The following is a 144,179-nucleotide window of genomic DNA, read 5'->3' as shown; positions in this document are numbered from 1 at the left end:
ATTACTCGTCACTCACAGAATAAAGAATGTCCAGAATGAGTCTTTACAAGCAGTGTAGTGATGCCGGTGAAACCCATGAAAAAGAACAAACATCACGCGTCTCCTTAACATTCGCCTATACAATCTTTTTCATAATTTGTATTTCAAAATTTAACACTAACAACAATTACGTAAATTAATATAATAATAATTACCAATAAAAAAATACTCTATAATATTTCTTTAGTTTTTTGTGAACAATTTTTAAAATATGTATTTAAAAACTACGCTTAGAAAAAGAAAGAGAAAAAGCGACGCATTCGAGAATGTATTCGTTTTTGAGTTCTGTATTTGGAACGGCTACGACACCGTCGTGTTCCGTGCGCTCTGTCTGCCTATTATTTAATCTGTGTCGTCAATATTACTTTGCAATAAAATGGCGTTAATACATTATAACGAATTTTTGTTTTAGTTTAATCCAGATAATACCATAATTAGGTCAAAAGGGTACTTAATGATGGACGGAACAAAGGAGTTTCCATTTTATGTTATGTACAAATTTTTGTTAAGTATTACTATGGTAAATAATGGGTAAAATCATGAATTGTTATAATAAAGATAGAAGACTATTAATCAATAGAAGACGCAAAACTGTATTTTTTAAACATCAATAAACCTACTTAATGGAGATAATATATTACCTTTTCAATACTTATATTTTGTACATTCTAGTAATCAAATAGATACATATTTTTTATAGGTACTTTCTAACAAAACCTAATTTTACTGTGAGTAAGTATCTACCTACACTACAAGTTAACAATCAGATAAATCAATAAATTATTAAGTTAAGTCAGCCATTGACGGTCAATTATTTTCACGTTTCTTCAGCGCAAAAAGCAACGAAGACGTTTCATAAGTCGAGCCGTCATGCACGCAGCGACCAATACACGATCAGTTATAGTCGTGGATGCTGCAGAAACGTGAGATCAATTGATCGTCAATGGCGTGCATTAGCTACTATATTTTTAATTTTATAATTTAACGGAGAAGACATATGTTTCTGAAAAACGATAAAATAATTTTGATTTATTATGTTATTTATGGTTTTCAGAAATAAGTGAAATATGAAGGTACATAACTACCTTTAAAAATTATATTATATAAGTAGGTACATACTCGGATATTTTATAAGCTAATGTTGAAAATGCTAATTATAGTCTGGCAAGCTTGTTGATGACACTCCTATGATATGCGGGCGACAGGGGGAAAGACTGAAATCATGCGTGCGGGGAATGAGGTGAATCAGTTGTGGGTTTTTCATTCATCGCTACACGCCCCCAGCCCGCGCGGATCGGGAGTGTTACGAACGAAGTTGCCAAGATAAAGTAAATACCTACCTACTTGGTTGATAATGTTACTTATATTATCGAGTATGTTTAGACATATGAATTAAGTGTTTAGTACCGAAGTACTTGACAGGTTTAGTAAAATAAGAGAGCGGACATTACCTTATTTATTGTACACCGCAATTTAGCCGTTTAGGTCGGCCGCATACATTTGTATTCCGTAGGTATTAGTTTTCCTAATGCGATAATGGGGATGATGACTAGGTTTGAATATATTGGTTTTTATGATACATTCGGGTAAATAAGGTTAATGTTAACTAATTTATTCTTATAAAGCAAAGATTGTCTAGATATTTGCAAAATAAATGAGATTATAAAATTTCATAATCTATAAAATATCTTTTATCGTAATTAGATGAAAATTCATACAGTTTTAGCTTCCTTACATTAAATGTGACATTTTTTATTAAATGAACTATAAACATAAACGCACAAATAACAAAGATATTAGTAATTTTGTTTGAACGCACATACAACTCTTATGATCATTACATTACCTACGACGTCATTAGTTCGTGCCATTTTGTATGGGGCGTTTTTCAGGGATCCGCGGCAGCGCGGCAAATCTGACACTTTAAGTCCCTGTAGCTCCGAAAGTAATGATCGCAGATACCCTGTTCCTTTCACAAAATTGCTTTACTATTAGCATACCCTTAATTTATATATACACTTTAAAAAACTGTCATCATCCCTTGGAATTCCGTGACACTACCGCCGATTTTACGTTTTTCTTAATTCGGAGTGTGTGTTATATTATCGCAAGGGCTCGCATTTGTTACGTAGGCGCGGAATTCGTTGCGTTCGGAAAAAAAGTACGAGTATTAGTAATAAGTGATTTAATGTATTTTAGGTATATTGATTTTATGCATTGTTTTCTGAACACGGAAAACTGTATGTACAAGTAGATTATATAAAACTTATTTTAGATCAGAGGTTCCCAAACATTTTTTTCTCTTACACCACTTTCAAATTTAACTGGTTCCGGTGGACCCCCTGCTAAATTTATATCCAAAATTCAACAAAATGTGTAATTAAATTCATCTATGGAAATTTTAGTTGCAACTAAATCAACAGCCACCACGAAATAACAGTTTTCAAAAAAAAAATAGTAAGACTTGATTACTTAATTAATCAGTTGATTATGCGGTGATTGTATGACAAAAAGAAAAATTGTTCAGGCAAAAAGTTATTTCCAGCCAACATTAATTTCTGATATCTACTCACAGCACAAGGAAGCAATCAATTCACACTTATTTTATTTAGAAAATTCCCCATTCGGTATGAATGAACGGACTCCTGTTTACGAATCGTGAACCCCCATTTTATGTCGCGTCAACGTAGACCCCCGTTGAGTCTTCCCCTGGGGGTTCACCTGGACTACTTTGGGAATCGATGTTTCAGATCATTTTTGATATAATAAATCCATTGTCAGCCGAGTGAATCGTGCGACTCGTTGAAGACTATTTACCAGACTTACGCCATCTCTAGGCCTATTTGACATTAATACGTTCTACACTGTTGAGTAGGTACAAGAGAATATTTCGTACCTAATTTAACTTATATACCTAGATAAATAGGTACCACAGGTAGGTACTTTTAGCAGACTCAGAAGTGATTACAAAAATAAGAAAACTAATGTCGAACAAAGGTTATGATTCACAACATTTGTCAGGACAACTTAATTAACAAATCAAACTGTAACCAAAATAAGCTCCTAGAATGGCAGAGAATGACCTTGAGTGAAGTCACGCACTTGTGAACGATGTGTGTAGGGTAAAAGGCGCCTTTGACAGATATCTAACACTCCCTTTTCCACTCATGTCACTCTCCTATCTTAAGTAACCCATAAAGAATTACACAACAAGAGATGTGGACGGCTCCAACGCCAGTCGCCACGAGCACACTGAAGCCGTCCGCACCGCAAGTCATTGCAACGCGGCGATAACAGTACTTACCTAATTATCACACCTAAAATATCAAATGACCTCTGGGTGTTTTTTAAAAGTTACCAAACATATAGTCCATCCGTGTCGCTCTTTATACTTACTATTGCAGTTGCAGGTGTAGCCACTTTTATACGGTATACCTACATATCTAGGTAAGGTAATTAATATTAATAATTACAGCCATCAGCACCTTTTTGACCTTCATATAAATAAATAGACGGTAGGTCAATAATCACTTGAAACGTGCAATAGGCTAATGAATATAACCTACCTATGTCTAAGTAATTAACGTAATTGCAAAGTTTTTATAAGACAAGTAAAGCCTCGTTCCCACTAGGCAATAACTAACGCACGACACGTGAGACATGACGCTCAATAAGATCTGCGGATTTGCCAGTTGAGTTGCAAGCGCAACATGACGCATAGATGGAGAGTCGAAGAGTGGATGTTGGGATTTACTCGACCACGTCAAATAAGCATACCACCACCACCATTTAAAATTTACATCTTTACAATAATTTTATAAGTAAACATTTTATAATTATATTACTCACAGCATAAATACGTTCTACACTCTTGAGTACAAGAGAATATTTCGTACCGAATTTAACTTATATACCTAGATAAATAGGTACCACAGGTAGGTACTTTTAGCAGACTCAGAAGTGATTACAAAAATAAGAAAACTAATGTCGAGCAAAGATTCACAACATTATTCATGATTCATAAGCTCCTAGAATGGCAGAAAGACCTTGAGTGAAGTCACGTACTTGTGAACGCAACATGACGCATAGATGGAGAGTCGAAGAGTGGATCTTGGGATTTACTCGACCACGTCAAATAAGCCTACGAGACTCGGGAGGAACCAATTAAATGACTTCTATTACCAAGTAGGAATCCAGAACTCTCAATAGTGCTTAATTTTTTGTTAAAGTACTTAAACAAAAAAATCTTTATTTACTGAATACCTATATCAAAATAGAATACAATGCATTCGACCATCTGCATTTTGGTATGCAAATTGAATAAAATGAAAATGTAATTAGTCTATAAAATTAAAATACGAATAACATACCTAAAATATACGAAAAAATATATAGGTAACTTCAAAATTACTCATCCAACACATCAAATAAGTGTAAGGTGGGTTATCCTTTCCATCTTCTATAGTCAGCAGGTGGGTAAGCTTTTATTGTGTTCTGTGGATGTTAAACAAAGTTCGCGTTGCCGTGAGCAATGTTGTGCAGCATGTCGCGCGTCAAATGTTGCCTAGTGGATACGAGGGCTTATACTTAACCCGACAAATGGTAAATCGCGACATTTTACACTTCTATACTAATATTATCAACAGAGATAAACTGGTATTGTAGGGGGTAAGCTCTGCATTTACTAAACCGATTTTGAAAAGCTTTTTACCATACACTAGTTTTAAAATAACTTAGGCAGCATCAGCAGCGTTACTTTCGTGCGTTTTTTTTAACTAATTAGGTTAACAAAAATTTAGCATTCTTAATAAATAACCGGTTTTGATTTAGATTTTCTTTCAAAAATATGATCGTAACTTCGTACTTTTAAATGGACAAGCGGTATCTAGATAAATCCGTGTCTCTGAAAAGCCGCAAGTATGGAAAATAGCCGGAATTCGGAAACCTACCCCACACCAAATTGAAAAGTGCATATTGTGTTGTTATAAAAATGTTCAATACACTACCTGATAGCCTTATATGAAGTCAGAGAAGAAATGTTGTTATTCAATTCCGACTTAGGTAGGTATAGTATTCTTAATTAATTTTTCAATTTTATTACCTAAATAAATTAAATTGTAATAGCTATTTATTTATATTTTTTTAGATATTTTCATTTTTAAGGTTCCGATTTCAACTTATTTGTTTCCTCTAAGTAGGTATGTTATCGCCGCGTTGCAACGACTTGCGGTATGGACAGCTTCAGTGTGCCGAGTGCTCGTGGCGTTCGAGCCGTCCACATCTCTTGTTGTGTAATTATTTTTGGGTTACTTGGGAGAGGCAGGGAGAGTGACTTGAGTGAAAAAGGGGAGTGTTAGATATCTGTCAAAGGCGCCTTTAACCCTACACACATCGTTCACAAGTGCGTGACTTCACTCAAGGTCATTCTCTGCCATTCTAGGGTCTTATTTTGATTTGTTAATTAAGTTGTCCTGACAAAATAACCTTTGTTTGACATTACTTTTCTTATTAATCACTTCTGAGTCTGCTAAAAGGTATATCATTTTAATAGTGAACATGTAGGTACGTGGATAGATTTATAATGTACCTACCTACCTACCTAAAATTATGTAGGTACATAAAACATGACATTCAATAATTAGGATAAATATTATAAATATATAAATAAATATTAAGTACCTAAGTACTGAAATAAATAAAGTTAAGTGACATTCATGAATAAGTGGGTCATGACCCTTACATCAACATTCGTCGATACAGAAGGTTGTATCCACTTTTGGCATCCTTTGACCCTTACCTTGACTTTTTTATAATAAAGCCATCCTTTCCACTTATTGACCATTTCAGCCCATGCAAGCCCTATAGTGGCGAAATTATTTTTAGGACCAGCGCAAATGACATCCATTCGTCCCTCAGACCAATTATTGTATAGGACCTGCCTCGCTAGACGTTACTTTTCTGTCAAAGTATATGATCAACGATCTAATGCTATTATAAAAACTGTCTCTATAGTATCGATGTTAAATAGTTGTAATCGTGTTCGTCGGTTAAAGAGCTCCGTAAAATACCTTTTTGTGTAATTGAATTGTGTAAAAAACGGGCAAAAACTTCTAGTTTAGTATAAGATATACAGGGTGATTCGGACTTTAGTACCGATATTTTTTTTCGTGGTTCGGTATCATTAATAGATCATAAATCTACAAACAGTTCGATACATTTTATGTAATTTTTTTTTTATCAATTTATGTCTCAGAAATAACAAAATAATGGACACATTACCAAACAAACTGCGCAAATGCTGGCGGCACTTTGTAAGACGCCGACAAAGAAATACCGGCCGTAGGCATATCGCTTCGGCTTCGACTGACGGGGGTGGCAGAGGTGAGGGGATCGAAAAATCCCTGAGGACGCCTACCGAATTGCCGATGGGCGACCAGTGACAGACAATCTGCCGTCGCTTGCGCATTTACTATGTCGGGATTTTCAAATCGCGACTATTACGAAATGGGGCGAGTGTATTTGCTCAGCAATGAACGCCTTCGTGCAGCTTGCACAATGTACGAGTGAGTGTTCCTAGGCCACGAGCCCAAGGAATCCTGAACCCCGCAGTGCCTTATGTGAGGAACAAGTGTTTTAAATAAACTAAATGAAAATTTTATTAAAACGTGCTCGGTTGTGCCTTGAAAGGAATGGACTTCATTTCGAACAATTGTTAAAATACAGTGATTAAAATTTTCAAATTAACAAAAACAAACTTAGTAAGTAGATATCATTGATTAATGTAAATATGCTGATTACAATTTTTTAAATACGCCTTTAATGCAAAAGTTTGCGTAATAATAATCATCATTTGTATTTCATTATTTCAATCGAAAGTTCATAGTTTTTATTATTATTATTACGCATGCACTTCAGGCATTATTGATGGTCCTAAGCCCAATAAAGTATGAAAGGAATATCGGTACTCAGCTCAAAAGTGACGACCTTTAATTATTATAAAAATAATAGGTATCAAACAAAAATAAAATAAACGCACAAAGGTCAACGGCCCTCGGCGCGGGCGCTCGCTAACCTACCTACCAGCTGATTTTGTAGTTGCCTATTACCTAGTACAGCGATAGGGTGACCCTCAAATTCTGTTTAAACGGAAATAACTTTAGCTAACGATAACTTTGTTATTTATGAGTTAAAAAAAAAAGAAAAAATTCGTGTTCATTAAATTTTGTTTATGTACAAAATATAAAAATATCCGTACTAAAAAAAATTTCTTCCTGTATACCAAATCTAAGCTCGTTTTCTTCAGAAAATGACAGACAATTTTGTTAGTGACTATGAGTATGTTACAGGTTCTTCTATAATTGGTCTGAGATTCTTCCCGTGACTTATGTTTTTGTCATAACTCATAAGGGCCCGGTGTTGGCGTTGCCCTAACTTCCACACTCGTTCATGTTTTTGAAAAATAGTTGAGTCAAATAGGGTTTATATACCACGAAACCCAGTTAGGTATACAGAATGGATTTTAATGATTTTTATTTTAAGTAATGTAATTTTTTTTGGTTAAAAATGTTTACCCATACAAAATTCTATTGTAAAAAAAATATTAATTACCCCGTTTTTGAAACCAAATTTCTCAAATCTTGATTTTTACGATGTAGTCAGTCTGCAGTGGCGTGCACTTCATAGATGCTAAATGCACTGCCTACCCTGAGGACTTACCAGCGGCGAAGAGCCCATACATGCCGATTCCCGCCGGCTTACCTTTTAAAAATCCATACATATTCATTATTGTACTGAATGGATGTTTGAAAAACCAGAGTTTGTATCAAGCAGTATGAATTTCCTATTTTTTGGAGCGGCTTACCTACCTTTGTCACCATTCCATCCTTCGCCACTGGGACTTATGCATCTGTAATAAAAAAGGCATGTTGTACAATTTTATATGTAGGTATAGTACCTAGTGCTAACTGCTAGCCACTCTGTTTGTATGAATTTAAGTGTGTGTATATGTCTATCTACAAATAAATATATCCAATCTTACCTCTTTAATGTTAGGTTGGCATCTGCCTTTCTGTTTACGTTTGTTTTTTCTGGTGTCGCAATTATTTTGTTAGCAGGTGGTTTGGTGGGTACAGTTTGTTGAGAGTGTCGGTCAAGGGTGGCGCACTAGACCCGAATTTCGTTTTTCGAATGTGAGAATATCTCCAACTTGTTTTGTTTTTCGAATGTGAGAATATATCCGATTTGCTTCGTTTTGGGATTTTGAGAATTTAACCAATTTGTTTTGTTTTTCGAATGTGAGAATATATCCGATTTGTTTCGTTTTTCGAATATGCGAGTATCTGCGATTTGTTCCGTTTTTCGAATATGAGAGTACCTATCTCCGATTTGTATCGTTTTTTGGATGTGATCACGATCCTATCTCTGATTTGGATGGAGCGTAGACCAAAATTTTTAATTTATTAAACTGGACAAGTTCATTATAAGTTAAGGAATCGAATTGCGCAGTTTTGTTTGTGCTTGTGGTTTATAACATAATAGAAAAGTCGGATGTGCATGCCCGGACCGGATTCGAACCTACGCCCTCCGACCCGAAGACAGAGTTCATATCCACTGGGCTATCACGTCCCTTAAAAGGATACACCGATAGAAATTTTGCCAAACCGGGAATCGATTGGGCGACCTTGTGTATACGGGTTATAAGTAGATATATCTACACGAGTCGGTACGTAGACACCCATCATTGCGCCAGAGTCAACATGTTATTGAAGAAAAAGTGTTTGAACACTGACTCAAGGCTTAAGCCGTAACTACTTAGTTCATTGAAATGCAAAATATTGTTGTTACGAAATAACCCAGCCGGTGATACCCACCAGTTAGTTACCAAATATATCATTATTGATAGGGCACTGCAATGTGGTAATTGGATTATCAAATAAATTATCTCAATGTCGCGGGAAAGAGTCTACGTCGTTAGAAGCCAATTATGATGTGTGACTTCATAAAAGGTGAACGGAAGTACTCTAAGGGTTCATTTTTTTTTTTAAAGAATATTTGCCATATTTTTTATAATATGACCAATATTCCCATTCCCCTCCAACTAGTCGGGAAAGACTGTGCTAGGAGTGGGTACGACAATAGTCCAACGGGGCGGGGATCGAACCACCACCCCTCTGTGATGAGTCCGACCGCTCTTACCGTTGAGCTATTGAGGCTATTTGAGGTTATTTACACGAGCAGCACGATGCCAACTGCTGCCGACGACTGCAGTCAACGGCAGTCAGGACGTCGCCAACTGCAGTCGACTGAAGTTAACTGCCGCCGAGATGACTGCAGTCGTCGGTAGTAGTAGCTCGTGTAAATGAACCCTAACACAACACTTGCGAGGCAGCATCACTCTTTTGATTTGGTGACTTGCAATATACCTACTATGGGCCTTACCACAGGCTCTTAAATCCGTAACTATTCCATAATGTTTCGACATTTCGTACCGTGAAGGCCATTAAGCTGTCGCAGGAATGTTTTCGTATAGTGATTTTGAACGTCATCGACCTTTTCATTCACTCAATTCGTACTACTGACTGAGGTAACTTCTATGTTACAGGCGTTACTTTGCGGAAGTTCATCATGAATTGCAAGGGACTTTGCAAGTGCACGTTGTAGAGTACAAGAGATACAACGTGCAATTGCAAAGCGACTTTGCAAGTGAACGTTGTAGAGTCAACATCTCCTGAAACGTACGTAGAGAGTATTTTGTCGGACTGATAATAATGAAGTAAAATTACTAACGACCTTAAATACGATGGACTGCATGATGGTTTTGCAAATGGCTGTGGTAGCCCCTACCTAGGTTTGACTGGTTCAGAGTAGGACAATGTAGGTAACTTATTTGGCGTGTATGTCTTTTAATATATATATAGGAGCCGTGATAGTTCAGTGGATATGACCTCTGCCTCCGATTCCGGAGGGTGTGGGTTTGAATTCGGTCCGGGGCATGCACCTCCAACTTATCAGTTGTGTGCATTATAAGAAATTAAATATCACGTGTCTCATACGGTAAAGTAAAAACATAGTGAGGAAACTTACGTACTTGTGAATTTTCATTTTGAGAAAATTCATTGCTGTTTTACATGTAAGAAGGTATAAAAATGTATTTATTTATTTTTTATTTTACCACATTATTGGCCTTAAAGTGGCTTTAAAGTTTTCTTGCAGATTCTCATAGCTGTGCTAAGTCGTGGTCGGCTAGATACGACATCACTGATTTATAAGAATTCCTTTACCGGTCCTTGCGGAACCCTAAAATTATTATACATATACACTGATTCATTTGAAAACTCTACAAAATTAGCTGATAGCTACTCCAGAATAATCCCACCCTTGTAAGAAAGTTTGCGCACGCTCCTTTGTTCCTTTTTCCGAAAAAAAAAAACAGGAAACTAGAGATTATTTTTCGGATCGGATCGGGATCGGAGTAATTCGGGTTGCTATTTTCCTGGGGTCATAGGACAGTTATAATTACCTCTTAGATATAATTAACCTTAAAATTAAGTTTTCATAGACATAAAATATTTACCTGTAGGTACCTACAATATTTTTACCTTTCAAATGTACATGTACATAAGATTTAAATTATAGTAGTAGCTACGTACTAGATCTAATATACCTAAGCAAAAACTATCTACTTAAGTATTTATGTATTGTTTAAGTAAATAATATATACATATAAGCTGTTTAGACCTACCTAGGTACCATACCTACTATGTTAGAAAATATGGTAGAAATTGAACTTTTTACGTTTTATGCAGATATATTATATGCAATATATCATACCTGCGTAGAGTAGGTAGGTATCTACCTCTAAATCATTATACTTATCAGGTAAAAATAAACCTATTTTTAAGATAAGGCCTTTTAGGCCATAGATTATACCTCGTTATTTTTAAGAATATGTTTAGTAACTTACTGATTCGATTCTAAACTACATTCTGAAATTCGTTACACTTTTTTTATTCAATACTAGCTGACGCCCCGCGGTCTCAACCTCATGCCAGTTGCTTGCAGATAATGTAGAGCAAAGGCTCTACATTATCAGCAAGTAACATGGGCTATAACAGAGGTAAAATTTTACTGCTCGTTTGTTTGTAACGAATAGTCGTAACAAACAAACGAGCAGTCAAATCTTACCTCTTTGTTTAGAAATAGTAAGACTTCAATAGCCGGCTATGTAAAGAAAGTCAAAAAATAAATGTAGAAAATAGGCAATGTTAAATGGATAAAGAGCCTGTCTTTGGCATTTTTTTATAAGCTGAAAGTTTGTCATATAATGCTCCTATCATATCCCATTATTTTTTACCCTTTATTACAGAATACATATACCTAGAACCTTTATTACATTATCTACGTCATGAAACTGTTAAACAAAAATTTTTTTTTTACTTGTTTTTTAATTTTTTTCTATTTATTAAATAACTAGCGGACCCGGTCAAGCTTCGCTTTGAATTATATGCACTTACTTCTTTCCTACCCCTACCCCAAAAATTCGAAGGGAATTATCGGTCATTTTTAAAAGATATGGCAAATATGTATTTAAAAAAAATCTAAATAGTCTTACTCGACCCTCCACTTGACCCTTACTACATCCTCCCTTTTATTACCATCTTAATGTGATTTGGAATCGAATTCACTGTGAGAATACAAGAACACCAATTCTAAGTAAGTAGTTATAGTTTTAGATACTTAAAAAGGTTTTCTAAGTGTAATTTTATCAATATTTCTACTACTTATAGATGTTGTATATCTAGCGTAACTATATTTAATATTACATTGTATCTACGTACTTATACGTATCTATATAAATTATTATTGAAATATCTGATAATAGCATTATAGCATTTGCAATAGCATAGAGAGTGAGACCAGTGGCGGATTTGCCAGTAGGCTAAGTAACCTGTAGCCTGGTGCGCCAGATTTCACAGGGCGGCAAGTTTGGCCCAAATAATTTTTATTACAGAAATAAAGAAAATTATTCTTGAAAACTTCAATGAAAATTTCAATGTTTTACTAATGTACAAAAATATTAAAGGACGCAATATTAGAGATAGATAAAATGTAATAAATTTTCATTGTTTGCGAACAATGGCGGCCTCCGTGGCGCAGTGGTATGGGCGGTGGATTTACAAGACGGAGGTCCTGGGTTCCATCCCCGGCTGGGCAGATTGAGATTTTCTTAATTTGTCCAGGTCTGGCTGGTGGGAGGCTTCGGCCGTGGCTAGTTACCACCCTACCGGCAAAGACGTACCGCCAAGCGATTAGCGTTCCGGTACGATGCCGTTTAGAAACCGGGTGTGGATTTTCATCCTCCTCCTAACAAGTTAGCCCACTTCCATATTAGACTGTATCATCACTTACCATCAGGTCAGATTGTAGTCAAGGGCTAACTTGTAAAGAATAAAAAAAAAAAACAATAGTGTCGAATTTCAGATGACAGCAGGGGCGGTAAAAGCTCAATAGCCTACAGGCGGCATATTTGTAAATCCGCCACTGATTATAATTTCAAGAAAGTGTAAGTACTGTGTAGTTGTTTTATTACCTATTATCCTAAACACCCAAAGATTTTATACTATCACTATTATTAGATATGTCACTAACCCGTCGAAATTGAGGCGAATAAATGTGGCTAATTGTCTTCATTTCATTTAGTTGCATAGTAAACAACGAAAGTTATTTACCCAAGATTTAGTGTTTACTTACATTATATATTTATGTATAAGTATATAGTTTTTACACTTCCTGAACACACTTCCTGGCATTGTAGACAATATTTAGGTGTTATTTGTTAAACAACTTTCGTTGTTACGTTGAAATGAATACAATAATTAGCCGAATTTGTCGCCTCAGTTTTGACGCGCTAGTGACAAATCTAATGGTATCAAATCTTTGACTTTAGGTATGGTTATTGTATTTCTACCAGTGTCACTGATTTTGCCTACTTATTAAGTTTTAAGGACATAAAATAATAAGTATGGAAATAATGCTATTATCAGATCAATCAATGCAACCGTCGTAGATTGGTGGAAGTGAAATTATTTTATCTGTTTGTATTTATAATGTACCTATTCCTATAATTCAATAAAAGTTGCGACGGTATTTAATGACGTTGGTTTTATTTTACTTCTGGAATGAGTTTAATCGTCGATCCGCACTAAATGTATTTTCAAGTGCGGAACGTGCTTTTGTTTTATCATAGCATCTGGTTATAATTTTTTCTAAAAATAATATTTGTCATATCTTTTCGTACTTTTACTACAGATCTGTTGAGGTTTTATCCACAACATTGTTTCTTTTTAATTCTTTACAAGCACATGACTACAATCTCACCTGACGGTACTCGTAAGTGATGATGTAATCTAAGATGGAAGCGGGCTAATTTGTTATGAGGAAGAAATCCAAACTCCTTTCGGTTTCTACACGACGGTATACGGGTTTTGACGGCCTCCTTGGCGCAGTGGTATGCGCGGTGGATTTAATGACGGAGGTCCTGGGTTCGGACCCCGGCTGGGTCGATTGAGGTTTTTTTAATTGGTCCAGGTCTAGCTGGTGGGAGGCTCCGGCCGTGGCTAGTTAGCACCCTACCAACAAAGTCGTACCGCCAAGCGATTTAGTATTAATAGTTTTTTAAATATGTATTTCTACTTCGATACTTTGGTGTGTAGAAGGAAAAACATAAAAACAGTAAACAATAAATAACCAGCTAACAAGACATAGGTATAAAAAATGTCATCAGTACCTAATCAGTATGTTCATTTAACCATAAGACTACCTTAAAATCCCGGTTTTACTTGCGTGAATTTTGAATTATATTTATTTTTGGATAAAAGACTTCAGTTATCAGTTTAAAATAATGAGTTCATCTATTGAAAAGTACATGAAAACAAAATTAAGATACAGAGTAGCAGTGGCGAAGGATGGAATTTTGATGAAGGTACGCCGTCCGTCGTAAAGAAAAAGAAATTCATACCGCTTGATAAACTTCGGTTTTTCATACATCTATACTAATATTATAAAGCTGTAGAGTTCGTTTGTTTGTTTGGTTGGTTGAACGCGCTAATCTCAGGAAGTAATAGTCCGATTTGAAAAATTCTGGCAGTGTCAGATAGCCCATTTATCGAGGAAGGCTATAGGATATATATTAATCCCGTATTCCTAAGGGAACGGGAATGCCGCGCTGAAACAGCGCGGCATAAACTAGTTCATACATATAATATATTCATTACAATAATGAATATGTATGTACTTTTAAAAGGTAACCCGGCGGGAATCGGCCTGTTTGGACTCTTCACCGCAGAGTAGGTAGGCGAAGCTTGTTTTATCTCCGAATCGTCAGAAATGCGTCAAGGTGCTTAGGATACCTCGCGAGTCGCGACGTTCAGGATTCTTTAAATAAAAAAATATTTAAAGTATCTATCTCAACAACATACAACTTTATAACTGACATTTATTAATATACATATTATAATTATGTTTACACGCGCAATTTTAATCCACGTTTTTTATATAATACTTCAACTCATCACTGTCATTATTGATCATTCAAAATAATAATTAATCATCACAACTTATTAAAATGTCCTTTGAAATAAGTATAGTGTGATGGAACATGGGTATTTATAGATTACTATTGTGACGTGAATGATAATAACAAAGATGTTATTATGGTACACAAAGCACTAATAAGTTATACTTTGCTTTTAGCTAATACTTAGTAGAGGAGCCGAAGAAGAAATTTTTGGATTAACTCGAGCGCGGCTTAATTATGCGCGGCCTTATTATGTAGATATATAGGAGATTAAAGTACATGTTGTTGAGTACCTCCACCGAGTACGAGCCCTACCTAATCATTGGTGAGTAGGTACGTTTAGGGAAACCACTAAAAATCCTTTAAAAATATTCCATTGGCGTATCCAGGATTGTTTCCTGGGGTGGGCCTACATATCAATATACAGAGTCGACACTCAATATAATTTCGTTAAAAATATTTGTGAACGCAAACCTCTGAAATGACTCGATTTATTTTATTATATTTTCTTTGTGTCTATGGAAATTATGTTTCAGTGAAATTATATCAGAAATTGTCTTATAATATAATATACTTCAAAACTTATATAATATAATATTTTTCAAAATCTTTATTATAGGTTTTTCTTATTATAATTATGTAGGTTGTTTTTTATAAATTCGAAGGAATTCATATTTTATAATCGGTAATATTTTCTGACAATTTCAGTAAACCGAAGTAATAAAAGTAGGGATGATGATAATTTTTCAAATTGTGTAAAAATTAAGTGTATGAAGCAACTTTACCACTACTACTACTTTGGATGCTACAGGGATTTAAAGGGTCATTCATATTTGCGGTGGTGCCACGGATCGCTCAAAGACGCTCTATACTAAATGACAGTAATTAATGACGTCGTCGATGTGTGAAATCGTTAGATTTGTATGGGCGTTCAAACAAATTTATAAATATCTTTGTTATTTGTGCGTTTATGTTTATACTTCTCATTATATAAAATGACACCTTGAATGTAATGAAGCTAAAAATGTATGATTTTTAAACTATTTATGTTATATGATTTTTGATTGATTTTGAAATTTTATAATCTCATTTATTTTACATACATCCCGACAATCTTTGTTTTTTATGTAGGTTTTTTTATGTAGGCTTTATTAATAAGTTAATAATGACCTTATTTACCCGAATATCTCAAAAATCAATATATTCAAACCTTCTTCAAATCATCCCCATTGTCTTTACAGTCTGTAATTTTCTCCTCACCACTGAAAGGGACAAAAGTATATTAACCATTCTATTTTTCCTAACTTCTCATTTAAGTACCTGGGCTCCTCTACTACAAAGTGCGGGTTTTCAAGAAACAAAGTTCTAAATCCGGCTCGAAGAGCTATCAATTTACAAATCCAATGTAAATATGGACAATGTCTCAATTAGTACCTATAAATATGACTAGCAAGCGTGTTAACTGGAAACGGAAGGGTCTCTACGCATGTTAATTATTTTCTTGAAAAAACCCAAGAAACATAGGTACCTAGTACCTCCCTAATATTACTGTCGCGGAACTTTTTTAAACTTTTAAAATAGGTACCCATTTTTTAAACAAAATTTTTTAAACCCAGGGCCGTGATTCCGAAGCTGCATAGGGTATCCGGTGGCGTGCATAAGGTTGTCGATCATGGTATGCACTATCATGGAAAATCTTCATTTAATAAGCATTAAGAAAACAACTCTTAGGATACGCAGTACTTTAATGCATGTATGAAGTGCATGCCACTGAGGGTAACAACTGGACCAACGAAGCAACTATAAAAATCTTGGAAGAAAGTGAAGCCCAATATTCATAGTCCGTCCCAGGATTAGGACATAAGACTTGATGATCCGTAGAGATTCTATAAACGTAGGCGTCCACAGATCCGCATCGCATTAAATTAGTTTTAGTATTGTTTGAATAGTGTCATACAAGTGCGTCCACTGATCGGCATCGTATCTACGGATCGCATCGAACGGATGTTATCTACGTAACGTAAAATTAAAAATTCGTTTGATGCGATGCGTCAGTTAAGTGCGATGCGAATCTGTGGACGCCTACCATAAACCACTAGAAACTGCAATCGATCAGTGTGCCTAGTGGGAGTTTTCAATGTTTTCATACTGTTACTATTACGTTAACGTAAACGCGAATTTATATGGAACTGAAGTTCTCGATGTTGGGGATAACTCGCAAATGCGAGCTTCGAATGCCCATCTATCTTTCTTTTTCTATAGTATCGTGCTAAACAGAGATAGATAGAGGTGAATTCGAAACTCACACTTTCGAGTTATACAAAACATCGTTACAGAATAGTCTGCAATAGACTTTATTCTTTTTTTTAGTTATTTTTCTTATAAGTTAGCCCTTGACTACAATCTCACCTGATGGTACTTAAGTGATGATGCAATCTAAGATAGAAGAGGCTAACTTGTTAAGAGAAGGAAGAAAATACACACTCCTTTCGGTTTTAGATTAAAACCGCATTCCCTGACTGTCGGCTTCTTCAACGCAGACGGACTTTTCGATAAAATACTCGCGGGCAGCGAAAGGTTAATCGCTTGGCGGTACGTCTTTGTCGGTGGGGTGGTAACTAGCCTCGGCCGAAAGCCTCCCACCAGCCAACAAGAGTTTAAAAGTTTCGGTAAGTAGCATCAGTTTGGTCTCGCTTTTTCCTTTGTGAGATGCACATTCAGTACACTGCTAATACCAAGGCACACCAAGGTCCTAGTGGACATGCAAAACTTGAATATTTTTTTAAACGCAATTACACCATCATCGATTAAGAAATAGCCTCTAGCTAATATAAAAATTGTTCTTAAGCAAGACGCGTGTATTAACTGAGTTTTGTAAGGCGTCTACAATTAATATTGCCAAACACTCTAGTATCTGCGTATCCGCCGGATAGTGCATGCTTTGGTACCTACTAACTGTGCGTTTGCCATTTTTCCATTAGGCTCAATGATTTTATACTATTAGATATGTTACATGCCTACAAATCACCGCGTGCAAAAAAAAAAGTGTTCCAAGCTTATATATACTCTACTAAGTGCACACAGGCACTTTTGTGTTCACTATCACTGACTGATCAAAATTACTAGCCGTGATAGCCCAGTGGATATGAACTCTGCCTACTTCGAATCTGGTCCGGGGCTTGCACCTCCAACTTTTCAGTTGTGTGCATTAAAAAAAAAATATATCGTGTCTCAAACGGTGAAGGAAATACGTCGTGAGGAAACCTGCATACCAAAGAATTATCTTAATTCTCTGCCTATGTGAAGTCTGCCTAATCCGCATTGGGACAGCGTGGTGGACTATTGGCCTAACCCCTCTCATGCTCAGAGGATACTCGAGCTCAGCAGTGAGCCAAATATGAGTTGATAATGATGATTATATTATGTAGCTAATATTACAAAGTTAGTGAATAGGCCAGTTGTAGTTTAAAATAGGCCTATAACTAATGATAGAATTTGTCGTACTGCGTTTAACTTTATAAAGGTTTCGTTTTCGAATTATTATGTGAGGAATTCTAAAAATCAAGCAAATCATCTTTTTAAGCACAGCAAATCTTTTAAAGAGCATAAGCAGTAAATAAATAAGCCTCTCTGCTCACCACACTGCTTCAACGCGGGTTGGTGGGCACGGGGTACAAGTGCAAAATTGTTTATTAAAAACGATCAATATTAATTTTGTTTAGGGCACTGACCGACCTTAATATTCCTGAACAAATAAATGCTAAGTATGGTTGAAAAGTTGTTATATATTTTTGCTTAATCACTAACAATAATAAAAAAAAACAGTAGATACCTGCTGTATTTTTTTCTCGTTACCTTTCGCGAGATTGACGATTTTAAAATATATTTAAACTAAGCATAATTGAAATGAATTCTGAATTTGAATTTTGAATTTTATCAAAATATCTAGGTACAAATCATCAATTGTAATGTATGAAATTAGACGGCTACAATAAATAAATAATGTTTGCGTCTGTTTCACGACTGAACCGATTAGGATGGAGATAAATTGTATATTACAGAACATTGGCTATGGATATTTCTGGAATATTGCATCCCGGAAAACTCCGTAGTTCCCGCGGGATTTTTATGAATTTTATGCGAACTGAACCGCGGGCGTCCGCACGTAATCTTTTAATTTTGAACTAAATCTGAATATCAGAAACGACACCAATGATTTTCATGAAATTGAGTACGTTTGTAAAGGGTGTTTTGTAGACTATAAATCGATCTAGCTAAGTTTAATTTTTAAAAAACGTATCAAAAGAAAACTGGCCAAGTGCGTGTAGGGCCACGCGCAGTGTAGGGTTCCGCAGAAGTTACCAAAAATACCACACAAAAATACCAATAAAGATACCCCAAACCATGGTATAGACGATAAAAAAATCATTCTCACTGCAATTATGGAAGGAACTTTAAATTTTTTTTTTTAAATTTTCTTTTTACTACTTTATATACATACTTATACCAAATCTTCCAAAAAATCATCTTTCCAGTTATAACAGACTCTAAGTTAGGTATATCACTGACAACTTTATCTTTTTAATTAGCAACGGAATTACGAGACTACGAGTAGTATGCAATTTCCAATTACATTTTTTAAGTTGGTCGATTTATTAAATAACAATTGCTACTAAGCTGTTATATTTTTCCTTGTAATTTCAATATATATCCTACTTTCGTGAATTTCATGTATCCATAAACTACCGTTTAGCCGGTAGAGGGTTGGGACACTTGCCTCTAACAAAAATAGCACTTAAAAGCTTAATATTTTACAAACAGATCCCTAAATCGAAAAATATTGGTAGAAGACCCCTCATATCATATCATATCATTCAAAGGCCTATCCAATGATACCCTACACTATAAGATAAACGAAGAAAAAATAATTATTCCCCAAGGTACCCTAAAAAAATATTTATCAAGATTTAAATCTTTGACTTTGTTCACATTTTTAATGTTTATCATTATCAACCCATATTCGGGCTGAGCCAATAGTCCACCACGCTGGCCCAATGCGGATTGGTAGACTTCACACACGCAGAGAATTATGAAAATTCTCTGGTATGCAGGTGCCAGGTTTCCTCACGATGTTTTCCTTCACCGTTCGAAACACGTGATATTTAATTACTTGCTGTGCTAAACCGCGGACAGACGGACGGATGGACAGACAGACGTACATGGCGAAAATATATGGGTTCCTTGTGGAATACGGAACCCTAAAAATGACGGCCACTTAGAAACCATCGAAATGATCTATGGACACTATGTACAAGGGTACGTACATACTCGTAAGTTAACGATGGTCTTAGTGTCAGTGACCAGTAAAGTACCGGGCGTTGAAATGATGAAAGTTTGCATTACTCTGACCTTCTGTGTTATGCCGATGTACATAAATCACACACAAGGCCAGGAGCGATCGTGAAAATTATGATAGTTTATAAAACGACGTACTTACATATAGTTTATGAGCCTCCTAAAGGACTTATATAATATTTATTTATTTATTAGGTTTATTTACAATCACTTACACTAACTAAAATAATAAAATGTAACTAAATTAGAAATCACTATAAGTGTAGTGATTACTTACAAATAAACACAGCATGAAATAAAGAACAGTAAATAAAAGATAACTTAAATATCACAAATAAAGAACATACACACTAGTATTATTAACTGAAAAAAATTTAATAAAAAAAATTCAACCGACTTCCAACTCGAAAAATAACCTAAACTAAAAAGCAAGAAATAACTTCTTACCTATGTGCTACCTTCTGATCAGTTTGAAGGCGGTGTCAAGTCAGTGAAGTTTTAACTCAAGCCGTTTAAATTACAAAATTTCTGTGGTTCTTTCAGAAACGGCTTTAAATAAAACATGACACTGACGGAATTATCGCTGGACATACATAAAAAAAAACATACATACAGCCGAACGTAGAACTTCCTCCTTTTTGGAAGTCGGTTAAAAAGAAGAAAAAATGAGAGAAAGAAAGAAAATGAAAATAGGTGAGCACATTTTAGTCATAAGAGTACCAAGTAGAGATGATTATAGTATTATCATCAATTATATCATCAATTATATAAATATATCACAGAGTAACCAGATTGAGTCTTTACAAGCAGCGTACTGAAGCCGGTGAAACCCATTAAAAAGCACACGTCACGCGTCTCCTTGACAATTTAACACTAACAACAATAACGGAAATGAATATAATAATCAATAAAAATAAAAAATATTTATAAACATAAGACGTCATTTTTCTTGAATAATATTGAAAATTACCGATGCGACGGTTCGTAACGACTCAAGAATGTATTACTTTTGAATTTCGTTAATTTGAAAAATGAATTCCGTATATTATTGATTAATCTGTGTAATGATTACCATAGTACCATATTTTTATTCTTTGACAAGAATGCCCTTGACTGCCATCACACCTGACGTTAAGTGATAATAAGATGGAAGCGGGCTTACTTGGAAGAGCCACAAGTTTCTATCCGCGCTTCTGACGGTTTCTATACGCGATATCGTACCGGAACGCTAACTCGCTTGGCAGTAGGTACGTCCTTGCCGGTAATGTGGTAACTAGCCACGACCGCTGCCTGCCACCACACTAGACCTGAGCCAATTTAAAAAATAATTTAATTTACCAATCTGATTCGAGCTGAGAATCAAACCCAGGACCTCTCTGTTGAGAACTACAGCGCTACTGCGCCAAAAAGGTCGTCAATTAAGATTCATAGATATTATACTGTAGTACATTTTACAAGCCGGAAGGATTGGAATAACCCTTCCCTATCCAGCAGGGTCTTGACGGCCTCTGTGGCGCAGTGGCATGCTCGGTGGATTTACAAGATGGAGGTCCTGGGATCGATTCCCGGCTGGGCCGATTGAGATTTTCTAAATTGGTCCAGGCCTGGCTGGTGGGAGGCTTTGGCCGTGGCTAGTTACCACCCTACCGTCAAGCGATTTAGCGTTCCGGTACGATGACGTGTAGAAACCGAAAGGAGTGTGGATTTTCATCCTCCTCCTAACAAGTTAGCCCGCTTCCATCTTAGATTGCATCATCACTTACCATCAGGTGAGATTGTAGTCAAGGGCTAACTTGTAAAGAATAAAATGAGGGTAATTAAATTAAATTAATAAGAAAAAAAATATATGTATCTTGGTGTAATCTGTAACTGAAATATTTCTAAAAAAAAGAAAATCCCAATATTTTATTGTCTATGTTAGCAGTCGAACTGAGCTTGGTTCGGAAGCTATGAGGCAGTTAAATAAATAGGTATAATAAGGAAGCCACTTCAGTAGGTACATTAAATATAATTTAAAAAAAATATCCTATTAATATTATAAACGCGAAAGTTTGCATGGATGTTTGTTACTTTTTAACGACGCAACTGCTGAAGCGATTTGGCTGAAATTTGGAATGGAAATAGATTTTACTTTCGATTAACTTAGCTACTTTCCATTTGGGAAAAATCATAAAAAAAAAACTGAAATCCACGCGGACGAATTCGCAGGCGTCCGCTAGTACAATATAATATTGATCGATCGTTATTACCTACGACTCACACATCGAGAAATATATTCCATGTCCTTACACTACACATGCGCAATACACACACATGTTATTTTTACGCAAACATACACTCGTTATACCGAATACTCGATTCCTTGATCGATGTTTTGTTCAATTGTAAATAAATAAATAAGAAAATAAAATCATTAACAGAGGTCTATATTTATTTGTAGTAAATTTTAATTTAATTTCCCCAAAAAAAAATAGTACCTATTAGATTGACGTTTATTCATTTAGTGACATCAATTCAAAACTTGCACTTACGAATTACTTAAACATAAAAAAAACATCGTTTCAGAATATGCGCGCCACTTGGCTAGGGCGGCAGGAGAGCTTCGTCTCTCTTTCTACGATTGCAAACGCTTCGAAAACTAGAAACATAGCTGGGCTAACTCGTTAATCCGTTAATCGTTAATTAACGAAGTTAACATTTTGCTTAACGGATTAACTTTTAAGTTAACTTTAAAAATGTTAACGGACCCGTTAACTTCCATTAATATGCAGAAGCCCGTTAATCGTTAATCCAATGCCTACTATTTACCGCGTGACGCGATTAACAGGTTTAGACAAGTAAGAAATTATGATTTTGTTTTCAAAGAAATCAACAAATTAGTAATTTGTTGATTTATATGTTAAAATTATAGATAACATCAACTAAAAACAATTTATGACACTTTTCCCCAGTGCTCACCCTTATTTTTCCAATGGGGATCTCACACAATGATATAAAAATGCAATGCAACCAGTCCACTACCAACGCAATATTAACGGATTAACGATTAACGTTAACTTGCGTTAATTCTTCCGGAATGTAACGCTTTAACGTTTAACGAAGCTAACTTTTTTTGTAGCGGTTTAACGATTAACGAAGTTAACTATTTGATTAACGGTGCCCAGCTATGACTAGAAAGATGTATGGGAATGACGGTTGCTATCGACACGTCACGTGATCAAGATCTGTCATTCCCATACAATTTCCTCCAAAGCGGTTCGTTTGCGATCGTAGAAAGAGAGTCGACGTGCCACTTAGCTACAGGGACCCGGTAGGTATACTGAGATGTTAAAATAATATGCTGACGATTATGATAGGTAGGTTTCGACATTGGTAGGTTAATGTAGATACTAGACCTTAAAGACAAGGCTAACAATAACAACTGATGACCATTCAATAATATTTTACCACTATACGACTATATTTTTACTAATAATGCGGTAGGTAAAATTAAATATTATGACTGTAAATAACATAGCTATTGTAGTAAATGATAATCGATAATACATTCTGCCGGTAAGTATTTTGCGTACGTAAACATATTACATTATGGTTGCCACCATTTCGTTTAAGATAAATGTAGTACTTACCTGCCTATTTTTCAGAGTTAGCCATAAAAAATATAGAACGTTTCAAGTTAATATTTTACAGAATAAGCGAAAAAAGACGTTTATAAGTATTTTTATAAAAACTAGACTATACTCTATTTTATAAAAAATATTAAAAAAGCTATTCAAATTTTTTTTATAAACTATAAGTTATTTTAAACCGTTCGTTCATAGTTTGGAATTTGAAAAGAATTTATTATAGTTTCAAAATTAAAGATTTGTTTGTTAGATTTTAGTGTTGAAAATATAGTATTTTTGTGTGGTACTATATATTGATTCAAAAGTATTCACTCAAAATATAGTACAATCTTAAAATAATATGTATGTACATATAACTAATATTATAAAGACGAAAGTTTGTGTGTAAGTGTTACTCTATAACGCCGCTACTACTGGAGCGATTTGGCTGAAATTTGGAATGGAAATAGATTTTACTCTGGATTAACATAGGCAGTAGGCTACTTTCATTCCGGAAAAATCCATGGTACCCGCGGGATTTGTGAAAAACTGAATTCTACGCGGACGAAGACGCGGGCGTCCGCTAGTTCTATATATTATAGAACGGGTGGTAACCCTATGCGTAAGCGCAAACTGAAGTCAACATTGAAGCGCAGTTTTTCCTTTCGGATCTATATGTAGGAAATGCGGAAGAAATTGCCAGTTTCGTTTCAGCTTTCGTGGCTGACCGACGTGGATTTGTCGATGAAAATACAACAATACTATTAATAAATAAACGTAAAAAGTCACGTTTCGAATTATAACAACACAAACAATCATTTGTATTTCAAGATCAGTTTTTGCTAACTTCGCACGATTTGTAGTGATTCAGATTAAAATATATTAAGTACTTTAAAAAACGTTTTCAGTTAGAATTTATTTTTTGTTTACATCAAGCTTCGAATTCAGGTAAGTTAAATATAGATTTAGTTTTAGAATTATCATAATACCATTGAACAAAATCAATTTCTTAATTTATCATAAAATTGATAACATTTATGATATATTAAGAAAAGAAATGTAACAAATGAAACATGTACATGTAAACATCACATTTTACTTACTAGAAAATTTGTCATCACCAAATCAACCCTCTTTTTTGTGTTAAAATATTTCAAAGGTGCCGGGAAACAGTAATTCAAAGTCATCAGTTTATAGTAAGCTCTTTTTGAATTCACAATTTATTAAGACATTATTAGTTTTGTCTCTAATTTATTTATTTATATTAAAAACAAACAAAGCACTATTAAATTTTTATATAAAAAATCTAGCCCACCCGTTGAGGGGCATGAGAGTGAGGAACCTTCTTATAACTTCTCACTGCTTTTGCATCATCTGTATCCCTACTTTGATCCTCAGAATCACCCAATAGTCAAGCGAAAGCTTCAAGTAATGGCCAGTGGCGCAGCGTGCATTTGAAGAGTATCAATTAATTAGTTGGGGGCCCAATTTTTTTTTAATTCTTTACAAGTTAGCCCTTGACTACAATCTCACCTGATGGTAAGTGATGATGTAATCTAAGATGGAAGCTAACTTGGTAGGAGTAGGATGAAAATCCACACCCTTTTGGTTTCTACCCGACATCGTAACGCTAAATCGCTTGGCGGTACGGTTGTAACTAGCCACGGCCGAAGCCTCCCACCACCAGACCAATTGAGATAATCTTAATCGCCCCAGCTGGGGAGCGAACCTATGACCTCCGTCCTTTAAAAACACCGAGCATACCACTGCGCCACGGAGGCCGTCAAAATAATGACGGGTAAAGATTTCTCACAAAATAAATAAAAATGCTTGCTTAAAATAAATAATATGACAGTGACTTAACCAACGTAGGATGTTTCCAACTTTTGGGCGCACGTTTAAGCAAGGAACTAAGTGTGATTGTGGATTACATTTTACTAATTTATAATTATACACGTAAAGGGGGGCTGGACAGGGGCCCCCATGTATAAAATATAATGGTGAGAAGGAAAGTCGCCAACTTAATTTAATCTGACCTGCAACTCAGCCAGGGTTAGCTTTTGGAACCATTCGGTACACAGTAGCTTTCTTTCATTTCTTTTTTTTTTTAAATAATATTTCCCAATCTTTAACATATGACCAATACTCCCCTTCAATTAGTCGGAAAAGACTGTGCTATGAGTGGGTACGACTTCAGTTTAGATATTACCTAACTTTAGTATAGTATACTGATAATCCAGCCCAAATATAAAGCAAAACCGGATCGGATTCCTCCGGAGGGTGTGGCTTCGAATCCGGTCCGGGGCATGCACCTCCAACTTTTCAGTTGTGTGCATTTTAAGAAATTAAATATCACGTGTCTCAAACGGAGAAGGAAAAACATCGAGAGGAAACCCGCTTACCAGAGAATTTTCTCAATTACCTGCGTGTGTGAAGTCTGCCAATCCGCATCGGGCCAGCGTGGTGGACTATTGGCCTAACTCCTCTCTCATTCTGAGAGGAGACTTGAGATCAGCAGTGAGCCGAACATGGGTTGATAATGATGATGATGATGACTGAAATTCATATTCAAATTCATATAATTATTAAATTAATTTACATAATTTCATTTCTTTATTCATTCTGTTCGAATATTTTTTTCTACTATATAAAAATACTAGCGGACGCCCGCGACTTCGTCCGCGTAAATTTCGATGTCAACTTTACTACTACCCCTACCCTACCCCTACCCTACCATTACCCCAACCCTACCCAACCCATACATCTACCCTACCCCTACCCTACCCCAAACCTACTCCTACCCTACCCCTACCTTACCTACACCCTACCCCCATCCTACCCCTAACCCCATCCTACCCCTATCCCACCCGTACCCCTATCTCACGCCTATCCTACCCCTACCCTACCGCTTCCCTATCCTACCCGTACCTCTACCCTACCTCTACCCCTACCCTACCACTACCCTAAACCCGGCCCTAAACCTACCCTACCCCTACGCTTCCCTACCCGTACTCTACCCTGCCCTGTAACTTCTCTATCTTACTCCTACCCTTAGCAAAGTGTGGTGGTATGACCAAGAGAAATATAGACTTCTATGCTAATAATATAAAGAGGTAAAGTTCGTGTGGTTGTAGGAGGTAATCTCTGGATCTACTGGACCGATTTGGAAAATTGTTTTACCAATAGAAAGCTACGTTATTTGCGAGTGTCATAGGCTATGTTTGATCCCTATATTCACACGGGAACGGGAACTACGTAAATGAAAGCGCCGGGCGTCATATAGCGGAATTTCTGCGTCTTGTAGAAATTTTGTATTATCTCCGAAACTATTTAAGTAATTAACATACTGTAAAGGGAAATCTTATCTCCATAATATCCTTGTGATTAATAAATAATTTATTTTAATAAGGATTAATGTTTAGTTGTATAAATAATGACGTAAACCTAAGTATATAAAATTAATAATTTTTAAAACACAAAAGGTACTATATCTGTTAATATATAGAAGATAGATATATGGTGTCGCGGACTTTTTTGTAGAACTTTTACAGATACATAAAGTCTCTGTACATTAATTTCAATTTTACACAATAGTTAAGGCAGCGCATGCGAATAAGTCTGTTTAAGAGGATTTTCAGTCCGACCTGTATGACAAAAACTGTGATAACTCGGCTAATATATATGATACCAATATAAAATATAGCCTATAGCACTCCCCGATAATGTAGCATTCTACTGGTGAAAGAATTTTTGAAATCGGACCAGTAGTTCCGAAGATTACCCCATTTAAAAAATGTGACAAACTTACAAACTTACAAACTTTACCTCTTTATAATATTAGTATAGAAGTATAGATATAGATTAGTATAGAAGACGGGTTTTCCTTCCTGACGCTATAACTCCAGAACGCACGAACCGATTTCCACGGTTTTGCATTCGTTGGAAAGGTCTCAGGCTCCGTGAGGTTTATAGTAAAGAAAATTCAGGAAAAATTTCAACGTAAGGTAGAGGTAGGGTAGAGTACGGGTAGGGTAGGGGTAGGGTAGGGGTAGGGTAGGGGTAGGGTAGGGGTAGGGTAGGGTAGGGTAGGGGTAGGGTAGGGGTAGGGTAGGGGTAGGGTAGGGGTATGGTAGTGGTAGGGTAGGGGTAGAGTAGGGGTAGGGTAGGGGTAGGGTAGAGGTATTTGAAAGTTTACATCGAGTTTCACGCGAACGAAGTCGCGGGCATCCGCTAGTCCAGTATATAATTTAAGTTTTTATGTATTTATACATAAATTACGGAGTCATTTCAATAAAGAAAAGCGTGTCATAGAGCATCAAATTTAAAACCTTCTTTTTACACCTTGTGTTAAAATGTCGTAATAAATCTTGTAATATTATAGTGCCATCAGCTTACCATTTTAATAAGGTGTTAGCAATAAACTTTTTTTAAGTTTATTGTCATTGTTCCCGGCATCACTATTAGGTATATATTTTTTACTGACTAATACCCAATGCTAAACGACTTCCTTGATTTAAATTTAAATTGATGTTAAGGCATTGTTCAAAGATAATATATAAAAATTAAACCGTAATTCCGTTACAAAGCTTCTAATCATAGAATTGCTAGGTTTTTTTTATTCTTTACGAGTTAACCCTTGACCACAATACAATTTCACCTGATGGTACGAAAGTGATGATGCAATCTAAGATGGCAGCGGGCTAACTTGTTCGGAGAAGGATAAAAATCCACACCCCTTTCGGTTTCTACACGACATTGTACCGGAACGCTAAATCGCTTGGCGGTACGTCTTTGTCGGTAAGGTGGTAATTAGCCACGGCCGCGGCCTCCCACCAGCCAGACCTGGACCAATTAAGAAAACCTCAATCGGCCCAGCCGGGGAACGAACCCAGGACCTCCGTTTTGTAAATCCATTCCGCCACGGAGGCCGTAAAACTCCTTTTTCCGGCCTCCGTGGCGCAGTAGTCTGCGTCCATACGTATTCAACGTCCCTTTGGACACGTGCGATGCGTTTTGGCGATGCCTTTCATAATCCGCACTGCGAAGTTAAGGAATGCCCTTCCAGTTTCCGTTTTCCCTACCACCTACAACATAGGTCTCTTCAAGAGTGAATAGGCACCTTCTAGACTAGCGCGTTCCAACATAGGCTGCATCATCAGTTACCATCAAGCATGAATGCAGTCAAGCGCTCGCATAAACAATGTAAAATTAATTAGCAGCCTAATTAAGCATAGAAGAATCCATATGTATTAGAGTTGTTACATGAAACTGTGGACAACATGAAATTTTTTGGAACTCCCTCTAAGTCGCATCTTGAACTTTTGAGCTGTAGGCTGTAGCGTTATTCTGTAACGATATAATCATAACACAATAATCTCTATCTTTCTCTATTTGTAGTATGGTGTATAGAGAGAGAGATAGAGACGAATAAGAGATTCATAATGTTGAGTTATAAAAACATTATAGTTCTACAGATTTGCATTTCCCATTCGCCACACCTTCTGCAGCAGTAGCTAAGTCTCAAAGCTGACGACGCACTTGAGTTTACAATAGGGCTGTTGTTTATTTTTTTAAATATCGGATTCTCGATGTACATATCGATATTTTTCCGCTGCACTACTATTAGACTCATTCGTACTCGTCGTTTTTCGTATACCTTTCTTTTTCACTTCGCTCATTGATAATCACAGACCATATTGATAGACCATAGATAAGTATCTCTTTAGCCGTTTGTAGGTAGATATTGAATATTGTATTTTTTTTTCATTTTAGTGATTTTAGTGACATTTTCAATAATATGCGAATAAATAAACTAAAAGTTTAAAACCATAATATTATAGATATAGTGTAAATAAGGTACAGTTGATTATGTTTACGATGATGTAGTAAATACTTAGTGAATAGAGAATATAAAAAAATTAAAAATTTGTTAAAAAAACGTTAGTAATAAATATCGATGTTTTAAAAAAATAATATCGATATATCGATATTTTATCAACAGCGCTAGATTACACATACGAGAACTCGCGACAGAACACAAGTTGTTGTTTTGCGTTTCGGCCTTTCCGGTAGTATCATTGGCGTATCTAGGATTATTCCCTAGGGTGGGCCTGGCCCCTGATATGCCGCTGAAGTGAGAGTCGACACTCAATATAGAAATTTCGTTTACAATGTTTGTGGACTCCCCCTAAAACGGTCTACTGATTATATTGATTTTTCTTTGTATTTTGACATCCATCACAGAATTTGAGATCGGTAGCCCAGAATTCTAGGATGGGCACTGGACCATTCTAGGGTGGGCACGGCCCACCCGGCCCCCCGCTATATACGCCTATGGGTAGTATCTAATTGTAAAGGGAGACAATATTTAACATTTCATTATTTTTACCATTAAACTTTCCTATGAATAATTTCGTTTCAATCAGAGGATCGTGAAATTTTTACTGCTACGAGTACTGATCCCGAGGGACGTCTATCTATTGTATCCCAAAAATAGACAAAACTATATATGTAAACATAAATATATAATACATTACACTACACAGCGCAGACCTTACAATGTTATGTTAGTAAACATAACATTGTAAGGTCTGCGCTGTGTAGTAGCTAAATTCGGATCACTTTTTGCGGTAATTTTATAGGCACGTAACGTAACGTAACGTAACAAATCTAGTCTAAAATATCGTTGCTATCTACGCGATACGGTGCATAAAACTTGAAATCTTCATTAGTGTTTGCATCTCTAAAGTCAAAGTCAAATTCAAAAATCGTTTATTTTAAGTAGGCTCATCGGCTCATCATTATTATTTTTATTTGATAAAACCTAACCAGTTTAGATAGTAGTGGGGCCCCATTTTTTATTTGCACCAGGGCCCTTGGTTACCTAGCTACGCCACTGCCAACTATCTACCTATTTCTATTTTTGTAAATATGCATTGATGCAATAAAGCAATAAATGAATAACTATACAAAGTTTGTGAGTTTTTAAACAATTTATCTCAAACGCTGACTCCATTATCAAGGTTACAATCTTAGATCCAGAGTTCTCACACTCCATGGAACTTTCGAGTTTATCTTATTAACTACCTTACAGCCTTCGATTAAAACGTTACCATATTATTGTGATGCAATCATGCAAGCGACCGCTGGGTTCATTAATTTATATTAATTAATGATATGAAATAAAAAAAAGTCGGCCGAATTCGGTATCGAATTATAGTTTTTCGGCTGCTAGTAATTATGCATAAAGTTCGTAGGTTTTAAAACAATTTATCTTAAACGCTGACGCTAACAGCAAGTTATAAGAAATTGGAGTTCTCCAACCCTTGGAACTTTCGAGACTATCGTATTACATCGCAGCCTCCGTTTAAAACGTTACCATACTGATAGTGTGATGCAAGTGCGAGCGTTGGATTCATTAATATGAAATAATGATACGAAATGCAGAAGGTCGGCCGTATTCGGTACGCGAAGGCGCTGGCCTAGCCCCCAGGGCCGAGAGCCGGCGAAATTTTAATTATTATTGTACTGGGAGAACGGACCGGCCGAAGAAAGGTTAAGGTTTCGCTGGTGAAATGAGAATACTGGAAATACCTGTTATGTGAAATTATGATATTGAATAACCCTTATTTGAATTTAAATGTTGTAAACATTGAATACGAAGGTCGTCCAGTACCCTTCCCTTCGATCGAGATTTTGAAACATCAATACACAAGGGACCGCAGTTAAACCGAGAACATTGTTATGGTTATAAAAATTAGCCTTATATGGATATAGATAGAGAGATAGAGCTGGGGCGTCATTAAAAAAATAACATAGTGTTAACATTTTGACGAACAAATGTATCCTTCGTACTTTGAAATTTAAAAACTTAGCGAACTTATAGAACAGAAAAGCACTATTAGCTGTAGAAATAAACATTCGATAATTTCCTTTGCTACTGGTATAAAACTTATAAACGACCAGATTGCATCATCACTTACCATCAGGTGAGCAGGTGAGATTGTAGTCAAGGGCTAAATTGTAAATAACAATAATGACAAAAACTTGGCGCATGCTTGGAGCATTGACTGACAAACTTATAGCTTAAAAAAACACGAAGGTCTGACTAGTACAAGTACATGCTGTCAGATAATTTTGAAGCAATAGACACTTTTTTTAAAAGTCTTATTATCGTTCGATTGTAAAAAAAATATATCTTGTTTTCGTTACTTTAATACTCCCTTTTATTTTGAATTAAACTTTTGTTTACGTCAAGCAATGTTTGTTTACTAGTTTAATGCCTTTCACTTTTTGATTAAAAACCATTATTCGTTTGACGTGTTTGTTCACTATAATTTCAGGTTCACGTGACGTCATGGCCGAAAGTTTTATGGCGTCTAGAAATACACTATAACTTGACTTGAAGTAATCTTCTATTACTTTAATTAAAATTGGTATATTTCGGACCCTTATTCCTAGTACTATTCGAAATTAATATTTTGATATGAGTCCACTAGCCTATTTTTAATAGTTACACAATTATTCTGCGTTTTACAAGATTAAGTTAAGACGGCCCCGATCATCAACATCTGATAGTACTACCGTACTAGAGCAGTGTGGATCCAGTGGCGTAGCTAGGTAACCAAGGGCCCTGGTGCAAATAAAAAATGAGGCCCCACTATCTAAACTGGTTAGATTTTTATCAAGTAAATTTAAAAAGTAAATTTTTATCAAGTAATTTAAAGTAAAGTATTAAAAATATACAAATGCATAAAAGTGCTAAGGTACTTCTACTATCATCAGTTCTCAGAAAGAAAGAAAGAAAGATTTATTTTTAAGTAATGCCACATATTACACTCTTAAATTCTAAATTATTCCACAGCTTAATTGTCCACGCAAAAAGTGGAGCAATAAAAGAAGAATGCTTTGCAATATGTGGCATAACCTAGAAGAAGGCCCTAACTCAGCATTTTGCCACATACTCCCTACACAAAAAAAAAATACCGACCGAATTGAGAACCTCCTCCTTTTTGAAGTCGGTTAAAAATAAGTATGCAGCACAAATTTTCAGTTAGGACGCAGTTCAGGTGCCGCCACATACACAGCTCAACATCCTATGTTAACTATTATAAAATAAGAACCAAATTAAAATTAGCCTCAATTTCCTTTCCTTTCCATATGAGCCTGGCCATTTTTAAAATTGGCTGGTAATGATTGAAGCTTAGGGTTCAAACACAGGACTTCTCCATACCAACAGGCAGCCCTAAATTAGTCTATAAGCTATTTAAGAAATTACTTAGCATCCCGTCTAGGGGGACCAGAGACCACCGAGTAAAAAAACAAGCACAGGAAAGATAAAGTAATTTAAAAATCCGTCTGTTTTTACTTAACGTTGATTGATACACATCTACCTTCGGCACCATTTATTGGACCCCCGACGAAAAAAGAGGGGTGTTAGAAGAATGAAGCGATTTCAATTTAGTTTTTTTTTTTTGTATTAAAAGTGACTTACGGGTGAGTGTTCTTAGACATTGATGAAAATCGGTTGAGCCGTTTAAAAGTTGTGGAGGTGAAGGTAGGGAAGGACAACCGTCTGTCTGCAAATATACTCGAGTGCGGCCTGAAAGCATAGCGCACTGAAAGAAAATAGTAATGACTTGATAGAGAGTGTAATTAATAATTTCATGATATTCAAATATAATTAGTTCCTTGTAGTGCACTTAGAGAGGACCACAGGCATAGGCGTATATAGTGGGTGGGCCAAGCCCACCCTAGAATGGTCCAGTGCCCACTCTAGAATTCTGGGCTACCGAATATACAAAGAAAAATCATTAAAATCAGTCGACCCGTTTCAGAGGGAAGCGTCCACAAACATTGTAAACGATATTTCTATAATGAGTGTCAACTTTGTTTAGCGTTATGTCAGGGCTGGCCACTTAAGGTGGGCCTGGGCCCACCCTAGGAAGTAATCCTAGATGCGCCAATGACCACAGGTTGCTTAGGGCATCAAGTTTTACTAACCCGGCACTGTCAACAGGGTCAGAGAGGTTGTTCTAATACAAATTCCGCCGGTACCTACGTCTTGTGCATACCTGTGCGGATGGCTTTCCCTTGTCGATCAATCAGCCGCCGCAGCTCACCTTGACTCGCTGCGTCCCGCGGTGCCGCTACGCAATCATACGTGCACCGCGCATTGTGGCTTACACTAAAGACAAACTCAATGTGGAATGTTTATCAACACACAAATTGAAAATGGAAGTAGAACATGCATTTCATTTCATGCCTAATTTAATGAAATTATGTAATTACGCCCGCGACTTCGTCTGCGTGGAATTTAGTTTTACACAAATCCCTCGGGAACCATGGATTTTTCGGGATAAAAAGTTTCCTATGTGTTAATCCATGCTAATATATCTCAATACCAAATTCCTGCTAATTCGGTTAAGTAGTCGAGGCGTGAAAGAGTAACAAACATTCATATCATCAAAATCATCAGCTTTCGCAAATCTCGGAAAACTATCGATTTTTTCGGGATAAATAGTAGCTTATGTGTTAATCCAGAGTAAAATCTATTTCCATTCCAAATTTCATCCAAATCGCTTCAGTAGTAGCGGCGTTAATGAGTAACAAACATCCAAAGAAATCATCCAAGCATACATCCAAACATCCATACAAGCTTACACGTTAGGTAGGTCTCATGTTACCAGTAAGAGCCTGAGCTTTTATTAAAATATGACCTTACGCGCGCCATTCAATCAATTATTCTCACCTTTCTGCAGCACCCACGACTATAACTGATCGTGTATTGGCCGCTGCGTGCATGACGGCTCGTCTTCGCTGCCGTTTGCGCTGCAGAAAAGTGGAAATAATTGACTGTCAATGGGTAACTTTAGATTATGGCTCTTAGATTAGGTATCTACCGAAATATATATCTAATGCGTTTGTCATCTTATGAGTTCATTGTCAATAACAAACTTGTTGGAAAATCCGTTTAGCTAAAACATTGTAGGATACATTGAGCGCAAAAAGTTATTTCTGCGATTTTAAACACGATACGAGCAAATAGTAAATTAACAAATGTACAATAACCTAATAAGGTAAACAATTATTATTTGTAACCATCTTATAGTGTAGATGTTCTAGTTTCGGAAGTCACTTTAGCGTTGGGTGTACGTGTAGTAGTAATGTGACATTACTCACTCGTTGGTGTGTATAGAGTTTATTTTTATTCTTTACAAGTTAGCCCTTGACAATACAATCTCACCTGATGGTAAGTGATGATGCAGTCTAAGATGGAAGCGGGATAATTTGTTAGGAGGATGAAAATCCACACCCCTTTTTGGTTTCTACACGACATCGTACCGGAACGCTAAATCGCTTGGCGGTACGTCTTTGTCGGTAGGGTGGTAACTAGCCACGGCCGAAGCCTCCCACTAGCAAGACCTGGACCAATTAAGAAAATCTCAATCGGCCCAGCCGGGGATCGAACCCAGGACCTCCGTTTTGTAAATCCACCGCGCATACAACTGCGCCACGGAGGCCCTCAATATAAGAGTATAACTTATGAAAAAATTAACAAACGCACTAGTCGTTTCTACGATTTTCGATAGTTCCCCTCGATATCTCCAGGATGCCATTATCAGATCCTGACATGAAAAAAATGGGACCCTTACAAACAAAAATAAACTTTTCAAAATCCGTCCACAAATGACGGAAATATTACTGAACATACACAAAAAAAACATACATACAGCCAAACGTAGAACCACCTCCTTTTTTGAAGACGGTTAAAAATTATCTCAGCACAATATTGATATAGGAAGAAGCGGGTGACATCGTGTGACATCGGTACCCGTTTACCAAAAACCGTTACTCACCAACGACTCACTGACTATACAAATGATAATTTATTAATTTTTTTTTACTTATCGCTCCTTCAGTTTTACATGTAAATGTGCTTTTCAACGATCATCATCGACCTGTCTACTGGATAAAAAGTTTTATAAATCGGGTTAAATATATCAATAAATGATATATTTAACCCGATTAATATGTGCCTATGGGTTGCCTAAAAAATTTCAGTCTTGAATATGATTAATAACATTTTTTTTAACTTTTTATTGGTTTAGTTTAGTTAGTATTAAGTTTGATAAATAAATACTTTACTAGACACAAGTTGGTAAAGGTCGTCATAAATTCGGATCCTCTACTAAAAGTTCAAATTAAAAAAAGCCCTTATACCTACCACAATCGACTTCAGAAAGTAGAATATCTATACTTTAGTACAAGTAACTACCTAATAGCTACCATTTGCCATAACAAATATTAACAGCGTATGTTTGTTCTACTAAATCAATAGAATTCACACCATCACACCATCGGAAACCAACAGTCAATATGAGTTGAGGAAAAAACGTAATACTTAAAGTTCGCAAGCATTTTTCAAAGTGTTTGTTCGATAGTTTGTTTGATAAAACAAATTTTGCATATTAGTCAAGTTAATAACTTCCTTGCAGATCATAACAGCTATATATATACTTAATGTGTCATAGTAAGTTGTTTACATACTCAATAGTTCGAGACAACTTGTTATATCCTGGGTCAATTTGTGAAAACAACTTATATTTAATGTATTTCGAGCGTATGTAATGTGCATTTGTATGTCAATTTCTTTGATATCGTCGATCTGGAAATGACGATATCAGCCGAGTTAACCCTTCTCATTTTTTTTTTTTTTTTTTTTTTTTTTTTTTTTATTTTTTATTTTTTATTTTTTTTTTATTTACAAGTGTACCTTGACTACAATCTCACCTGATGGTAAGTGATGATGCAGTCTAAGATAAAAGCGGGCTAACTTGTTAGGAGAAGGATGAAAATCCATACCCCTTTCGGTTTCTACACGGCATCGTACCGGAACGCTAAATCGCTTGGCGGTACGTCTTTGCCGGTAGGGCGGTAACTAGCCACGGCCGAAGCCTCCCACCAGCCAGACCTGGACAAATTAAGAAAATCTCAATCTGCCCAGCCGGGGATCGAACCCGGGACCTTCGTCTTGTAAATCCACCGCGCATACCACTGCGCCACGGAGGCCGTCAAAAATTCTCATTAGGCAATGAAGGGTTGACCAAGACTGCCCTTTCCGGTTCGGGCATATCTATCCGGGCATAACTAAATATGTGCCCTGTCCATTGCCACTTTAACTTCGCGACTCGTTGAGCTATTTCGATGACTTGATCTAATAAGATGACTAATAAACACATTATAGGCAAGCAAATAACACATCCTACTAAGTGTCGCCCAATGCCTATCAACCTAAGGCAAATGTGTTAAGGCTCTTGTGCCTGTAATTGGACAAACAACCACGTCCTTCAGATCAGAACAGAGCGATGCTGCTACAGCAGGATAAGGAAAGTAGTACTTCATCGGACTATCTCTATCACATAGAGCTCTACTAAAACTGAAGATGAAAATAAAAAAAAATAATTATAATTAACTAGCTGACCCGGTCAAGCTTCGCTTTGACATAAGTGCACTTCTTCCCTATCCCTACCCTACTCCTACCCTACCCTACTATTACCCTACTCCTACCTAACCCCTACCCTACCCATAACCAATACTCGTATACTACCCGTACCCGACCCATTCCCTACCCTACCCATACCCTACCTGTACCTTACCCCTATCCTACCCTACCCCTCTTCTCGGTTTTTTAGTCACAAATAGTCCACATACCAATTTTCATTATATATTATATACACATTATAGTGGGGTGCTTGTGTCTCTCTCCATCCTTACAACTATTTCCACTTAAAAATCACGCTAATTCGTCGCTCCGTTTTACAGTGGAAGATGGACAAACAAACAGACAGACACACACACTTTCACATTTATAATATTATTATGGGTTGACGCTTCAATCAGCGCCGGGTTAGCCATAGGGCGGTAGATAGCATTTAGTACCTAGCTACAGGCCCTGCGTTCAGATAGGGGGCCCGCGCTCGAGAAAAAAATTATAAAGGTCAATTTTGGTGGGCAATATGGACAAACTGCATAGTGTGATTCATCAAACGAAAGAGCTTCATATGAGGATTATTTTAAAAGCTTTTTAGTTATTCAAGGATATATATTCAAAGTTGAACCTCTGAAGTAATAAAACCTAAAATTTTGAAAAACATTATATACAGAATAAAGCTTCCTATTTCTAGATTTTGATTTTGAATATGAAGGTCACTTTTGGGAGGAAAAACCAAATTAGGTTTTTTTTAACCTAAAAGGGCCCCCTGTTTAAATTTGCTACAGGCCCCGCGCTAGCTTAATCCGGCACTGACTTCAATAGCTCTTCTGTAAAGCGACTCAGTGAGGTCGTGGTTAGGTCCGTTGGACTATTGTCTCACTCACTCCTAACACAGTCTTTTCCGACTAATTGGAGAGGAACGGGAGTATTGGACATATTTAAAGATATGGCGAATATTCTTTACAAAAAATTCGAGGTTTGCGTACCAATGTGACTGACCGCATACGTAAATGTTTTGTCAATAAGATGACTATCGCGTGAAGTCCCACACGATCTTGCTTACCATGTTCCTAGTGTTTGCACTGAACATACATTATTCAATAGGGTAAAGAGGAAAACGGTGGTTCTTTTTGCAGACAATGTAAGTTTAGTTACATATTAAAATATAGGCTTCTTGCGGTTTTTAAATTAAACAAAACTTCCCTTGATAGATAAGAACAGAAATATTTACTAAACTAGCAGGTACCCGAATGAAATTTATTTTTCACAAATCCCGCGGGAACCGTGGATTTTTTTGGGATACAAAGTGTGGTTCTCAATAGACTATGTTGTTCAATAATCAGCTCATCTACCACTGGTAGCTAAAGCAGCTTATTCACTCGGGCGTCTGCTACTTGAGTAAATAATTCGTTCAAGGGAAGTTTTCTTCAATTTATAAACCGCAAGAAACCTATATTTTTAGCATGTAACTAACTGTTGTAAGTCCCGCTAAAATCAGTTTAGCCATGCCAGAGACTACACAAACAGTCAGACGGATTTTTTTTACTTTAATTTATTGGTCTCTAGAGCGAAAAACGATTATTGCTTTTCAACATCGCTGCTGATTCTTAGGGGTTAGAATCCCGAAAACTTGGATTTAATCTCCCCTAAACTGTAATCACCCTCATGATTAGACAAAGAAATCTGATGCATTATTTTCCGAGGTTGAATGTACTTGTATCTTTTGAATGACAGACCTACCTACGTTACCTACGTAATTAATATGTTTATCATAAGGACTTACATTATGTAAACAATTATTGTGATTGATTGTATTAATTCACCTGTACTTAATTCAATTTCCTTTAGATGTTTTTCATCACTTAAGTTGTTTATTGATTCATTCAGTTAATTTATTTACATAATTAGGTACGAGTATGTTGGCTGAAATAAATCATTAGATGCAAATAAAATTGTATTGTCTGTCCGTGGTTTCAAAATAACTGTGTTTTTCAAGTGCCTAGTTACATAACACTAAAGTACAAATAAACTTTTTTAAAAATTTTGTCCGTCTATTTGTTCGTGTTAATCTCGGGAACGGCATAATTTACTGGAAGATTAGCGTAACAATACGAGTATCATTATCATTATCAGATGGGTACCAAACTGAAGTTTGGCAGTCATGTGTAGAAACCTTTTCCGGTCTTTTATAATTTTTTCAAGCTATGTGTGTAGTTTAATTTAGTCCACTCTTTGGTATCGTGTATCTATCTTCTCCGCGGTTTCCTGGAGCACGTTTTCTGGGTATTTAACATTCTAAGATCAAATCATAGAGATCCCCTTTGCAAATGCCCGAATAATGCCCTCCGAACGATTATCATGTGGCTGCGGTCAGAATTGGCACTTCTTAATTTTTAGAATTTGACCATTTTTCATTGTTTATATTTTTTTTATTGAGCAAGAATACGTTAAGGAACTTAAGCTAACTTATTGTTTCCAGGAAATTTTAAACATTTTCCTCAACCCATCTCAAAAGCTTGCAACTGTCGAGGCTGAGGCTGTTCCTTTTTTCCCTGAAAATTTTCTTCTACTTCATGTACTTACTTTGTTCTATTTGGTTTACGATATAATGGGACACTAAATTGAATCTAATTAATAAGACCTTCAATTTTCCTATAATAGATACCAGCGGCGATGAATCCATTCAGGCCGATTCCTGCCGAGTTACCTTTTAAAAATCCATATATACATATTCATTATTGTAATGAACGTATCGATATAGGAGAAACCAGACTTTGTATCAATCTATGGAATCCTTTTCTTTGGGACGGTTTACCTTCGTCTAAATTCCATTCTTTGCTACTGTTAGATACCTACTATGATACCTATGTTTTTTTGTACAACACCGCAAACCGATAGAAGTTAGAACATCGGCTAAGTATAATAACCCTTTGACCAAGTCTAGCTCGAATTTAATATAGACTTGGGCGGATTGCCAGACGATTGCATTTTACGATTTACGAGTACTTGTACGTTTATAGAATACCTTGACTTGTTGAAATTTATGAATGATTGTCTCTAACCATTGTTAGTGCAATCGCAGATAACTTGTGAATAGGCAAGTAAGGTACAATGTAGCTACCCAGTAAGTACTTCGTCGTAAAATATTAACGACAATTTTGTAGACAATCGCTACGGTACGAGTAAAATACTGCATAAAAATATAATAAACTAAAATTTATTGACTTATTCATTGCTGCCGTAAGTAGGTATTTTAAAATTAATTATTTTACACGTCTTGTCTGTATTGTTTCAATATAGCATCCATGATATCTAGGGTTGCCGGTTGCCACCGTTTTTAGGCATTCCAAGGAAAAAACGAAAACCCGTATACCTAATCACTTGTAGTGTGTTTTGTAGTTATAATTTAATTTTCCCGCGGTTACCTAGGTACTTCAAGATCCTGATCCTAGGCCTATAGCCATGTGGCAAGTCGATTCTATTTACCCTACCGTTTCGAAAACTAAAAAAAAGTATGGGAATGACAAATCCGATCGATAATTTGATCACGTGACCTGTCAAATGTCATTTCCATACATTTTTTAATTTTCGATGCGTTTGCGATTGTAGTAAGAGAATCGACGTCGCAGTCGCAGGAGAGGCATAATAGAAGAATAAAAAACACACAGCCGAAAACAGAACTTCGTCCTTTTAGAAGTCGGTTAATAAAAAAGAAACGGACGTTTATGCCACAAAAACATACAGATATTTAGACTATCTCAAGGGAATCGAAATTCATAGGGTACTTTTTTAGATCAAGACTAGTTTGGAACCCATTTATCATTAAAATTAATATACCACCTATATGACCTCTGCCTCCGATTCCGGACGGTCTGGGTTCGAATCCGGTCTGGAGCATGCACCTCCAACTTTATGGTAATGTGCATTTTAAGAAATTAAATATCACGTGTCTCAAACGGTGAAGGAAAAACATCGTGAGGAAACCTGCATACCAGAGAAATTTCTTAATTCTCTGCGTGTGTGAAGTCTGTCAATCCACATTGGGCCAGCGTGGTGGACTATTGGCCTAACCCCTTTCATTCTGTTAGGAGACTCGAGCTCAGCAGTTAGCCGAATATGGGTTGACAATGATGATTATCCACCTACTCGTTTGTATATTTTATGAAAGACTTTTGACTTTGAGCTTTCTCAAAATAAACCTACCATTTACTCTACATTGCTTACCTAAATTGTTGGGCTGAAAATGATCGGTCTTCTTTCTCCTTCCTGGTTCATTGATGGTTAGTATATGTGACAGGTAAGATGGTAGTTAGTGTACCTTTTAAAAATCCATCATTTTGGTAATACTTAACATATAAGTAATATAAAGAAAGAAAGAAAGAATAAATCTTTATTATAGCATTATGCCACACAACACAATATATATAAATATAAATTTCGTCAATAATATGACAGGACAATATCCTGCGATGTGTGGCATAACCCAATAAAGGGCCCCAACTCAGCATATGCTACATACTCTTTAAATAAAAAGAGCATGCAGCGCTGGTTTTCAGTTGGAACCGTTGACCAGGTGCCGCCACAAACACAGCACACAACAACCTTATTAACTATAATAAACAATACAATATTATGTATCGATGAAACTGGAGTTTTTATGAAGCGGTATAAATTTCCTTTTCTTTGGGACTGCTTACCTTCGTCAAAATTCTATCCTTCGCCACTGCTATCTATGATCTATGTGACAGGTAAGATGGTGGCGCGACCACGGTCACCGTGTGGCGCCCTGCTGCCACAATTCTACGCTGGCAGGGACATCTTCATCACTGGAGCCACTGGTTTTATGGGAAAGGTAAGGATCATCATCATCATCATAAGTTAATATCCTACTGCAGTGTTGACTGAGTGTTCAATACCATAATGGGACCGATATTCCCTTCACATTTTTATGATAATTTAAAGTCCGGTGATAATATTAATATTGTGAGCTGTGATAGCCCAGTGGATATGACCTTTGCCTCCGATTCCGGAGGGTGTGGTTCGAATCTATACTAATATTATAATCTATGCTAATATTATAAAGCTGAAGAGTTTGTTTGTTTGTTTGATTGAACGCGCTAATCTCAGGAACTACTGGTCCGATTTGAAAAATTCTTTCAGTGTTAGATAGCCCATTTATCGAGGTAGGCTGTAGGCTATAATTTATCCCCGTATTCCTACGGCAACGGAAACCACGCGGGTAAAACCGCGCGGCGTCATCTAGTCCAATATATAATTTATTTTGTGATAAACGAGAACAAACAACTTAGCCTAAGTTTTTTTTTTCATTTTTCTAAACAAGTTAGCCCTTGATCAACAATCTCACCTGATTGTAAGTGATGATGCAACCTAAGATGGAAGCGGGCTCCGGATAATTTGTTAGGAGGAGGATGAAAATCCACACCCCTTTCGGTTTCTACACGACATCGTACCGGAACGCTAAATCGCTTAGTAAAAAATCAATTAAAATCGATCATGTATCGCGGTACGTGTTTGTCGGTATGGTGGTAACTAGCCACGGCCGAAGCCTCCCACATATTTGCTCTATACATTATTTGCTCTATACAATCAATGATGATAATATAAAATGTCATTGGATACAATGTGTTAACAACGAATTCATTTCACAATTCACAGTAGGAATACTTCATTTACGAAGGATACGAAGGCGTAAAACAATTACAAACTTGATTTTTAATTTATGCATAAATTAATTTTATTAATCAAGTAGGCTCAGTGCAATTTGAAAAGTCTCAAGTAGGATTTTCAAAAAAATACTCGTGTAGTTGCAGTGGAAAATTTTGGAATCGAGAGATCTTCCGCATCCACTTAAACAAGCATACCACCTACCATTCATTGTCATGTTTAAATACTTTACAATTATTAACCTTCATATTAATATCAATACCCATTCATTATTATTGATGATAATATGATCAATAATAATTTATTACAAGGAAATCCCAAAATACACGTCTACCTGCATATCGCGGCCTTTAGAATCGTCGAGTTGACAAAAGCAATTATGGGTATCCTTAATGGTTTGATTGTCAACCATACCAATAAAGATCCAATAAGAAGAAATTATTGTTGAACCAGTCACGTTCACCTTGATCTTGATGCCACTTACGAACATTTACAAACACAGCTTAACTTTTAGTTTTTAGTGATGACGAAGTATCAATAAAACTGTAGTACTGAGAGACGACATCTTAGCATTTAATGGATTCACCGTGCGGGTGCCGGGTCCATCGCGTGGTAGAGAGAAAAACTCCGAGCAGAGTCCTGAACTTGTGACTACAGGATGTAGGGTTAAGGAATTCCTTGATATATATATTAAAAATTAAAATATGTATTGAGTTGTATTTGTAGGAATATGTATTAAGTTATTAAAGAGACAAAAGTGACCTTAAATGATTCGTGTAAAGATACCTTGTCGCTTTGTTGTCACGATAGGCATAAATAAATATAAAAAGTATTTAATCCAGGAAACAATCCATCTCCATTAACACCCAACACTATCAATAAATGTGTCTCACATATTTATATCAAGTCAGTTATTATGACAGTGAAAGTTTACCTTTATAACATTAGTATGATTGTACACACAGCAAATCCTATTTTGTATGTTAAATTGAGGCTTCGTTGTATGCAGGTATTGATAGAGAGGCTGCTAGCAACATGTCCAGACATCGGTCGTCTGCATCTCCTCATGAGACAAAAGAAAGGCGTCACTCCAGAAAAACGATTGCAACAACTTATACAGTCACAGGTAATAAACCAATAAATATTAGAATAAACATTTTTATAACACATTTGCTCGTAAAGTATCGCTTATTTCAGCAATTTCAATATCGTAATGTATCTCATGTGCCGTAATGTAAAGTAAAATGCACATGTGCCGTAATCTTAGACCATTAATAACTTATTTATTAATGGTCTGTAATACATACTAACATCTGTAAAAAGAAATGTTTCATTATCAAATTTAGTTGGTATGTCTACCATTACCTCTTCCACTTTAGACACGTAACTATGTTCTTTGATACACTCCTATCAAATCTTAGTTCTTTCCTCACCTTTCACGTCCGTCCTTCCACTATTGTTTAAAAACGTGTGAACATTTAAATTTCCAGGTTTTCGATGTAATCCGCCAAACGAATCCTTCACAGTTAGACAAGTTATGCATGATCCCGGGAGATGTATCACAACCAGAACTTGGCATTCCTTTACAGTGTCTACGTCAACTACAAGAGGTATTGTAGATTACAATTTATCGAAAGAAAAAGTTCTATTTCTATTAATTAATTGTACATTTATAAGTTCTACTCATTCGAACACAGTGCAGAAGATTGAGATTCCAATTATGTTAAGGTAATACGAAGCTGGTTAAGGTGATATGGTTACAGCATCAAAAGCAGTAGACAGTTAGAAAATAATGTGTAATGCTCATGTATCGCTCATATCCACCCAGTTACAGTTAAGAACGCTGCACTCGAAATTGTAGACGAATACATATAACCAGGACATATGATCCAGTCAGGTAGGTCCAATTTAAAGAGAGAGGTGAATCGCCGATACCAACTTGTCTGGGCTGCATTCAGGAAACTTCGCGACTTCTTTTCGTCCGAAATTCCTCAGTGCCTGAACACAAAAGTCTTCGAACAGTGCGTGTTGCCAGTGGCCTATGGTTCCGAGACTTGGACGCTAACTATGGGCCTCATAAGAAGGCTCAGAGTCACACAGCGGACGAAGGAACGAGCTATGTTAGGAGTAGGTATCTCTGCGCGAATCAGAAATGAGGAGATCCGCAGAAGAACCAAACACGACCCAGTTCAACGAGTTACTTACTGTTTATTGTCCTTTTTCAGTTTTTGGATAAATTTTCAGGTGTCTATCGTCTTCCACTCGGCAGCGACGCTGAAGTTCGACGAGCTGTTGTCAACAGCCGTGGAACAAAACGTGTTGTCCATTATACGCGTCATGGATCTTTGTGACACCCTTCCCAATATACAGGTAAAGTCTAAAATGTTATTTAGAAGTGTTTAGGACTTATATAGAGTCCAAGAAGTGTCTAGGACTCCAGAGGATTTGCTAAAGAGTTAAAAGGCGTAGACAGACCTCCAAGAGACGTACTAAAGCAATAAATAGCAATGACTTATTGACTGTTATACTATTAATCTATTGTTAAATATAAACTGGTAATATTTATGAGTTTGTAAGGGGTAATCTCTGTATTTACTGAATCGACTTTGAAGGCACGTTAATAGAGATGATGACAGTATTTTAAATTGTATATAAATTAAGAGTACGTATACTAATATTAAACTTTTATCCCACGTGAAACCGCGGGCTGTCTGCTACTGCTAGTTTACTGTATGTTTGCAATTTTTTACTGTTTTTTTTTCATTTTATAAATATAACACATCTCTCATCGATCATTGCAACGACTAAGATTTTATTTTTTTAGCCAACAACAAATGCATATTAATAATTATTATTAAAATAAATTGAAACCTTGGGTCACCTGACGCATGGATCAATTTGTCAAACATAGAATTGACATATTCTTGATGATGATTTCGTGTACCTCCTAGGCCTTGGTGCACGTGTCAACAGCCTACAGCAACCCAGAGCTCAACGTCGTCGAGGAAAAAGTGTACGACGCCCCGGCCTCTCTCCCGCGTCTTCTAGCGCTGGTCGAGGCTGTACCCACACCACTTCTTGCCAATATCACGCCAGAGTAAGTTTTATCCGGATATTATACCTTGGCAACTTCGTTCGTAACACTCTCAATCAGCGGGCCGGGGGTGACTTCACACCCGCGCAGTCTTTCCCCTCGTCGCCCGCATATCACGGGGGTGTCATCAACGAAATTGCCAGACAATAATGTATAACTCACACCAAATTTAAGTTGCACCAAGTTAAAAGAAAAAGAAAGATCTTTATTTCTAAAACAGCGGACTTGCATGAATATATCGAAATGCGACAGTCAAGGAAGAAATAACAAAAAACTCAATAAAACACAAAAGCAGACTACTAGAGCACACAAACAGTCTTGCCAAATTGCTAATAACGCCTGGTAAGACGAAAAGGCTAAAGCGATCCACCGTGGAAAAGTGTGTGGTGGACCAACCAATGTATGACTATAACACGAAGAGGCGCTTAATGTAGCGACCTCCAACCTTAAAAACATCCTCTTCTATCAAAAAATCAGTTTATAGTCGACTGACTGATCGCTGATGGATTTAACTAAACAATAAAAAAAAACCCGACTGCAAGAATGTTTTTCGCGCGTATCTTGTTTGTATGAATGTATGTATGTTTGTATGTACGTTTGTATGTATGGATGTTTTCTATATATGTAATATTCTGTATTACCTCATATCATACCAAGCCGCTGAACGGATTTACGTAATTAAGATATCGTTAAACATCACTGCATCATTGCCCCATACTAAATGGCACAAAAGAATGACGTTGTCGCAGAGAGAGTCGTTTTTGTATGGGTGTTCAAACAAAATTACTAATATCTTTGTTAAGTAACAAAACATAAACGCAAAACGTTTATGTTATACTTCAAAAAAGGTAAAATGTCACATATAATGTAAAGAACCTAAAAATGTATAAATTTTTCAATTACGATAAAAGATTTTTGTTTAAAATTTTATAAAATTATTTGTTTTATAAACATCCAGACAATCTTAGTTTTTTATGTATTCATAAATAAATATGACTATACATACCTACCCCAATGTCTCATAAAAATTAAATCAAAAATCATTTATTTCAAGTAGGCTTTTGACATGTCAGTTGACTATTTGTAAAGATTCTACCACCGGTTCGGAAGGCAGGTTCTGCTGAGAAGAAACCGGCAAGAAACTCAACAGTTGCTCTTTTAAAAAATTCATACAGTATTATAATTTACAATTGATGATAACATCACAATTTCTTATAGTTTTACTTTTTGTGTGAAGAAATTATAATTAGAAACATTGTCATCGTCCCTATTGTGTTCCCACGTGTAACTCTTTCACAATTTTTCTTGGTATAAATATATGCTGTAATTAGTCTCTACTTAGCTCATTTAAAATTACATTTTTTCTTATGTATGTAGGTAATTCTTTTGTTAAAGACAAACTGTTTTTACTTGTAAGTATGTAATTACTACACTATTATAGATTAAGCAATTGGCAATTATTCCATATTATCTATTATTAGAAGTGTGACAGATGTGACATCTGGAGAAGTATTATCGCCATTTACTGTGTCATGGTTGAGTTTGCCAGTGGCAGTGCTTTGTTTCGAGAAGAGCCTACAACAAACTTAGAAACTCGAAACTTAAATTTTAAGTTTTCGAGTTTAATTATTACCATTGACATTACTTGATGTTTCAAAAGTGCTTGTAAACTTAAACTAATTGAAATAAACGAATCTTGAGTTAGGGGTCCCTTAAGTATTACCTACTGCAGATTTATTACAATTATTCCTTAAGAGCAAGGTTTCTTAAAGTGGGGGGGAACCCCTAGGGGTTCGCCATTCGACGGTAGGGGGTTCGCGATAAAATTTACGTAATGGTGGCTTGATAACTGATACCAAGTGTGAGTTAAGGTTAAAATTGTCCAAAATTACTCCTATCATTGATAACATTTGCGACGAGAAACAAGCACACCCATAACATTAATATTACAAAGACATTTCTTGTGGTATTATATGTTCTACCTTTTATTCAAATAAAAAGCTCATTTTCTTCAACAGTAAATATTTTTTTGTTTAGGGGGTTTCATTAGTTCGCTGTCACTTGGAAATTTTAACAGGGAGCCGAAAGTTTGAGAAACCCTGCATAAGAGGATTAGGGTACGATTTGGATTTAGTGTGACCTACTCGTATCGCCTATGTTCTATAACCCAACGGGCTTGGATCTAACCACGACTTCTCGGCGTTCTCGGTGATGAGTCCGTTTTTAGCGTTGCGCTATTGAGGCTTTCTTACCTATCTATACTGATATAATTAGGAAAAATTTGATTGTTTGTTTGTTTCATCATCATCATCATCATCATCATCATCATCATCATTATCATCATCATCATCATCATCATCATCATCATGAAACGGTAACTACGCGGGTGAAACCGCGTGACGTGTGCTAGTGTAACATAATGTAATTTATTTTCAGGTATATAAAGCCTAAACCCAACACGTATACGTTCACTAAGGCGATGGCAGAGGAAGCGGTGCGGAGCAGGACCAATAGGAGTTATCCCGTCGCCATCTTCAGACCTACCATAGGTAACTTATATTTTGATTTGTTTTTTTTTCAGACGATTTCAACAGCCACTGATTCTCAATTGGACAGAAGAAAATATTTTTAACTAGCGGACGCCCGCGACTTCGTTCTTTAGTTTCCTACCTTGAAAACTGCGAGTCTCATGTAAAATTTGACCCCCTCTTTTAAGGGATTGGGGGCGGATTTAAAAAAAAATATGCACGGTTTCTTTTACTTACAATAGTCTGCATACCAATTTTTAACGAAATTGCGGAATGCTCCATATAAACTTCCACCCCCCATTTTAGGGAAGTGGGTAGTTAGAAAGAGACATAAAGTAGTCTATGTCACTCTCCATACATTCAACTAGGTATTAGTATGGATCACAGATTAATCAATAATAGGCAGATGGAGCGCACGGAACACGACGGTGTCGTAGCCGCTTCAAATACTAGATTCATAAACGAATACGTTCTCGAGTCAGTACGACACGAAGAGTCGCATCAGTAATTTTCAATATTATTCAAGAAAATTGGCGTCTTACCTATGTTTTTAAATATTTTAAAAACTGTTTACAAAAACTAAAGCAATAAGATGGAGTAGGTATTACATTTATTGGTAATTATTGATTGTTATATTAATTTAAGTAATTGTTGTTAGTGTTAAATTTTTAAATACAAATTATGAAAAAAGTTTGTTTATGCGGATGTTTGTATATGGGAACGCCTGACGTTTGTTTTTTTAAGGGTTCACCGGCTTCAATACGCTGCTTGTAAAGACTCATTCTGGATCATCTTTATTCTGTGCTGAATACTATAAAAAGCATTTCGATCGGCCAGTACTCAGATATTTAATTATTTTAAATTCGATATGTCTGCAGTTATATCTTCTCAGCGCAACCCATATCCTGGCTGGATAGAGAACCTGAACGGTCCAAGCGGCGTCATCGCTGCAGCAGGCAAGGGTCTGCTGCACGTCTTCTGCAGGAAACCACACGTGAGGGCCGACCTTCTGCCGGTTGACATCGCCATTGATACTCTGCTGGCCGTGGCGTGGGAGACTGCTGTGGACAAGTCAGTATTGCAACTGGTTTTTACACAAATAGGGTAAGCAGGGGCTTTCAGTAGTTGGCGAAAATTGGATCAGCACAGCCAACAACAAGCAAAATATTTATAACTAGCCAACGCCCGCGATTTTGTCCGCCCTTAGACCTCTTTAATCCAGCACTTATAGTAGTATCACTGTAAAAATGGACTAACTTCTCCTGTTTTTCCAACATTTCCCTTCACTGCTCTGCTCCTATTGATCGTAGCGTGATGAAAAGGTATGCTTTAACCTGCCCAGGAGTATGAAGAATAATTGTACCAAGTTTCGTTAAAATCCGTTGAGTAGTTTCCGTTTGTATAACGAACATACAGACAAATTTTTCCTGATTGTATTTTTGGCATCAGTATCGATCACTTATCACCCTCTGATAGTTATTTTGGAAATATATTTCATGTACAGAATTGACCTCTCTACAGATTTATTATAAGTAGGTATAGATAGAAGATGAAACACGGTTAAAAAGAACGTAATTTAACGTCTGAGTATGCTGGGCTAATTTCGAACCGGGGCAGTATGGATTGTGACGCGTTGCAAGAACCAGCTTATGACTAAGGGCTCCGTATGGGTCGCAACTAGTCGGGCCTACGCCGACGTAATATCACTTGAGTTTTATCCGTTTTTCATAGTAAATTAATATGAATAAGATTCACGATATAAATTCTAAATCAAAAAAATTACTACACGATCGCATGGCATTAGCTGACTGCCCGGGTCTCTCTCTTTTATTCTTGTAACCGCGACGTATTGCTATGTTGCATTTTGAAAAAGTTACAGATACGAGTATGTGGCCCATGCTTCCCCTGTCTTACTTCGTTTGCGTAAAATTCTCTTTTTTTACAATTTCCGCTGCAACCATGAATTTTTCCGGGTTAAAACTAGCTGTTCGGCTCCAAGGTACAATTTATTGAAATTTATTCAGATCGTTTTACTGGTTTAGCCGTGAAAACGCATCAAAAAGACTTTACGATGTGTAATATTACTATAGATTTAGTTAAATTGTAACTACTTATAAAGTACTAGCTCTTCAGTCCAGCAATGTCAGAGCCTTTATTGTCTGCTTAACTGTCCACAGTAGGCGTTCGTCAAATATAAATTAATGCAGGTCATATACACATCGGCAATAATTTAAGATGACGATGCACATTGCAATAAAGTACCTACATAACGCACTTACTTAAACTCCTGCGTTAACAATTCAGATTATATTTATACGATCCGGTACAATGCCGTTTAGAAATCGAAACGGGTGTGGATTTTCTTCCTACTCCTAACAAGTTAGCCCGATTACATCATCAATTAGGCCTAGTTCGAACTTCACTATTATTTTAGTCAAATACGAACAATTTTTGAATTGATCGCCCAAGAATCGTTCGTACTCGACTAAAATACTAAAATAGTCCGAACTAGGCCTTATCATGAGGTGAGATTGTGGTCAAGGGCTAACTTGTACAGAATAAAAAAAATATATTGTCATTAAATCACAGGCTTCCCGAAGTGCGTGTCTACAACTGCAGTACATACGAAAACCCGACAACGTGGCTGGAGTTCGAGCAGGCGCTTCAGCAATATCTCCCTCGCTTCCCACTAGACAACTGCATCTGGTATCCCAGCGGGTCAGGAGTGGAGAATCGGTAAATTGTTAATGTGGTCAAAAAATCTTTATTTCTCTTAAAGAATTTACATTCACTTACAGAGAAACAACTATCTACAAAAAAATCTTATTAACTATTTTACAATCAGATTGCTTTTACCTAGGAATCGGAAATAAAATAAGCATGGCTTTGTTTTTAAAGAATCTCTTCTAGTGTTAATGTTAGTTGCTATTGAAGAATGAATTCACCCTGCAAATTAATAAAAAATCGGAGGGAATTCCCTAAATTATAGTGCAAATATTAGAATAACTCAGTTTGATACTTGGAATTTTTTCATTAGGTGTTAATATTTTCACACAATCATAATATGCGTTTTTTTTAACAAAAGTTTTTAGTCATTAATCTAACAAAAGTATTAAATAAGAATATGGAAGATAACAGTTTTTTAAATTGTATATAAATTATGAGTAAGCTAATAGTAAAGCAATTTTCTAAAATTACTTTCGGAGCTACAGGGATTTAAAGGATCATATTTGCGGCACTGCCACGGATCCCTGAAAAACGCCCCATACATAATGGCACGAATTAATGACGTCGTTGATCATAATTATCGTTAGATTTGTGTGGGCGTTATTTATTTTGCAAACATCCAGACAGTTTTTGTTTTTTACATATTAATTAGTTAATATTGACCTCATTTACCCGAATGTCTTATAAAAATCAATATATTTAAACCTAGACATCATTAAGAATAGCAATATAAAATACGGCCGACGTACTAGATCAAAGTTTATATTTTTTCTTTCTTCTAATTTATATTCCTTTCTCTCTCTCCCCTCCTACCTCTTTATCTCTTCTTAGGTCTTAATGTTTCGTTTCGTTTCGTTTCAGATATGTACATAAGCTATTGCAGTTTCTTCTACAGACTGTCCCGCTTCACGTGGCTGAGTACATCATGCGAACTTGCGGAATTAAAATGAAGTAATTATGACGTCATTTACCTACTATCGAGCTCATCTTTAGTAGATTGTAAATTTCTGAATTGAATAAGTACTTTCAATTAAACAAAATTAGTCAACCTTTACCTATTATTAGGTCATTGAGTATCTAGCTGAACTCTGAAGCACGAGGTGTAACACCACTTATTTCAGTTATAACAATTAAAGAGAAACCTTAATATTTCATAGCCTGACCCACGACTCGAACTTACGACTTCATGATCGAATCCACATAGGCTACCACTGGACCGACGAGGCAGTTTACATTAAAACACCACCTAATGAGTGTAAAACGATGATCCAACTAATTAATAATCCTGCCAAAATGTAGGTACCTATACGTGTCGTCTAATAATAACCATTTCTACCATCAAAACCTATAAAATATGTTTTTTTTTTATTTTTAATTTTATTCTTTACAAGTTGAGCCCTTGACTACAATCTCACCTGATGGTAAGTGATGATGCAGTCTAAGATGGAAGCGGGCTAGCTTGTTAGGAGGAGGATGAAAATCCACACCCCTTTCGGTTTCTGCACGGCATCGTACCGGAACGCTAAATCGCTTGGCGGTACGTCTTTGCCGGTAGGGTGGTAACTAGCTACGGCCGAAGCCTCCCACCAGCCAGACCTGGACAAATAAAGAAAATCTCAATCTGCCCCGCCGGGGATCGAACCCAGGACTCCGTTTTGTAAATCCACCGCGCATACCACTGCGCCACGGAGGCCGTCAAAATGGTTTAGGTCTTAGGAATATTACAGATGAACATTATAAATTCAGTATTCTGTAATACCTAGGTATTACACATTTTGGTCATACTTATCTATAGGTATTAAAGCGAAAGGTCACTCATCACAAAATATCGAAAAGCGCTTGACGTCATCATCGTCGTTATCAACCCATATTCGGCTCACTGCTGAGCTTAAGTCTCCTCTCAGAATGCGAGACGCCACTCTGGCTCAATGCGGATTGGCAGACTTTAAAATGCACAATTAAAAATTGGAACTGGAACTGGAGGCAGAGGTCATATCCACTGGACTATCACGGCTGATAAAAAAGCGCTTGACGTACAAATGAGAGGCAGGGTGGTAGTTTATAGTTAGTACTAGTAGACGTCTGCTATAAACTAAGATCAGATGAAGTCGCGGGCGTTCTAATTGTTAATATTATTTTGATTATTTATTGCAGAGTTAGTCTAATATTAGCCGAACAGAAAATGCGCGCAATGGATGACGTGCTCGCGTTCTTTGCTCTGAGAGAGTGGCAGTTCAAGACAGATAACGTAGCGAAGCTTCGGGACAGGCTCTCGGCCAGTGATGCTGCCATTTACAATTTGGATACTAAAAGTATTGAGTAAGTTAAATGGTAAATTTTATATGTATGTAATTTTTTTACACAGTTAGCTATGTTTACACTATTACATACATTTTTTTAATATATGCAGGGAGAATAACACGACCTGAGAAGGGGAGTGTTGATCGATTGTCAAGGAATTCCTTAACCCTACATCTAGTAGTCACAAGTCCTGGACTTTGCTTGGTGTTTTTCTCTCTACCACACGATGGACCCGGCACCTGCACGGTGAATCCGTGGAATGCTAGGATATTCGTCTTACCCAGATACCCATGAATCTAAAAAGCGAAAAAAAGCATAATATTTTCTTTCTACTGCTCAGTATGAAATCGGTGGTTTAGCAGTGTCATGTCAATTTAAGTTGTTTCTGACAAAACCACATGAAAGAACACTGTTCGAGAAACCTAATTTAAGATACGCCTTCAATTAATACATCAACGGCTTCAAACTGGTCAGTAGGTAGAAAATTGTTAATCGAAATCGTTTTTAAAGCATATTTAGGTACTATACATATTTCAATATATACTACACTTATGCTCGTTCGGTCTTATGGAAAGTAAAGAAGTAAACCTTCTGTTTTGATTTATCAACAGAAGATTGTTATTAAATGTTATTAATATTTGCTCAATTTTTAATTGACTTTTGTAAAATCAATTCTTATATGTATTTTTACAGCTGGAACGAACAGTACAAAAACTTCGTAAAAGGCACAAGAAAATATTTGCTGAAAGAAAAGGATCAAGATATAGCGGAGGCGAAGCGACACACTGACAGGTTAATAGTGCTTTAATAATGTTTTGATAGTGTAATAAAGCTTAAATATAAAAGCATTGTAAAGTCCCAAAGAATTATATCAAGCGAATTACTCGCTTTTAAAATTCATGCTTTAAGTAGGTAGGTAATTTATAAAACTAAGTAATTAACAGTTTATACCTGGGTCACTCTGTCTTTAACAATATTGTTTTTCATTCACAGAATGTATTATTTACACAAAGCGATGCAGTTCTTCGTGATGGTTTTGCTCTTTAGGCTTATGATACAGAACAAGTCTATAAGAGATGTTATCTACGGCACGCTGCGACTGCTGTTCTCTCTTTTATTTGCCACTTTCGGTAATGTAATAGGTATTGCATGAAAGAGGTAGATTTTATACCTAGTCTATGTACTTGTAAGTTTTAGTTTAATGTAAATCATTAAATTCAAAGTACAACTAATCGTAAAATAATTATTTCGGTGTTGTTTTTAATTATTAGGTGCTTTTATGAATCAATAATTTGTAAGATTGTAACATAAACATACCTATGTTGCTCAAAGAATGAATAAATAAGAAGCGAGATTGGTGATTGTGCTTCATTCAATCTCTTTTGTAACTTTTACAAAATATTTGAATGTTCTATAACTGTTTCATAAAACTGTACTTTACCTGCAGATAGTTTAAATTATAATTTTATAATTAAATATAAGTTATGTGCCTATTATCTTAAGAAAAATAAAATAATAAGTATCCATATTTGAACTTTGGTGGTAGTGTTTAGGTATATAAGATAATATTTAATTGTAAATAATAATTTATGAACACAAATACTTATACTTAATAGCTTTAATTTTGAAATAAAAGTTAATGAATTTATGTAGTCGTTTTATTTAACTAGGTTGAATTCAGTACATTATAGTAGTACGATGTGATATGAAAGACTTAAGGAAAAAAAAGTAAATTAAATAGCATTCAATTGCAAAATATCAAGTATCAAGGTAGTTCTGGTTAGAGTATACCAATAATTCATCTGAGGAGTACACAAGGAACGACATTTAATTTTTCTTTTGTGCCGCAAGTATTACCTCAGACTCAGACAAAGGTACAAATGTGTTTGGACTTAATTTAATAACTTGTTCTAGGAATTGAAATCCAACCCACATTCCTGAAGAAAAATGCTACACTTTCACTTTTTTTCATAGTCAAAAACAGAACAGAAACTAAAAATCTGTAACTTATTTTGTATAAAGTGTCACCATGCGGTCAGCCTTTTTAATACTATCAAAGAGTTAATTAATTTATAGGGAATACTATAGATCATGTCATGATTCTTGCCACGGTAAAAATGTTTGTGAAAAAGCAAGATTCTTGGTAATTAAAAAAAAATAAAGTTTAAAATGCGTGCTAACGTCACTGTCAAGTGTCACTGTCATTTACGTCAAATTTGAAATTCAAAACAGCACGGCAGCGGCACGGAAAAGGAAAAATTTCATAACGCGTTGTGAATGTGATTGCGGTTGGATAGTGTATTTGATTTTTACATAGAAAAATGTTCGATAAAGTGTTTCGGCGTGCCCTAAAATTCCGGATAAGAAAGAGTTATCCTACAAATGTCTATGACTTGTCTAGAGGTGCTGCTGTAGCAGTAAGAAGGCCGTATAGTGACGAAGTGAAACGCGCGCAGTCAGCCGACTCTTCTACTGGTACAATATTCGACAAAATTATATCCAAGGAGCTGAAAGCCGACATAATATACGAGGACGACCTTTGCCTCGCGTTCAACGACATTGCCCCACAGGCACCGGTGCATTTTCTTGTTATACCGAAGAGGAAAATCACAACGTTGCAAGACAGCGAAACCAGTGATAAGGAGGTTTGTTTAAGTATTTTATACAAACATGGTTTAATACATAGTCCCCAAGTTTCTAGTCATTGTCAATGGTAATTACAATGTGTTTGGTATTTAACTGATATTTTAATACTGGAACATAAAAAAGGTGGCTGAATATTTGTTGTCTTATATGATAAACTTAATCATTATTATTAAATAGCTCAGGTAATAGTTTCCGACAGCCTGTTCATCTCGGGAATTTGGGGAATGTGCCTAAAACATTAGTTATCTTAGTGCCAATTTTTATTCAGATCTGATATAGTAAAATAAGCATGATAAACAAACATAATAACACCTTTGCTTTGGATTGGTATGGATTTTAATAAATAAGAGAAATCTAGTTTTACATGTTAGAAATTTAGTATTCAATATTAACTTCAAGTACAACCAATTAAAATAAACTTTTATCTTAGTCTCTGACAAACAAGATAAAAGTTTGCAAGCAATTTTCATCTGTATGTCATTAAGAATAGGAATCATACTGGTGTGAAATCATATAATTACTACAGAATGTGTACATAGTACATACTTGATCAGATCAGTTTATCAAAGGACATTCCTGAGCAACTTAGTCATATAATGATTATTCAACTAGCAATTGGTTTGCTTTTGGAATGTTATCAGGTGTTTGTGAAATTAAAATCAGGTTTGATTGTGAAAAGGTACGACTTAGGGTGCTTGTGCACTTTATCATTATTTTATTAATATTTGTGATACATAAAAATGTTGTAATGATACTTTTTTTATTTTATTTTACAAAATACAAAAAGTGTTATATAATTAGGTACATAAATAGCCATCCTCATAAACTTGACGTTTTTGTGAGGACGGCGAGTTCACAATTATGTTAAGTTATTATATAAAATAAACTTACCTATACACATAATGATACTCAAAAATTATTGGACTGTATTGTACATGTATTTAATAGCTGCCTTTTTTGTGATTTTTCACACCTGCACTTAATAAAATTGAATATAAAAATCTCCAAGTCAGTGTTTGTGGTCTCACTTTTCTGAATTGACTCTATAAATTTTAATAAAACTTTTTCTTTACATTTGATGGGTATGAGAATAGGTTAAAAAGTATTTTTCACCCCACATATTTTAATGTATATTTTTGTATGAAAGAAATTTATATGGCAGAATAACATTTGTTGAGTTAGTTTTATATTATTATTGAGAAGCAGATATGTGGCGACAATTAAAATTTACATAGTTCATTTGTAAATTTTGAATCTGTTTTTGAAAAAATAATAAGTGTATAGAAGCCCTTATTTTAAGCAACATGTAGAATGTTGACCTTGACGACTTGCACTGAGGCAAAGTAGTTTCATAATAAATAATTCAATATTTATATCCACTACTTATTATTGCTAGTTTAGACCATGTTAATATTTCACTTGGCTCTCTTTTGTCCTTGAAACAAGAATCTTAGGATAATGCAAATGGCTGGCATATGATATTAAGATTCTCCAGATGCTAAAGTTAGTTAGTTAGTAGTTTTTGGCTGGTGGGAGGCTTCGGCCGTGGCTAGTTACCACCCTAACAACAAAGATGTACGACCAAGTGATTTAACGTTTGGGTACGATGTTGTGAAAAAACCGAAAGGGGTGTGGATTTTCATCCTCCTCCTAACAAGTTAGCCCGCTTCCATCTTAGATTGCATCATCACTTAACATCAGGAGAGATTGTAGTCAAGGGCTAACTTGTAAAGAATAAAAAAAAAGTTAATTTTTGGTAAGCACACACCAACTTCTTTCTTTTAAATGATTTTTGTAAAAAAAATTTAAAAAAATGTTAGACAAAAAAAAATCATTTAAAGTTTTGAGTACCTATTTAAGAGATTTATATTGGTGACTCGTTACCACCCCATTAGCAAAGAGTTGATGCAAAGTAACTTACTGTTTTAATATACAGAGTACTTATTGTGTTCAAACTTAACCTGCTAGCTATAGTATTCATTAACCTATTAATATATATAAATAAAAAAAAGTCCTGTTATTTACAGCTCCTGGGTCACTTAATGCTGGTTGCTCGTTCTCTCGGCACAGCACGTGCTCCTCAAGGCTGGCGTTTGGTGGTCAACAATGGTGTCCATGGGGCTCAGAGCGTTTACCATCTACACCTGCATGTGTTGGGAGGCAGACAGATGAAATGGCCACCGGGTTAGGTGATTTTGAATTGCTAAATAAAACTGTAACTTATTTTCCTACTACCCAATGTATAAACTATAGGATATCACACAAATTTATCAATTAATAGCTTGGGTAGGGAGAGAATAAGATCATCATCATACAGATATACTTAATTGTTGTAAGTCAGTGATGATATGCCGTTCATTATATTTCGCTTAATTAGATGAATTTTGTAGGACATAAAAAACCAAGCAAGAATTGTTATACAAAATTACCAATTTTGATTATATTTTTTGGTTTGTAGTTTATTAAACTAACATTAATCAGAGGAAACAAATTTAATGAAAATGTTTACATTATTTTATTCACATAGTTCAAGTTATTTTCAAGTTTTAGCAAGACCAAACATCATATACTTTATGAACTTTTACATACATAAAGTATATGATGATTATGTATCAGAAATAATATCTATCACTTTTTGGTTTTAGTTTTTCTCTTTCCTCATTGACATAAATGTGTTACAATACAACATAATATGCACAGTGGATTATTGAATTCACTAATTGTTTCAAATTATTAAATTGTTTGGCATGTTGGGGCAATGATTTTTTAATCTTTGATAGGTCATGATTATGGTAACTTTAATCAGACTTTAATCAACTTACTTCCTGTGAATTCTTTATTATTGTTTGTTTGGATTATCTGATAAAGTGAAAGAAGAAGGGGAATGATTTATTTGGTAAACACAAACACAACATAGAAATCAAAAAGCATAAATACAATAGTAGTATTCTCAACTGAGCTGTGATAGCCCAGTGTATATGACCTCTGTCTCCGATTCCGGAGGGTGTAGGTTCAAATCCTGTCTGAGGCATGCACCTTCAACTTTTCAGTTGTGTGCATTTAATGAAATTAAATATAACGTGTCTCAAACGGTGAAGGAAAATATCGTGAGGAAACTTGCATACCAGGAGAATTCTCTGTGTGTGTGAAGTCTGCCAATCCGCATTGGGCCAGTGTGGTGGACTATTGGCCTAACCCCTCTCATTCGGAGAGGAGACTCGAGCTCAGCAGTGAGCGGAATATGGGTTTATAATGATGATGAAATGATGAGTGTCAACTCTATATGATAATAAAGTTGTGTCACTATAAAAATTATAATATTTACAGAAATGTTGTCATAATATGCCAATATTCTATGTAAATTATTTTGATTATTGAGTCTGTCCTAATTATTACCGACATAGGATAACGAAACTTATATTTTTTTATCACTATAGTGTTGTATAGTGTTGTGAAAGAAAGTAAATAAGTTGTACAAAAATTATGTTAAATATGCATAAAAAATGAGATTGTGGATGTAAGTAAATATATAAATTCTTACAGCCACTTTCTTCATGTAAAACTAAAGTAACAGTAAAAGTAGTAAAGAAGACTTTATTTTTCAGTGAATAAGACCGTCACTTTTGATTTATGACGTTACTTTGACTGTTAATTGCGATGAAGAAACTGGCCGTTAGTATATAGGTATAAGCATTTGAAAATATTCAATACTGGTATTTAGATTTGCAATTGTTTGGCAGCTCTTTTATTTAGACAGATGTTTTTTTTACAATACCTACTGTTTAATCACTTATTATAATATAAACAGTTTTGAAGAATTACAAGCTTAATAACAATCAAAGAAAACGTGTCATAAAATTGCCATACCTACTTGTTTTTAAGATTTAGAAATTTGTCTTATTAATGGGGATGATGACAAGGTTTGAATATATTGATTTTTATGATACATTCGGGTAAATAGGGTCAATGTTAACTAATTTATACATAAAAAGCAAATATTGTCTGGATATTTGCAAAATAAATGAGATTATAAAATCTCAAAATCTATTAAAAATATTTTATCGTAATTAGATGAAAATTCATACAGTTTTAGCTTCCTTACATTAAATGTGACATTTTTTAATATGTGAACTATAAACATAAACGTGCAAATATCAAAGATATTAGTAATTTTGTTTAAACGCACATAGAAATCTAACGATCATTACATTGCCTACGACGTCATTAGTTCGTGCCATTTTGTATGGGGCGTTCCGCGTTTTTCAGGGAACCGCGGCAGCGCCGCAAATCTGACTCTTTAAATCCTTGTAGCTCCGAAAGTAATGATCGCAGATACCCTGTTCCTTTTACAAAATTGCTTTACTATTAGTATACTCTTAATTTATATACAATTTTAAAAAACTGTCATCATCCCTATTGTGCAATGGTTAGTGCAATATTGGGCCAAATTAGATTAAGAGGATTTTGTGTAAAAGTGTCATTTTGACAAAACTAACGCCAAAGTTTGAATCCAATAGTATGCTTTATTAAACTAGTGGCTTAGACCAAATATTAAACTATAAATTGTAATAACTATTCATTATTTATTCAATACATTTGTAAGTACAGTATTTTAATATGTTCGTTAATAATTTTGTAAGCTAAAATTACCTAAACTACCTCTTCCTATTCAATCAGTGAATATTAAAAATATTAATCATATATCACAGATTAGAGTTTGGCTATTAAAAGTAGAAACTGAAATCAGTCAAAAAGTCTCAGTATATTCTCAACATTTTAGTGCAAATATTGGAATAACTGAGTTTAATACTTATAGTATAGGTACTGATAGTAATGTATTCACAAACAAAAAAAATAATTTAAACAAATTATGAAATGGTTTTTCAATTTGTTTAAATGATTTTTTAATTTGGCGGGCAATTCCAGTTTTTACTTTCATTAGCCAAACTCTAATGATAGGTATTGTTTCAATTTAAACATAAAAAATTCAATGTACAAATAAATGTATAGAAAAAGTTGTTTACAATTGTTGATAATCTCTTTTATATTATCTGAAATAGAATCTCAAATAGTCTGATGAATCATAGTTTTAACGAATTCATCTAGTCACATATTAATTAGTTTTTTTATCAATAATGCTGAATATGGCGATGTACCACAGAATATCTAATAGTACCAACATATCTGCCGGTACAGCAACATTTTACTGTGACGTTATTAACCTCCGACGCAAAAGGGGGGTGTTATAAGTTTGACGTGTCTGTCTGTCTTTGGCATGAATTCTCCCGAACGGATGAAGCGATTTCAATATAGTTTGTTTTGTCTGAAAGGTGATTTATCTGCGAGTGTTCTTAGACATGTTTGATGAAAATCGGTTGAGCCGTTTAGAAGTTCTGGGGATTGAAGTGGGGAAGAATAACCGAATGGCAAATATACTCGAGTGAAGTCTGAAAGAGAATTGATCGAAAATGTAATTAATAATAATTTAATGACTTTTGGGGGTTATTCAAAATTTGAAATTTTTAAAACATGTTTTCAATAACAGTGTAGATAATAAACAAAGACTGTTCTAGCATCAACTAGAACTACCTACATTTAATACGAATAGTATTAAAGATATTCTGTGGTTTTATCAAATACTAATTTTATTGCACTAATTTTACAGGTGATGCATATTTTTGCGTCATGTGTTTAGCCATTTTTATGCCTAGTTCGGATTTTTTTATTATTTTAGTCGAGTATGAACGATTTTTGGAATTACCGCTCAAAAATAGTTTGTACTCGACTTAAAAACTAAAGTAGTCCGAACTAGGCATTAGGGCTGTGAAATTGGTTATTTAAAAATTTAATACTTAAACTTACCATTATTAGCGACAATATCACCCAAAATTAGCCACTGTTTAATTAAGCCATATCTTCTGGTCACAAACTATGGTATTTTTAATTTTTGTATTTAGTATTAATAATTACAATTAAGTTTTATATTTAATTTTTGTTTAAGTAACGTTTTAGTTTTGATTTCCCAATTTAGTGTTTTAAATAAATATCCAAGTGATTATCTATACTTCTATACTAATATTATATAGAGGAAACATTCGATTGTTTGTTTGTATGTTTGAATAGACTTTTGAAAGTAACCAATTTGAAAAATTATTTCACTGTTGGGAAGCTACACTATTCCCAAGTGCTATAGGCTATATTTTATCCCCGTATTCCTACGGGTACGGGAACCACGCGGGTAAAACCGCGCGGCGTCTGCTAGTAATGTATTAAAAATATTATTTTTTGGTAAAAAAGCGACCTAACAATCTAATCAAAATATTTTGATTTGATTTCTTAGTTTCAGTGAGAATTGCATTTTGTGTTTCTAAATCAAATAAAATATTAAGTAGGAATTCATTTATGTATTTTTAATGACGGTTATGGGATTAACATGGCGTGATGTAGGCGTAATTCTTACTTTTTTTTATTGCAAGAAAAAATGTACAGAATAGTCGCTCGTCATTTTATTTTGTTCAGAATTTAATGAATAATTAAACTCTGTAACTATTTGATTGAATAATAATTGTTATTAAGAATTTATTTATTTTGTTTTATTTACATATTATCCTAGAAAGAAATCCTCCTAGTAAATTAGCTATAAAATGTAAAAATGGAACCCTCGTAACTTTAATTTTAAGTTTTCAACTATTATTACCACCATTGGATTAAATTAAATTGTGACATAATCCTGACATTTCATAATAGTCCAAGAGCTGGTAAGAATTTTTGGGTAGGTATTTGAGGCAAGCTGAAAACTTGTCCTGTACCTCTCCTATTATATCCCAATACGAAACTGCAGACCTGGCTGGTGAGTAGCGGGGCTAAATCAACCCCCAAATTTTTAAAAATATTTTTTTTTTTTATCCAAAAATATACTTGAGGCAATTTGCAATTTTTATATGTTGTAGTTTAATATTTATAGAATATAAAAAAAAATAAGCCAGACGATTCAGTCGGGGTTTTAACATTGCCAGGCGCGTTCAAAAATATTTTGCAAAAAAATATAAAAAATGTATTTGAGGCAACTTGAAATTTTAATAGAGTATTATTTATAACTAAAAAATAAGACTCTCAAAAAGACAGATCATTTCGGTGGGACTTTTTACCTGCCAGGTGATCTTATAAAGTAATGATTACAAAAATATAAAATTACAAAATCAGATTTATTGAAATAGAAAAATTATATACTAATAATACAGCTGCAGAATTATTATGAGTATACAAATATCAATGTAATTAGTTCCCTGTCATATCAGAAAGAAATTGTCATTCTTCTTCTGTAGATGCTCCTTCATCAGAGCTATCAGAATCAACTTCAGATTCATCTGTGTCTAATTCGGATACCCCTGCATTATCTGCGAAAAGTAATATATATGGATTGATTAAATAAATCATAGTAATTAAAATACAGCAGTTAAAAAAGAAACTATGTATACGCACCTGTAGTATCATTTCCAATATTATTTTGTTTATTGTTTTCATGAACAATAGCGTCGAATACTGATTGCGGCATACAATCTCCGTCGAACCAGTGGAAATGTAGCGTATCCTCATAAAGTGTCCATCCGTTTCTATTCGGTGGCAAACTGCTGGGGAATCGCAAATATGCATTTCTCCAAATACTCGTTATATATTGCGTTCTTAAAAGATGTTGTTGTAATTCAGCTTTGCACGGAGGTAAAGTAGAGGGATCACAATTTTTTAAAGTTTTTATGAAAGGTTCATCTTCAGTGTTAGCTTTGTAAGTTACACAAAATTTTTGAAACCGTGCTGCATTTATATTTGATATATTTTTATATCCATAAATTTTACAAATAAATGCTTCCAAAATTGGCAAAATTTCTTCACGTGATCCGGTAATATGTGCAACTCCAAGATCTGTTAAAGCTTTTTGATAATTTTTTCAAAAATTTTATCAATATTTTATATGGCCTTATTTTTCCTTTTTGGAAAAATGATGGATTATAATCGCATCCTGTTCAAGCAAGTGTGTTAAAATGATGGATTACAATCGCACCCATACAAAATTTGTTAGATCACCTGGCAGGTAAAAAGTCCCACCGAAATGATCTGTCTTTTTGAGAGTCTTATTTTTTAGTTATAAATAATACTCTATTAAAATTTCAAGTTGCCTCAAATACATTTTTTATATTTTTTTGCAAAATATTTTTGAACGCGCCTGGCAATGTTAAAACCCCGACTGAATCGTCTGGCTTATTTTTTTTTATATTCTATAAATATTAAACTACAACATATAAAAATTGCAAATTGCCTCAAGTATATTTTTGGATAAAAAAAAAAAATATTTTTAAAAATTTGGGGGTTGATTTAGCCCCGCTACTCACCAGCCAGGTCTGCAGTTTCGTATTGGGATATAATAGGAGAGGTACAGGACAAGTTTTCAGCTTGCCTCAAATACCTACCCAAAAATTCTTGCCAGCTCTCCTACTATAAGTGCTTGTAAACTAAGCCTAACTGAAATAAATGAATTTTGTTTTTTTTTGAGGGAATATCAAAAGAGTAATAGAGTAAAACTTCATTTCATAGAATGGGAACGTTTAATTAAAAACAAAACGCATACAGTTTAGAAGCACAGAGGCAGGCACGCTGGCGCGGGTGCTGCATAGTAAGTAGCTGGAGGAGCGCAGGCGCAAGCGCACGGTGCGGGGGCAGGAGCTGCATAAACCAACGGGGCTGGTGCTGGGGCGGCGCAAGCACAAACGGTCGGTGCTGGGGCGGCGCACGCACAAACGGCCGGTGCTGGGGCGGCACACACACAAGGAGGTGGGGCTGGAGCGGCACAGACAAAGGCGGCTGGTGCTGGTGCGGGACAAGGAATCGCTGGTAACGCACAGGGAGTTGCTGGCAACACTAACGGCGCACAAGGTGCATCTAACAAAGGCGCTGCGGCTGTCAAAGCTGATGTCAATACAGTTGGTAGTGCTGCTTCTAGAAGCGGTGGTAGCGAAGCAGCGATTGATGAAGATAGTGTTGAGGCTAGTACAGGAGTCAGCGCGGGGAGGCTCGCTGCGGGGGAGCACGCGGGGAGCGGGGCGGGGGGAAGGCATGCTGGCAGGCATTGGGACAATGCTTGCTGTGGGAAAAAAATAACCGTTTTATAAATAAACATATTATTTATACTACAGCCTTTCTTGATGAGTACTGTTTACCAACAAACAAATTAAAAAGAGGGTATAAATCACACCCAATAATAATTATAATTAATTTCTTCTTAAATTCGTCTTCGTCATCAACCCATATTCGGCTCACTGCTGAGCTCGAGTCTCCTCTCAGAATGAGAGGGTTAAGGCCAATATTCCACCACGCTGGCCCAATGCGGAATGGCAGACTTCACACACGCAGAGAATTAAGATAATTCTCTGGTAGGTATGCAGGTTTCCTCACGATGTTTTCCTTCACCGATTTAGACACGCGATATTTAATTTCTTAAATTAATGAAAATAAATTTGATTAATAAGCTTAGAACAATTACATATGGTTAATATATTTTATATAACAATTTATACAAAAACCATACATAATTTAAAATAAATAAGTTAAGAAATGACATACATTTTCTACCTTCATTTATAATTTCTTTGTTGGAAACAGTACTTATCAAGAAAGCCTGGAGTACTACTTATTAGAAATATCCACCAATTTTTTTTGATTGTCTTTCCTCATAAAAAAAGGAATTTCAAAAAAGGCACTCAACATTCTTGTAACGTCTCGTGAATCTTGGTACTATACCTCGTAATCTATTGCACCGATTTTGAATCTTTTTTACCAATGGAAAGCCACGTTATTTGTAAGTGTCGTAGGCTATATTTTATTCCAGCATTCCCACGGGAGCGGGAACTACGCGTGTGAAACCACAGGACGTCTGCTAGTGGTAAGTTCAAATTAATGCTAGTGGTAATTGTTGTCAAACGTTGTAAGTATCTTTTTGTGAGACTGTCTGTTTGCGTAATTTCCGATTGCATTTGTGCATTGGCATGCATGCATCTCAACAACAAAAAAATACCTTAGTACCTACCAGATGGCGTTACAAATATGAAAGAAAAAAACTTTATTAATGAATTATGCCACACAACACAATTTGTTCTATTAATCGTCAGGACAATATTCTGCGATGTGTGGCATAACCCAGTAGGGAGCCAACTCAGCATAATGTTACATACTCTTTAAATGAAAAGAGCATGCAGCGCTGGTTTTCAGTTGGAGCTGTTGACCAGATGCCGCCACAAACACAGCACACAACAACCATGAAACATCTTTTATGAAATGTTATTTTAGTAATAAATAAAACAATTTATAATAAGTCTTACCTGCAGCACACAAAATATGGATATCACAAGCAAACCGTTCATTTCGAGGCGAGTATGTAGGGCACAGGCTCTGCGCTGTCCTATTATGTAGTAGGTGCTATATCCTATGTCGTAAATGTGTAGTTACGACATAGTGGTACAAATATATACTAAATTCCGATTCAATTAGGTAATCTATTGTAAAATATCTTACAAACTATTGTTAGAAATAAAATATTTTAAAAATACTAAACATTAATATAAGCATTTATAAACGCCTATCACTATCATTGTGTAATAAGTAGGTAAATGTAATATCAATTTTACACAATTATTTTAATACTAGCGGACGCCCGCGACTTCTTCCGCGAGAAAGTCGATGTAAATTTTCAACTAGTACTACCCCTAGCCTACCCTACCCCGTCCCTACCTATAAAGGCTGCACACGCGACGGAAGCTTAAAAAATGGAGTAATTTCTCCCGTTTCCCAACATTTCTCCTCACTGCTGTGCTCCTATTAATCGTAGCGCGATGAAAAGTATACTATAACATGCCCAGGAGTGTAAATAACAGTTGTACCAAGTTTCGTTAAAATACGTCAAGTAGTTTTTGTTTCTATAACGAACATACAGACAGACAGACAAAAATATTACTGATTGCATTTTTGGCATCAGTATCGTATCGTAGTATTAATAATCACGCCTAATAGTTTTTTTGGAAATATATTTTAGGTAGGTACCTACAGAATTGACTTCTACAGATTTATTATAGGTATAGATTTGTAAACGCTGCTTATTCTATAGTTTACTACCTACTTTTTTTCATTTTGATTGTGGTTGGCAAATAAAACTCAAATTAACGGCATCCGTACAATGTTTATTAATTTATTTATGTATTAGGTATAAACTCACCACTTATCGAGTAAATAAGAGACCTTTTCTACCGGCGACACAAAGTTTTACACATTTTATTAGTGTTATGTTTAATACATATATAAAAAGATACTAAACAAACCATTTTTATATTTTCACTACATTTGAAGACTACTTAAAATAAAAGCAGAAGTTTTAAGTAGTCTAAGAAAATGCTATTTATTAATCAATATAGATATATCTAGAAATGAAATGCAATTTAATTTATGGTACAATACATATTAGTATGCAACAAAATCATCAGGTAATCAATAATTTCAGTTTACGTGTCGACGGTAAAAATGTACGTGAATTTTTCAGGTAAGCCTTAATTTGAAGTGAGTGAGGGAGGGAAATGTACGCAGCAAATAGCATTGTTTCTAAACCCAAGGTCACAGCATCGGATTCTGGTGAATATTTGTCACAATCTATGTCGACGAGTCGATCATTTAATCAACGTATAGTCAAACTAGTGTTGTAGGCAACGCTTGATTTTGACTCTAAGTTAATTGACGTAGATTCCGATGTTATAGTCCTTTTCATGAAAAAAGTCCTCCAAACGCGGCGCTAATCTTACGGCCGTTTTCAATAACCTACCCAAAATTACGGATAGATAGCTATCCTCGATTATCAGTAACAGTCAAGCAAGAGTCAAACTATCTGTCAGTAGGTTAATGAAAAGTACATAAGAACAGAAAGATAGATTTTCTTAATTTTAGTAAGCGAAATGGCGGATAGATAGATTATTTAAAGCGGCTCATTGACATGTGGTAATGACGGTCTTATTGTCTGTGTAATGCGCTATTAATTTTAGTTCAGGTTTTAGCCGTGGGACTTCTTTCATGAAAAGGACTCTACAATATGTTTTTATCATTATCTGCAAAAATTATGACGCAAATGCTTAGTAGGAAGCAGGCCTCTGAGACATAGTTTGTTTATTCAGTATAAGTTTAACAGAAAATGTTTGACATAGTCGAAAGCCAATAACGATTACAACTAGGTTAAACTACAATATACAACAGCTCTTAAAATACTTTCTATAGCATGTATTTTTTACATTGTAGGTACAAGTGTTAGGTCTCTCTGTAATAATTTCAAGATTAGGAAAAATCTTGAAAAAAAAAATTGGTTGCCTGTAAAGTCGGTATACGGGCGAAAGTTTTACGTGACAACGACTTTGAGTGGTAAAATAATTTTAATGTGAATATTCATAATTTCAACCGGTGTGTATGCCTATCTCTCTCACTCTCTCTCTCTCGCTCTTAGGCGGGCTAACTGTGCTCGAGTGGAAGGGACGCGTGCCTTTCACTTTTTATGTCTGTCTCTCTCGCTCTTAGGCGGGCTAACCATGCCCGAGTGGAAGGGACGCGTGCCTCTCACTCGCTCTCATTGTGAGCGCATAACGTGAGCGGAGCGTAACGCAGTTTCTTGAAGTGTCACCCGGCAAACCAATTTATAAGACGTTGTCACGTCAAAAGGCAAAGATCTGAGAAAAGTTGTGGCACTTATTTTGTTAAAATCCGCACGAAGGGTACTTCTACTACAAAATTAATTTTCTTTGTTTAGCATATAAATCAATCTGTCTTTTAAATGATCTGTTGCTATTCACTATTTTGGTCTTTATTATCAACTAAAATAAACATAAAATCAATTAAGAAATGTCATCCATAAATGTCATGAAGTCCTTTTCATGAAAGAAGTCCCCCAGACGCGATGTTAATGTCTGGCGTTCATTGTTTGGTAATGGCGGTCATATTGTTATTTCTGTAAGGCGTTGTAATTTTAGTTCAGGTTTTAGCCGCGGGACTTCTTTCATGAAAAGGACTCTACTTTGTCACCGGATGACATTTGTTACATGACAGTGACATAATAGTGAATTAGCCCATTGAGATCATTTCAGAAAAGCATTCATAATTTATAGAGTCATTTCTATAGTCTGTATTTGGGTACAAATAGTCTAAAGTTAGGTATTTTAACTTTTCGAATTCACAATGCACAATATTTAATGTAACGCCCATTTGCTTATCGATCCCAGTTTTGAAATACACTAAATTGACAGTTTTAACTTCTACACTTTTCGATTTATTACTTATTGAAACAAGAAGACCTTTAATTTTAATTTGATAAATAGTCAATTCAGCTGCAGCCTATTTTATAAATTACACAAAATTGACAGATCAATAAAAAATTTAATAAATAAAATACAACCGACTTCAAAACCTAAAAACGTACCCACTAAACTAAAAAGCGAAAAATAACACCACAATATGTTCTACCTGCTGATCAGTATGAAGGCGGTGCTTAGCCAGTGTTGTCTTAATTCGAAATTTCTCCAGGATTCTATCATCAGATCTTGACATGATGGCAATGGGACCAAATGGGGACTATACCGTTTCAAACAAAAAAGAATTTTTGAAATCGGTCCAGGAGTCTTATTTATTTATTTATTTATATAAAGCACGCCAACAATACACATATTAAAGAATTCTGATATGCATATAAACAATAGGCGCACATAACAGTTATATAATTATTTGTCTTTGAGTCATCGGTGTCTCTCTCTACAGTCGGTCCCTCATGACTGAGGATCGTGACCACCATGGCGAGTCATCTTTTGGTATACAATGTTCCTCCATCGAGTACGGTCGCTGGCCATTTGGACGGCACTGTAAAAGGTGCGGGCTCCTGTTTCCTTGAGAAGATCCGACCATCGGGTTGGAGATCTACCTCGTGGCCGTTTGCCTTCCACATTTCCCACCATAATAATTTTCTCCAAGTTATCGTTACCACGGCGTGTGATATGCCCAAAATAACTGAGGATGCGCTGTAGACAGATGGTTGAGAGACGTGTTTTAATTTGAAGCTGTGAAAGAATTGATACATTTGTACGTTTGGCAGTCCACGGTATACGTAACATTCATCATCATCGGTGACACAGTCATCGGTGTACATACATAAAAAAAAATTAAAAAAAAAATACCGACCGAATTGAGAACCTCCTCCTTTTTGAAGTCGGTTAAAAAGTACTCTGCAGTAAAGATAAGCAGTACCTTTAAGTAATATTTTTACACCTGTCAATTTAGTGTAATAGGTTTTTGTACCAAAGGATATAAATTTAAAATTTGGTGATCTTCATCCATAGAGATCCATGATCCTCTGATATAGTATTAATAATAATTATTTATCCATTCTTACGATGTCTAATTAAGTCTAATATGTATTTATAATAAATAGTACCCCACCGTCATATTCAATACTCGTGTCAAATGATTTTTAATTTTCGTTTAATTTATTGGTTAAAATAAATATCAGATTAAAAAAAACATAGTCAAATTAATAACCTTCCTTTTTTGAAATCAGTTAAAATACAACAATCAACGTATGTATGATATAATTGTTTTATTATCAAGACAGTTTTGTTTAGGATTTAATAGTAAAGTAACATCACATATGCCTGTGTGTGTAAAGCACCAAAAACACAATTGTTAAATTACTCAAAGTGACACAGGTGGAGGGCGTGTGACATCGAAACCCGTTTACCAAAAGTACGTTGAGCCAAATCTGTTTTCGAAAGTATAAGCACATTCTTCATTTGAATTTTGCATTGCCCAAGTCAAAGAGAAATAGTAATAGTATTTTTAACAATTCCAACTGCTGCGTTTATAGAATACTATATTGCATTAGTATAATGCATTGCCTAAGACAAAGAAATAAGTCGATTATATTCAGTTTATAGAGCAATCTCTTTTTCTAGATCCTAATTAATTGAGGTTTTTTTGATATAATTTGCTTGTATAGGTGCCCCTATATAAAAAGACATAGAAATAATAAAAACAATTTATTTATTTTCACAAATATAATATATCTAATAATTTTACGTCTTCTTATGGATTGCCACAATTAAAAAAAAATAGTGATTCAAAATATTATGATAGAGGCATGTTTAAACCATGTTATTAGATAATATGAGATTTTTATGACATGATTAAAATATTTATAAATCTTTTTTAATTTATTTCATACTTATTATTGCTCCAGGATTTGTGATTTTAATGCTATTTTTCAAGCGTGACAAGCATGTCGATTCTATTTCTACAAACGCTAACGCTTCGAAAATAAAAAATATTATCGGAATGACATTCAGTATAGACAGTATAGTTATAGTATAGTTGTCGATCGTATGTCATTCCCAGTTCTGTTAGTTACGAAGCGTTAGCGTTTGTAGACAGAGAATCGACGTGCCGCATGGCTAAGGGCCCAGGTGACTCGTATGCCCGCTATTGTAGCGATAGCAAAAAAGTTGCACAAACATCTTTAAATTCACTTTTACAGTATACCTGTGCAAGTCTAAAGCATGCGAAAGTTGTGTATAGGCAACCTATTGTTCGTTTAATATAGGATGGTGTGGCTGACATATCAATGCTTATAGCTTGGCAACACTCCCGATGATCCGTGCGGGCCGGGAGGCGGGTGACGATGCCCCAAGCGCACGATTTCATAACCGCGCAGCCTTTCCCTCTGTCCCGCGCGTACGATTCCCGTCCCTGCCCGTCGCCCGCATATCATGGGAGGCAATCAAATTGACAACCTATAGTTAAGTTGGCTAACTCTTTAACTGACAATTGCTACTTAAATGTTATAGTTTTCCTTCTCATTTAATTATAAATCCAACTTTCTGTGATTTTTTTCACGTATCTATAAACCACCGATTAATTGGGGGGACACTTGACTTGTAACAAAAATTTGCACTTTGAACCTTAGTATTTCACAAACGGATCCCTAAATCAAAAATAGTATTTCACAGACCCCTTACCTATCCATCAATACCCCACATTGTGAGAAAAACGAGAAAAATAAATTCAGGTACCCCATTTTACAATTTTAACTAGCGTGAGTGTTATTTAAATTAATTTATTATAAAAAACCAGCACGGCATCAGATACCCAAATAAAATATTTCATTTTATGACTGTTGCCATTTGTAACACACTCATTGTATATTACAGATTTCTAGTAGTAATAGTCACTGAGCTAAACCGCGGACGGACAGACAGGCGGACATGGCCAAAACTATAAGAATTCCTCGTAAAAGTACGGACCCTAAAGAAAACTTCTTTCAAAAATAAATCAATACATAAAAGAGAAATTTGAAAAATATTAGCAGTTAGAAGCGCCATCTCTCGAGAAAACAACAAGACAATTTTGTTCATGAATTTGGGTTCTATGCTAGTCTTTTCTTTGGTCGTTGACTATGCCTTATTAGAAAACTCAAAATCACTCAGCGGGCGATGGAGCGAGCTATGCTTGGAGTTTCTCTGCGCGATCGAATCAGGAATGAGGAGATCCGCAGACGAACCAAAGTCACTGAAATAGCTCAGCGAGTCGCGAAGCTGAAGTGGCAATGGGCAGGCCACATAGTTCGAAGAGCCGATGGACGTTGGGGTCCCAAGGTGCTGGACTCCGCACCGGAAAACGCAGTGTTGGTCGACCCCTACTAGGTAGACCGAGGATATCAAGCGGGTTGCAGGGAGCCGCTAGCCTCCATGCAAGAGGCCTATGTCCAGCAGAGGACGTCAATCGACTGATAAGGTAAGGCAAGGCTAGTCTTTATGTAATCAGTCTGAGCATTCACCAGCGTGCGTAAAAGGGTTTAGTTCAAAAAAATCTCTAGTTGCATAACAACTGTCACCCGCACCATACTACATAGAACCTATTATAATCCTATCTCAGTTCCAAGTATCAAGACTCGAGTAATGTCAAGACGGTGGCGGTATACGTTCTACGCGAGGTACGAGTAGGTGTCGAGCGTGCCGGGCGCTCGCTCCAGGTATTGCTTGTCTATGAGCGCTTCGATACATTTCTTGATCATGGCGACAGATGGCGCGAACGAGCCGCGCGCCTGTGACACCACCTCTTGTATTAGTTCCGTGTGACGGAGTACCTGGAAACATCGTTTTGAATCATCGACCTCCTATTTAAAAGTGGACGCACAATCCCCACTCAATGAGTGTGAAACATAACTTCTTGGAACTCAATTCAAGTAGTCGCACTTGCAAATTCTACCTTAAACATAATACTTAAGGTTGATTTTGCTCTGAATTTGGGATTCTACTAAATGTTGAACTATATTTAAAGGCCTTTAGGTATAATTTTCTTTACCAATAATTCTAAAACGGTCAAAGCAAAATTGGTCAGTTTTTAAGTGAAATTTTCTACATGATTGTGCGTTTTTTTATTATAAGAGGTCAACGTTTTGAATGTATAATTCAAACTGATATTATAAAGAGGTAAGATTTGAGTTGATTTCATTTTTTGCTCTTTCATTTATTTCGATTTGACTCAAAAAATAATTCGACAGATTTAAAATATTCTTTCACCATTTAAAAGCTACATTTTCACTAAGTAACGTAGATTGTATTATATCCCAAGGAAACAGGAACTATGCAGATGAAACCGCGGAACGTCTGCTAGTGAATAATAACTTTATGCATCATCATCATGATAGTTTAAACTATGTTGTATCATGCGAACAAGGACGTATCTCATGAAGAGAAATAGATAAAATTTCGACCAATAGCGGCGCGACTGGGAATATCGCCATCCCTTTCATTTATTATCCCCGTACTCCTACGGGAACGGGAACCACGCGGGTGAAACCGCGCGGCGTCAGCTAGTCTCCTATGAAGTTGATATACTCACCTTTCTCTGTTTCATGATGCGAACGAGCGCCGCCTGTAGGTACATTTTCCTGTCGTCATCACAGTGCGCCGTCTCGCCGCTGCTTGTGCCGCTGTTTGTGCCGGTGCCTGAAATATCATCATCATCATCATCAATATTATAATCATCATCATCATCATCCATATTATCTATCTATCATGATCCACATAAAGGCACGGGTCATTTACAACAATAGTTTTTTACGCGCAAAGTAATTTTTTTTCACTAAACTGCTTTCGATGTGCAAGCCAGTTCGAAATTTAAATTAAACCTTTGATAAGTTACCTCTTTGGTCGCCATTGTTGTCATGTCTTTTACGGAGTAAAAGATCGTTCCATTTTTAAATTACACGAAAAATATGTTTTTATATATTAACTAGCGGACGCCCGCGACTTCGTCCGCGTGAAACTCGATGTAAACATTCAACTACCTCTACCCTACCCCTACCCTTAGGGGTATAAAAAACAGATATTGGCCTATTCTCATAGATACCGGATAAGCACAAAAAATTTCATCAAATCGGTCAAGCCGTTTCGGAGGAGTATGGCAACGAAAACTGTGACACGAGAATTTTATATATTAGATTTATTTGGCCGCTAAACACAACATGTGTGGATTTTCATAAAACTATTGCCGGCCGCTGCTCGACATTACAGCAAGTTCGATTTATCTCGAAGAAGGTTGTCAAAATAATACTCAAAGGAAATGGTCCAAAATTCTACGGAGCCCAGGATCAGTCATCGTACCCTAACGGAAATAAAAGAAGATATTTTTTTTTTTATATTTTTGATTATACAAATCTACGAATTTACTTTGATTCTTTCGAAATAATATTCATTATCTCCCAAGAAATGCAACATTAAGGCGGATAGATGACTTATTCAATGCAGTAATCGATTTGACGTTTGCTGTCAATTGTCATGTCATAGTTGCTCTATGGGCGCCATCTTGATATAGCTCAAAAACTTGTGTTTTCATTTTATTTAGTTAGATTTATTCACTTTAATAAATTTTATTAAAATCCTTGTATTTTTAAAATTTTAATGATACGGGGTACAAGAGTGGACCTGAAATGGACCATCTCCTTTCCAGGCATGTTTGCAAAAAAGTTATTTACCTTGATTAGGAGGTGCGGCCGCGCATGTCAGTTTTATCCTAGTCCTTTTGCAGGTGAAACTTAAATTCAACGCCAATTCGCCTTCGTCATTTTCCGGGGACTCCAAACGGAGGTCCCCCTTTGCGGTCAGGAGGCCCGCGTCTAGCAAAGGCTTCACGTGTCTGGACCAGGCCTCCTCTGAGACCTGCAAGGTCTCACGGGCCTCCCTCGCCGACACGACGTCTGCGTTCTCGAACATTAGGAGTAGTGCGCACTGTAGGATTATATTTTTTTTAATTTCTTACGAAATAGAGAGACGTATATCTTAGCATTCCATGGATTCACCTTGCGGGCGCCGGGTCCATCGCGTGGTAGAGAGAAAAACTCCGAGTAGAGTCCTGAACTTGTGACTACGGGATGTAGGGTTAAGGAAGTGTTGTTCTCCCTGCCTAGCCAAATTTGGTAAGATCCTATTAGAGCAGCTTTGGATACTCGATCTAATATAGAACTAACTGCACTTCTAGAGAGGTCAAGATTGTAAGCAAGTTATAGAGAGATTTTGCTGGTAATCCTTTCGCACTTACTTCTACGGCGTACAGACTAACTACATAGTCATTTTTAGTTAGTTCATTTGTTAGGTCATAACTACTAACTTTAAATTCACGAAGACTGAATACTAATTTGTACAAACGAAAAGGAGATTTAAACCCACGTCTTACTAGACACGGGCATAAGTCAGTTATTTCTGCATATTGTCTCCAAACAGTTAAAAAATCTTTTGTAGGTTTGGGTGTACTCTTCTATAACAAGATCCCCAAGACTGTGATGGACTTGCCAATGCACAACTTTAAGCAATGTGTTTAAAACATTTACTTAGTCGAGCTTCCTACACTATTGATGAGTTCCGTAACGATAAAGGTGCTTGGAGGCCATTGGATCAGCTTCCACCTTCACACAGGAAATAAAACTATAAGAAATTGTAATTGATATCAATTGTAAATTACAATACCGTACGACTTTTTCAAAAGAGCAACTTTTGAGTTTCTTGCCGGTATCTTCTCAGCAGAGCCTGCCTTCCGAACCGGTGGTAGAATCTTTACAAATAGTCAACTGACGTGTCAGTCAAAGCCGGCCGGCCCTAAGGCGTTTGTAACCCTCTATTCTATAATTTAATCTATTCTCACCTGAGGCGTGGTCCCGCTAAGGTGGTACATCCGCTGCGTGTATTTCGTCCTCAGCTCGCCGGTGCACAAGTGGTGCAGCCAGGCGAGGCGGCGGCCGCTGAACGAGGCGCGGTAGAAGGCCTCGAACAGTCTCGCCGGCCGCTCCAGCTGCGCGGGCGGCGCTAGCGGCGCCATCGCTCCGCCCAGCGGCCACGCGCCCGCTTGTAGTACCTACTCGCAAATTCAGCATTTGTCATTTTTTTTATGTATATATATTCATCATCATCATTAACAGCCGATCTCGAGCCGCGAGCATATCTAGTGGGGGATCGACCAACACTGCGCTTTCCGGTGCGGGGTCGCCATTCCAGCACCTTGGGACCCCAACGTCCATCGGCTCTTCGAACTATGTGGCCTACCCATTGCCACTTCAGCTTCGCGACTCGCTGAGCTATATCAGTGACTGGTTTGCGGATCTCCTCATTTCTGGTTCGATCACGCTGAGAAACCCCAAGCATAGCTCGCTCCATCGCCCGCTGAGTGACTTTGAGCCTTTTTATGTGGGCCACAGTTAGCGACCAGGTCTCGGATCCGTAAGTCATCACTGGCAACACGCACTGTTCGAAGAGTTTCGTCTTCAGGCACTGAGGAATTTTGGACGAAAGGATGTCGCGGAGTATAGATATATATTAAGTGTGCAATTTTGTATTTAATTTCAATTCAAAAAAATTAAATTTATGATCAAAAATTAATTCATAAGCAGACATGTACAATTATTTACACTAACTAAAACAATAATATTTAACTAAATTAACTACCTAAACCTATTATAAAAATGATATAATAAATAAAAATCTAGTGTCACAATATTTGTGGTAGCAGTCTTCATAAACGGCGCAACCGATTTGAATAAATATCCAAAAACAAGAGTGTGGTTAAATCACACGACTGAAGTAAAGCTTCTTTCAAAAATAAAAACGCCATCTATGAGCCACAGGCGTAACTGCATGGCAATAGGTTCTTGAACAAAAAGGGATTGTTTCAAAGTGCCATAAGAACGCCATCTACTGGTAGTTTAAAATAACAACCACTGTTTCACTGCATCTGTAGATGGCAGCACGCATCTTAAAAGCCTCGCTCGAATATACTTTTCGTAACGAACGAAGCAACTTTCTTCCCAAGTCAAGCGTGCATAAAGAAATTTTACTTGAAAAAATATTTATTCATTTGCTGATTATAGTGGATTATCATCATGATCAGCCGAAAGGTGTCCATTGCTGGAAATAGGTCATATAACCACCAGCATCAGCGGCTCTTTGCAGCCCGACCAACACTGCTCTTTCCGATGCAGGGTCGCCATTCCAGCACCTTGGGACCCAACATCCACCGGCTCTTCGAACTATGTCACTTCAGGTTTGCGACTCACAGAGCTATGTCAGTGACTTTGGTTCTTCTGCGGATCTCCTCAATTCTATTACATGTCTCTCAAAAAGCTAGTTGTTGTTTATTAAATGCAGGCTTCTAGGAAAGTCTTATTATAATGATTATATAAATGATAATTAACTGCATTATACGACTTGTGTACATACTTAGTTCTAGTTTCTAAACAAAATAAAAATAAACCTTTGCTGTGTTTGTTATGGGCTATTCTCGGACCAAGGCGCCTTTAAAATCCTCGTAACTTAAATTTTAAGTTTCCGACTATAATTACCACCATTAAATTAAATTATGACATAACTTGACGTTTCAAAAGTGCTTGAAAAATAAGCCTCATTAAAATAAATTAATTTTGAATTTGAATTTGAATTCTACAGATCTCATTTCTGATCACGCAGAGAAACTCCAAGCATGCAGGATACTTAGCATAAATTACCTGTATAAAGAAGCCGCTGTTGGTAGTCAGGTTGTTGTCCCTCAGATGCTGCTGGAACTTGGCGTTGAGGTCGGCGGAGACGGCCACGTCAGTGAACATGCGGTGCAGTTTGTTGGTGAACTCGTAACCGCACGCTGCCTTTAGACGGTTGATCATTGCCTCTTCCTGGTAACAACAAGGAACATATATCCTACTTCCTATCCTACTAATATTATAAACCCCTTAGCCCTTGACTACAATTTCACCTGATGGTAAGTGATGATGCAGTCTACGATGGAAGCGGGCTAACTTCTTAGGAGGAGGATGAAAATCCACACCCCTTTCGGTTTCTAAACGGCATCGTACCGGAACGTTAAATTGGAACGGTACGTCTTTGCCGGCTACTTTTTATCCCAAAAAAATCCAAGGTTTCCCGAGATTTGCGATAACTGATGATTTTGATGATATGATTGTTTGTTTGTTATTCGTTTTTGGATTTGTGAAAAACTAAATTCCATGTCAAAGATCGTGTGTCAATCTGAAGTTAAATAACAGTTGGATTCTACAAACTTTTAAATTTTAATTTGTATTAACAACTATTTATTTCGTTATCAATGAATTTGATGTTTAATAATTATATTAGATGGCTAATAGACTAAAGTTAGTAATCTATATCTATACTAATATTATAACGAGGTAAAGCTTGTGTATCTCTGAATCTACTGAACGGATTTTCATAATCGTTTCACTAACAGAAAGGCACGTTATTTACGAGTATTATAGACCATGAGATTAAGAAGATACCTGCTCCATGGATGCAGACAGCTGGTGTATGAGCCTTCTGGCCAGCGCGCGCGCATAGTGCTTCTGGAAGACGTCCTTGTCGTCCACGTATTTGAAGACGACGATGGCGGCGGCGAGCTTGTCGTCCGCCTCCGCGTCGGCCGCGCGCCGCCGCAGCAGCGCGTCGCAGTAGCGCGCCACCAGCTCGGGCGCGCGCGCGCACGACTCGCCCGACCAGCGCCGGTTCACCACAGCGCTGCACGCCTGCCCAACGACATTTGCCATTATACTGATTTTTTTTTTTTTTTTGGTACAACAAATAAATAAGATACGATACGATAAGATTACAATTAAAAACAAAATCAATTACTTACATAGAAACTTAATCGTCAACCTACACCCACAGAATTGAAATTTTTGGGGTGTGGATTTTCATCCTCCTCCTAACAAGTTAGCCCCGCTTTCATCTTAGACTGCATCATCACTTACCATCAGGTGAGATTGTAGTCAAGAGCTAACTTGTAAAGAATAAAAAAAAACCCACAGAATAATTAATATACAAGAAAGGTGAAGAGTCTACTAGATTCAAAAGCCACAAATAATTTCTTAATAATTAATTAATCAATCAGGAAGATGGTTTCAAACTAGCCAGCGAGTGGAACCCGGTGGTGTTAAGGATGAATTTGCTCTGAATTTGGGATTTTATTGAATACTAGCTGATGCCCGCTGGTTCCCGTTCCCGTAGGAATATGGGGATAATATATAGCCTATAAGTTTCCTTCCTGCCACGCGGGTAAAACCGCGCGGCGTCAGCTAGTATGAGATAATTTAATAGCATGTGACGTGAACTGCTTACTTTGTCCAAAGCTCCGACAAAGGGTTGCGCCCCACCGAACACGTCAGAGAACAGCTCGCTGTACTTGTGATGGAGCGACAGCATCGCTTGCACGAAGTGTGAATGAGCCTGTAAATAAGTATACACTTCTATTAGAAATAGCCGCATAGCGTTGGCTCCCAGCGGTTTGAGCAAGGCGTACATGCGCCGCAAGTCGTCCTGTCTCTCTATGCTGCCAGCGCTGGCCTTCTTCAGCAGGCGCTCGATGTCCGCATGCAGCGCGGGAAAGTGCGCGCACGCTTGCTCGTAATATGCGCTAACTGCCTCTATTGAGGACATGTGGAGGAAACTTGCCCTTGAAATGATTCTGCGCTGACCCAAAAACCCCAAAACGCAGCTGAGGTCTCATAATCTCATTAAGAAGGAGGAGCGTTGCGGTAGCTGGCATTCGAGACCTACAAGGATTTCTAATACGCGCATTTTTAAATACCAACCTCGTCCTTAGGATGTTCCGCGTCCAACAGAGCGATGCTAGCCTTGCTCGTAACATGCACTAACTGCCTCTATTGAGGACATGTTAGGTAAAGTTGCCCTTGAAATGATTCTGCGCTGGCCCAAAAACCTCGGTAACCCAACTGAGTTCCCATTAAGGAGGAGGAGCGTTGCAATAGCTGGCGTTCGAGACCTACAAGGATTTCTATACGCGTATTTTTAAATACCAACCTCGTCCTTAGGATGTTCCGCGTCCAACAAAGCGATGCTATCCTTGCTCGTAACATGCGCTAATTGCCTTTATTAAGGACATGTCGAGTTAACTTGCCCTTCAAATGATTCTGCGCTGGCCCAAAAACCCCGGTAACGCAGCTGAGGTCTTATTAAGGAGAAGGAGCGTTGCGATAGCTGTCATTCGAGACCTACAAGGATTTCTAATACGCGCATTTTTAAATACCAACCTCGTCCTTAGGATGCTCCGCGTCCAGCAGCGCGATGCCATCCCTCACGGCCTGCTGGTGAGCCGCATCCACCAAGGGCCGCATAGCGTTGGCTCCCAGCGGTTTGAGCAAGGCGTACATGCGCCGCAAGTCGTCCTGTCTCTCGATGCTGCCGGCGCTGGCCTCCTTCAGAAGGCGCTCGATGTCCGCATGCAGCGCGGGCAAGTGCGCCTCCACGCACGCTTGCTCGTAACATGCTCTGACTGCCTCTATTGAGGACGAGTGGAGGAAACGGCGCGCCAACGAAAGCTCGCGTTCGAGACCTACATAGATTGAAAATCACTTTACGCTAATAAACTGACAGAAATTATTACATAGGGAAAATTGTTACATCCCCTCCAAGCCAGTTTGTTCCTTTCTATTATATTATGAGTATCGACATTAAATATATTCCATTAAAGTTTTAATAAATGACTTTGGTTATGAAATCACACTATTATTATAATGGCGAAAGTCTGTGTGTGTAAGTGTATAAGTATGTTAATTCTTTACGCTGCGGCTACTGCAGCGATTTTTACAGATTTGGCTGAAATTTGGAATGGAAATATATTTTAATCTGGGTAACACATAGGCTACTTTTCATCACGGAAAAATCTACGGTTCCCACGGGATGCAACAGGAAGTACAAAAAGGGATTGTTTCAAAGTTCTCTAAAAACGCCATCTACTGGTGGTTTAAAATAACAAACACTGTTTCACTATGCCTGTAGGATAGCGATGACGTCACGTACCGCGCGGGGCCAACGGATTTAGCCAACCTATACCCTTGGGCTGAAAAGCCTAAACCCCGGGAGGAGTTGGAATAGAGTACCAGGGAAGCAAGATCCCCCGCGACGCACTGGTCGGAGAAGACCCACACGTCGTGCCTGTAGATGGCAGCAGACCAATCACCCAATCACACTTTTCGTAACTCGTTAATTTACTCCCCTAGTGAAGCGTGCGTAGAGAAGTTTTACACCAAAAGCTTACCATCGAGTACATATTTCATGAAGTGCGACACGTCCCCCTCGGCCAGCAAGTGCGCGGCGCGGCGCGAGTGGTGCGCGCTCGCCGCCGCCAGGAACGGCTCCAGCACCAGCTCCACGTACAGCGACAGCGGCGCGCGCACGCGGAACGCCTGCCGAAGCATTGCTGTGTACTTCAGTGCAAGCTCAGACCAATTACACAAGGACCTGTATCGCACTCATAGTCACGAACAAAATTGTCTGTCATTTTCAGAGGAAAACGAACTTAGATTTCGTGTATGTCTTATACTAAACTAGAAGTTTTTGTCCGTTTTTTACACCATTCAATTACACAGAAAGATATTTCTACGGAGCTCTTTAACCGACGAACACGATTACAACTATTTAACATCGATACTATAGAGACAGTTTTTATAATCGCATTAGATCGTTGATCATATACTTTGACAGAAAAGTAACATCAAACGAGGCAGGTCCTATACAATAATTGGTCTGAGAGTGCAAGAGTCAATAGGCATCATCAGTAGCAGTGGCGTAGTTTGTCTTGGAGGGGCCCTGTATCAAAATAGTTGGGGTGCCCAAAAGCGAGCGGCAAAACTCAAAAATCTCTTTAGCTTTTTATGTTTTTTTTTCTCTGAGAAGCATTGTTGATTAAATTTTTGCTTTCACACTTACGGGGCCCCTGTAGTCCGGGGGCCCCGTAAGTGTAAAACGTATCTTGTGAAAATGTCTCTTCACAAGGTACTGCTGTACCTGGCGGCAACCAGTATTGGAGGGGAAATCTATACAGTGCCGATCATAACAGATCAGAAGCGATCACGTGATACCTCTTAGGGAAGTACTGGTGACAATATTATAACGTTACCTGTACGTGCACGGTGCTGTGTATGGCGCTGCGCAGAGTGTCGGCGGTGGAGGGGTCGGGGGAGGAGTCTCGCGCCGCGTTCAGCGCCGCCACCAGTCGCGAGCTGAGCGCCGTGGCGAGCGGACGCACTAGCACGCGCTCCCACGTCACCAGACCTAGCTCGCCCACCTGACGAATAACATGAATAGTTTAAAAAAACACGATACCCATATCATGGGGGTGCATTTCAAATAGCCTGTTCGCCATATTGGATATAAGTCACGTGACTATTTTTTTCGTATTCCTGACAGCAGACTCTTCCATTTGATATCCATATCATGGGGGTGGATTTCAAACAGCTAGTCCGCCATCTTGGGGAGGTCACCATATTGGATTTGTTTCTTAGCTAGTCGTGCATTGTCATCAGAACTCAGAGCGTGTGCAAAATTTTATACTAATCGAAGACCGGGAAGTGGGTCAAATTAAGATTCCAAGATTTTTTTACATACACACATAGTTACAAGTGAAGCTAAAATAAGCGTATTAAAAATAGAAAAGGGGTCTGCCAAACAATCTTACTAATTGAGATCAATCTTAGCAATCCATGGATTCACATTTCACGGTGCGGGTGCCGGGTCCATCGCGTGGCAGAGAGAAAAACTCCGAGTAGAGTCCTGGACTTGTGGTCAATGGATGTAGGGTTAAGGAATTCCTTGATAATCGATTAACACTCCACTTCTACGCTCCACAGAATGCTGCAGTGGACTTACGTAACAGAACCCTGATTTAATGATGACATTTGTAATTAAATAGAGAACAACGACAACTTAGTCCGCCCTGAGACTTCCTTAATCCAGCCCTGTCGCAAAATCAGTTTTTAGCGGACTGCTAATAACTATAAACCACCACTCCACAATATTTCTAGCGGTTATCGATATTTCATGTTTACCTTTCACTTTTATATATACAAATAATAATTTTACTGAGAAATCCAAAATATGCATGATGTAAATTACTTAATTAATGACTAAACTAAAAATTCAGTTGTTTAATACACACCTCCAACTGTCTCGAATCGTGTTCAGGACAGCTGACAGTCGCAGAAGAGCCGTAAATTATTTCCGCATCTGAAACCTGAATAAATATTCCGCTCAAGTATATATCTTCTTTGTAAGCCCGCTTTTATCTTAGTTAACATTAGATGAGATTGCAGTCGAGGGCTAACATCTTTTTTCTCTTGTTCCTTTATCTATCGGAGATCAGTCTCTGGACCTTAATCCGATCAAATGACTGCTTACATTGATGTAGCGTCCCTCCAGGAATGAGTATATATGTATTAATATCACAACTATATATTAAAATTAAATATATTAAGTTAATTATTAACTACAAATTCCGCCTGAAAAGGTCACAACTTGCCAATATAGTATATATGTATATACTATATTGGCAAGTTGTAAACTTTTCAGGCGGAATTTGCAGTTCCTAACTTCTAACAATTTGACAGCCAGGTTGTTTTTACGGCGCTCAAGCCTCTGTTTGAAGGCCTCTAGTGACTTGGAGCTAACTTGTCACTGAATAAAAAAAAATACTTCATAATAAAGTAGGGTAAGATTGCCTAAGGAAGACAGACCTAAGATATTATAATAAAGTTTTTTTCTAGTCCTATTTTAGTAACAACAACTTTACCCTACTTTATTAACAATAGTATAATGTGTATGGAAAGCTTTAAACTAACCTTCTGTCGTTTGACATGCTGTAGGTTGAGGTAGGAATACAGGGAGTTGAGGTAGGCCACGCCCTGGCTGTACTCGTGCCAGGCTGACACATATCTGTTCAAAAATATATGAATTATAATCAAACTACAAGTTGTAACTAAGTTGGGGCATTGGCAAGATTACATACATTATTATAAAAGTAAATGACAAGGAGCGAATACATATTGGGGTACCAAAGTGCTGGAATGGCGACCCCGCACCAAAAAGCGCAGAGTTGGTCGACCCCTACTAAGTGGACCAAGAAGCTGCTGAATGCTGGCGGCTCGAGACCGTTTTGTTTGTACGGTCCATGCAAGATAAATATTTCCAGTACTGGACGTCCATCACTTTTAATGATGATGATGACGATGAAATGACAAAACAAGTTTTATCTTACCTGCTAAGAAGACCATCGTTATAGTCACTACTTTCCAACGGTGCTGAACGTTGTACTCTTTGAAGCAAACCCCCCACATGCTCTTCTAGAAAGTTCCTGTCAACAAATTGTGCTATTTTAGTATCTAAATTATGGGATGCCTGTAGGCCTAGCATGCGACCAAACACATTTCTCTTGAAGACATATTAAAGAGAAATGTCTAACGGCTGGAATAGTTATCCTCATCTCTTTCATCCCAAGTAGGGAATTTGATACCCGGTTTCATTATGCCTATAGATGGCAGCATGCATCTTAAAACCTTTTCGTAATGCCAACAAACTTACTCTACAAGACAACAGTGCATAAAGATTTACTTAAAAAAAAAAATAATGGCAGTATAAAAACCTGGTCTCGTCGTAGAGACGATCGGCGAGCGGCTCGGGATGCGCCACACACAGCGCATACACGTCCGAGAACCTGGTGTTCCAAACGCCGCGCTCAACTGCCTGTAATGCCACTACCCCGGCCACCTGGAAGAGTATCAAAGTTCATTTGTCAGTTCTTTGTTTGCGTCTGACTGCTATCTACCTGATGCTAAGTGACCATGTAGTCTAACATGGAAGCAGGCTTACTTGGAAGAGGAACAAGTTACTACCCATGCGTCTGATCGGTTTCTATACAGTATCATACCGGAACACTAAATTGCTTGGATGTTTGCTTGTGGTATATCTTTGCTGGTAGGTTGATAACAACCTGAGTGAGTTCAGGAGATTTTGTTTAATTTCGAAAATAAAAGCTCCTGAACTGACTTGAGCTGGAAATTGGACAAAGAATGTCTCTGTTGAGATCCACAGCACACCCAATTGCACCAGACAAATGTTTTCAAAGACAGTCATTAATTTTTTTAGATTTGGAGTGTGTTGTTGAATGTTGTAAATACTTGGATTATTATTTTAAGATATTTATTACTGACACATGGTGGGTAATTATATAAAAAGTACCTGACGCCCTGCAGTCTCTTAATAATATTATAGTATAGATATGTCAAATCAAATTAATGTCAAATTCCCCAGAAAACTGTAAGTTTGACAAAGATAAAAGACCGCCACAACTTTAGATCCAGTCTTGGCCACAGGGTCAGAAAAGTTTGGGTGACCACCAAACTTTACCTTTGGTATTTCATTAAAGCTACACCAAAAATATCTGGACCATGGTGTGTTTCAGGAGCAGCATATAACCTTAAATTGTCAAGCTTTGAAGTGCATTTTTTAATAATTAAACCAAATATTATATATTAGAAACATATCATGAGAACTTATGTCCTAAATTACCAGATACATTTGTGGCAACTCTTTGTTAGATACACTGTTTTTAAAGCATATTTATTTACTCTAGTGAGACAAACAAATTCAAATAGAATTATATGGCAGAAGTAGTTTATCTACTTACAGTCTCTTTGAGGCTAGCCCACATCTCCTGGAAGTCCACATTCCTTGGCTTAAGAGACATCACTTGCATCTCAGTTCATGTACCTGTAATAATATATAAGAAAAAATATTTCATGAGGTATAGGTATTAGGTGTAATGGGGAAACCTTTAACCAAAAGTCTGATGATTATAATGTATAAGAGTGATTTACTTAATCTTCAAGTATTTTAAATGTGCATTAGTAAAAACAAGGGTGCAGTGGAAGCAGCTGGAGGAGGCCTATGTCAGGAGACTCTCAGTCAGTTTATACTTGTAAACAGATCAAACCTAAAACCTATGTAACTAAACGCTGTTTGAAAAAAATAGCTATTTTATTTATTATTAAATTATTAGTTAAATAAAATAGGTAGAGATGGTCCAGGTTAATATCCATTTGTAAGACTCCATTGATTGCTACATTAGTTTGATAAAAGTTAGGAACTGCAGTCAAAATGGCAAACATCCAAATCCAAAAAAAATGCAACAATCACAGAGGATACCATGTGTTTCAAATAAAGATGATTTTTATAATGGCATTGATAATTTAAAAAAATATATACAATTTGTCTGCTGTAAGGCTGTGCCAAAAATGTCAGTTGACTGACCGGCTATTAAGAATGACATTCAATAAAGACTGTTTCATATAAAAAAAAAACACTCTTCATATGAGACAATCTTATTTTAGATCACATCAATAAAGAATTGATAATGCTGTAAAATTGTAGTTCTTCTATTCCTTTAAAACTGAAGTTTGCTTTCGGAAGAAGTACTTAATAATAATCATAATAATTGTTTCATCATCATTATCAATCCATATTCGTCTCACTGCTGAGCTCGAGTCTCCTCTCAGAATTATTTGCACAAAATTTATAACTTGCTTAAAAACCTTGGCCTCTCTAAAACTGCAGCAAGTCCTATATTAAAATGGGTGTTCAAAGCTGTTCAAATAGGATCTTAACAAATTAGGCTAGGCAGGGAGAACAACACAAACGGAGAAGGGAAGTGTTAATCGATTGTCAAGGAATTCCTTAACCCTACATATTTAGTGGCCAAGTGTGGAAAATGCCCAGGAAAGAAGAACCCTACATCCATTGGTCACAAGTCCTGCATATTGCTCAGAGTTTTTCTCTCTGCCTTGCAATGGACCCGGCACCTGCACAGTGAATCCATGGATTGCTAAGATATACATCTCAACATAAACATAGTAAAAAAGTAGTAAGTTGAAGTACTAATGGATTTGTGTGTTAATATAAAAGAAAGACAACACAACATACATTGCATTGTTCAATTATTTGAAGCATTATAGAGGAAGACTACATTTAAACTTGGTTATTATCATGGAACCTTTGCTTAGCAACCACAAACAGGCCAATGATAATAATTAATAATGTTTTTTCACAGCTGATGCTCCTTTACCTTTTACATACCAGTCACACATGCACCTGTTAAATGCTAAATACTTGTCTGTAAACTTTCTTCATCATTATTATAAGCCTGTAGTACACATTTCATACATTTCATGCAGTATCACAATAATAAAATTTTAAAATTATTAGGTTAACTCTTTCACAAAATCCAAAATATTGCTTTCAATACTACACAGACAACACTTACATCCAGAGTTGTATCTGAAATACTTTATATAACTATCAAATAATTGCTACTTGTCTCTCTTATTTACTGTCAAGTCATTAACAAGGTAAGTGATAACCTTGAACTAGAAATTATTCATTGTTTGTGTTATTATTACTAAATTGTGAAGAGCCACTGGGTCTTAACACCTAGAACTAACAATATTCAGTACTAGAAGTCCATGATAATAACCTAGCAGAAAATCTTATATGAAAATGGAAAATTATCTATTTGAGTACGTGATAGAAGTTTCTGAGACAGGTCTTGGATCAGGCAGCCTGTTTGGCACTCAGCAACAGTCTTGGCATCGTGACAAGATCGCAACAAAACAGGAATAAAGCGCCCTGACCAAAATTACTCAGCATTATCAATTCGACACATAAATAATACGCCACAAAATTTAATAACACAAAAAGGTAAACATTGCATGTGTACTCACTTCGGTCCTCTGTCTTTAATAGAAGCAGTATAATTCTAGTTCAAAATACGTTTTAGCTTCGTAATTTGTGAAACATAATCAAACGAAAATAATTCATGAAATTCGCAAGTTGATTTATTTCAGATTCAGTCACAGATTCAGTTTGACATATATATTTTTTTTAATTTGTATTGCCCTCAGTGCCTCAGAGTCAGGCCCACAGATTGCTAATCAGTACTCAACTTAGACAGGGAAGTAAATAGACGCATCGTCATCCGTCGCATTTTTTAATAAAAAAAAAACAAAAAAGTACAATTTGAACTCATTTGATTTTCTAACTAGGAATATTTGAGTGCTTTTGCCTTTTGCTTTTGTCGCCAAGTTGCATGGCGGTGTTGCTAGCAATGACTGTTGAACTCTGTTGAACTCTTAGACCAAATACCTATAGACTTGTATCGCAATTCGGACCCAAATTCACCAAAAAAAATTATTTGTAGTTTTTGAGGGGGACTATGACGCCGAAGTAAACTTCAAAATATTGGACCCCATACATAGGTATTTTATATTTTTACTGTTTAAACAACTACACACACGTGTAATTTTTAGACGGACTAACAAAAACAACGCCTTGCACAGAATATTCAATTACTTGATCGATGTTTTGCTATTCTGGTTGGAGAATCGCTCTGAATAACCTGACGAACCTTGCCGTAGGGTTTATTGTTAGGTTCAGAACGGCTACAAGAAGGTTTGATGGGGGAACACTGTGAGACAAAATTGAACCACCGGAAGCACGAAATCACTAGAACCTATACATATTTTAACACATGAATAACTTAGACAACACGTCTTTGTTGCATCGGGTAGCACGATGATGTAAGATTTGTGTATTGACTAATGGTCAACTGGACACAAATCTCGTTCTAACGAAATAGCATTGAAAAAATTTTAACGGGATAAGATGTGGTGAATAATAAAACATGTTAAACTTAAATAAAAAATATATATTTTTATCGTAGATATACATCAAATAGCATTGATTGGTTGTAGTGTTTATCCCGTGATCCAGCTGGCAAACGAGGTGACGCGGGCGTAAGCTGCGGGCTCTCCACGCTCGCAACCGCGGGCGGATCCGAAGGATACAATTCCGATCTGTAAGATAAGTCACGATTAATCTCCTCTCAGAATAAGAGATGTTAGGGTTAATAGTCCACCACGCTGATACGCTCTCGCTCAGGCCAAAACACCCACTCAGAACGGCCCTCTAAGCCAAGGTCCGAGTCTCAGTGGAGACGCCCTTAGAGGTCGTTCCGCCCATCTCTTATTCTGGTTCTGCCTTCAGGCTTTATCAGGCGATGCCGGTGACGCTATTTACGGCTCAGAATAAGAGATGGGGTAATAGTCCACCACGCTGATATACTCAGGCCAAAACACCCTCCTAGAATGACCCTCTAAGCCGAGGTCCTATTAGAGGTCGTTCCGCTTATCTCTTCTTCTGTTGAGGTCGCATTAAGGAGCCTACGGTATTTACACAATCAGAGAAAAAAAATGGCCCAATGCAGATTGACAGACACGTAGTGAATTTAGAAAATAATCAGGTATGCAGGTTTCCTTACGATGTTTTTCCTTCACCGTTTGTGATACTTAATTTCATAAGATGCACATAAGTTGGAGGTTGGCACACGAATTGTAGGTAGAGGTTATATCCACTGGGCTATCACGGTGCTGCTTACGATGTCTATCACAGATAAGCGGGGTTATTATGTAAATTCAAATAATAAGATCGTTTTTCATCTTATTTTCGTAGTTATCATCATCTAACACAGTTATTTCAACGAAATGATCATGACTACGTCATTTTACATCAAATGGCAGAGATATTTTCATTTTACGATCGTATAACATATTGATTATTTCAACGAAATTATCTACGTAATAACGGTTATTCGTGAAAAAAAACCTTACTTCTCGTTACTAACACTTCATTATTACTGCCACTTTACGTAAAATGAAGATACTTATTATTAAGACAGCATTTTAGACGTTTGGAAAATTTGAAAAAATATATGATTTTTAAATTAAGTTTTACAAGAAATCCTTAACTTTTATTATTGATAACGACATATTTCGCAAACTTATTAAATGTACTACAAGTATACGAAATTAATATAGTTTTTATTAAATTTTATAAGAGTCGACTATCCTATTACGCGAGTAAAACTGCAGGGCGTCCGCTAGTCCTACTTCCTACTAATATTATCAACGCGAAAGTTTGTATGGATGTTTGGATGTATGTTTGGATGTTTGGACGCTTGTTACTCTATATCGCCGCTACTACTGAAGCGATTTAGCTGAAATTTGGAATGGAAATAGATTTTACTCTGGATTAACAGACTACTTTTTGTCCCGATAAAATCCACGGTTTCCCGAGATTTGCAAAAACTGATGATTTTGATGATATGAATGTTTGTTACTCTTTCACGCCTCAAGTACTGAACCGAATTAGCTGAAAATTGGTATTAAGAAGATATTATAACCTGGATTAACACATATACTACTTTTTATCCCGGAAAAAAATCCATGGTTCCCGAGGGATTCGTGAAAAACTAAATTCCACGCGGATGAAGTCGCGGGCGTCCGCTAGTATTAAATAATATTTAGACATAGAAGATTTCTTACCAGGAAGGTGTTTCCTCCGTATCCGATGACGAGGGGCCCGCCAGAGTCGCCACTGCATACGCTTCTGCCGCCAACACCGCTTGTGCATATGTGATTGTTGTTGATGTTCATGAATGTTCTCCGGCATTCCGCGTTGCTGATAACTTGAAGCGATACGTGGTGCTTTCGCTGGTCATTGGTGATTTGACCACCTGTTAAATAACATAAATAGTTCATAAAACTAAAAAAACACGCTTGATACCCTTATCATGGGGGTGCATTTCAAATAGCCTGTCTCGGACGTACGCCATATTGGATTTAAGTCACGTCACTATTTTTTTCGTATTCCCTTGAATTTTAAATCCATATCATGGGGCTGGACTTCAAACAGCCAGTCCGCCATCTAGGGGAGGCTGCCATATTGGATTTGTATTGACGTTTATTAGCTAGTCATGTATTGTCATCAGAACTCAGAGCGTGTGCAAAATTTCATCCTAGTCGAAGACCGGGAAATTGGTCAAATTAAGATTTCTAGATTTTCTTACATACATACAAGTGTTACACATAGTTATAAGTGAAGCTAATCTAGGCGTGTTAAAAAAAATAGATTAGAGAATAAGAACACTTTAGATAGAAACAAAGTAAAGACGTTTATTTTAAACTTGTGCTACACATCACAACTGATAAATAGACCACTTGGGCATATCGAGAACAAAAGCCAAGTACCTAATATAAGCATTAAACACCAAGTTGTCATGTTTGGCACAACCTTTAAAATGGTGCGAAATTCTAATAACTTTAACAACACACTTCCAAATTTCATCTTTGTACGTCAAATGGTTTTCGATATTTCGTGATGTGCTTCCTTTTTACGTAGAACCTATATTTCATCATCATCATCATCAGTCATTATGCATCCACAGCTGGACATACGCCTTTTTAAAGCAGCGCCCTATCTATTTTGGCTTTTTGCATCCAATAGAATCCAAAAACGGTGTTCTTCCGGAGGTCGTCGCTCCACCTAGTTCTTTTTGGTGTGCCACTGATTAGGATTTATGCCTTAATAATGATAATGCCTGGTTTGGCGATCGCAGAGCAAGACTTGATCGCACCGGTGTCGCTGCTACCCAACACCGGTCTGTGTCATCTATTAAAGAATTGTATAGTACTATCATCATGACATTAGCCGATGGGCGTCTACTGCAGGACATAGGCCTTTTGTAGGGACTTCCAAACATCACGATACTGAGCCGCCTGCCTGCGAATCCCTGCGACTCGCTTGATGTCGTCAGTCCACCTGGTGGGAGGTTGGCCAACACTGCGCTTACTAGTGCGGGGTCGCCATTCCAGCACTTTCGGACCCCAACGTCCAGCGGCTCTTCGAACAATGTACTAGAGAAATGGTGATTCCGCTTTCATTCGGATGCCAGAGCCTCGTTCGAGCTGAGCTTATCAAATTCAAATTCAAAATTCATTTATTTCAATTAGGCTTAGTTTACAAGCACTATTTTATGGTGGTAAGTAAAATCGAACACTTAAAATTAAAGTTACGAGGGTTCCGAATGTGCCGAGAAGAGCCCACAACAAACTCAGCCAAGGTATCTCCCTTACAACCTTATACCTAACAATGTCAAATGTTTCCGTACCGTCTCTCTGAAGACCAAATCCAGCGGCCCGAGCGTTCGCGCCAACGTGTTGGTTGTTGCCTGTGTTCAGATTAACATTTCTGATGTGGTCTGAAAAACAAAGTTTACTGTTAAGGTGGAGGTCGTAGCTACCGCCGTATTAGCCGTATCAATGATACGGGCCCCCGGATTAAAAGCAAAATTTGTAAAAGTAATCTACAATATTACCTAATCTGGGTGATGCTTGTCGGGGAAAAACATACAAAATACTGCAGAAATGACAAAAGTAAATGGTAGAGTAAGTCAAAAATTAAAGAGATTTTTCGGGATTTGCCGCTTGTCTATTATTGGGCCCCCCAACTTTTTTTTAACAATAAAAATTTCGATACAAGGCCTCTCTAAGGCACGCTACGCCACTGGCGTCGACGTCAATATGGATACATCGTTCGCATTTTTCTCTGTAAACTTAATCCAACAAATGTGGAAAAAATATATGTTGATCTACACAATATAACTCATTAATAGAGTCAAACAGACTCGTAATATTATCACCATACTTAAATTGAAGCAGAATCTCCATTTGCCATAGGAGTGGGATTGAGATAATCAAGTTAGTACGCACTGGTATAACCAACAAATGGTATAGTAATCCTGGCGACGTCATTGTTGGCATTCCTATGGTTCCAGTTGGGGTGCATCACAACATTGCTGGTTTGGATCCGAGTGCCTCCATGGAACAGGCGGATGGAGCCGAGGACCACCATGAAGCTTCTGGCCTGGTTCCTGCCGTCGTTCCAGCAGTGGGCTGCCGTCACCAGGCGGGTGTTGCTCACGAGCGAGGAGCCGCATACGGAGGTACGGCCATCAACGAGGGTGATAACCAGACCGCCCTGTGAATTGAATGAATTTCAATTGTGGTAGCCGGCACATCTTTTTAGGATTCGTTCATTGCTAAGATGGAATCTCCTCTCAGAATGAGAGGTGTTAGGTCAAATAGTCAACCACGCTGGCCCAATGCAGATTGGCACACTTCACACACGTAGAGAATTAAGAAAATTTTGAGGTATGCTGGTTTCCTCACGATGTGGATGTGGATTCTCAGGTTTCACATATTATGACAAGGAAAATATATAAAAAATACACTTTATACTTGGGCGGTTGAGGATCTGGACCCTTGAAACCTGCTACATATCTGTCTAAGCCAATATCCCAAACTCCATGATTGTATAACGTACTTGTCTATAGTCGAAGCATAGACTGCCAAATTTTCAGCATAATATATTTTTTACGATTTAATTACAATTCTAATTAATTTTTCTGTTTGGGTAGCAAAAACCAATATTGCACGCTGATTTGGCCAAGCCAAAAGCAACATAAGCAAAGTTAATTTTTCGAGCAAGTAAGATGAAAAATACGTTACCAAGAAAGGCCAATCTCCCAAATTGGCTGGACTTCCACCAACTATTCTGCTGCCATCAAAATCGATTGCGTGCTCAATGGCCTTGATTCTTTCGGCTTCAGGGATACCAGTGTGCTCGTGGTAATTATATGTAGGGGCCACAAAGTCCTCGAGTGGTTGGCTTAAAGCCACCGCGACTAGAGAGAATAGAACAAGGAACTTCATTTTACCACGGCACAGTCAAACTCATACCACATTTTGGTCTTTTTATATACCTGCTTATTATATCAACGTTATTATCAATTATATTATAATCAGGGTATTAACAACAATTAAAAAACGCATCGATCATAGTAGTACGTGAGCTGGTCGATATTTTTAGATAGGTTTGACTTTGAGGCATGCTGATTTGTCCTGTACCTTTCCTTTATTACCCTTATACAGAACTGGAGACCTGGAGATTACCATATCCTTTTACTAAATCATTATGATCTGTAAATCCGATTTTAGGGCGTACTTTCAAATGGTACTCTGAACCAATTATTTAAGTAATCATGGGGTGTTAGGACTTTATTATTATTTTGCAAGAAATATCCTTGAGGCGAACTAATAAACTTATACCTTTGAATTTAATATTTCAAGAGTAAAAAAAATATTTTTTTTTGTTTAAAGATACACTTATTTATTTATGCAATAAATAGGAGAATAATATCTACAGGAGAGCTAGGCACAGGACAACTTTTCATAGCTTTCTTCAAACACCTACCCAAAAATGTCGACCTGCCCTTGAATTATAACTTGCTTATACCGGATCTTTTGTAAATACTGGCAATGTTGTTAAGCAAATAATTGCATTGCATACTTCTTTACGCATTACAAATAGCGTTTGTTATCTATGAAAAGATTAACGAGTGTTAATATATTATTAATCCTAAATGTATTATAATCCCATACTCATAGGAGCAGTTAAATATGATGGATTTAGAGTTTCTTTAATACTTATTATAATACCGATAAAAAACAGTAGGTTGTGAATGACGCATTTTACATTTTATTTAAACATTTAACATTTTATTTAATGTTGGTTACCTACTTGCTTGAGTATTGCAATTATACCATCGACTCCAACGCCAATTGTAGAAAAAGTCTTCGGAAAGACGTCTTTTAGGGTCCTGACGATGTCTTAACAGGCTGATAATGATGATGGCTATGATAATTATCCATAAATATCGCATGGATTGTGGATCATCAGCGAATTAGGTCAGTCACCTTCGTGTGCCAAGAATTGGATCAATCGTGCTTAAACGCAAGCAACATTTAGGTCGAAACTTTAATCTAATTTTTCTTAGCGCTCGATTAAAAAATTGTAAAAAGTGAAAAACAAAATGGGCGGGGTAGCCGCAATCACATTATCGCAGCGACCTAAGGGCGAGACCGCGGATGCTGGCGCGTATTTATCACCGGGAATAATGAATGAAGCCCGGTTTTTTCCTGATAATGGCCGACGTTAAAACCACCTGGTTACGTCGATTTACCGCGGTTATCATGCGGAACTTGCGATGCTATTTTCTAGCACTTATATGTACTTATACTTGCAGACGACCACGGCTTCGTACGCGTAGAAAAGTCTTACGAATCTTTGAATTTAAGAGAATATAGTTTACAGTTTCATAGTTCTTGATTGCTTCGAGCTATATGTACAACGGAAATGACGCAAAATTTACTAAGAAATTATCAGTAATATATATTTTCCTTAATAAGGTTCTATGTAAAAGTTCCAAAACAAATAACTAAAAACAATATTTTCAATGTCATAGAATAACAATAACCGAGAGAGTCATTTAGTTTGAAGTTATCAATAAAGTGTTTATTCATATTTATTTAAAATTTTCCTCTTTTTATTAAATTACTAGCAGCCGCCGCGCGGTTTCACCCGCGTGGTTCCCGTTCCCGTAAGAGTACGGGGATAATATATAGCCTTCCTCAATAAATGGACTATCTAACACTGAAAGAACTTTTCAAATCGGACCAGTAGTTCCTGAGATTAGCGCGTTCAATCAAACAAACAAACAAACTCTTCAGCTTTATAATATTAGTATAGAAATGTAATATTATAAAGAGGAAAAATTTTACTGTTTGTATTGTTTTGATAATGTTCTAAAACTACTGAATCGATTTGAAAAATTTTTTAATTGTTTGGAAGCTATCAGTTAAATTTTATCTCCGTTTTCCTACGGGAACGGGAACCACGCGGGTGAAGGAATTCGCGAAAGAATTAAAAGGCAATCGCTGCTGACTGATCAACCATGAATAAATCAATCTATTAATCAACTACTGAATGGATTCGCTGATGACTTGCAGATTTATATATAGTTTAGCGTAATATCTAGGAATGTACCAAATAATTCAACAGTAGGTAGGTACCTACGTTAAACTATGTATGAATAACATATAGTTTGAAACTCAAATAATATGTTAATCTTAATTAAAATTAGCAATCGCTAAAAGAAGCGTACATCCAGGCCCACATAAAGGGCCGCCAAGAAAAAGCCTTCAGTCCGTCTGCGAACGTAAATCACAGAATTTTTGCATACCAAAGGGTCACTACTTTTTACCGTCGAAAAAATAGAATTACAAACGACCTCACATTAGAACAAACGCCGTACAAATAGGGGTCCGGTGTCTCCGGAACAAAAACCGATAAAAACTCGGGGAAAAGGTTCCGATTCGGTAAAAAATAAGAATCAGACAATGCCGTGCGGCGGCTCGCTCGCCGACCTCTATACGTGTCCAGTATTTTTACGAGCCACAGCCCTTTGTCCTTCCGGGCCTCTTTTTTAAATAGATCAGAGAGGGTAAGTAAAGACCGTCGGACGTCCACCCTAAAATATTATTGTGGATTTTTCTGCTCCGCATTCATAAATATTTCGGCTGGAACCTTCCCCCCGCGCGCCGAATCGGCGGAGAATTATAAATTTCGGTTAATAAAATATGATACGATAAAGCCGCTTTTTTACGCCGCGCGGACCTCTATTATATTTTGTTTAATTTAAATATGAATAATTAAATTTAAAAAGGAAATCTCGGGGGCTAATGAAATTTTTGTTTTTGAGATAATGAATTGAAAACACGTCGCGTCCGTCGCGTTTCTGTTATTCTTTTCTCGCACGGATTCTGGACGCGGCGCGCAAAAAAGCCAAAAAATAATTAATTTTAATGTGTGTATTAGGTAATTATGACGTTGAATTATATTTTTTCACGCTTATCTTACTTGCTATCGTCGACGCACATGTACAAACGTTCCACGTTCCACAATAACTGAAACATTTTTATTTCATTACGGTTTTGTTTCTGCGTTTTCTTTTTGACTCACTGCTTGTGTAGGTACAATCTGAATCCAAAATATGGAACTTTTTTTTTTAAATATAATTACCTGTTTGTTTGTACTAATATTATAAACAGGAATGATTAGATTGTTTGTATATTTCAATAGGCTTCGAAACTACTGAACCGATTTGAAAACTTCTTTCGCTGTTTGGAAGCAACAATATCCCCGGGTGCTATAGGCTATATTATATCCCTATATTCCTACGGAAACGGGAACGGGAACTGCGCGTGTGAAACTGAGTGTCGTCTGCTAGTAATAAAATAATAATTAACATATGGATCTTAACATTATTTGTAATGCCATCTTGTAGTGTATTGGGGTACCTACCACTAATCTACTAATACACTAACCTATATCAAATATCTTACCTTACTTGCACAATTATTTATCTGTATGTCCCTTAGACGAGATATTCTCGGAGTACGAGTATGCGTGATCGAATCAGAAATGAGGAAACCCGCAGAATAACCAAAGTCACTGACATACCTCAACGAATTGAGAAGCTAAAGTGGCAATGGGCGGGCACATAGTTCGAAAAGCCGATGGACGATAGAGTCCCAAAGCGCCGGAATGGCGACCCCGCACAATGTTAATCGACCCCTCACCAGATGGATTGACGATTGCAAGCGAGTCGCAGGGATTCGCTGGATGCAGACGGCTCAGGATCGTGATGTTTGGAAGTCCCTACAAAAGGCCTATGTCCTGCAGTGGACATCCATCTGCTGACATGATGATGATGTCTTTTTAAGAAGGAAAAAATACACTGTTAGTGATGACTGCTTCATCATCACGAGCTTGTTATGGGAGAAGGAACTTGGAGCCATCACTTACTCAAATGGCAATGTTTGACTATGTATAGGCAATCGTCAACACCTAACTGACTGAAACCGCTTAACGTGCTTTCATCAGAAGCATGGTTTAACAGCACAAACATCCTTATTTTGGGTTGGTACTGCGACTCTTAGAAGAAAGAAAAACTCAATAGTTTAAAGTTATATTCAGAAATCGAACACAGAACCCCACAAGCCAAAGCTGCATTATAATATAACTGGAGCATCACGGCACGTAAAAATACTCTCCTTAGAATGGTTCTACTTTAATTATATAGGTACATTACTAGCGGACGCCCGTCCGAGTGGAATTCAGTTTTTCACAAATCCCGCGGGAACCATGGATTTTTCCGGGATGAAAAGTAGCCTATGTGTTAATCCAGAGTATAATCTATTTCCATCCCAAATTTCAGACAAATCGCTTTAGTAGCCGCAGCGTAAAAGAGGAACAAACATACACACTTACACACAAACTTTCACCTTTATAATAATTGTTTGATAAAGCAAACATTATTTAACTTCAAAAATCGCCCCAAATAGTCTAAATTGTATCTTTACAACGATCATTAGATATAGATCTAATAGACCCTGTTACAAAATTAAAGATTCCAAACCTTCCAAATCAGATTTATAAAAATACACTCATCCGTTTTATTCCTAATTCATTTTATATTTTGATCGGGCGGTTGCCAAACACAAAACTAAAAAGAGCAAACCGCCTGCGGTGATATCGCGGAAACACCTACGACGCCTTTAATCAACGCAAACGGGCGGGCGCGCGATCAAACGAGCACGGAATTAAAAAAATAAAAATAATATACAAGTGAGCCGTGAAATATTAAAACAAAAAGCATCGATCCGACCGCGCACGACCACAGGGGATTAAAATCGTAACGAACATACAAAAATATTCAAATACAATACTAACAAATTGATACAAACACTCATTAGGCGCGGATCGCGCAAGGCGGGCTCGCGGTGGCGCGGGGCGGGGGGCCCGCCGGCCGATCTCTGCCAGCATTACAATCCACATCCAGCGTACAAATATTATCTAAAATTCCTTCTCATTTATAATCCTTTTGTGTCCTCAGTGCGGCATCCTCCGTCAAACCCCCTTCTCCCTGGGGTGGTGGGTATTTTTATATTTTTAATCGCGTTGGGCATTATCCAAATGGACATTGGCGGTCCGCTGCCGTCTCGATGATAAATTCTTCTTTCGTTCGACACTCGGCCCTGTTTTGTTTTGTCCCTTCCTTTATTTCTATCGGTATCGGAGTGAAAAACGCACGTCATTAATTATCCTCGATTTGTCTGCGGACGACTGCGGCGCATTCTTCTTCTTTCCGGTTCTTCGACGATTAAAAATGGCCGCCCGCGGAATTTTTTGCCATTCGCCGCAAATGAGAATTGATTGTCGCAATCCGCGATCGTTTGATGCAGGGAAGTGCTTTATTGAATTCCTTGACACGTCCCGTCTGTTCTTGATTGGCGGCGGATATTCGCAAAAGATAATGGAAGTTCCGATTCTTACAAAAAGTTTAAAGTTAATCTTTAAACTTTTTGTAAGTTAGGAAATCTTCTGAACTGTTCAATAGGAAATCTTTGTATTGTAGTGTACAATTTTGCATATCATCCGAGAGGCACGTCGGGTCCAATTAGCATTTCCATCTATATCGTGCGGAGGGGAGACAAAACAACGCCAATACATCCCCCATTAAACATCCGAACAAGAAGAACAATATCTTCCGTAACATAAAATTCGAAAAAAGTTTAATGGAACCGAAATCCCGCAGACCGATAAAACGTTAAAAAATAACCCCCAATATTTTATATGATTCGGATCCGTATAGATCCGGGGATATTTTCGGGACCACTTTGCATATAGGAAAGCGATTCATTTTGTATGAAAAACGATGGTAAAAATGCAGTAGGTGGCGGGTAAGAATTAATGGTGCGAAAGTTTTGCGGGCGTCGCGAAGCGGGCAATTTATGTGGGTGCACGCTTCGCGCTTCGGAGCTTGCTTCTGCCGGCCACTGCAACGGATAAGCTTGCCTGCTTGACCTGATTTTGCTTTTATGTCTCATCATCAAGAGATCGAAGGCAATGTACCTAAAATAGATACTTAGTAGGCAGCTTTGCGGGCTTGGACTTGGATTCTGTCAACCAATTTTATTAAAATGTATAAATGCTACTCGATGTGATTTAGCTTAGATTTTACAAGTTTTTGTTTGTTTTATTAATGACAAGTTAGACCTTCTTAGTGTGCAGCTTTGCGCGCTTGGATTTGGATTCTCTTAACCAATTTTATTACAATGTATAAATGCTACTTGACCTGATTTAGTTTGAACAAGACAAGTTTTTGTTTGTTTTATTAAATGACAAGTTAGACCTTCTTAGTTTGCAGCATTGCGCGCTTGGATCTGGATTCTGTCAACGAATTTTATTAAAATGTATAAATGCTTCTTGACCTGATAAGGCTTAAATTTTATAATTTTTTACTTGTTTTATTCAATGACGAGTTAGACCTTGACTGCGATCTCATCTGATGTTAAGGGACGATGCAGTCAAGATCATCGGATATCGTACGGGAATCGCTTGGTAGTACATCTTTAACGGTAGGGTGGTAACTATCCCATGCTTATACCTATCACCAAACAAGACCTTTGCCAATTTAGAAATAAAAAATGCAAAACTGACCCTCGCTGGAAATCAAACCTAGGACCTATGTTCAGATCCAAAACTCTACCACAAACAGATTTCTATTATTATTTAAATTATTCATCTAATAGTCTATCCCCTTTTCTATAAGGAGGCCCAGCACCTGTAACCAAGTGGCACATCGATTCTATTTCTACGATCGCAAACGCTTTGAAAACTAGAAAAATGTATGGGAATGACAGATCTTGATCACGTGACCTGTCGATAGCAAATGTCATTCCCACTCATTTTTCTACTTTCCAAGCGTTTGCAATCGTATAGAAATAGAATCGGCTACTTGGCTACAGGGGCTAACTAACACTGTAGTAGGCTATTTATATAGACTGTTAATAATGATTATGACTGGACATTTTCCCGTAAAATTTTCCACATATGATTTGCCCTTGACCAGTGTAATTTAAAGCTGCGCCCGTACAAAGTGCAAACAGTGAATTCGCTGACTCAGTCCATATTAGCGAGTGGGAAAATGTGTGACGGGTGTCGATAGCTGAAGCGCTGCAGATATCGGTACTGTGTAGCTAAACAGTTTTGATACTTGCGATACCTTTTTTAGTAAAGATTATAATTTTCATGTCACATCTTTTTGACGTGATAACTTCATAAGGGAGGGTAAAACCAGTAAAACGCTTGGCAACGCGTAACAGTTGAAGTTGGCACGTTTGACATTTGCACTTGATAGAGCGAACTTTAGACTGATTTTATTACCATAGACTATTTTAAAAGTTTCTATGTTGTTATACTTTCAAAATGTTCTATACACCTCTCCGACAATAGAGGATTCTTAATTGATTAAATTGAATAATCAATTAGATTCAATTAATTAAAGCAATTATGAGTTTAGTTGTAATTAGTAGCAAGTTATTTATAGAGTGGATATGAACCTTTGTCCCCGATTTCGAAGGGTTGTGTGTGAAAAATTATCGTGAGGAAACCTGCATACCAGAGAATTTTCTTAATTCTCTGCGTGAGTGAAGTCTGCCAATCCGCTTTGGGCTAGCGTGGTGGACTATTGCCCTCAGCCCTCTCATTCTAAGTGGAGATTCGAGCTTAGCAGTGAGCCGAATAGGGGTTGATAATGTAATGTAATTTAATTAAACTCTGCCAAGTCACGTACTTACTAGTAATGTTCAAAATTTTTTACTTATAAAGTTTATTATTTTTACTAACAACAACACAAACAAAGAACATCTTTTTTTGTGTATTGTTGTTGCTGACTACATCTCAAGATGTTAAATATCAGTCTACGAAACACAAAAATAACAGCGTGACATTTAGTTTAGTCAGAGGTTTAGTTGTGAAAATTAATTGCACAATGTCAAAGTTCAAGAGGTCTCAAGCGCAGTAGAACATTATCGTGGCGCTACAATGATCACCTCGGGCCGGTCGCAGCCAGCGATTTTTTTCTATTCTCTTTTTAATCCTTTCCTTTTTCAACCGGCGGCCGCGGTCGAAACTGTTTAATGATTTGAAAACGTGTTCTATCAGCCTCTACGCGGAAACAACCGAAAAAAAGCCGACAACAGAGGGTACACAGCGCAAATATAGACTGAATTTTAGTATTTTGCGCTCGGCACAGTATTCCAACACTGCATTTTAGGCTTTATTACTTTAGAATTAAGAGCTGGATGGAGTTTTTGTGAGCTTTAAATTATTTCTTGCTGAAGTGTTAGCACAGATCTCATCGGCAATTTATTATATTTTGTCCGTTCGGAATTTACGATTATTTGAACGGGACAATGGCCGATTGGGTGGTAGGTTTTTTTTTCTAACGCCAATAAAAGGCTATGATGGACGGTGTGCAATCAAATAATATGAATTGTGAAGTGGTGATAATATTCGGACGGTGTTTAATAAAAAATGAAAAATTGGGTAAAAAATTTCGAACCCTTTTGTTGATGATAGCTTTTCATCGAAGTGTAATTTTATATTCAAAGCCTTAATTATCAGGTACTAAGAGTATAAGATGAGCCGTGATAGCCCAGTGGATATAACTTCTGCCTCCGGATCCCGGAGGGTGTGGGTTCGAATCCGGTCAGGGCATGCACCTCCAACTTTTCAGTTGTGTGCATTTTAAGAAATTAAATATCACGTGTCACAAACATCGTAAAGAAACCAGAGAATTTTGTTAATTCTCTGCGTGTGTGAAGTCTGCCAATCTGCATTGGGCCAGCGTGGTGGACTATTGGCCTAACCCCTCTCATTCTGATAGGAGAGTCGAGCTCAGCAGTGAGCCAAATATGAGTTAATGATAAAGTGTATTTCATTAAATAGAGACGTCCACTGGGTTATCAAGTCTCTATTTAATGATTAGGTAACTAAAATTTTGATATTTGAATAAATTGATGTTAAGTAATGATTCAGTCTAAGATGGAAGCGTGCTTTCTTGGACGAGTTAAGTTATAAGTTATAAGTTTATTGTAACCGTACTTCCGACGGCATCGTACCGGAACGCTAAATCGCTAACTGGGAGCCCTGAGTTCCTAACCCCCTCTATGACAGACGGACGGACAAAATGGAAATGCATCGAAGTAAAAACTCCTAGAGCACGTTTCACCCGGTCAATTACGAGGGAGGATTAACGATGGAATATTATTAATTTATTCTATTATAGCGTGTGATTAATATGCGTGCTGAGCGTGACCCCGCACTGGGGCTGGGTGATACTTTTATATCAATGATATAATCTATCTATTTATCTTTCTATCTAACCTAGTTAATTGTTGAATAGAACTTCATTATCGTTTCACTCATCATCATATCAGCCGTTGCGTCCACTGCAGGAGGACTATTCTGTATTATGTTTCGTATAACTCGCAAGTGCGAGTTTGAATTCACCTCTATCTCTCTATGTCTAACACGATACTATAGAAAGAGTAATATAGGTGAATTAGAAACTCGCACTTGCGAGTTATACAAACCATCGTTACAGAATAATCCTCCAGGCAGTGGACGTCCATCGGCTGATATGATAATGATGATAAGTGAAACGATAATGAATTTTAATTCAACAATTAACTAGGTTAGATAGATAGATAGATTATACCATTGATATAAAAGTATCCTCAGCCCGCTGAATTAGGGATTTTTGTATTTTGTACAAAAAACAATATAACTTAAAAACTGTAAAACTTCGGCTAACATATATTGCGTTACTTTAGTAGGTCTTGATGCTATTGCCTTGTAAAATATGTCGTACTATTTACGGGACATCCTGTATAAATATAAAACTTATGGCAATTATTGCAGACCCCTTACCTACTGGTTGTCACAGCATGCACTAAGAAGATATGTAGTATGTACTACAAAATATATCCATAAATATTAATAATAATAAAATCATTTATTCAGCCAAAAAACATAAAAATATTTAGGAGAAAATATGAGACTGAATAGTAAGACTTCGGCTGAATGGGCGCTGCCTCAGCTCTATGCTACAGCTTGTAGCGCTGATTTTCAGGCATGACCCCGGTGAGCTCACGGACTGATCGGGAAAGCGTTGCGTCGTTTCCTATATTGGTTTCAAATTTAAAATAGATAATTAATATATTATGTATCCACATATCTGTAGTAAGTTCTTTTCCCAAGACAATGGAGAGTAATTTACGAGTGTTCTGTTGTTAATACTGGACAAACAATTTTAGGCTATCACGGCTTGATTTTATGTATGAAGGAAATGTATGTAGGAAGTCATAAAATAATACATATCTACATAAATTGTATTATTATGTTCAAAATAGACCTGGTGGCAACGACGAGAGAAAACTCTGCCGGAACCGAATAAAATATCTGTTTGCAAATTGACTTCAGCAGGGCCAACTTTACGACTTCTGTCGGTAACAACATATTTTTCCTAACCTAACACAGAACTCTGGATATGGAAGCGCCTGGAATTTTCTTTTTTAAATGTGAAAAGTCTTTAAAATCAAAACATCGACTATAACAGTGCAGCATAATTTTTAACACGCTTATATTAGCTTCACCTGTAACTAATTACGTATGTAAGAAAATCCTGGAATCTTAATTTGACCCACTTCCCGGTCTTCGATTGGGATGAAATTTTGCACACGCTCTGAGGTTTGATGCCAATACATGACTAGCTTACGCTGAAAAAGAAACGTTGTTACAAATCCAATATGGCGACCTTCCCAAGATTTTTTAGAAAATTAAGAAAATCTCAATCTGCCCAGCCGGGGATCGAACCCAGGACCTCCGTCTTGTAAATCCACCGCTCATACCATTGCGCCACGGAGGCCGTCAAAAAGATGGTGGACTGGCTTTTTGTAATCCACCCCCATGATATGGATATCAAATTAAGGGTTTAATGATATCAAATTAAGGGTTTAATGTCAGGAATACGAAAAAATAGTCACCTGACTTAAATCAAATATGGCGGACGTCCAAGATGGCGGACAGGCTATTTGAAATGCACTCCCATGATATGGGTATCACGCGTGTTTTTTAGTTTTTCAAACTATTTATGTTATTATACTAATACTAGCGGATGCCCGCGACTTCGTCCGCGTGAAACTCGATGTAAACTTTCAACTACCGCTACCCTACCCCTACCCTACCTCTACCCTACCCCTACCCTACCCCTACCCTACCCCTACCATACCCCTACCCTACCTCTACCCTACCCCTACCCTACCCCTACCCTACCCCTACCCTACCCCTACCCTACCCCTACCCTACCCCTACCCTACCCCTACCCTACCCCTACCCTACCCCTACCCTACCCCTACCCTACCCCTACCCCTACCCTACCCCTACCCTACCCCTACCCTACCCCTACCCCTACCCTACCCCTACCCTACCCCTACCCTACCCCTACCCTACCCCTACCCTACCTCTACCCTACTCCTACCCTACCCTACCCCAACCCTACCCCTACCCTACCCTACCCCTACCCTACCCCTACCCTACCCCTACCCCGTTTTCTAATTATTATTAATATGAACTTTATACAATAACAATAAAGCTCAAATTGACTACGTATTAGTTACAAATCATTTGTATGTATAGTTTTTAATTAACAAATAAAATATAAGGGTTGATCGTAGAGGGGTGAAAATTTAGGTTTGTATGTATTTTTGTATGCTGTGTCATAAAAAAATAAAAACAAAAAATTTTGCCTAAAAAATAAAAAAAAAAATTTAGGGGTGGACTACCCTTAACATTTAGGGGTTTGAAAAATAGATGTTGGCCGATTCTCAGACCTACTAAATATGCACAAAAAATTTCATCAAAATCGGTCGAGCCGTTTCGGAGGAGTTCAATGTCGAACACGGCGACACGAGAATTTTATATATTAGAAGTACCTAACTAGCGGGCGTCTAGTCTGGCCCATTCAAAAAATTCCCATTTAGCGACCGTCTATAACTATGAACTACCTGATAAATTTCAACTATCTAGTCAAACAGATTTAGAGATATCCTGATGATTCCTTGGTGATGACCTATGATATATTATTGGCTTTTAATATATTAAGATAATTGACGAATCAAGAGGCTTGCTCTTGCCCTCTTGATGATAAGTGGATCGCACATAAAAATATGTGTTTTTTTTTATTCTTCACAAGTTAGCCCTTGACTACAATCTCACCTGATGGTAAGTGATGATGCAACATAAGATGGAAGCGGGCTAACTTGTTAGGAGGAGGATGATTTCCTAAACAAAAAAAAATACGTACTATGCCGTCTGTGGTCGTCTCTAGAGGAGATTTGCGGATGCGCTTTCTCTAGAATTTCTTTTCTAATAAACAGCCAAGCGAAAACTGCTCATCATTTGGAAGAACATTTGTTGTATAAGATGAAAAACGAGGAATCTAAATATAATAGTCCCTTCCAGTCAACATACGTCTTCATGTAGGTACTTCGCAATTAATAATTAACGTTATCCCAATGTGGGAAGCCCCAGTTTTTCCGTTTAAATCGACAATCCTGGAATTGGGATCAATATTATATTCCACTCCGTGGGGAGCTTTTGCCTTTATTTCGGTCGTAAATAAATTCCGTTCAGCTACATTATAATAAATGAAGTAAGCGGAACATTGTTTGTTTATACTTTTACTAGCCGACGTCATGCGGTTTCACCCGCGTGGTTCCAGTTCCCGTAGGAATACGGGGATAATATACAGCCTATAGCCTTCCTCGATAAATGGACTATCTAACACTGAAAGAATTTTTTAAATCGGACCAGTAGTTCCTGAAATTAGCGAGTTCAATCAAACAAACAAACTCTTCAGTTTTATAATATTAGTACGTATAGATACTAGATACTAATATTTTAAAGAGGTAAAGTTAGTAGTACTGTAGGGGTAATCTCTAGATCTACTAAAGCGATTTTGTAAATTCTTGTACCACTAGAAAGCCACGTTAGTTAGCTGTATAGGCTATTTTTATCCCCGTCTGAGGCTAGTGGAAAACATCAAGGAAAGTTACAAATTTTTAAAATAGGCTTACGCTTGATTTCAAAGAAACTTATACGACATATACAGGGTGTCCCTTTAATACCACGATACTACATGCTGATACGAGTAGCTTATATCAAGGCTTACTAAAATAATAAAATATGTGTTAGCCTAAATTTTACGATTTTTAAGGTTTATTGATTTTTCTGCAAAATACAAAATCCCTTTAATGAAATTTAATTGTACCATGAGTATTATTAAAAAAAAATATTATTTACAGTAAACTACAACACCTAACTCAATAAACCTGGGAGCGAATTATCTTTGAGTTCTTGAGTCGTTTATGGTTACCAAATCAAGTAGATAAGGAATTCTTAGTAAATTTTCGTAGGTAATACTTACTATAAGTATATATTTTTGTAACTAATATTATAAAGCTGAAGAGTTTGTTAGTTTGTTTGCTTGTTCGATTTGAAAAATTATTTCATTGTTAGATAGCCCATTTATCGAGGAAGGCTATAAGCTATATATTATTCCCGTATTCGTACGGGCACGGGAACCACGCGGGTGAAACCGCGCTGCGTCAGCTAGTTAAGTATATATTGATTGTACAATTTATTTATTTTTATATTTATCATTATTATTTTATTTACTCTCATTTATTTATTTCTCCTTTTTTTTTAAATTTTTTAACAATGTCAATATAAATATAAAAAACACTATTAAAAATTTATAAAAAAATCAACCCTCTCCGCTGCGGGACATTTGAGTGCCCAAGCAACCGGTGGTTAGGGCTCCAGAGTGAGGAACCCTCTCACAATACGCACCGTCTCAAGAATCACTGCCTTATATTATTTTATTATAATTATTATTAATATTTTTTTTTCAGAAAATTAAAAACATACACCAATAATCCAACCATCAACTATTTCAAAGCTTGCGCCACTAAATCTCGTTCACACGGAGAGCTTAAAACTAATACATTTGGGAGAGCGGAGGAAGCCGTGCCAGGGTGGAGGGGGCAGGGGGGAGGGGGGGTGGTGTTAATTATTCACATTTTAATTTACGGAGCGGCCCCTGGCCAGAGCTTGGAAAAATGTCTTGCAAATCGACGGACACCTATGAAAGAAAGGTAATTTGTTAAAGATTTTTTTTATGTTTCTAGATTTTAACTAACTTGTTTGTTTATTTTTTTGTTCATTTCTAGTTTTCGTGGTGTACCTATGTGTGGTTTTCTGTACATCCTGTAGTTTTCAAATCGTTTTGAAGTTTGTCTACTACTGTTTGGTTTTGTATATCATCATCATCATGCTGAGCTCGAGTCTCCGAATGAGATTGGTTAGGCCAATAGTCCACCACGCTGCGCTGGCCCAATGCGGATTGGCAGACTTTACACACGCAGACAATTAAGAAAATTATCTTGTATGCAGGTTTCCTCACGATGTTTTCCTTTACAGTTTGAGACACGTGATATTTAATTTCATAAAATTTCATAAAACTGAAAAGTTGGAGGTGCATGCCCCGGACCGGATTTGAACCGACACCCTCCGGAATTTTAAGCAGAGGTCATATCCACTGGGCTATCACGACTCTCTCATATCCACGGTTTTGAATATAATGGTAATGTTTACAAGCATTAATTATAGCTAGGCAACTTCGTTCGTAACACTCCCAATAGTCCGCGCGGGCCGTGGGGCGTGTAGCGATGATTGAAAACCCACGACTGATGCACCTCAGTTCCCCGCACGCACGATTTCACACCCACGCAGTCTTTCCCCACGTCGTCCGCATATCACGGGAGTGTCATCAACGAACTTGCCAGACTATAAATGTCGTATTCTCACATTCTTCAGACTTATCACAAGACAAGACGACTCGTCTATAGATCTTCTTTTGGTGCAAGGAAAGGTTGCAGGCACAAGAGCGCGAGGCGACCCCCCTAGCCAAGTAGCACGTCGATTCTCTTTTGACGATCGCTAACGCTTCGAAAACTAGATAAATGTATGGGTATGACAGATCTTGATCACGTGACCTGTAGATAGCAAATGTCATTCCCATACATCTTTCTAGTTTCCGAAGCGTTAGCGATCGTAGATAGAGAATCGACGTGCCACTTGGCTAGGGGGGCTGGTAAGGCAGCGCTGCGGTGGTGGATCCATCAGTATCTCAATTCTCGTAGGTACATATAGGTAGGTACAAGCAAAAACAGTATCTTTGTTATTCAAAAAGATAATTTCATACAATAACAGCGTTATACGTAAGGTAATAACTGAAACATTGCGACCCCAAGCATTCACGTTTTCACCAAACACGTCTAACCCCATCCCTTTCACATCCAACCTATAATTGAGGGACAAAAGACATGCATAACATTTCGATGAGACAAACGATCAGAATACGGACGCACGATTACCATCTAAATAATTCAGGCATAATCCATATCTACTTTTTTACTACGAAATTTTATTTATTTTGTTATTATCAACCTTATTCCTATTTTAATAGAGTTTATATTCTTAAAGCACATATTTTTGGGAGTGTAGAATAACTTTGTACAGCCGTATGGAGTTTTTACAAGCTCTTACGTGAAATGTCGATTCGAATTCGCTCCCTTGTCGTGACGTGCTCGCTAAACAATGAGTGATCGTAAAGGACCTAGCTCACTATGCCGCTACGAGCACGGCCAGTGGCTGCAACGACCAGCTTAACTGGTCTGCAGCTATATTACTGCATCAAAAGTGGGGTGGGTATAATAATGCATACCACATTCTGATGAAACAGAGTAACTGTACTGCAGTGAATCGAGTATGTTTGCCGATGCCAGAGTTACCTGATGTGTAAATATTAACTCGCACATAACAAATATATCTGTAATTTTCTTTGTAAGTTTTCGATTCATTTCATCATTGACATAACGTATTTACAATATTTAGTAAGTGGTGTGTATGGAGCGTTTTTGAGCAGTCCACGGCTAAGCCGCAAAGACGTTCCTGTATTTCCGTAAGTACTCATCGCAGATACACTATACTAAAAAAAAAAAGTCAAACACCCTATTGGCTGCAAACCGCACAGGCACGATTGGTTGCTACATAGCTACGTAGGTATAGTTTGCTATGATATTTCTTCTGATTGTGTAAGTGCCGTAGGATCCTTAATGGGACTTCAGCGGTGCCAGGGGGGGGGGGGGCGTTTGGGCGAGCGAACGTTTGCTATGAGCGTTCGCCCATTAATAGCGATAGCGAATGTCACCCGGTCAGCCTGTTATGCACGGGCAAATAACAACTGACAATTGGCTGCATTATAAATAAAAATAAAAATACTTAAACAATACACACATTACTATATAGCCCCAAAGTAGGCTTATAACCTGTGTTAATTTACATTATGACCAGTTGTGGACGCAGCCGCAATTCTGGCCTTATACGGCCAGTTTCTTCATCGTAAGTAACAGTCAAAATAACGTCATAAAGCAAAAGTGACGGGCTTAATCACGGAAAAATAGTCTTCTTTACTACTTACTACTTTTACTGTTACTTTAACTTTACATGAACAAACTGGCCGTATAGTGTGCGAGGACCCTAAGCAATGAGTGATCGTAAAGCGGGGTTGACAAGACGGAGATACGGGCTAATAACGCGCCGTGTCACTGTATCGGGACGAGACACGTGTCTACCGGGATTTGCGATGCAAATGGCTGTTGGTTTCTTTTTTGGTGATTCGATGCATATTGCAACGTAGTTTGAGAGCTAATATTCTAAAAATATAGCCCATGTTCATCAGGGATAGTGGTGAAAGAACTTTTCAAATTGGTCTCGTAGTTTTTTAGCTTTTACAATACAAACAAAACAAACAATCAAATATTTCCTATTTATAATATTACTCAAGATAACTTTACCTCACGTATAGGCTATTTAAAATCATGGATAGTAGTATTTTATTTTTATTTGGCTGGTACCTAACACAGTATTAACAATGCGTGTGGACTATCGTACAAGGTATCTTTGCGCTAAGTGGGTAGCGACCCTGCTTTCTACATCCACGGACGTGGGTTCGATTCCCACAACTGGATTTTTTTTGTTATGATCATAGATGTTTTCCAGTATCTGGGTGTATTTATACACTAGCAGACGCCACGCGGTTTTACCCGCGTGGTTCCCTTTCCCGTAGGAATACGGGGATACTATAGCCTTCCTAGATAAATGGGCTATCTAACACTGAAAGAATTTTTCAAATCGGACCAGTAGTTCCTGAGATTAGCGCGTTCAATCAAACAAACCAACTCTTCAGCTTTATAATATTAGTATAGATTATACAAGTATTTGTATGTACTTAGTTTGCTATCTGAGTACCCATAAAACAGTATGTTATACTTGTACTTTGGGGCTAAGAAGTGATGTGTGTATTGTATAATTATGTAGTATTATTTATCATTAAAGTTGCAGAAGAAAAAAATTATAATATACTATGTTTATCTGCTATACTACTATCGTTAACAACTGAGTCTTAGGGCCATAAATCATTTCTCTATATCTATCTCGCTTGCACTTATGGGTCTTATGGAGCCGTCTAGTGAAGGGTGTAACAATGAAAGACATATTATCGATAAGTAAAGTTTATTATCGTATCTTGTTCACAAAATTAAAAAAATTAACAATATTTGATTTAATATAATACATATTTCATATTATATAATTATTAACTAAATAAACTTTTCAATTCATTGAGAAACAGGAATACGTTGTGAATCAGTGTTCGAGCTTGAGGGCTAATATCGCCATGTAATTTCTTCAGATCAACGTTAGAAAATAAAGTATCCATAGTGCGCAACGAGTAACACATGAATGTATTTATTTAATTGCAGTAAACACATTTATAGCAAAAAAAATACGCAATGCAATTACATTAGAAACCGACCAATCAGAATCGTCCAAATCATTATTGACTCATCATTAGCACGTGCGCAGGTAGCCGTTTATCGATAATTAGGGTGCGCAGGTAGGCGCGCTGCACATTCCTATCTTTTTTGACTTTTATGACCGGACGACTCAGATGATAACGCGCATACTATAGATATACATCGAATAACTTTGTACGTATAGATAAAAGATGCAAAGCACCATCAGTAGGGCCGGGGGCAAATAAATAATTCCAATCAATCGCGCGCAGAGCGGGGCTGCAATCAACATCTTAATTTTCACCTTAATAGGGCCAGGGGGTAGCTACCCCACTTCCGAGCCCGGGGGCATGTGAATTTGTATTGTGGACTCTTTGTTTATATTTTTAAACCCTCCGAATATCTATTACCATCAATGTATATGACAGATATAATTACTCGTATTATTATCTATAGTGTTGTTATTTGGTGGAAATCATAGAAAGTAAAATAGTAGAGCCCAGTAGTGATAGCCCAGTGGAGAGGCCATAGGTTTGAATCCGGGGCATGCACCAACTTTTCAGTTAAGTGCATTTTAAGAAATTAATGTCTCAAACGGTGAAGGAAAACATCGTGAGGAAGCCTGCATACCTGAGAATTTTCTTAATTCTCTAGGTGTGTGAAGTCTGCCAATCCGCATTGGGCCAGCGTCATGGACTATTGGCCTAAACTCGACTCGTGGAGACTCGTGCTCAACAGTGCTAATGATATTCGTCGATTAGTGTGATATTCACTAATCCCAAGGGAACGATTTTGCGCCGTAAAGTATGTCTATGTATTAAACCATGGCTAATTCTATCTCTATTTCAGATTAGCGGACGGCTGCGACTACGTCCGCCCTTACACATCTTTATTCCTGCCTTGTCGCAAAATCTGTTCTTACCGGACGTCTACTAACTATAAACTAACTCCCTGCCAAATTAGAATTTTTCCAAGCGGTTTTCGATATTTCGTGACGAGTGATAATATATAGTATATTATAAATATTTCAGCCAAATTAATTTAGTAGTTTTTGCGTGAAAGAGTAACAAATATCATTAAAAACGTTCGCATTTATTAGTATAATATAAGTTGGATTATAGTCGTAAAAGATACTTTTACTGCAATAATACTTCATATGTTAAGGGAAGGGTAACTGTGATGCATGTTCTGTATTATTAACAGGTTACCGGAGGTCCCTTATTCAATATTTATTAACTTATTTCAAAGAAAATTGTATAATTAACACCATCGTATCCCTTCGCCACCCTTGGTTTCAGGTTTCAGAGATAAAGTAAAATCATAGATGCGTCTAGTGATATTTTGATTGTGGAACTTTGACTTACCGTGGAACTATCGATACAAAAATGGAATACGGACTGGATAGAATGTGTTATTTATCTTTGACTAGACCATTTGATACCGGCATATATATATAGAAATAGGCTGGTTGACTACAATCACGCATGATGAAAAGCTGTAATAATATAAGATGCCTCTTCTGTTTACACCTAGAAAATGTTTAATAGCCTATCACAGATTATTTTTTTAATTAAGATTATCAAGGGTAGAAACGGAACGTATGTGGTGACACTAAATATCACATTTGATAACCGTTTTTATATATCAACGGCTTTTCCGTTATCCGCTAGAGTCAACACGCATATTCCGCTGTAAGTCGTCTTCTTAGAAATTAAATCGTGTGTTATTAATTTTATTAAGACTCGCCCTTACAATGATGATTCACTCTTTATAGGTAGGTATTCTATTAGATTTGCGAGTTGACATGTCTACGTTTCACATCTTTGCCACGAATTAGTATTCAGTGTAACTCCTTATATGATCCAAAGTTAATGAGAGCCCGTGTCGACGTATTTTTGAAACTCCAGCCCTTTGGTACAGTGCGAGGGCATCGTGAAAATATGAAAATATGTTAATGACACCTACGTTGTACGGTGATGTGATTAAATTGATTTTGTATGCTGTATGTGTGATCATAATGATAATTTTATATCACATCACAGAATAAAACAAAGTCACTTTCTCTGTACCTATCCCTATATATGCTTAAATCTTTAAAACTATGCAACGGAATTTGATTTGGTTTTTTTTGTAGATAGAGTGATTAAAGAGGAAGGTTTATATGTAAAATTATTTATACATATAAAATTAAACAAGTATAATTCAATATCAAGTTACTTACTGAAAACGAGGTGCTTATAGTCGTTATCAACCCATATTCGGCTCACTGCTGAGCTCGAGTCTCCTCTCAGAATGTGAGGGGTTAGGCCAATAGTCCACCACGCTGGCCCAATGCGGATTGGCAGACTTTACACAGCAGAGAATCAAGAAAATTCTCTGGTATGCAGGGTTCCTCACGATGTTTTCCTTCACCGTTTGAGACACGTGATATTTAATTTCTTAAAATGCACACAACTGAAAAGTTGAAGGTGCATGCCCCGGACTGGATAAGAACCCACACTCTCAGCAGTCGGAGGCAGAGGTCATATCCACTATCAGGGCTATCACGGCTTTATGGGATATATACACTATAGGTATCCGAGCTCAGTGTAGCGAGCGAGATGGCTTAACGCCGGATCGAGTGGGAGAGAATCGCACAGTCGATTGCGCATGGCGACGCGTCGCCACACCGTACATACTACCGCATACTATATGTAATAAGTCTTGTTGCCAACTCCCTAATGTTTCGCATCAAAAAATGATTTCTCATTAAAGACAGTTTTTCTTCATGTGTAAAAGTACTTTTAATTTTATGTGAATAACTGTTTCAAATTTCATTTTACAATTTAATAAAATGATTCTCCTATAGGTATTTGGATAGTTCTAAATCTACCCTCAATTTAGTAGCAGATGCGACGGCGCGCAATGAATATGTATGGGCGCTGTGAAAACTAACGTTCTGGTGAGCACGAAGAGTTGGATATCATTCATATTGAAAAACGGATTGGAATTATTACGATTTCGTTATTACGCGGAAAGTTGGATGAATTAAATATTGTTGAGGACTAATCTAAATATATAAAAGCGAAAGGTTATCACAAAATATCGAAAACCGCTTGACGCATAAAGATGAAGTTTAGCAGAGGGGTAGACTTCCGCTAAGAACGGATTTTGCGACAGGGCCGGATTAAAGAGGTCTAATGGCGTCTGCTTGTTGTAATAAATTCCTGAATTCGAATGACATTACTGTTTTAAGAGTTATATGCAAGAATGTCGGGCCCAATAAACAGTTTATTATAATCTATACTAATATTATAAAGAGGTGAAGTTTGTGGTATTGTAGGAGCTATGGGGTAATCTCTGAATCTCCCCTTATTCTCACGGGAACGGGATACACGCGAGTAAAACCGCAGAGTGTTGGCTAGTTTTTTAATAAAAACATTGAAGCTCGTTACTGATTCACAGTTATAAAATTGTAGTAGTTATAAGTAAAGACATTTTTTTTAATTAAATTATTCTTTTCAAAGGAAAAAAATATACTGCATAAATAAAACAAATAAATAATTATAACTGCATAAGTTGATAAAAAATGCTATGCAATAGATTTACCGCGGCAGTCCATTACAGCAACACGTATTTTTTTTCGAGGCAATGCGATTGGATGCTTTCTACTAGTGTCTATTTAATTCTTTGTCTTTGAGCCCTGAAATGATGATGATAATGATCTACGAGTAGTTATTTTCCATAGATAAAAGTGTTCAATATAAAACCATAGACTCCAAAGAAGTAATAGGTACGTTGTCGGCAGACGGTAAATTATTAATGTTAGCGCGTCGGCCGGTTAATTAGGTCCCTTCATAATGTACCGACGGTTTCGGAATCCCTCCCAAACAGTTATAAATATGTGCCGTACAGTGATCTCGGGCAATTTTCAGTTTTCGGCACGCCCGTTAATAATGCACACGTCAGGTGCCTCCGTCAGCAAAAATGAAATCTCTAATGTGAATGGAACTTAGTGGCTATACATTGGTATATGATGTCCAAGATGTTTTATTATAATTACGTTTTATATGTACGTTAAAAATGTACGTTTACTCAAAAGTTTTAGAGTAAATAAGAACATGCTAAGATACATACGAGTCAAATATGTAAGGTCCTTTTTGAAGTCATATCAAAATTTTAATAAAAAATATCAAAATGATGCCAAATGCTTATCAAAAATTACCTAATTTACATTTTTATTATCTTTATGTATTTCATTTAAACAAAAGAAAGCATAAATTTGAAATTATGGTATCATATCGCATATGGTGGTTGAATCAATTTACCTGATGACAAAAGCAGAATAACTTTAAAAACAAATTTTTGTGTGACAATATTTTGTCTGAATCATCATCAGTTGAGCTATGTCGGTGACTTTGATTCTTCTGAGGATCTTCTCATTTCCGATTCGATACTCCGAGCATAGCTCGTTCCATCGCTCGCTGTGTGACTCTGAGCCTTCTTATGTGGCCCATAGTTAGCAACCAAGTCATTGTCTGGATAGCAAAGCCTAATAAGGACATTTTCTTCAGACGTTATTGAAAGTGTCGCTTTATGGGGATATCAACGACGTTTTGGCGTATCTTTGATTCACATATCGATGTGTTATAGAGTACAAGAGCCCGCAGCAAAATAATTAAAGCGTGCCATTAAAAATTCTCCCAGTGAGCTCTGGTCGGCCGGATATGTGATAATATTAATACGGGCTGGGCTTTCGGATGTTCTTAGCTCGTAGACTCCGCAATTGCTCCGCGAAATAATGTAGATTGCATTAATGATGTGCGCATTAGCACGGCGTGCTGTGTATCTCGTAGATGGGTACGTTAAATGATAACTAATTTACCTCCAGTGGAAATTAGGGAAATAGTAGATCGAGAGTCTATTAATGCCAGACTTTCATGTTTTTTTGAAGCCCCTGTCAATTATGAATGTTATAGAGTTTGTTAGCCCATATTTCTTCTATAAGTGAGTCTGGGAAGCAATCATAAACATGACGGACTTCGCCGGACGAGCTCGCTAAGTCACAAACATAATTCTTTACATAATAAACTACTACACTACTAAACAACAGACTGGTCGAATACAATTTTTTTTATTTTTTAGGTATATAATTATTACACAATTTTATTCAACTGATAAAAAAGTACAACTAGATACTTAGATAGGTGCAACTTATTAGATTCTGTTTAGGGCTCGTATTAATAGACGTTACTTAACCGTCAAAGACGTACTGCCAAGCGAATTAGCGTTCCTGTACGATGTCGTGTAGAAACGAAAAGGGGTGTTGATTTTCATCCTTCCTCTTTGCCCGATTTCATCACTTACCAGGTGAATTGTAGTCAAGGGCTAACTTGTAATGATTAAAAAAAACTCAAGAACACGTTCCAAAGTCCAGTAATGTTCCTTACCATATAAACAAAGATCACAAATATGATCTCAAGTTGTTTGAAATTCAAGTTCGATATATGGACCTAAGGATACCTAAGTAGATGTACTTAAATATATTATTAAGTTCATCAGCAAAACATGGTCACTCAGCTAGTGTAAATAAAAAGCTCACAATAATTACACACGCAATAGTAATTCCGCACGATAATCGCTTTAATCAACACCCGAATGCGAACATTTAATTGCAACATAAACAGCGAATAAAACAACGTACAAGTTTAAAATTAAAACTTCACCAATGAAATTTCACAGGTGGTTTCGTTGAGCAATTAACGATCCCGCAATTCGGTTTAATTCCAAACGTCCGCTGCAAACGAAAAACATACGCACCGACCGAAAGGGAATGTGATGAAAAAGGCCCCGATGTCCACAATCCACACACACTTGAGGAGTAGCAATGAAATTACGAGCGGTCGCGGCCTGTGGTAATATCATTCCACGCGAGTCTTGAAAACGAAATTAAATTTTGCATGAAATGAAACAAAATACAAAGAAAGTGGACACAAAGGGTGAGTGGCGCCCGACGTGGGGCTGCGGTTAGTTGGTCCTGCGAGCCGGACTTATCGCGTATGTGTAATTCGTTTCTAATCATATTATCTTTTGTTTTCGACGCTTTGTACCGCCCCACTAGTAATGCAAGATGGAATGTTATTAAAGTTTAGCGTTGTACTGTGCATGACTTATTGCACTTTGTATGTAAGCAGTTGTCGGAAATTTTCATAACGCTTACTAGAACTTACTACTGCTACATATTATGGAATATTAAAAAATCTTTGTTATATGTATTTTATTAACCCATATTCAGCTCACTGCTGAGCTCGAGTCTACTCTCAGAATGAGAGTGGTCAGGCCAATAGTCCACCACGCTGGCCCAACGACTTCACACACGCAAAAAATTAAAAAATTCTCTGGTATGCAGGTTTCCTCACGATGTTTTTCCTTCACCGTTTGAGACACGTGATACTTAATTTCTTAAAATGCACACAACTGAAAAGTTGGAGGTGCATGCCCCGGACTCGAACTCTCTGAAATCGGAGGCATAGCTTTTATCCAATGGGCTATCACGGCTTTGTTATATTACTTTGTCACGTTTTACAAAAAATACATAATAAATTTTACTTAATGAAAATCATTCTTATAACCGTAAAAAGACAGCCCTAAGAAGCAATTACAACAGAAAATAAAATCTACGAAAAATCGGAAACCAATAAAAAGCCCCTTACAAGTATCTCAAAAGCCCTCTTAAGGCTTATAAGAAATGTTAACCCCAATTTGCCATCGATACTGGTAACATAGTCCGGTGCAAGGGTTCCTCCCCAAGGTAAAGGGATAAAAGGACGACTTTTTGTGTGATCTACCCACAAATCGGGGTGTTTGGAATACTTGAGAATCGTGGGAAACTTCCTCCTTGTATAAATGAATTGATATTTATCAGAATTGAAAGGTGTGTTCTGTATTTTTATAAAACACGGTTAAAACTCACTAAATTCGAAAATAGGTGTATTTTATTTAGTAATAAAATATTTTATGTGTAAATAATGCCTTAAAAATTACCAATTCGTAACGAAATTCACTAGAAATCAATTAACTTTTCAATATTTATAAAAAGCGGACGCCCGCGACTTCGTCTATATGTAATTCTATTTTTCACATATTCCACGGGACCTATGAATTTTTAGGGATAAAAAATAGACTTTATGTTGCTCAATAATCTTTTCTAAATTCTAGTGAAAGTTCCAATAAAGCATGTTAATAGGACTTTCACTGGAAGATATCTCGTATTATACTTCTATGGGATAGATATTAAAACTGAATAAAATTATTTAGGTACTCATTACCGCAACATCACGACAGCCTACAATTTATAGAATGTTATTAAAAAATGAATAAATTATTGACATTACCATTCTTGACTTAATATTGAAAACATTTAATTTTTACTACTAGTAACATTATGCCAACAAATGTATTAGTACCTAAGTGCATGAATGCTAAATAAATAAATAAAAATAGAGGAAATTATTGACCAATATAACCTACTTTTAGCCCAGAAAAATCCATGGCTCTTGCGAGATTTTTACGCAGTCAACGTTGCAAGCGTCCAATAGTTCTTAACATAAACTACTAGCGGACGCCCGTGAATTCGTCCGCGTGGAATTCAGTTTTTCCCAAATCCCTCGGGAACCATGGATTTTTCCGGGATAAAAAGCAACCTTTGTGTAAAACCAGGCTATAATATATCTTGATAGAAAATTTCAGCTAATTCGGTTCACTAGTCGAGGCGTGAAAGAGTAACAAACATTCATATCATCAAAACCATTACTTTTCGCAAATCTCGGGAAACCATGGATTTTTTTCGGGATAAAAAGTAGCCTTTGTGTTATTCCAGAGTAAAATCTATTTCCATTCCAAATTTCAGCCAAATCGCTTCAGTAGTAGCGGCGTTAAAGAGTAACAAACAGCCAAACATCCGTACAAACTTTCGCGTTTACCCCAATCTATTTCAAATTATAACAAGCTAATCTCATAGACACCATTACAAATATCCAAGTGGCCGATATGCAAACAGCGTGTGTTTGTTCAGGACATGTTTGAGTGGACATCGGACATCTTTGCACATGTCTCTACAAGATGGCCACCGGCTAGTTTGCTAAGGGTTTGTAAACACCACTCATAAACCATAATCTTGTAATTTGGATTTAATGATGGCACACATTACTGTGGTCTCTATTATAGAGGAGTCGCCGTTCGCTTAAAATACCGTTTTTTAAAAATCCTTCAAAAACCATTGATACAACAATTTCCTCGATTACAGGTGGTATTAACATTCATTATTTAAGTTATTGTACAGGGAGTGTTGGTATAAATAAGAGGGAATTTGATGACTTGAGCTCAGTTGTTTGTTAGGCAGCGTAGACACTGTCACGCCAATACAATTCATGTGTGGAAGAAATTCTAAAATCGCACCAGTACCATCGGTACGAAAAAAAAAACAAACAAATTATAAACTTTTTAAAACACTTCCAATATAGTCGAATGTTTAATTTACTCGTAGGTATATCTAAACTAGCGGACGCCCGCGACTTCACGCAAGTGGAAATCAATGTAAACTTTCAAGCCCTATTTCTCCTCTTAGGGGTTAAATTTTAAAAATTCTTTCGTCATCAACCCGTATTCGGCTCACTGCTGAGCTCGAGTCTCCTCTCAGGATGAGAGGGGTTAGGCCAATAGTCCACCACGCTGGCCCAATGCGGATTGGCAGACTTCACACACGCAAAGAATTAAGATAATTCTCTGGTATGCAGGTTTCCTCACGATGTTTTCCTTCACCGATTTAGACACGTGATATTTAATTTCTTAAAATGCACACAACTGAAAAGTTGGAGGTGCATGCCCCGGACCGGATTCGAACCCACACCCTCCGGAATCGGAGGCAGAGGTCATATCCACTTCTTCTATCACGGCTTTCATTAAGGCAAAAATTCTTTAATCACTTTATATTTCGTATTTTTTATGATTTATAAACAAACTTTAAAAATGTAACTCTAAAAAAAAAGGACTTTCCATACAAAATTTCAATCCCTATTTCACCCCCTTCTGTTTTTATTATTTTAGGGTCAAAAAGTACCCTTTGTTTTGCTTCAAGATCCTATTTACCATTATACCAAAATTCATCTTGATCGATTCAGCCGTTAAGCAGTGAAAAGGTAACAGACAGACAGACAGACAGACTTATTTTCGCATTTATAATATTAGTATAGATAATCAATCACTATCTCGAATTAAAATTGTTTTATTGATTTTATTTATTACTGTACTAGCGGACGCCTGCGTCCGCGTGGAATTTAGTTTTTCACAAATCCGTCGGGAACCATGGATTTTTCCGGGATAAAAGTAGCCATGTGTTAATCCATGCTATAATATATCTCAATACCAAATTTCAGCTAATTCAGTTCAGCAAAGTCGAGGCGTGAAAGAGTAACAAACATTCATATCATTAAAATCATCAGTTTTCGCAAATCTCGGGAAACCATGGATTTTTTCGGGATAAAAAGTAGCCCATGTGTTAATCTGGAGTAAAATCCATTTCCATTTCAAATTTTAGCAAAATCGCTTCAGTAGTAGCGGCGTTAAAGAGTAACAAACATCCAAACATCCATACAAACTTTCGCGTTTATAATATTAGTAGGATTTTTGTGTTCAATAAATTATTTCTTCAACTTCTTCCTCTAAAGTTAAATAGTTGTAAAATCAAGGTTGTTCCGACCCTTAATGCATGAAATCCACAAGTCAATTTATCTGTATCCATACGGGGTGATCCGAAGGCGTCTGATCTTTCCGAGTGGGATTAGCCGGTAAATTGGTTAAGCCGAATCACGCTCACCTATCAATTGTGATCTAGATGTATAGGTACGTGTGTGTTAATAAATCCAGTTACGTATAAATTTTCATTAGATTTCATTGATTTTACTTTTAATTGTTAATTAGGATTGATGGGGCTGACATATTATCCTAATTAACGATCACAATTAAAAAAAAAACACTGGTTAGGCATAGCTTGTAACCTATAAAAAGCTACGTCCTGTTTTACTGACAGGCATGTGGTCTGAGAGGATTTTTGAAAATTCCTCCTATATGTGTTAAAAAAAAAAAAATTAGACCAACTAAAAGTTTTTCTAACAAAACGTTTAGTTGGTCTAATCGGATTAAAATTTTGCAAGGGCATACTTAAACTAAATAAATTACATGTACATAATAACAGTTGTGTGCATTTTAAGGAATTAAATATCACGTGTCTCAAACGGTGAAGGAAAACATCGTGAGGAAACCTGCAAACCAGAGAATTTTCTAAATCATCTGCGTGTGTGAAGTCTGCCAATCTGCATTGGGCCAGCGTGGTGGACTATTGGCCTAACCCCTCTCATTCTGAGAGGAGACTCGAGTTCAGCAGTGAGTAGAATATGGGTATAACGAATAAAAGTCTTCATTTTTTAAAACTACAATTGCTTTATACTAGTTGGTATAGTATGTAGGTAGGTATAAGCGATGCGCGGTCACAAGCATTGCCGTCTTTTTCTTGCATTTTCTTGCCGTCTGCGCAAAAAATTCATGATCGAGTGAACAGTCTCTCATAGAAGAGGAAAATAAAGAACATGAATGTTCTGTTGTATTCTATGTTTAACAAACGAGTTTCAGCACGTCCTTTAAAACTCATGAACCTCCTTTAGAAGAGAAATGGCTCCCCGTCCAATAAGAAAACCACGTATTCAATTCCAATAGATCCTAATAAGATTAACGTTGTCGGATGGCGTTAGATAAAACAGTTTCTGGCCTATAATTGGGGTTCAGGTCTCATTGGTCTGCCACCTCCATTGGATACCGAAAATTATACTTAATTACAATACAATAGAGTTTATTTTTGTTCAGCATCAATACAAGTGTGGTCATCACTCGCATGACTAGGCAATATCGACTCCGAAGGTGACGTTTGTTACAACGAACAGGATTTTAAACTATATATTAGGCGAATAGGGTTTAAATTGGTTTGGTGTTTTTCGCGGATAGTTTTCTCCGATCGGGCGCCGTTTACAAATTGGATCGGTCGTGGGTAAATCAGGGTTAGCCGTAATTGAGTCTTACAGGATCATTCGGTTTACGATGTAGCGGAGGCGGTCAAAGGATTACGGGAATCTATCTATTGATCAGGGAACAAGTGTTTGTTCTGTCGTGTTCCCTTTTGATATGGTTTGCGGGTTGTGCGGTGGAATTTGGGGTCAACTGTTTGGTAAAGTAAATAATAATATTCAAATATATTTTACTAAAGCCTTGTCTTTGATTTCAAATGTGATTAAATAACCGTAAGCGGAAGAACTACTCACACATTTAAAACAGGACGGCATTTCTAAATGAGTCAAAATTAGGTTTTCAATTTCGATGTGTTTTACATTTTTTTCCGTGGGGAAATCCTCTTGGGAACCTCCTTAAGAGGAGGCAATAAGGTTGTGTCAACTCTAACTGATTGTGTTCTCACGGTGTTTCGATTGATCCCTTGATCCACGGGCCCCGTGTGCCCTTATGATGAAGACGATATTGACCACGGCTACGTTTCACAAACCCCCAGGGTCTTCTCCTCCAGGGTTTTTGAAGGCGCATGGGAAACAGAGTGTTAACCAACTTAAGGACTTATCTCCAGTGGGCCACAAATTCCCCCTATCTATTTCCCGGTGGTCCTCCTCAAGGCTTAAATTACACACTAGATTAAATTTGATTTAGTCAGAATAAAAATAGTACAAGCTGTAATGTATTTACAGCTTGTACTATTTTTATTCTGTCTAAATCTTCTGTTTAAATTCATTCGTAGAAGCAGTCGACAGCTTTATTCTTCTTCTTCTTCTTCACTCGTTCACTCTTGGCAGAGTGCTCGTGGTTGCAGCCATGAGTGGCGCTTTCTGTGCAATGCTCCTTCACTTTTGGCAATTGGCTGCATTATGGGAACACTAGAAAGCTGTTCGTAAAGTTGCTTCGTTCTTTGAAAAGTTGTTACCATGTTACTACGATGCATGTCAAAATAAATTTGAGATATGATTTTATAAAAAAACTGAGAAAAGCTCAACCAATCAGTCATCCAAAATTTACACGTGTTTTCTATTTCTTTTGATTCGAATTGATTTTGCAGTATCTACAATATGGTGGTCTGCGGTACGTCTTTGCCGTTAGGGTGGTAACTAGCCACGGCCGAAGCCTCTCACCAGCCAGACCTGGACAAATTAAGAAAATCTCAATCTGCCCAGCCGGGGATCGACCCAGGACCTCCGTTTTGTAAATCCACCGCGCATACCACTGCGCCACAGAGGCCGTCAAAACTTACTGAGAGTACTGACTTTTATTGGACTTTGAATTTCTTAACTGTTTGATTAAGTTAAGCGACCTCTTCACCATTCATCGAGCGAATGGAAACTGAAAAAAAAAAATCAACACAACAAACCCGGGAGACTGAACAATAGGGCATTATTTTGTAAAACAATAAAGCCTTTAGAATCGGGAGTCAATAGGAAATAAAGTTGGCGGAACCGACGCGGGTTCTATTCCCGCGTGAGGCGTTTGTTTGAACAGGATCGGATACTGTTTGGCGTCCGTCTGCGTCAATGTGAACGTTTAATTACTTGCTTGTGTTCTAAGAAATATAAACAACGTAAGGGAAATAATTTGTACTATGGAGGATCGATTCCACAAATTAAGTATTATATGTTTGACTAGCAGACGCCGAGCGGCTTTGCCCGCGTGGTTTTCGTTCCTGGTGGAATATGGGAATAAAATGTAGCCTATGACACTCGTAAATAATGTGGCTTTATAATGGTAAAAGAATTTTTAAAATTGGTTTAACAGATCCAGAGTTTACTCTCTGCAACCCCACAAATTTTACCTTATTATAATATTTTAATTATACATAATTAAAAAAGGGGGTTGTTTTGATATGTATGTTTGTCTGTATACCTAAACTTGTAGCTCGATTAATAGCTCTTTACTCGTTTTTTTTTTTAAATATAATTTACGTTCGAAATTTTCATCATACAGCTTCCGCGATGTAAATATTTAAGCTCGTTAATATGTTCCCGTCGCGATAGCGATGTTAAACCGTTTGGTATTTAAGGCGAAAGGCATATTTGCTTCGGATCGCTGCAGCGGCCGGCGATAAGGAGTTATCAAAGAAATATGGCGACTCGCGACGGAGCTTAATGTACGTAAAGTTTAAAGTGCTCCAACAAACGCAAGCTTTGCTGCTAATTAAGGTGTAACATTAATAAATGTAAATATATTTATGTGTTTATTCGTATCAGTCATTGGTCTTATAGCAAAGAACTTCGACCAATACCTTGTGAAGCTTACCTCACCTCAACAGATACAGAAGGCAGTAATCCATTCTATGGGTGAACAATGGAAAGTGAGATGAGATGGAACGTGAGAATAGTGTTGTGGGATTACTCCTATAATACAATTTTAAATAATGTCTGTTCTGATGAGAAGAGCCGGTAAGAAATTACTTTCTTGTTAGCTCTTCTCAGCAGAACTTGGCAGAACTTGTCTTCCGAGTTCCGAACGTGTCGTAGAGACTTTAAAAATAGTCTTGATGTTTCAAAAGTGCTTGTAAACTACTTCAAATAAATCTATACCTACTAATATTATAAAGCTGAAGAGTTTGTTTGTTTGTTTGTTTGCTTGAACGCGCTAATCTCAAGAATTAATGGTCCGATTTGAAAAATTCTTTCAGTGTTATATAGCCTTTTTATCGAGGAAGGCTATAGGCTATAGTTTATCCCCGTATTCCTACGGGAAAGGGAACCACGCGGCGTCTACTAGTGAATTCAATAATGACGCTCTGCTAGTGCGCAAGACTTTTTCGCTTACCATCATGCTTGATCCGTCAAATATAAATACAAAAAACTCATAGATACTTCAAAATCCTTTATTATATTAAATATGATGTTGTTGAGGTGTAAATAAAAATAAATACATATACTCAGTAGGTACACTGCTGCATAACAGTGAACAACCCCTGTAGCCAAGTAGAACGTCGATTCTCTTTCTACAATCGCAAACGCTTCGAAAACTAGCTTACTTCGAATCGATGTGCCACTTAGCTACATTATCTCGTTATGACGCTCAGAAATGTTAATACCTGGTAACCTAGTTAGCTACCAGAATCAAGACAAGTCGTAAATATAAACGTTGAGCATCAAGATGAAGCTACTCACAGAAAAATAACTTGATAGTAAATTAACGTGATCTAAAAATGCTCCACGGATCCTTGGCTACTAACTTGTTACTAAATAAAAAAAATAACTATTGATATATTTTGGTTAACGGCATCTCACTTTGAAGTTCCAAGTCCAATAAAAACTTAGCTCCCCGGTTACTCGAGACATAAACTGGTCATTTCACATCACGTGAAATTAAAGTCAAAGGTTAACTTGTCACTAAAAAAAAAAAATAACTATAGATAATTTGGTTAACGGCATCTCACCTTGAAGTTCCAAGTCCAATAAAAACTTAGCTCCCCGGTTACGCGACACGTCCATAAACTGGTGCTGTCAAGCGGCACCAAATCCGCGCAGACGACAACTTAGCCGAAACATCTTAGCATAATTAGTGGGAAAGGGGCTGTTTATTGCTAATATTAGTTGTAAGGATTATTTCGAACGGCGAAGCGCTGTAGTGCGCCTTTTAACGGCTATTATCATAAGTCTGTCTGGTAGTTTACACGGTACGATGTATCGCACGCTATACGAGTTATACGATACGACAAGGGATACGATATTTAAAAAAAAGACGTCTTGTCCCGACAGAAGTGGTAACTTGAACCTGCTGTATGTGTGAGAGAAATGGAAACCAGACAAAGTGGCGCCGTAACGCGTTACGTTACGAAGCGGTTTACCTTTCCATAAGAAGCTATCATAAAGTTTGTTTAGGCGGCTTACATTAGAGAGTTTTTGACAGAAATCGTCTCATATGGAAATAGCGTTAATTAATCATAGTAGGTATCTGGTATAAATACTAACACTAAAAGTGAAAAATAAATATTTTATTTTAAAAAGTTCAACCGACTTCCAACACAAAAATGAACTTACCATAAACTAAAAAGCGAAATAATCTTTTGAACATAAAAACGAACCGACTTCAGAAACGTTATTTAACACAAAATTACTAGATTGATTTTCATGAATATTAAATGGTACCAATCTGAAAGTATACTCTTTCAAAGAAAAAAGAATTTTCAAAATTGGTTAATAAATGACGAAGTTATGAGGTAACAAACATTTAAAAAAAACATACGCGTCGAATGACCTCTTCCTTTTTTGAATTTGTTCTGACCTAAAAAAACCTTTGGATCTGTTCTAATTTTGTTCATAAATAATTTTGTATTTCCACCTTCCATATAAAATAGAAAATCGTGTTATAATCGCTCCACCATCGATGTAAAATAGAAAATCGTGTCATAATCGCTCCACCATCGATATAAAATCGAAAATCGTGTTATAATCGCTCCACCATCGATATAAAATAGAAAATCGTGTCATAATCGCTGCACCATCGATATAAAATAGAAAATCGTGTCATATTCGCCCCACCACCGATATGAAATAGAAAATCGTGTCATATTCGCCACACCATCGATATAAAATAGAAAATCGTGTCATAATCTCTCCACCATCGATCAAAAATAGAAAATCGTGTCATAATCGCACAATCTAAATGTAGTTTAAATTAACGTTTTGATTTAACGTTTATAGCTTATATTAGTCGAACGGATCATATGCTAATTTCCTCCGTCTAGATTATCTTAAGCCACCCTTGTCTTAAGCGCAGCTTGGGATCATCTGACTTACATTTTTGATGCATTTAAACTTTGAGATGTTCCTACTACAGGCGTTCTGTGATCATCTTTTATTGCATAAAGCTACCTGAGTATACGATAATGTACATTTAAAGAATATGCGTGCGGTTTAACTTAATGTTCAATTGTTACTGGACAATGATCTACCTATCAGCGGCGAAGAGTCCATACGAGCTGATTCTCGTCGGGTTATCTTTTAAAAATCCATACATACATTATTGTAATGAATATATAATATGTATGGATTTATGAGAAACCGGAGTATGTATCAAGCGGTATGAATTTTCTTCTTCTTGGGCCTGCTTACCTCCGTCAAAATTCTATTCTTCGCCACTGCTACCTGTGTCTATATCGATATACCATGTCTGCAATAACATCACCATTCTGAGTATTCAGGAATTAGGTTTGTCTTTTTGGTGATCCCACTTCTTCCATATTTCGTCAACTGTTTCTTGACTGCCTGCCATTACAATATTAGTATAGTATTTTTGATGTAGGGACTCGTGTGATGTATTACCTAATCAAGGCTTGTTGCTTCGAAGAAGTTTTTTGTTATTTTTGCATTTTGTAGTAATTATTGTGTATGCACCAAAACATAATAAATTGTAGCTCAAAAATACCAAACAAACCCATTTTTTTTTCAAAATGAAAAAATCAAGCAACATTTTATAATTACCAATCAAGAGTTCGGTCAAGATACGTTTGACGTGTCTACAAGTATATAATATCTGCTGAGTAGGTTTATTGGTAAAACTCAATTCAAATGCACAAATCCAAAAACCGCCACCCCAGATCCACCCTGCGCCCGTCTAAGTGGTGGATGCGGGCAAATCTTCGAATTAATTTTACTGCCGAAATATGCAAATTTCAAGATATAGCCGCCTAATAACATGTACAAAAGAGTGGTGACTCGGGCGCGCAAAACAGTAGATTGTTATTTTGCAGAACCTCCAAATAGGTATTAGTTTGTACCTATACACTCTGGGAGGTCAAAGTGATATTTGTTCAATAAATTAATTCAAAATTGCTTTACTTAGTAGTAGTACCAACTTAGAGATCTTTGTGACATTGCTTGTCCATGGAAGTACGTCCATATCTGTTTCTGCCACTAATCATCTTAGATACCAATCTAAGCTTATTATTATAACTATTGCCAGAAAGCAGGAACAGGAATAGATTGATGCTAACTTTAATAAAGGGCGCCCTCCGTGGCGCAGTGGTATGCGCGGTGGATTTATAAGACGGAGGTCTTGGGTTCGATCCCCGGCTGGGCAGATTGAGATTTTCTTAATTTGTCCAGGTCTGGCTGGTGGGAGGCTTCGGCCGTGGCTAGTTACCACCCTACCGGCAAAGACGTACCGCCAAGCGATTTAGCGTTCCAGTACGATGCCGTGTAGAAACCGAAAGGGGTGTGGATTTTCATCCTCCTCCTAACAAGTTAGCCCGCTTCCATCTTAGACTGCATCATCACTTACCATCAGGTGAGATTGTAGTCAAGGGCTACCTTGTAAAGAATAAAAAAAAGGGCGTGGTTATCGGTGTAATTATGAACACACAGAGGCTTAACATTTTTATTCCCATAAATAAGCAATACATAGTAAGATGTTTTTCTAGAGAGTTGTTTTGTTATAAATAGGCTAAGTATTTCAACTTAAAATCATGTAGACTGCTTGGTCGGCAAACTGTTAGTATAAAAATATTTCTGAATGTTTAATGTAGGTTATTAAAACACGTGTTCAACGTATATTTTTTGTATATTTAGAAACGAATTTGATGACTTGGTTGAAATTTATTGGTGTATACTTACTTAACTTTTCTCTTTTAAAATATATTATTTCAATATATTTCACTATTTCCTCAAAATTAATGCAAAAAAATATTATAAATAAAAACGGAAATCTAAATAAATAATATTCACCTACAATGTTTATCGTAAAGTATTACTAAATAGCGATTCAACTACAATTGAATACTAATATAGTTATAGCTTGTAAGCAAAATCGTATTTTTTTTAAACGGAAAACACCTTGTGCAAAATTTCATAACATGAAAAGTGAATGTAAAACTATCTGCATAAGGAAATTCTAAATGAAAGCATTGTATCATCTACAAAGTGGCTCTTGTTTTATAATCTTTGACATAATCGTTACTTCAGGCTAACATTATAGCCGCTTCGAGGAGCTTAATAGGTTTCAAAATTTACCGTGATAGTAGAAAATACACGATGCTTACGTGCCGGCTTCCACGGGAACTTATCAGAGGTTATTAGATTCCAGATGTTTGGTTTAGTTTAGTGAACGCAGTTAAGAGCACCTTCCAACCTTACCGCTCGTATGTAGGACGGAACTTTTAATTATTCTCGTTATAGTTTACTGTGTTAATATTGTTAATCACGAGCTAATTAGACTGTAAAATACTTATGTCTACGTCTTCTCTTAAGTCGATGTGGTAAATATCGTTATTAAGATTTTTATAGTTAATTTTATTTTGTGACTGTTATTTTATCTATACTAATATTATAAAGCTGAAGAGTTTGTTTGTTTGATTGAACTCGCTAATCTCAGGAACTACTGGACCGATTTGAAAAATTCTTTCAATGTTAGTTAGCCCATTCATCGAGGAAGGCTATAGGCTATATATTATCCCCGTATTCCTACGGGAACGGGAACCACACGGGTGAAACGGCGCAGCGCCAGCAATCTATACTTATAATAAATCTGTAGAGAGGTCAATTCTGTACATGAAATATATTTCCAAAATAACTATCAGGGGGTGATTAGTGATCGATCGATACTGATGGCAAAAATGCATTCAGTAAAATTTTTGTCTGTCTGTCTGTCTGTCTGTATGTTCTTTATAGAAACAAAAGCTACTGGACGGATTTTAAAGAAACTTGGTACAATTATTCTACATACACCTGGGCAGGTTATAGTATACTTTTCATTAAATTAATCGGTAAAGAAACACCAAAGTTATACAAGAAATATGCTAAGTCATCGCGCGTGAATACTAATTCTTGCTATATGGATTATTATTTTTGTGTAACGGTTGCCGCGCTCGACGCGACTCGCGGTGGGAGGAATAAATAAAGAAGTGCAGCCTTAATGAGTAGGGTAGGGGTAGGGTAGGGTAGGGTAGGGGTAGGGTAGGGGTAGGGTAGGGGTAGTGTAGGGTAGGGGTAGGGCAGGGGTAGGGTAGGGGTAGGGTTGGGATAGGGTAGGGTAGGGGTAGGGTAGAGGTAGATTAGGGTAGGGTAGGATAGGGGTAGTTGAAAGTTTACAACGACTTTCACGCGGACGAAGTCGCGGGCGTCCGCTAGTCTATAATATTAGCCGACCACCCAACTGGTGGACTGATGATATCAAGCGGACATGACATCTTTTCTTTTCCTCAGACAGTCCGACGGATGGTAATCGAATTAGATAAGTATCGAAAGAAGGAATTTAGAAAATTAGACTCCAGCTATTATCTATTAATATGAAACCATTGCTCAGTATTTAGTTAACGTGGGGTAAAAGACGCTTAGAAGAATATCCATATTTCATATTCTGAGCGACTATCAAAATCAAAATACAACGAGTAGAACCAAGGCTCTACTAAGATCCTTAACAGTAAATGCTACCGACCTATGTATTGAATATAATTTCGTGCTTAATAATAATGTTTTTTTAAGTCAGGTCTCTATTAATCTAGGATGTTAATTATATTTTCTGTAAAAATTAGGAAATAAAGGGGAATAGACGAGAAGTTATATGGTTCATATTTTATAACCCATATTCGGCTCACTGCTGAGCTGGAGTCTCCGCTCAAAATGAGAGGGGTTAGGCCAATGCGGATTAGCAGACTTTACACACGCAGATAATTAAGAAAATTCACGATGGTTTTCCTTCACCGTTTGAGACACGTGACATTTAATATCTTAAAATGCACACAACTGAAAAGTTGGAAGTGCATGCTCCTGAGTGGATTCGAACTCACACCCTCCGGAATCGCGGGCAGAGTTCATATCCACTGGGCTATCACGGCTCTCTAACGGTTAAACGGTTAAATGGTTAAATAAAATTAATTAGTACATTTTTAATTTTAAACTAACACCAGCATCAGTGTCAGCCGATGGACGTTTATTGCCGGACATATAGGCCTTGTGTAAGGTTTTCTAAAAATCTCCCTCTGGCTCACTGTTACTCGATTTATGGTCGTTGGTCCACCTAGTGGGGACCATGGGATCGACATGGTGCGTTATTCCAACACCTAATTTTCATCGGCTTTTTATACTATTTGTAACTAAAAGTCATTTTTCATATTATTTACTGGTGGTCTAAATATTGCTTAAGTTATATATTTCTCAAGATCAATTGGAACAGCAATACAATAATAACTCCAACGCTGATAGACAGGGAACTATCCCGGCGCCGAAGGAATAATGTGATTAAGAAACTTTTTTAATCAATAAAAAGAACAAGGCGGAGAGTTTCCTCGCTTCTGCATCGCTTTTTATGCTTTTTTAGCGTACGACGAAGACACACTAGCGATTTGTTGCGCGACAAAATGTTGTACTACATGCATCTATCATACATTTCTGTGTTATACTAAAATGTACCTTCTATAATCATTATCATTCACCATCATCATGGACCTCCCTTGAGGACTTCAAAATAATACAGTTTCGAGCTGTTTGCATCCAGCAGCTAGCTTCAATAATACGGCCTCATTAAGTTTATTTGTATATTGTTGTATTTAAAACGTCATATGAATATTATAATTGAAATACACGCTTACTACAATTACTATTATTTTAAAAGTTTTTATAATGAGATGCTTCAATCAAAAATAATAATAACTTCAGCTGAAAGATTGCACTGCTACCTTTAATATTGACAAGAAGGAATCTTTTGCCTTATTTACATGAGTACTCCGCCAATCTACTATCTACTATAGATGGTCTATCATACATCTTTTGTAGGCTTTGTAGGTAAATATAATACGATTGTATTGTTAAGACTCAAATTATTAGTTAGGGTTAACTTGAGTCATCAGACAAAATGTTTTGAGAACAAAAAATCGTCAACGTATTCAAAAGCTTGCGATCTTTTCGCCTTATTTCTCATTACACCGCCGCCTTGCCTCGTTTCCTCTTACGTCATACTTATAATCGTTTATCGTTTGATGCCCGCGGTCCGCTTATTTCAGTGGAAAATTGAAAAAGTTATCCTGATCGTCAAGTGTGAGATCCTAGCCATAGCTTTGGAGCTGTATTGTGCTTGCGAGTTTCAAATAATGTTAGATAATTAAAATAATATTTGTTTAATTTTTTTTTATAGTAATAGCTGATGGAAAAGTTCATGATCCACCTGATGATAAGACCCATTGCCTATAAGTAAAACTTCACAGGGCATGCAAGGAACACACAGGAAAAGTGGAATGATCGAATATAGGAATTCGTGAAAGCAAATTGGAAAATAGCACAAAATATGTAGAAAAACTAGTCACAGCTGTATTTGGTTACTTTTGATGATACTGAACAGATATTTTTGCTTCTGGATTACTAGAGGTGCATTAGTCAGTAATTATTGATAAGAACCAAAGTTAACCCTTTTAAATTCGGTGTGGTCGTTAAAACCCGCGGTAGGGGTTCAAGCGAGAGCGGGGTGGGTTTACAATTAATTGATCCATAAATTAATTTATTTTGTTAAATATTATTTGTGTTAGGTATAAATATTATTGTAACGAGACAATTTATAGACAAGATAACTTTATAAATAGAACAAACAGTCCATTTGTTTTAAATACATTTGCATTTGAAGTAGCATGACTATTTGCATCATATAATGTTCCTTTATTTTACCTGTTATTATGATTTTTGTTAATTTTGTAAGTATTCTGGAAAGAAGAGGGTTGTGTCTGAAAAGTTTTGTTAAGTTACATAATACATAATTAACTAAGTTAGACACTAAATAAATATAAAACTTCAAGCTAAATATTGAATGACAATGTTAATAACATATTGTAAGCTACAACATCACAAGGAAATCAAAGTTAATTAATTCCCATGTCTTACAAGACTGTGTATTTGTAATATAATGTAATGAAAAGAAAAAATATTACGCAAAATACAAGTATAAACGCCATATAATTGCAAAGCCAAAAAAGAAAGATAAAAATTATTGGCAATTGATCCTTCAAAAACGGTATGAACGGCCATCGAGCGGTAAAACAGAATTTTAAATGTAAATTTCCCACCATAAGTAGGTACAGTAAAAATAAAGGCCGGGGATTTGCGGGGTAGGGGTATTAAAATTCGAGATGCACGTACATCGCTAAGCCGTCCACAATTAAACCAAGGTGGGTCCATCTCACCCCCCACGGCGGCGGGCGGGTTATTTTTCCATATTTAATAAAATAATAAAAAAAATAAAATATTCAACCCGCGTCAGCGTGTATCGCTATCGGTGCCCCGGACAGATATATTTTTTTTTCGCCATTTTGTTTTACGTGACCGGAGATGCGGTTTGCGAAGATTATACGACCGCTCGTGTTTAAATAATTTAGAGTTTCTGTTTGTACGTAGTTATGTATTCGTTTTAATTAATTTTTAATTTTGTTAATTATATTTTTAAATATTCTGACGAATATTTTTAATTCTTTTTGTTTTTCTTCCATGCCTAGGTACTTCTACGGAGGTAACGTGCTCGTGTTAGTAAGTGACATGGTCTTACGAATAACTTCATCATTATCAGCCTATTTAAATGACCAGGCCTCCCTCTTTTTAGGAGAGGGGATTTGTAGATTAGACCCACCTTGCTGCTCGAGTGCGGGTTAGCGGGATTGCGGTGATAATTAATTAACGACCACTATCAGATGTTAATGATAATGATCTGGACTTATTCAAAGTCGTAAATTGTCTTTTCAAACTGGAAATCATCATTAAAGTACTCACGAGTAGGTATTAACAATTTGAGTTTTTTAATTGAAAGACTTCTAACTACAGCACTGGCGTGCATAAGGTTTGGAAAATTCCTAGTTCAACTATGTATCCAGTGGTTTAACATAAGTTTGTATGGAGTCTTTTAGGGTAAGCAGTGTATTTTTGCATCTATGAGGTGCACGCCACTGATGATGGTGACCGGTACCGATGGTTTAACTTGCTTTCAATGCACAGCGGTTTTCAACTCCGAGCTGAGAGTTTTTATTGATAACATATTTTAAGAAAGAAAAGCTTGGTACGTATAGTATTTCATAGCCCAATACGTGTTTTTAATCTTGGCCTGACTCGGAACTCGAATTCTGGACCTAATTACTAACCACAGGGTCAACGACGCAGATATTAATTATTAAGACACCGTCGTAACACGAAATAAACAATATTGCAATTATTCGGCTACCTTTTCTGCTGCAACATAATATACTTACTCGGATTTCTCACTAAAAACGGAAACGCGAACAAATCCTCAGGCGGCAGCTAGTAATTACCATTTAACATGAAAATCAACATCATCATCATCATCATTAACAATCCATATTCGGCTCTGTTATACACTGTCTCGTCTCAGAATGAGAGGGGTTAGGCCAATAGTCCACCACGCTGGCCCAATGCGGATTAGCAGACTTCACACATGTAGAGAATCAAGAAAATTGTCAGTTATGCAGGTTTCCTCACGATGTTTTCTTTTACCATTTGAGACATGTGATATTTAATGTCCTAAAATGCATGTAACTGAAACGTTGGAGGTACATGCCTCGGACTGGATTTGAACCTACGCACTTCGAATCGAAGAGGTATCCACTGGGCAATCACGTCAAAATACATAAAAATACAAAGCAACGCACTTCGAATCGAAGGCAGAGGTATTCACAAGGCATGTCTCTCAAAATACAAAGCAACAAATAAAATAATTTATACTTTAGCTATCCGATACTAGATGGCGCTCGACGTTACGTTTACACAAATGACAAACACAAGTTATCGCAAAACGCAGTGCATAGTGGGTAGTGACTCTGCTCTCTGTATCCACGGTTGTGGGTTTTATTCTTACAACTCGAAAATATTTGTGAAAACATGGGTGTTATCCAGTGGCGAAGGTTGGAATATTATCGAAGGTAACCCAAAGAAAAGGGAATTCATGCAGCGTGATATGGTTTGTCATATATCCATACATACTTTATTCAATATTGAATATATAGTAAGGATTTTTAAACGGTAACCCGGCAGGAATCGGACTCTTCGCTGCTGGTGTTCTCCAGTATCTTTTGTTTTTACAGTAAATATGTGTTTATATGTAGTAAATGATTTTGCGTGGCCCAGTCGTATGTGCGGTGGATTTACAAGACGGAGTTTTTGGGTTCGATCCCCGGCTGACTGAGGTTTTCTTAATTGGTTCAGGTCTGTCTAGTGGGAGGCGTCGGCCGGCTACTTAATATAATAAACGCGAAAGTTTGTATGGATGTTTGTTACTCTTTAACACCGTTACTACTGAAAACCCATGGTTTCCCGAGATTTGCGAAAACTGATGATATTGATGATATGAATGTTTGTTATTCTTTCACGCCTCGACTAAACTGAACCGAGTTAGCTAAAATTTGGTATTGAAATATATTATAGAATGGATTAACACATAGACTACATTTTTATTATAATAGTTTGAGTGATTCAAGAGAAAGGATTAGATTTACCTGCCTTCCGAACCGGTGGTAGAATCTTTACGAGTAGTCTGACGTTTCAAAAGTGATTGTAGACTGAGCCTACTTGAAATAAATGAATTTTGAATGTATAAAAGGTCAATACACCTTACAGTACAAAAATATATCAGAGATTAAATAAAATAGATAGATAGAGGCTAGTACCGTTTCGTCATAATAATTACCTATTATCAATCACACTACACTGCCCCATATTAGTATCGGGTTTTCATAGTACCCGTGCGAAATCGGGGCGAGTCGCTAATTAAAAATAAAACAAACAAAATATAGATACTCAAACTTACCAAGTAGCTTTTCCGTTTTCCGCTTTTCCGTAAAAACCAAGTCATTTACAGCGCACATTAAAAGCTACCTATTAATTACGGAATATCTCTACATCACGATATTATCCTCACAAAATGAAAAGCGATATAACTTGTGCTTGGTTGGCCAGCTTCCAAGCTCTGATACGCTTCGGAACGGTCACTCCCGGAATATGTGGAATTTATGCTGTATCACCTAGCTATGGCTTAGAAATTACAAGGTTGATAATAGTTTTTGTAACCAAGTACCTACTCGTATAACACTTTGTTTTCGGAAATATTTTTCATTCTTATGAGTGTAATAAGGATCAAGTTGAGCGTGACTTAACTGAACTAGTCTGACGATTTTTTTTTATTCTTTGACAAGTTAGCCTTTGACTGTGATATCACCTGATGTTATTGGATGATGCAGTCTAGTGCACGCCATTGACGGTCAATTATTATCACGTTTCTGCAGATCGTAACTGATCGTGTATTGGTCACTGCGTGCATGACGGCTCGACTTATGAAACGTCTTCGCAGCCGTTTGCGCTACAGAAACGTTTGAATAATTGACCGTCAATGGCAATTTAGAAGTCATTATCGCTCTACTAGATTTAATTTCTTTTTTCATATTTTTTTGAGACGTGATTACATGAAAATTTTAGTTTTTAAATATGATTTTGACAAATCGAGCTAAAATGCCTGTTGGCCATGAACCTCCTTTAACTAGCCCGAGCTGGAAATCGAACCTGGACCTCTTTTTTGAGAACCACACATTATCAACTGCGCGGCAGGTTGTAGATCATATGTTGTTGTCGGAATTCAGAATGTCAGTAAATACCGACACCGTTAATTAAGATATTTATTTTTAAATATTGATATTAAAATTGAATATGAGTATTCAACAATTTAATGACTTTCTAATACCCATTTGAGAAAATTTAATCAATATTAATTTCATAAATGCAAAAGTATGTCGATCTGTCTATCTGTCACCTAACTAAACCTAAACCGCTGAATAGATTTAGGTAAAACGTGGTATAAAGGTTAATTTGGACCTTGGAGTAGAACTTGGGTTACTACTTACTACTACTATTACTTGTAGTAGAACATTATACCAATTTTTTTCGTTTTAAAAACAAAATTTCATGCGAATTTTGCGTTTTATAATCTTATAAGGCACTAGCGGACGCCCGCGACTTCGTCCGCGTAAATTTCGATGTCAACTTTACTACTACCCCTACCCTACCCTACCCTACCCTACCCCTACCCTACCCTACCCCTACCGTACCACTACCCTAACCCTACCCTACCCAACCCCTACATCTACCCTACCCCTAATCTACCCTATCCTACCCCTACCCCCACCCTACCCTTACCCTACCCTGAACTTACCCCTACCCAACCCCTACCTTACCTACACCCTACCCCCATCCTACCCCTACCCTCCCCGTACCCTATCCCTTTCCTACCCCTATCGCACCCGTACCCCTATCTCACGCCTATCCTACCCGTACCTCTACCCTACCATTAGCCTACCTCTACCCCTACCCTACCACTACCCTAAACTCGGCCCTAAACCTACCCTACCCCTACGCTTCCCTACCCGTACCCTACCCTACCCTGTAACTTCTCTATCTTACTCCTACCCTTAGCAAAATCGGTCCAGTCCTTCGAGAGTAGTGGTATGACCAAGAGAAATAGAGACTTCTATGCTAATAATATAAAGAGGTAAAGTTCGTGTGGTTGTAGGAGGTAATCTCTGGATCTACTGGACCGATTTGGAAAATTGTTTTACCAATAGAAAGCTACGTTATTTGCGAGTGTCACAGGCTATGTTTAATCCCCATATTCAGACGGGAACGGGAACTACGTAAATGAAAGAGCCGGGCGTCATATAGCGGAATTTCTGCGTCTTTTAGAAATTTTGTATTATCTCCGAAACTATTTAAGTAATTAACATACTGTAAAGGGCAAATCTTATCTCCATAATATCCTTGTGATTATTAAATAATTTATTTTAATAAGGATTAAAGTTTAGTTGTATAAATAATGACGTAAACCTAAGTATATAAAATTAATAATTTTTAAAACACAAAAGGTACTATATCTGCTAATATATAGAAGATAGATATATGGTGTCGCGGACTTTTTTGTAGAACTTTTAAAGATACATAAAGTCTCCATACATTAATTTCAATTTTACACAATGGTTAAGGCAGCGCATGCGAATAAGTCTGCCTAAGAGGATTTTCGGTCCGACCTGTATGACAAAAACTGTGATAACTCGGCTAATATATATGATACCACTATAAAATATAGCCTATAGCACTCCCCGATAATGTAGCATTCTACTGGTGAAAGAATTTTTAAAATCGGACCAGTAGTTCCGAAGATTACCCCATTTAAAAAATGTGACAAACTTACAAACTTACAAACTTTACCTCTTTATAATATTAGTATAGAAGTATAGGATAAGGAATAAGGTAGCGTAAATTATAATTAAAATTACGTAGATGTAAATACAGATTATGTTTTGAACAAGGGTCAATAACTATTTCATCATCACCATCTTCATCACATCAGCCGATGGACGTCCACTGCAGGACATAGGCCTTTTGTAGGGACTTCCAAACATCACGATACTGAGCCACCTGCATCCAGCGAATGCCTGCCACTCGCTTGATGTCGTCAGTCCACCTGGTGGGGGGTCGACCAACACTGCGCTTACTAGTGCGGGGTCGCCATTATTAAAAGCTAACATTTACAAGTACTCGTAAGTAGCAGATGCTAATGTAAAATATTTCCACGAACATTCCTATAAAGTTATAAAAATTCATAGTAAACTCAAGTGGATACATTTAAATATCTAAGAAGTTTAATATGAAAATGTCTAAGATTTTCCAAGAAAACTCTCTCGTCGCCTCGAAGCCTTATCCCCCAATAAGTCCGATACGACCGAACCAGAAGCGTTGGCTGACTAACTTTTCATTTCATTATCCAAACTTTTAATCTCAAAGTGCCCGTGAAAGAAAAATGGAGGCGTTAAGGAAATCGCCAGCGCCACCTATTATCAACTCCTGCAACTCGAATAATTTCTGTACCGACTTCCACAATCCAATATTCCATCCCAAAGTAATTTCAACTTTATGTTATAAGTTTTATGGTGTATTTTTGTATGATCATTGTTTGGTGGTTACGTCGTCAAAGTTGAGACGAATTGTTACAGAAGAGTCATAAAAAGTAAGATATTAATGTATCGCGGGAGGCATTAGACGGTTGGTGGATCGATTTCTATGCATAAAAAATGCTAATGGCCCGAGAGAGAGTACGTAGTTCTCTTGCCGTTGATTTATGTGAGGAGTTTGCCCAACTATTCGCGCTTTGATGTCGTCTTAGGTGTTTCGCGGACAGGTGCTAGGCGGGTCTGAACGTTTTAGCGTAATCGACTCGCGACTTTGTTAAGGCGTGCTGTGTAGAAGAATGGTTTGATAGATATCTTTGGTTTGGTTTATACGTGTAGGTGATCGGATTTTAGGGCTTATTTAATCAGGCTTTACTCGAATCTGGATGAGTTTTTCTATGAGACTATACTTTTTTTCTGGATGATTTAAATGAATGACTGAATAGTGGCAAATAAATGACTGAATTCTGCAGGCTAATTCACTATCTTTGACATATGCTATTTAACACATACAAAATTGAGATTATATGTAACAAAATAATGTCATCCGGTGCCTACTGGTGGATATCTTAAGTGGGTAGATGAAACTTTGTCAATTGATTCGATGTTTATTTTAATAGGCTGATAATAAAAGTCAGTCTAAAGTAATAAAAGTAGTCTCCGTAAAAGCGGTTGACAAGGTTAGATTAGTAGGTGTACTGTGACTGTTTTTTTAATCAGTTTTCTGAAACTGTCTACTTAATAGAAAATTGGAAATCTTTCTGTTTATTAGATGAAAATTGTTTTAAATCAATCAATCAATCGCAAGTAGCCTTAACTCCAACTAGCCTTAAGTCACGTGATTTCGTATTTACTATTAAGTGATCGAAATAATTACTAATCAGTGTATTTCACATTGGGATTTTCGTTAACAATGGACTTTACGAAATGGAATATATTAAGTTCTTATTGATTTCATGTTTAATTCAGGTAATATCTAGTATACCGAAGCTAGTGAATAGGCGAACCTAATATATTAATCCTAACGTAATATTTTGGCCAGGAATATTTAGAGCAACATATTTGCTGTTGAAAAAAAAACACATTTTATTAAATAAACAGGTTGATCAAGGTCATTTCAAATTCGCCTCTGAGACAAATAAATAAACTTTAATTACGTTAACTAACCATAATTTTAGCTCATGAAGCAACAAGGAGGTATAGTATGAAAGAAATCCCCGCAAATATGCTAATTCTCTGTTAAGCCGTTACAAATAAGCGATTCCAGCTGCTTGTGCCGATACGATAGCAAGTTGGCTCTACGCCCGCTTGAGCATGACTCGCTCCGACTTGGCACCGAATAGTTGACACTGCTTTTTATTCATTGGCCCTAAGCTGTAAATAAATCCGATAGGAGTTTTGGTAATCATATATACTTTTTTCAAATCAATAATTTCCAAAAAGCTTAAGAAAAGCATTTGAAAATGAAAAAAAAAATCAAAATTCATTTATTTCAAGTAGGCTCAGTTTACACGCACTTTTGATACGTCAGTTGACTATTTGTAAAGATTCTACCATCGATTCGGAAGGCAGGTTCTGCTGAGAAGAAACCGGCAAGAAACTCAACAGTTGCTCTTTTAGAAAAAATCATACAATATTATAATTTACAATTGATGACAACATTATAATTTCTTACAGTTTTACTTCCTGTGTGAAGGTGGACGCTGATCCAACGGCCTCCAAGCATCTTTATCATTAAGGAACTCATCTTTGAAATGTCAAGCCTGACTAAGAGTCTTTGCTATTGATTCAGAAGGTAGGTTTTGCTGAGAAGAGTTAGCAATATACTCAACAGTTCCTTTTTTGCAAAGTTCTTTGCAATATTTACCTGGGTGCACGGCAGTGCCCCCGCAAGTAGAGCAAAAAAAAATACGTGTGGCACTTGGGCACTGTCGTGATAAATTTATTATCATTTTTTAACAACTTATGCAATTATAATTATTTATTTATTTTATTTATGCAGTTTTTTTTTCTTTAGAAAATAATAAAAAATAAAATAATAAATAAATAGAAAATGTCTGTACGTTGAGCTGGAATCGAACTCTGGTTTAATAAGTTTGTCCCTTAGTTGCACACTACTTGGGACAGTTGAATCAAAGTCAAAGTCAAAGTCAAAATTCATTTATTTCAAATAGGCCTAGTTTACAAGCTCTTTCGAAACGTCAGGTAATAATATTAAACTTAAGATAATGGTGATAATAATTATTCGAAAACTTAAAATTTAAAATTGAAATATCGATATATCATCGTCGAAATGTGTTAACTTGATGCACGGCTTGGGTTTATTTTCGTTACGGAATTTTTAGGTTCGGTCGCCGATCTCAAAACCTACTAAAAGCTATGCTCTAGCTTAAAATTACAAGTAGGTAATAACATAATTAACTCTACTAGTCGTGTGAAGATGAAAGTAGGCCCAATTACCTCTCAATCTCAATATTTTCAAAGCCTGATCTAGAACTCGAAATCAGGACCTCCGCAGCTGAACAAGTTAACCGTTGAACAAATAAAATTTACCAACGATGCAGCCTACAGGCATTTTTTAGGTAAAATGTATCTTTAAATATAAATCTTATTCGACCTACTATCAACCATTAACCTTCATACGTACGAGAGTTATTTATCGGACGTCAAAAAAGTGGTCCAAATACAGTATGAAGTTAAATTAAAATGCAACACTGCTCGAAAAAAGCGTTGTGTTTGAAAAACACTGTCCTGTGAACATCATATATCTACTTCTGTTGTGTGAACATATACTTGGAAATGTAATTATTGTATTTGAACGCTTTTTAAACGTCCGTTAAAAAAGCTCTCGTGCGAATAAGGGCTTAGATTCAATTCCGAAGTGTCGAGATGCGCGGGCGACATAATTAAATACGTGACGTCACAACGACAGTATTCCGCTAATTTAGTGAAAATGGAAAAAACGCTGCCGGAGATAACGTCCGAGATCCTTGCTTTTTTATTATTAACTACTAGGACGTGATTGTTTGCCGTCCGTTTTAAAGGACATGGGATTAGTTAAAATAAGGTATACAAGCAATTTTGTGTTTTTTTAGGATTCCGCATCTTTAATGGAAAAATACCGAACCATTATGGAATCAGTATGTTGTTTGTTGCAAGATCCTTTATCTCGGGAACGCTTGAGTTTATTGAGTTGAAACTAAAACCATATGCATAGGTCTGAGTATAAATCCCTTGAAGATGTGAAAAAATAAAACTTCCAGGGAAAAGTAAAAATATGCCTTTTATGGCGCAAAAAACGTATACCCTCTTAAGAATCAAAATTTATAGGGTATTTTTCGTTGACCTTAAACGATAAAATATTGCAAGTAATGCCGTCTAATACAAGTATAGGGAAACATCTGAAACTATTATAATAGTAAATGTAATTTAATCATAAAAAATATAGTATTTATTTAAGTTCGTAATTCACCTAACTTGTGATTAGCTAAAGCCTTTTTCTAGGTTATGCCATTATATTGCAGGGCGGTCTTCGGTGGTCGTTTTTTGAGGGGGACGAGGTAAACACACATCGAAAATATTTAACACCATTAAAAATATTCTATGTCCATACACTACACACAACTATAATTTTGACTCGCAATACACACACGACGAAAACGATTACAACAATGAAACATCGTTTCTATAGCAACAGTTTTTATAAACGCAGTAGATCATAGATTTTTGATCTTTGCCAGAGGGGTAACGGTTAGCGAGGCAGGTCCTCTAGCAACATGCTAAATATTAGTGATTATACAAAATTATCGTTTTTTCCTTCATACACATTACCAAGCCTGCCAATTTAAAGCTAAGTAAAAAGTAAACGCATTTCGCCCCAGCTCCCCCAGACACAAAGGAGCGCTATCTAGCGATAAATTATCGGAATTATTGCATTAAAAATTCCATCTAGTATCTCAAAGCGCGCCGCATCCGTATTCGTCGGGCGAGTTGAGTTGAAACGTCTTAAGCGACTTTGATCATCA

At 36.8% G+C, this 144,179-nt stretch overlaps 4 protein-coding genes across 4 annotated transcripts; 2 read left to right on the top strand and 2 right to left on the bottom strand.

Moving 5' to 3' along the window:
• Positions 1 to 24,275: 24,275 nt before the first annotated feature.
• Positions 24,276 to 55,047, top strand: LOC112052810 (putative fatty acyl-CoA reductase CG5065). Its single transcript, XM_052883036.1, has 13 exons — positions 24,276 to 24,522; positions 41,818 to 41,921; positions 43,764 to 43,880; positions 44,245 to 44,364; positions 44,999 to 45,124; positions 45,706 to 45,851; positions 48,285 to 48,397; positions 49,255 to 49,447; positions 50,966 to 51,112; positions 51,965 to 52,054; positions 53,258 to 53,422; positions 54,098 to 54,196; positions 54,398 to 55,047. The coding sequence occupies exons 2-13, from the start codon at positions 41,823 to 41,825 to the stop codon at positions 54,555 to 54,557; spliced, it is 1,575 nt and encodes a 524-aa protein (XP_052738996.1). The 5' UTR covers positions 24,276 to 24,522; positions 41,818 to 41,822; the 3' UTR covers positions 54,558 to 55,047.
• Positions 55,048 to 55,623: 576 nt separating this feature from the next.
• LOC112052812 (uncharacterized HIT-like protein Synpcc7942_1390) lies at positions 55,624 to 62,632 on the top strand. Its single transcript, XM_052883046.1, has 2 exons — positions 55,624 to 56,049; positions 58,078 to 62,632. Exons 1-2 carry the CDS (start codon positions 55,726 to 55,728, stop codon positions 58,237 to 58,239), a joined length of 486 nt encoding a protein of 161 aa, XP_052739006.1. The 5' UTR covers positions 55,624 to 55,725; the 3' UTR covers positions 58,240 to 62,632.
• A 4,622-nt stretch (positions 62,633 to 67,254) lies between these two features.
• Positions 67,255 to 88,385, bottom strand: LOC112052813 (cullin-2). The gene is made up of 16 exons (XM_024092034.2): positions 88,227 to 88,385; positions 86,138 to 86,220; positions 85,094 to 85,218; positions 84,710 to 84,805; positions 84,294 to 84,387; positions 83,615 to 83,689; positions 82,577 to 82,744; positions 81,716 to 81,863; positions 80,709 to 81,010; positions 79,777 to 79,884; positions 78,942 to 79,184; positions 78,159 to 78,323; positions 76,307 to 76,516; positions 75,144 to 75,396; positions 74,009 to 74,115; positions 67,255 to 73,250 (listed from the first exon to the last, which is right to left on the bottom strand). Exons 2-16 carry the CDS (start codon positions 86,204 to 86,206, stop codon positions 73,089 to 73,091), a joined length of 2,325 nt encoding a protein of 774 aa, XP_023947802.1. The 5' UTR covers positions 86,207 to 86,220; positions 88,227 to 88,385; the 3' UTR covers positions 67,255 to 73,088.
• An 806-nt stretch (positions 88,386 to 89,191) lies between these two features.
• On the bottom strand, positions 89,192 to 94,261 carry LOC112052814 (collagenase-like). Its single transcript, XM_024092035.2, has 5 exons — positions 93,909 to 94,261; positions 93,111 to 93,378; positions 92,510 to 92,599; positions 90,885 to 91,075; positions 89,192 to 89,357 (listed from the first exon to the last, which is right to left on the bottom strand). Exons 1-5 carry the CDS (start codon positions 94,110 to 94,112, stop codon positions 89,259 to 89,261), a joined length of 852 nt encoding a protein of 283 aa, XP_023947803.1. The 5' UTR covers positions 94,113 to 94,261; the 3' UTR covers positions 89,192 to 89,258.
• Positions 94,262 to 144,179: the final 49,918 nt, after the last annotated feature.

Source organism: Bicyclus anynana, chromosome 8 (genome assembly GCF_947172395.1).
Source record: "Bicyclus anynana chromosome 8, ilBicAnyn1.1, whole genome shotgun sequence".
Lineage (NCBI taxonomy): Eukaryota > Metazoa > Arthropoda > Insecta > Lepidoptera > Nymphalidae > Bicyclus > Bicyclus anynana.
The sequence above is the reverse complement of the archived record's forward strand: the minus strand, read 5'-3'. Positions and strand labels throughout refer to the sequence as shown.

Bases quoted from the DNA above. Each gene is read 5' to 3' on its own strand.
- LOC112052812 (XM_052883046.1), top strand. From the start codon at position 55,726: ATGTTCGATAAAGTGTTTCGGCGTGCCCTAAAATTCCGGATAAGAAAG. The intron at 56,050-58,077 runs GTTTGTTTAAGT...TGTTATTTACAG, and splicing joins GCGAAACCAGTGATAAGGAG to CTCCTGGGTCACTTAATGCT.
- LOC112052810 (XM_052883036.1), top strand. From the start codon at position 41,823: ATGGTGGCGCGACCACGGTCACCGTGTGGCGCCCTGCTGCCACAATTC. The intron at 49,448-50,965 runs GTCAGTATTGCA...ATTAAATCACAG, and splicing joins TGGGAGACTGCTGTGGACAA to GCTTCCCGAAGTGCGTGTCT. The intron at 53,423-54,097 runs GTAAGTTAAATG...GTATTTTTACAG, and splicing joins TTGGATACTAAAAGTATTGA to CTGGAACGAACAGTACAAAA.
- LOC112052814 (XM_024092035.2), bottom strand. From the start codon at position 94,112: ATGAAGTTCCTTGTTCTATTCTCTCTAGTCGCGGTGGCTTTAAGCCAA. The intron at 93,379-93,908 runs GTAACGTATTTT...TTCAATTCACAG, and splicing joins TGGGAGATTGGCCTTTCTTG to GGCGGTCTGGTTATCACCCT. The intron at 92,600-93,110 runs GTGCGTACTAAC...TTTGTTTTTCAG, and splicing joins ACCATTTGTTGGTTATACCA to ACCACATCAGAAATGTTAAT.
- LOC112052813 (XM_024092034.2), bottom strand. From the start codon at position 86,206: ATGCAAGTGATGTCTCTTAAGCCAAGGAATGTGGACTTCCAGGAGATG. The intron at 81,864-82,576 runs GTAACGTTATAA...ATGCTTCGGCAG, and splicing joins ACAGCACCGTGCACGTACAG to GCGTTCCGCGTGCGCGCGCC. The intron at 73,251-74,008 runs GTGAGTATATCA...CGATGTTTCCAG, and splicing joins GCATCATGAAACAGAGAAAG to GTACTCCGTCACACGGAACT.